At 37.4% G+C, this 144,179-nt stretch overlaps 2 protein-coding genes across 4 annotated transcripts; one reads left to right on the plus strand and one right to left on the minus strand.

Annotated features, from left to right (window-relative positions):
- Positions 1–4,123: 4,123 nt before the first annotated feature.
- Nup62cl (nucleoporin 62 C-terminal like) lies at positions 4,124–69,137 on the minus strand. 3 transcript variants are annotated; one of them, XM_040744456.1, is made up of 10 exons: positions 69,022–69,137; positions 68,108–68,172; positions 43,874–43,977; positions 39,512–39,668; positions 33,330–33,480; positions 33,028–33,077; positions 32,758–32,892; positions 30,274–30,385; positions 27,046–27,112; positions 4,124–5,251 (listed from the first exon to the last, which is right to left on the minus strand). In XM_040744456.1, exons 1-10 carry the CDS (start codon positions 69,121–69,123, stop codon positions 5,157–5,159), a joined length of 1,038 nt encoding a protein of 345 aa, XP_040600390.1. In that variant the 5' UTR covers positions 69,124–69,137; the 3' UTR covers positions 4,124–5,156. The 3 variants fall into 3 exon arrangements, with proteins under 3 accessions (XP_040600390.1, XP_021086677.1, XP_040600391.1); XM_021231018.2 differs by lacking the exons at positions 68,108–68,172; positions 69,022–69,137 and adding an exon at positions 68,239–68,491; XM_040744457.1 differs by lacking the exons at positions 68,108–68,172; positions 69,022–69,137 and adding an exon at positions 61,837–61,926.
- On the plus strand, positions 68,506–109,448 carry Dnaaf6 (dynein axonemal assembly factor 6). The gene is made up of 7 exons (XM_005076694.4): positions 68,506–68,642; positions 76,078–76,248; positions 79,758–79,830; positions 82,129–82,234; positions 86,512–86,608; positions 105,932–106,017; positions 108,582–109,448. Exons 2-7 carry the CDS (start codon positions 76,081–76,083, stop codon positions 108,706–108,708), a joined length of 657 nt encoding a protein of 218 aa, XP_005076751.1. The 5' UTR covers positions 68,506–68,642; positions 76,078–76,080; the 3' UTR covers positions 108,709–109,448.
- The last annotated feature ends 34,731 nt before the right edge of the window (positions 109,449–144,179 follow it).

The following is a 144,179-nucleotide window of genomic DNA, read 5'->3' on the forward strand; positions in this document are numbered from 1 at the left end:
ACCAACAAAACCCAACAAAACCAAAATATAAAACAAAGTTCAGTGAATGTATATAAGCCTGCATATGCATGAAATATTTCTGTGAGAATAGATGTCAGTGAATGTTTCCAGTTAGCAGAACTCAATGGTTGAATGACAAGAACAGAAAGAAAAAGTACAATGAAATTTTTCATGTTTTGTCCCTATTGAAATTTTTGTCATTATGTTGAGAAAGGGTTTGTTTATGAAGCTCAAATTGGCCATTAACTTGTGATTTTCCTGCCTGAGTCTCCCATAAATGGAGGTTACAGGTGTATGCCATACATTCCCTTATATCCTTTGAATTTTTTCTGGATTTAGGGGTTTTAGAAACAGAGTTTCTCTAGAAGTCCTGGAACTCTCTTTTGTAGAAAGGCTGGCTTCGAACTCACAGAGCTCCTTTTGCCTGTGCCTCCCAAGTGCTGGGATTAAAAGCACGTGCCACCACCACCTGTGTCCTTTGAATGTTTAACTGTATGACTGTCTCACCTAGTGTACTGGCTGGTTTTGTGTGTCTTGACACAAGCTAGAGTCATCAGAGGAAGGAGCCTCAGCTGAGGAAATGCCTTCTTGAGATCCAGCTGCAAGGCACTTTCTCATTTAGTCATCCTTGGGGGACAGATAGTGAGTGGTGCTATCCCTGGGCTGGTGGTCCTGGGTTCTATAAGAAGGTAGGCAGAGCAAGCAATGAAAAGCAAGCCAGTAAGCCACTCCCCTCCATGGCCTCTGCATCAGGTCCTGCCTCCAGGTTCCTGCCCTGTCTTAATTTCCTTCAGAGATGAACAGCAATGCTGAAGTGTAAGCCAAATAAACCTTTCCTCCCCAACTTGCTTTTTGGTCATGTTGTTTCATTGCAGCAATAGAAACCCTAACTAAGACATCTAGTTGTTTTGTTTTTCAATTAAAATAGAACCCTTCTTATATCAGGAGAAAGGTGAGAAAATCTTGTAGACTTTGGGGTTCACACTTCTTGTGTTTAGATTCAAGTTCTTGGTTATTGACAATACACCATAACAGAGTTTTGAACCAGCCTGGATATTAAATTTTTGTTTTGATAAGTTAATGGAATATGAGTTTCAGTAAATTTCTTTAACTGGTTTAATTTAGTTTCCTCTTCTATAAGATGAGGATACCCCATTGGTTCTCAACCTGTGGATCGAAATCCCCACAGGGGTCGTGTATCAGCTATCTTTATTACAGTCCATAACAGTAGAAAAATTACAGTTATGATGTACCAACAAAGAAAATTTTATGGTTGGGGGCCACCACAACATGAGGAACTGTATTAAAGGTGTTGCAGCATTAGGAAGACTGAGAAAAATGGGCAACTGTGTAGCTTTATGTAAAATAGTACTTTCATATGTTTTTAAAGCTTTTCCATGACAGGGTGGTTACTTATGAGTAAATTTCCCAAGGTTATCCAGTAAGTTCAGACTTGTTCAAAGTTCTTGATATTGTCATGATCAAGTCAATGAAAGACCAAAGAGCAGCTACTGTGACAAAACGAAAGTTTCATAACTTTGCACTTCTTGAAAACTTCTGATAGATTTAAAATATCATGGCAGGTATTAAGGTGATCCAAAATCTACCAAATACAAATGCCAGCACTCTGGTAAATAAATGCAAATACAACATACATCATTTTGTAGTTTTGACATAGAATAGAGACGAAGAGACGATATGTAAGTATGAACAAAATGTGAGTCACATCCTCTGTGAGTTAGGCATATTCTTTAAGGAGGTGGGGCTTAACTCTGGCATTCAACCAAACTGTCTGCCTGACAAATTTATCAATAGGAAAATGGAAAAACATACCAAGGTTGTTAGTGTGCTTGAATTCTTGGAAAGGTGGAGAATTTTACCATCACAGTACATTTGTCTAGTTCTAATAAAACATAGTCTACAGACACTGGAGTGGCATGTACTACAACACATATCTACTAGATGGGTGAGTGGAGAAGGAATAGCTAAAAGACAGTTGCATGGCTGTAGGACTGTAAGTGGAGAGCAAGGTTTGGGAAATATTCTATGTATCTGTACATAACTGCAGCTGATCCAAGTGGTAGGTACCAAGGGATGTTGGGAAAACATCACTAGAAGGAATGCCATTGTACTTCTAGCTCTGCCAAACTAAGATGCATTAGCCATTCCATTTTCACAGCATCCCTTTCCCCATCTTAAAAGCAAATCAGACAGTAGTAAAAAGCTTTAAGACCTTAGGAGTTATACACCGTATCATGAGTTAATTTCAAAACTTCATCTAGCGAATTTATGACAAACTGAAAAATGTGTCAATCTACAAGATTAGTTTAGTTAAGCCAAAACTTCCTCTTTAACAAGTAAGACATGTTTTCAGGGTGTTTCCTAAAGGGGCTTTGTTTGCTGTATGCTTCTGATTCTACCACATGGAAAACATAAAAAAAATCAAAATCTCTTGAATCTATGCCATCTAATATTAAGAGCAAACAACCGTGCATGACTTTCAAGTTCCTCAAATAATGCATCCTTCGTAAAGGAGAAAACAAATCATTATGTGTTGAGAAGGGGCCACGAAATTACAAATGTAAGAACTTTCCTTCAGTTAACATCTGAGTTAGCTAACAATGGTTGCCTTTGTATTGTTGGCAAAATGGGTTAGCTAACATTTGTTTAAGCAATGCCGTATCTTACAGACAACTTGGAACCAGAGTCTAATGTACTTTCGGGGAAATTTAGTCTAAGGATCCAAATTTGAGACAGTACACTGAAGGTTATCGGATTAATCTGGAAGCCACATGCCACTCTCTAGAAGTTTTTGTTTGTTTGTTTTTCAAGATAGGCTTTCTCTGTGCAACAGCTCTGGCTGTCTTGGAACTCACTTTGTACACCAGGCTGGCCTTGAACTCACTGAGATCTGCCTGCCTTTGACTCCTGAGTGCTGGGATTAAAGGCATGCACCATTAAACCCGGATTAGAATCTTTTATGTGCTAGGGATCAAAAATACTACAAATTCCCCATGAAGGGCTACTCCCTCAGCCTGGATACATGGGGGAGAGCCTAGGACCTCCGCAAAATGATATGACAAGAGTCTGATGATCCCCCATGGAAGGCCTCACCCCCTCTGGGGAGTGGATAGGGGGTGGGATGGAGATCGGTGGAGGGCATGGGAGGATGAGAGGGAGAAGGAACTGGGATTGATATGTAAAATAAGATTGTTCCTAAATAAAAAAATAAAAATAAATACTACAAATTCCAGTAAAGAGAATGTAAACAGGGCTTTAGCTTCCTCTCTACTTTATATGGAAAATTTGCAAAAAGCCCTCTGCCAGTATTTAAAACAGAGGACCACAAAACTTAGTAGAATTAAAAACTAGTTTATTCTCATAAAACACGTGGGGAAACACGAATCAAGTTTTACTTTTTGTGGAAAAAAATGCTGCCCAAGATGATTTTTTTCTTCAGTGAATTAGGCAAACATAAGTTTAAAACCAGAATTTCATGTAAAACATTATATTGCCTTTACTGAATGTGGAACCTCACTTATATGTGGGCTCTTTTTACAAGAGTTTTTTCTGGGAAAAAATGAGAACGTTTGTCCTTATCTAGGGCATACTGGTAAAAATATTAAAATTCAAAAATTTGAGGTTACTCAAAATTTAACTAAAAAGTGTGCTAACCTTCAAAAGTCTGTAATATTTACTAGTCTTTAATATTCTTGCATTATTCCCCACCCCCTCTGCACTAAAGACTGAAGCTTGTCCATGCTAGGACTTTGGGCCCAGACAATGTTTGATTCTTTGAAACAAGTTCTTATTTAGTTGAACTCAGCGTATAACCTAGGCTGGCCTTGAATCTGTGACCCCTCTCTCAGCCTTCTATGTGGCTGGGATTACAGGCCTGTGCTACCAACTCCAGTTCACCATCTGTAATTTTGAGTGTTGACAAAAACTTACTGAAATAACTAGTAAATGTTGATATAGGAAGTGAATCCATTAAGTTCTAGTATTTATCCTACACATAAAACTTACCATCATTAACAGTCATTTAAAAAGTATTTTCTTCTGTAATATGAACCCTTCTGTGTGGTCATGTGTGATATTGACAACAAAAATTCAGTTCCGTCACTTAACTTTTAATCTGTTTATTTTCACTTTTAGGACATCACAATATTAATGACTTGATGAAGCACAAGAGACTGAGATGTTTTAGCTAAGAAGAAGGCTTTTTTTCCTTTAAGAACATAAAAAGTTATACAAAAAACAGGTCCAAACCATATGCTAAAACAAAACAAAACACATGAAAATCAGTCTCTAGGATACCTAGGTGTGACGATACTTGGAAAATTGAGGCATGAGGATTGTAAGTTCCAAGCCAGCCTAGGTTATACAATGAGATCTTGATCAAACCAAACCAAACCAGACCACTGAGGTATCTATATGTAGTCAAAATTAAGTGAATCTTAAAAGTAAAACAATTCAGTGCTGAGTATATGATCCAAGAGTGTGGCATTGGATTTGATCTCTAGAACCAAAGGAAAAATAACAGCCCTGATTAAATCCCTAATCCACAAAACCATACTACCTTCTCTGAAAGTCACTTGTTGTAAGTGATGATACACTTCCTTTCATTGCCCATATTGTCTTTCACAGATAAAAATCATATCTTAAACATCATATCTCAGAGTAGATAGTAAAATTCACTTGAGACTTTACAGTATATAGCACATTATGTGAATGACAGCAAATGCCCAGTAAAGACTTGATGGCATGTACGTTTTGGCAAACATCTTCTTAATTCAGTAGGGAGTTGGTGTGTACAGGTGACAGGATGCAGACTCTACGTGAGCAAGATATAGATTATACACACAAAACCAATACCTAATAGGTAGTTTCCTGGGCAAGGGGGCTAATACACCTTTTACTTAAGTCTGGATAAGTACTCTATCACTGAGCTATGCCCTCAGCCTGGATTTTATTTCATTCTCAAAGAAAAATTGGATACTTCTCTTTACAGTATTTAAATGAAAAATAATCAGAATCAGACACATGCACAAATTAATGCAATCAAAGATAAGTATTAACTGTAAAACTACTCTATTTAATAGCATCAGAATTCAGGTATTATGAATAATCCAAATAGAGTGGGCTGAGGGAGACAGTTATTTGAAGGCAATCTTCATATTGCACTCCTGCTCCCTGCGACGATACTCTTCAAAAGCCTTAGTAACCTCTTCAACCTTCTTCTGCATTATGCCTACAGGGGGAAAGTCATACAGTCATTAGTCAAAGTCACATTCCAGGGACACAACAACACATCCTCCCCTCAATTATTACATATAAAACCTTACATTTCAAGGTTTTAGAAAACGAGAGAGAAAAATTCATCCTATTTGAAACTATGAAACAGTGGATGAGAATAATATTTATGTGTTCTCTTTAGCTTTTGAACAATAAAAGTCTACCTTAAGTTTGTATTTTGTTGGAGGGAGTATTGACTGTTTATTTTTACTCACAAGTGCCTAAAAGAACAATTCAGGGTGCTCAGTAAACTGAACAAATAGATTTTGGTAGGTCTGAGTTAACTATAAGATACGAGTTCATAGGGAATATTTACATTTCTACTGTTTTCCAATGATTTATTTACATTGGTGGTTTTTAAATTTGCTCAGGGGTAGTGTACTGCAAAATGCCATTAATAGCATATCAAACAGTACTTTTCTAGCATGAAAAATAAGCTGTTGAAGGAAGTATGTTAATCAAAGATTTTCTACAAAAATGTACAAATAAAACTGAACATTAATGTTTAGTAGGCGATAAATAATAGTTGATACCCCAAAGGAAAGAAAAGTTTTGCAAAATAAAAACTAAAAAATGTAATTGATCTACTTTATTTCTTTCAGTTAACCAGGACAGTCTCAATGTTAACTCAGTTTTTTAAAAGCATAATGCCTCATCTTATCATATAACATATATGCATTCTGCAAGAGCTCAGGGGTAATTTAAATCATGGTTATCTGATGAAGGGCCAGAACAACAACGAGTAATGAGCATGACTAGAGTAAATCTCTTCTTTTGTTGTAATAACAAACTGCATGGTGCAGATGCCCCCCCTTAAATAACTGTTTTAATGTGATGGAAGCATAAATGAGCAGTACAATGAGCCATTAACTTCAGACTAGAGATGTCAACATAAGCACATTGTACTAATTTGCTGATTGATACATATTAATGCAAAGGAGTACATTTATAACAATCTTAAAAATCAATAAAATGTCAAGTAACACAAGTCAGCATTATTAAGAGAGGCTTACTATAAACATTTTGTCATGTCTTCTAATTGAATTCCCAGGACTACTTCTGTATTAGCTCACTTTAAATGTTTTAGGACTTTCATTCATTAAGAGTAAATATTGCACATTGTACTTACTGCCCAGAATTTTGGTCCCAAGACCAGCATTATTGATTGGTTTCTGTCAATATATTAACTTAATAAATCATAGTAGAGGCAAATTGTTAGCAGTAGTCACTTTGAAGAAAATATACCATAAACATATTTTTTTCATTTTTAAAATGTACTGGGGCTGGAAAGATGACTCAGAGGTTGAGTGCACTGGCTACTCTTCTAGAGGATCTGGGTTCAATTCCCATCACCCACATGGCAGCTAACAACTGTCTGTAATTCCAGTTTCAGTGGATCCAACATCCTTACACAAACATACATGCAGGAAAAACACTAGTGCTTGCAAAGTAAAAATAAATTAATTTTTAAAAAACTTAAAAAATAAAAACACCAGGCAGTGGTGGAGCATACTTTTAGTCCTAGCACTCACTAGGGAGGGAGAGGTAGTCAGATCTCTGTGAGTTCAAGGCCAGCCTGGTCTACAAAGTGAACTGAAAATTCCAGGACATCTGGGACTGTTATACAGAGAAACCTTATCTTGAAACACCCCCATACAAATACTGAAAATACAAAAACAAAAATTCTATACCCAATAGGAAACTTGGGAGCAAGGGAAATGTTCAAATATTAGAATGCCTGATGTTTGTACAACTATACAGACTTGTCTAAATGGTCAATGGCATGAAATTCAACAATTTATTTTCATAAAAATAACCTGCATGATGGTAACAGTCCTTGATATGCTAGCATGGATGGGGGATTTCACAAGGCCACACCACTAGATGAAGAGCTATAGGCAGTCAATGGCTGCTGAGTGAGGGAGAGTTACTTTTCTTCGGGGATGAACCACCTTGATAGTTAATCCAATCCCAAATGTCCAGCCCTAAACATATGTACAAGGAGCCATACTAAATGGACACAGTCAGTTTTCCACATACATACATGCATGAACACAGGCTCAGGTTCCTTTCTTAAACACCCCAGGATCACCTGCCCATGGGTGGCACCACCCACTGTGGGTTGGATATTCCTACATTAATATCAAGAAAATGTCCTATAGACTTGCCTACAGGAAATCTGATAAAAGCATTTTCTCAAATGAGGTTCCTCTTCCCAAATACTAGTTTGTGTTAAGCTGACCCTCCCCCAAAATAACAACAACAAAAAAGATTTCGGTAAAACTGCTTCCAGCCCATCTCCTGATTTGGGGATATATTTTTGTGCAACTTAGGTTGACTTGCAAATATTTTAGACAATGATGCATAGAGACCTTCCTAGAAGGTTACAAAAGAAGTAATTTTGGTCATTAAATTGAAACAGTTTTTTTACTCTAATTAATACTACTTTTTAAATGTATTAATTACACATAAAATATTGGATACTGCATTGTTACAGAGTATCACTTTCTCCTAGAAAAATAATTGGGGCAGTGGGAGAAAAATTACCTTAACAGAAAAATGGTCAGAAACACAAACAGGCAATTCACTAGCTGATATGTAGATTTCTTACAACTATTTTAAAATACATGTCATAAATGACCAGAAAGATATAACTTGGGCCAGAATAATATTGTTACATATAAGTTTTGTCAAGAAATGGTGGTGGTGGTGGTGGTGGTGGTGGTGGTGGTGGTAAGTGCAGAAATGGATCCTCTAATGAATGAATTGCTAATAGAAATACAAACTAGTTAATCTTATCTGAAAGAAAACACACACACACACACACACACACACACACACACACACACACACACACACCAGAAGCCTTTCTTTAAAACAACACTGCTTCTGATTCAGTATTTTAACTTGTAAGAACTGTATTTGTATCTTCCAATCATGGTGTGTATTAAAATCCCCAACAGAGGAGCTGGAGAGATGGATCCAGTGGTTAAGAGCAGTGGCTAAACACTCCTGTTTAGTTCCCAGCACCCACATGGTGGCTCACAGCCATCTGTAACTCCAGTTCCAGAGTTCCTGATGCTCTCTTTTGGCCTCTTCCATCACAGCACGCACATGGTGGACAGATATACATACAGTTGAAAGCTTAAAATAAGTAAACTTTAAAAAACCATCTAAGGGTACATTTAGTACAGCACAATTGAAAATAAAAAATGTTGGGAACTTTACGACTTAACAATGGCCTGTAAAAATCCTTTGTATGTGTGTGTGTGTGTGTGTGTGTGTGTGTGTGTGTGTGTGTGTGTGTGTGTGTGTATATATATATATATATATACATGTAACAAAAATTAATTTTAAAAGGAGCCATGAATTTGAAAGAGGGAAAGAAAGGGTATATGGGAGGTTTTGGAGGAAGGAAAGGGAAGGGGAGAATGATGTTATCATATTTTGATCTCAGAAAGAGAAAATGTAAAAATAAACACTATGGCATGTCCAAGTATCTTGCAGTCATTAGCAGAATGGACAGATACCCATGTATACAGTTCTACCTGCTGTCAGCTTTGTTTCTTCTCTTTCACCAAAAGCTGAGGGGTCGGGGAAGATAGCTCAGTTAGCTAATTGCTCGCTGTGTAAGCATGAGAGTTTGAGTTTAAGTCCCTCCATCCTTGTGAAAGGTGCTGCGCAAGTGGGGACAGGTAGATTCCTTGGGCCTGCTGGTCAGTCAGCCTAGACTATGAGCCCAAGGTCCCAGTGAGAGATCTCAAAAGACAAGGTAGGATGGCTCCTGAGGAATGACACTGAGGCTGACTTCTACAATGACACAGACACACACACACACACACACACACACACACACACACACACACAGCCATAGCCTCCACAACAATAACAATAACAGTAACAGTAACAATAAGAAGTTGAATATACTGTGCTTGGTACATGTTAGAGACAAACTGTGACTGTCTACTAAACCCTAAGGTCATGGCCACATTTTGAAAATACACAAACATTAATGCATAATCCCTGCGAATAAGTTCAAAACTACTTTGTACATCATGCCAAGAACAAGAATGTATTACAGAACATTCAAAAGTAGAGGGGCTTTTGTAAAGACATAATGATTTCATGAAGATCATTCTGATGGTGCTGTGGGAATGAATTGAAGTCGAGTGAAATGCGATAAGGGAACATCACAAAAGAGCACAAACAAAAGGTTCCTACAGACTAAACCCGTACAGCTGTAAAACTGTAGTAAAGACTTTTTTTTAAAGGAGGCGAATGAGAAAAGCACCAAAGCATTAAGGATCCAAAGAAAGAAGCAAACCCTTTAACAATCACAATGAGTTTTGTGCTAGAAATACTGAATTAGTAGGGCTAGATTATTCCAAATGGTGTTGAAAGCTGAGCTGAAGACAGGATGCATGACTAAGAAGCACCCCCTTCCTCTCCTCCTATCTTACATCTGGCTGATACTCCCAATTCAAGTTCTACAGAAGAAGGTCTTCCTTTGAAGAATGTTAACAAGCTAAACTATGGCTCAGAGATACCAGACCAAGCCAAGGGCAGACAGTCTGTATGAGCTTAAATGGACAACTATAATGGAGCATGGGGGTGTCTACCTCCTTCTCTAGGGCTCTAGGAATGCTGGTGTAGCACAGGCCTTACTAACCTATAGCCAGGAAATGGAAGATTCTTCTCCAGAGACTTTGACCAGCTAGACAGAGAAACTGGGAAGATAGTGGCTAGAAATCCTTCAGTGAATGGGAAAAGGTGCAGAGGCAGGGGATCTAATCAGATTATCCCATGACCCCAGTTAACAACCCCAAGTACAAAATGTTTCATGTAGTTTTCTTTTTTATTTAAAAAATTATCCTTCATTTTACATACGAACTCCAGTTTCCCCTCCTTCCCTTCCTCTCACCCCCCACTACCCCTGCTTTCCAGCACCATCCACTACTCAGAGAGGGTAAGGCCTCCCTTGGGGAGTCAAAAAAGTCTGGCATACCAAGTTGAGGCAGGACCAAGGCCCTCCCCCTGTATCTAGGCTGAGCAAGATATCCTAGATGCCAGTCCTTCCCGCAACAGATCAAGCCACATAACTGTCACCCACATTCAGAGGGACTAGTTCAGCTGTTTCCGTGGTTTTCCCCATGAAAAACTTTCTTAAGTATAAGAATATTTTAGGGAAACTTCTTGACTTGGGAAGAAATTAAAATGAAATGGAAAGCTGAAAGCAACAAATTAGAAGAACAAAATATTTTTTGACAAATTTAACCCCATCAGGGATGATACTGAATCTAAGAAACAGGAATGAATGCTACTAAGTGCACATACACACCGTCATGATGTGACTGTAAGCTCTTGAACGTGAAAGTCGCGTCAGAAAGCAAAGAGTAACAAAAAGTTTGGAATAAGAAGGAAGAGCACAGATCTGGAAAACTGAACAAAAACATAGAGACACTAGGAAAGAATAAAAATGCAGATCAGTTCAGGGAAGCAAACATTAGATTAAGTATGGTTCTGGAAAGTGGAGCAGAGATAACAGAAACAAAGAAATGAGCAGAAAGCTCATGTAAGCATACCGCCTCAGACAGAAAGCTATGACTTCCTTGACTCATTAATACCAGGCTCAACAGATGAAACGGACTCACTTCAAAGCATATCATCTGAAATGTAAGTGTTCTGAGAAAGAGCTTAAAATTTTCAATAGAAAAAATGAAAACAAAATGAAGAAGTCCAACTAAGGTTCAGAATGAGAATGACTATCAGAGTTAGAAGACAATTAAAACTGCTTCTTCAAAAGTCCTAAGAAATCTATTTCCAAACTATAATTTAGTACCTAATATCAATCAAGTGTGATAGTGGGAGATATACATATATTTTTTTTCAGAGATGAACAATATCAAAATACTGACTATGCACTCTTTCTGGAAGTTACTAGAATATGTGCCAATTTGGAACCAAGGGGATAAACAAAGGGACCGAGAATAAGAGGAGAATAAGAGCCACAAAAGAAATTTGTCAGCTGGGCGGTGGTGGCACATGCCTTTAATCCCAGGAGTCGGGAGGCAGAGGTAGGCAGATCTCTGTGAGTTCGAGGTTAGCCTGGTCTACAAGGCTATACAGAGAAAGCCTGTCTTGAAAAACCAAAAGAAAGAAAGAAAAAAAGAAAGAAAGAAAGAAAGAAAGAAAGAAAGAAAGAAAGAAAGAAATTTGTCAATACAGTAACTGTGCAGCAAGGACAACTTACCTGAAGAGTAAGTTCAGTAAGTTCAATACTCACATTCAAGATAACAACTATTCCAGAAGGCACAACAGAGGAGAGCTGAGAGTATAGCTCAGTGGTAGAGCCTATGCTTAGTATGCATAGGACCTAGGTTCAATCCCAGGTACTACCACCACCATCAAAAAACCAAATAAACATCCCAGAAAACCAACAATACAGTAGAGATTACAAGACTATGGAATAGAGGAGTCTTGGAATCTGAACTAGGTAATTTAAACAAAAAGCAGGAATTTCAGTACTGACTTACTGATAATTATGTAGAAAACTAAGCAAAAAAGTAAAAATAAAATGAAAAAGTAAACAAGAACTTGCAAAAGAAAGAAAATTTAAAGTGCTAGGCTGTGAACAACACCTGTATACTATAATTAAAAATAATAGTAATCCAGCTAAAGACTGAGCAGAACTCAGTTGTAGAGCTGGAATCCAGTTGTAGAGAGGAAGGAGTGATGAGTAAAAGAGCCAAGATAATGCTGGGGAAATCCACAGAAACAGTTGATCTGAGCAAGTGGGAGCTCATGGACATCAGTCTGACAGGTGGAGAACCAGTATAGGTCTGAACCAGTGCCCCTGAATGTGGGTGTCAGTTGGGGGGTCTATGGCCTCTGGCAGCGGAACCAGTGTTTATCCCTAGTATACGAATGGACTTTGGGAGCTCATTCCCTGTGGAGAGATACTCTCTCAGCCTAGACACACAGGGGAGGGCCTAGGCCCTGCCCCAAATGATATGACAGCCTTCGACGATCCCCTATAGGAGGTCTCACCCTCCCTGAGGAGTGGATGAGGGGTAGGATGGGGGGTTAGTGGGGAGAATGGGAGGATGGGAGGGAGAGAGAACTGGGATTGGTATGTAAAATAAGACTGTTTTAAATTTAAATTTAAAAAGATGAAAAATAATAGTGATCAAAGTGAAATTTGTGATGTATGTAAGTTGCAAAGATTGCATTTTAGATACCTCTGGAATATCTATGTGCAAATGTTTGTTAATACAGAATTTTGATGATGAAAAGAAAATAACCACCCAGGAAAGTTATGGCTGGATAAGACAACTGGGGTCAAACATACTGCTGGTTAAGAGAAACACCTTTTAAAAAGAATACCATTAGAAACAATGAGTGGTTTCAAATCAATATTCTAAGTCCCTACCTTACAAAATAGAAAAAGAACAAAATTAACACAAAGCAAGCAAAGGTAGGAAATAATAAAGACAAGAGCAGAGTGCAATAAAACTGCAAACAGAATCAACATAGAGAAAAATCAATGAGCTAAAAAGCTAATTCTTTGAGAAAAAAGTCAATAAAATTAATAAACTTCTAGGCAAGAGGGAGAAATTTAAGCACAGAAAAACATAACTCACCAGTGTCAGGAAAGAAACACGGTAAACCACTACAAAACTACTTTATACTTACAACTCACAAGCTTTACAGAAATGTACCAATTTTCAGAACTTAATCAAGATAAAATACACCATGAGAATACCCAGGTACAAGTGGCTTCACTGAAGATCTATTGAACACTCAGAGAAGAATTAACACTATTTTCCCACAAATCCTAAAATAAATGGAAGACAGTACTGATACCCAAAACAGGCAGATAGTACAAATACAGAAGAGAAAACTAAAGACCAGCAAATCTGCAGAGCACTTAAAATATCTCATATGTTTAAAAACTTAGAGCAAAATAGATCCAAATAAAAGTATATTTTTATTCTGCATACGTATGAATGACTATCAGAAAATATTCCTGAGTCTATTATATAAACAAATTAAATAAGAAAAATAATATAACAATTGATTCAGAAAAAAACATTTGATAAAAATCTAGCACCTACTTAGGATTAAAATAAAGCCAGCCAGTTAGAAATAGATGGGTATTACATGAGCTTGACAAAGAGCATCCACCAAAACCCTAAGGCTAATACTACTATATTAAGATGAAAGACAGAAGGCTTTGCATGTATGATCAGAAATGTACAAAAATGAAAGTGATAAATAAATAAACTTAGGGGATATCACCCCGTGGTAGAGTGCTTGCCTTGAAAGTCTAAGGCTCTAGGTTCCATCTCAGATACACATACAGAAAGGCTAGAGAAACAAAGTAAGGATGTCTATTCTCATTACTCATATTTGAGAGAACTTCTGGAAGGTCTACCCAGTGCAAAAACAAAGTAAGGAAAGAAATAATGGCAAAAAAATTGGAAAGGATGAAACAATATTTGAAGATATCATAGCTGCCTATGTAGAAAATTCTAAACAACCTACAAAAACTATAATTAAGAAGTGAGTCATGGGGGCTGGAGAGATGGCTCAGCACCCACATGGTGGCTCACAACCATATATAATGAGATCTGGCGCCCTCTTCTGGCCTGCAAGAATACATGCAGGCAGACTGCTATACATAATAAATAAATATTTTAAAATAAGAAGTGAGTCATAAGCAAGGCTTGGTAGCATGCCTTTAATGGCAGCACTCAAGAAGCAGAGACAGTTAGATCTCTATTAGACTAGGCCAGTCTGGTCTACAAAGTGTGTTCCAGGACAGACAGGGCTACACAGAGAAACCCTGTCTCAAAAAAAAAAGAGTAATTTTTAAAAATTAGATATATTTATTTATTTTATTAATGCCTTTTGTTCATGTACATATGTACTTTATGTGCAGATCTGACGTCCACAGAGCAAGAAGAGGTTGTTTGATCCCCTGAATCTGGAGTTAAAGACGGCTGTGAGCTACTGTGTGGGTGCTGGGAGTGAATCTTTGTCCTCGCAAGAGCAATTCATACTCTTAATAACTAAACCAGCTCTCTAGTCCCAGTCTTAGATCAGAAGATAGACCATCAGTAGACAAAATTGGTTTCATATATTACCAATGAACATATGAAACACAATACCACTTGAAATCACTGTCAAGAAAATTAAATACTAAGGTGTAAGGCAAAATAAAAATGCTAATGTAAAATATGTTAAAAAATTTACAAAATGTTGATGAAAGAAATCAAAGAAGATAGCAAAATTTTGAGACAGAGTATGTTTGTGGCTGGAAAGGTTCATCATATAGTTAAAATGCTAGTTCTCTCAAATCCATATATAGTTTACAATTTAAACTTTAAATGCAATTTTTAACAAATACCATAAAATGTTTGTAGTAAAGCAAGGGAACTAAAATAGCTAACACCCTTTTGGCTGAGGAAAATAAATATTATAGTTTATATGCAGCTATAGCAATGGTGACAGTGTGATATTTAAGGGGGAAAGACACAAAGATCCACAAAATAAAGACCTCAGGAAAAATTCAAACATACTAAACAGATTTTTGATCAGGCTCAAAAGCAAACTCAAGGGCCAGATATGGTGGTTCATGTCTGCAACCCCAGGTTCAAGGAGGCTGAGGTAAGAGGATTTCTGTGTTAGAGATCAACTTGAGGGAAAGAAATTCACACTACAAGATGAGCCTGCAGGTAAGAATGCTTGCCACCAAAACTGAGGACCCAAGTTCAATACCTGGAACCCACATGGTAGAGAGAACTGACTCCTGTAAGTTGTCTTCTGACTTTGACAGGTATGTTGTGGCATGTGTGTGAATGTGGGCACACACACATTATAAGCAAACAAACAAACATAATAATGAAATAAAATAAACTCAATTTAACAAGGACAGCTTTTCCAATAGTGTTAGATTAACTGAATGAGTGCAGACAAAAATCAGCAAACAGAAAGCCCTTGGTCTAAACTTATTATACAAAATGAAACCGAAATGGATCACAACCTTAAAATGTAAAAAGATAAAACTTTCAGAAAAATATGAGAAAAAAATCTTTGAGATAAAAGCAAAATCAAACAAACAACAAACAAACACTGACAAATTGCCTATCATCAAAATCATACTTTTGTTCTGTGAATAACTCCCATGAAAAACATGAAGAAATAAGATAGATTGGGAAAATTATCTTCAAGCTACATACCTGAATACAAGAAAAAATTTTAACAGTCCAGAGTAGAAGACAATCAGAAAATGAGAAAGAAGCATGGGAGACATTTCACTCAAGGAAGAGATGCTTAGTGTCGTTAGACATGAGGGAGATGCGAAGCTAAACTGCAGTGATATCATTACACATCCATTTACAGGGTTAAAATGAAAACAACTTATAACCTAAGAGTGGTAAGGACACAGCCATACCATACAACTCATACATCGCTGGTGCCAATTTAAAGTGGCATAATCACTACAGAAGACCGTAACCTTTTTTGCTAGGTGGCTGGGCTTGGTAGAGTACACCTGTAATCCCATTACTTGGGAGATGGAAGCTAGAGGATCAGAAATTCAAAGAGAAACTCAAATTTATATCAATTTAAGAATCTGTCCATGAATGTTCATAGCAGATTTCCTCATTTTATCCCCAAATGTCCTAGATAAATTAATAACCAGTTAAACAAACTGTGACACACTCACACCAAAATACTACTTAGCAACATGGAGAGTCAAACTATCGATATATTCAGCAAGCCAACTGAGTCTTTTCAGAATGGGGAAAAGCCATTATTCAAAGGTCATATTCTGTACAATTCTATTTATATAATAAATCACAGTAAATTTCAGCAATGCAGACTAGATTAGTCGTTCCTACAAGTTTAGAACTTGGTGATAAGGTGGGGACCAGATGGGAGGAAGATGGGCATGATGATAAAAAGAAAACATGAAGAGGTCATGCGGCATGTAACTGTTGAGCATTTCTGCAGTTGTGATACATATAAAATCCTACATATATGTAATAAAGCTTCAAATAATTAATATGTATCCAACTAAAACTGAAGAAACCCATGACAGGCTTAATCAATGTCAGTATCTTGATTATGGTATTATGCCACAGTTTTGTAAGATGTTACAATAGCTGAGAAAAATAAGTGGCATCTCTATATTGTTTCTTACAACTTTGTGTGATATCTGAATTGACCACAAGAAAATTTCAATAGCAAAGACCAATACATATAAATAGGGTATTTTATTATTGCTGTTGTTTGAAACGTTTTTTTTTCTCTGTAGTTGAAGCTGGTCTAGAACTCACTATGACGTTCAGGCTGGTGTCAAACTTATGACCCTCCTACTTTAGCCTCTCTAGGCAAACCACATGTTAAGGTTTCAGCTAGTGCAGAATGTATCCTATATATGAGGTTAAGTTGCTATTGACAGTAAGTTTGCATTTTTGAAATTTAATATAACTAATATTTCCTTGTAATTCAGAAAAGAAGAGTGAATAGAAAAGGAGAGGAGATGGAAGGGTGGCAGAAAAGAGGGAAACAATATGAGATTACCCTCTGACTAGTCATAGCTACTTTTAGGACATTCACTTTATTGAAATTCAAGTAACGGCTGGATAGACTTAAGTTCCTGGTGGCATATACTTCTGGATAGGAGAAGTATTTCTAGAAATACAAAGCTCTCACCTCCACCATGAGAATTTATCTGGTCTCTTCGTTGATATATTAAAGTGATGACAAGATGCTATGCTTGGCATAGCATTGCTCTTCACACACAATCAATGAAAAATATATTTTAAAGAGGGATAAAAAAGAAAGATGATCAAATGGCAAGGTGTCCTGAATTACTGCAGTCAGGGGGTAGATAGCCCAAATAACAGAATTATTTTACATCTTTATGTGGTTTTCATTTAGGTGTTTATCAAAATTGCCAAAATACTACTCATTATAGAAGTCTCACTTCAAACACCCTCTACTAGAAAACAAACAAAACAAATAAAAAAATCCTGCAGAGTCATTTTGCTCATCCTGTCTTTCTTTTTTTTACCGCACCTTGCCTCCTCCCTTTGTACCCATTGAAGGGTGAGATAATAACATTAATATAATATATAATAATATAATATTGATAATAATATATGCCTGCTACAGAGTAACACTGGGTCTTGACACAGTGCGTGTTTTGTTCAACATCTAGATAACATCTAACCTTACAATATCTGATCACATAGCACTTTAGTTGTGTGTGTGTGTGTGTGTGTGTGTGTATGTGCATGTGTGTGTATACACAATGGGAGGTACAGTGTATGCTTGTGTGGTATATGTGCATGAGTGTGCACATGTGTGCATGCAGAGGATATTAGGTGTCCTTATATTATTCTTTGCTTTATTCAGTTGAGACAGGATCTTTTACTGAATAGGAGCCAGGCTAGCAGCCAGAAAGCCCCAGCAATATTCTTGTTTCTGTCTCTTACCTCACCAGCACTGTGTTTATGGGCAGAATTGGTAACACTCAGATTTTTGTATCAGTGCTGGGAATTTGAACTCAGTTCCTGATGATTTGCACAGCAAGTATTCTTACCCAATGAGTCATCTCCAAGCCCCAGCACTTGTGTTTCTAATGCCTGTGGATGCTACCTTGATTCTCATAACACTGTGATGGTAAATAAAAATGTAGGAAGGTTTAAAGAACTTCTCAGAGGCCAAAGCTAATTAGAACTCACAGTTGGGCTTGTATAGTTGACTCTCATCTAACAGTGCTTTTTCTATTAATATACCTGCTTATCAAACACTGTGAAAATTTTGAATAAATAGTATATAATGCATGCATGTATTGAAATATCACACTGAACTTCACTGATTTGTACAATTAATATATGTTAATTATAATAAACTAAATGCTGGGCCAGCAAGATGGCTTAGCCAAGGTAAAGGAACTTGCCACCAAGACTGATGGCATAAGTTAAATCCCCGGAGCCCATATAGTGCCCACAAATTTTCTTCTAAATTTCACAGACTCACTATGAAATATACATGGCTCCTCCAAATAAATAAATGTGTTAAAATGTAAAAATAGATAAACTAAGCTAAATTATGCTGAATATGGCAGTGCACACTTGTAGTACCAGAATTTATGAAGCTGGGGCAGAAGGAGCACCATGAATTCAAAGTCACCCTGAGCTAAATAGTGAGACCATGTCTCAAAAATAAAATACAATAAAAGAAAATAAGCACTATGCTGAGCTATAACTTGCACCATAATGGTATTTGTTGTTCCTTCAAACACTGAAGTGCTTAACATGAGAAGTGCCTATCTGAACACTATCTGGGAGGCTTGACTGAAGAAAAGCCATCAGGTTATTTTATGTGGTTCCAATGTACTTATGGGTTTGGTTGCTTTGTTGTTGTTGCTTTTTTAATCACTAACAGGAAGAAAATTGCGAGAAAAAAATTCTATCTTTCTCACAAACAATATAAATTCAGCTATTTGGAAGTGATTTAAATTATGTTGCATATAATTCATGTGGGGAAGCTCTCCAGCTTGAGGAAATTCACTTGGGCACAAAATGTACATAAGTAGGATTAGTGAGAAATCTAATTTTGCAGATGTATTGAGGGTATGTCAAATCTGGATTTACATAGAGAAAAAGAAGTTGGAAAAGTCAGCTCTGAGAATGTTAACCATCATACACCATTTCTTAACAGAGATTTGCTTAGTTCCAATGTTAGTCCCTTAATCTAAAGTACAAGAAGTTCTTTTGAATTAAGGGGCAACATCTGTTTTGTTTGTAAAGAATAGCAGAGATGATCAAGTGAATCATTTAAATAGTGAAAAGACACAAAATACCTTTCACTTAACTGCAATGGGAAGATGCAAGTGTCCCTGTTGAGTTTAAGTCTACATGAGCAAAGTCCATTTAGTTGGCTTTGTGCTGCTGTCATGGAACTGGCAGAAGCCATTCAATTCTCAAGTATCTGAAGTGGAACGTTCAATTCCAAGAGCATAAGAGATGGCCTTAAATCTACCAGTGTCACCAAAATAATGTAAGAAAAGGCAGAGGTGCATGGGACTGAACCAGGCCCTATGAAGGTGGGTGACAGCTATGTGACATGACCTGTTGTGTATGTGGGTGGGTGGGGCAGGGGGCTATAAGTGGGATCAGAACCTATTCGAGGTGCACATGAAACTGGCTTTTTGGAGTCCATTTCCTGTGGTGGGATACTTGGCTCAGCTTTGATACAGGTGGGAAGGGCTTGGTCCTTCCTCAACTTGGTGTGCCGGATTTTGTTGACTCCCAAGGAAGGCCTTCTGAGGAGTGGATGGGGGTGGGAATTGGGGAGAAGGGAAAAGTGGGAGGAGGGGAGGGAGGGGGAACTGGGTTGGTATGTAAAATGAAAAACAGTTTTAAATTAAATAGTGAACAAATCAAAACAAAAAGAAAAGGCAGAGGTAAAAAGAATAGCTCCAGTGAATCAGAGTCTATGCTAGAAGATGAAAGAGGAAGAGGACTCCTCAGTTGCAATTTAAAAGCCATCATTTGGCACCTCAGCATTTGATGCTCTTAAGACAAGAGAACTGAACTAACTAACAAAATATATTTTTTTCTGATTGTTTTGACACAAGGTCTCATAAAATGCAGGCTAGCCTTGAACTTGCTACTATTCACTGTGCACTGGAGGATGACCTTGAACTCCTGATTCCTCTGTCTTTACTTCCTAAGGTACTGGGATTATGTGTTCATGCCATCATGTCTAGCTTTAATAAAATATGTTTTATTTTTATCACGGTGTGGCTACATAGTCTTGCCTGGCCTGGAACTCATTCTGTAGTTCAGTACAACCTAGAATTCACAGTGATCCAAATACTTCTGCTTCTTGAGTGCTGGGATTAAAGGTGTGTGCCACCATGCCTAGTTAATAAAAATATTTTAAAAATATTGCCTGAATCAAAATACATTTAAAAGCATCTAGCACCAAAAGAAATTAATTTGGAAAAAGTCACCTCAAATAATAACCATTACTATTGGGCAAAACTAAACCACGATTATAACACATTATGCAAAACAGCTACTCTAAAATGACCCTAAAAGCATTTTATGCAAGACTTAGTGAAATACAGTTGAAGACAAAGAATAGTTAGCATAAAAAGTAAGGTAGTCACAGACACAGAACTATATTTTGGAAATATAACCCCCAAAGCCATTTTAGTTACTCTAGAGAATCACTCTTTCTGTCCTAAATAACAATATAAATGTGAGAATCTATACAATTATTATGCAGCTCCATTCTTTAGGAGCCTGCGACCATTATAGATGAAATATATTTAGTCTCATAGCTTTGGGACACTTCATGAAAGAAGTAAAATGCCATCCATGATAACACTGAAGTTTCAAATGAGTAGCAGAAGATTTTTCATAGCCTACTCCTTCATTATTGTGCCATTTGGTGATTATTCATACACACGGCGATGGTTTGGTGGTATATGAAGCAACAGGAAACACAGATCCCTTATTCCACCTTCCTCCCCTGCCAGAAGTAGCTCCACATGCTAAAAACAAGTAACAAATTGCCTCAGATGGATTGCCAATTCTGTCTAAGTGGTCCCAGAAGAGGCAGAGTTGCTGCAGCTTCAGTTGCTGCCAACTCAGAAGACACATGTGTGACTGCAGCACTGTCATCAAGTCAACCTTGAAATAATGCTGTAAATTTTTACAAAACGGAAGACAAGAGAGGGAATACATATTTGGATCTGCAGCTACTATTCATTCTCAACTATACTACTTGCAAGGAAAAAAACATGAATAATGTCTAACAGTGAATAAGCATCACATTTGAAATCCTGAGTGTGTTCAGACTTCCCTGAATCTGACGTTCTCTGATCCCCTTTTATTTCTGTCCTATACCTATGGATTGGGTAGAAGTTAGAGGATAAAAGGAGCCTTGTTTGACACACCTTCTTTGTGGATGTTGAAAAGTTGATTGAACAATGAATTTAATGTTCAATTTCCAATTATTATATATTGCACTTATTTTTCTTGTGAAATAAAATGGACTCTTTAGAGGAACTTTCAATTCATGGAAACATTTCCCCAGATAGAGATTTCCCATATACTCAGGCTCTATCCTCACAAGCACAGACTCCCCAGCCACCAACATCCCACACTAGAGAGGTACATTTGTTGCAGCTGATAAAATCACCATTACTACCATAAGCCCATCCTTTACCCTGAGGTTCACATTCAGTGATGTTCATCCTACAGCAAGGGCATAATGCCAGGTATCCATCATTACAGTACCATAGAAAATATTTTTGCTGCTCTGTGCTCTGACTATTCATCACCACACCCACTAATGATATTCCTTTTACTATCTCCACAGCTTTGCCTTTTGCAGAATGTCATATATTTGGAATCACACAGTATATATTCTTTTCATTTTAGCTTTTCTCAGTTAATAATATTCATCAAAAATCACTTTTAAAGAAATTATTTTTCAGTTAAATATGTGATCTTTTTCATGTAACAGCTGCCATGTTTTATGATGGAAATTTTTGTGCCAATATTACAGATATTAAGTCACAAAAACATTTCCCAGAAACCTTTTAAAATAAAGATTTGATTTTATATGAGTTAATGATTTTTCTTTAGTGAAATATAATATTTGTATTGCCAGAATAACACACTCATTCATTTTTCTATAACTGCTCTCTGAATGTGAACAAATGGACTCATTTAATATTAAAACTTTCAGTCCACAGACCATTTCAGCAGACATGATCCAATTAACTATTAAAAAGCAAAATAAAACAAAAAGAAAAAATCCTCTCCTGGACAGCATAATTAAACCCTGCAATGCTCCATTTCTTGCTCACCCCATTTCCTGCTATGAAGAGAATAGGCTTGTTGGGTGGGAATGATAAAAAGAAGCTTGTGCTATCAGGAATTAGCAGGGTTCCCCCAATTTTGTAGCAGAGCCCCCATCTCAAATGAATGCCTCTACAACATTTCATTGCTTTTTTTTAGCTCAAATGAATCTTTAGCAAATAAGGAATTCCCATTAATTGTTACTCGACTGTCTTATTCTTGCTACCAATTTTGATTGAGAGCTTTACCCAGACACCTAAAATTTACCTCCAATCCAAAATATTATATTTTGACAGCCCTGTCCTCTACTGTTTCGTACATGATTAATATTTGTTTTTATATATCTAACCAGACCCACATTGTTCGAAAAGCACAGAATTGACAATACCATTTTATACATAGGAAATCTGGATGCTGGTTCCAATTCTTCTATGATTGCTCTTAGCTGTGTGTTCTAAAGAAGTCATTAAACCTTTCTGGGCCACAATTTCTTCACTTATATAAAGTAAATCTCTTGCAACACTAACAACTTTAGTTTTATGAAGGAAACACTGGCTGTGAGCCTTGAGATTTCATTTATGACAAAGAGGATCCCTACCAAGAAAAAAAACTCACTGCAATTTTTCTTTATAACCCAAATTACCTTGTGACACCTCCTTAAACTCCACCCCAAAAGTACTGTTCACTGTAGAAAAATAAGCAACACACAGGAAGATTTTGTATAATCTCATTCTTTGGTATTGTATTGTTACTAACATTTTCCCACTTAGTTACTCTATCCACTTCTCTACTACACAAGTGGTATTTAATGATAGCCTACCTGGAACTAGCTTCTCTAGATCCAATTTAATAGCTCCCTTTGAACCCCATGACCTTTCTTATCTCCACCAACACACACATACAGCACAAATTCTAACAACCAGTAACTAGCTCTTCCCAATATCATTAACTGATTGCCAGCTATGGACGAAGCACTATTCAAAGAAAGCTATACACTGCTTCTTTTAATCTTCATAGAGACTAAATGCACATTAAAAGAAGCAATACCTTGATCTGAATATATGTGCCAGCAAGCGCGTGCATGTGTGCCTGTTGCATGTGTGTGTGTGTGTTAGTTACTCTCTTATTGTCATGACAAATACTATGACCAAGACGATGTATAAAAGAAAACATTTAATTTGGGACTCATGGCTGCAGAGGGTTGGAGTCTATGGCCATCATAGTGGAGAGCATAGCAGCAGGCAAGCAGACTTGGCATGGCACTAGAGCATTAGCTGAGAATGCACATTTCAGTCCACATGCATGAGGCAGAGAAAGAGAGCTATCTGAGAATGGCCTGGGTTTTGAAACCCCAAATTCCACCTCCAGTGATACACCTCCACCAAAAAGGTGATACCCTCCAACCCTTCCCTAACAGGTCCACCAATTGGGGCCCAAGAATTCAAGTCTATGAACCTCTGGGGGCCGTTCTCATTCAAACTACCACAATATGCATTTTACTTTAACAAATGCATGTGCAAACAATATAGAACTTAACTCCCATCCAATGATTCTAAACACAGCTTAGGAAGAGACAGGACATTTCTTCCTCTAACCACAGGAAAGAAGCAGGTAACAATGAATGATAATATAGATATATTTCTAAGTGAAAGACACTGAATAAATTCACTGTAGGTGATGTCTACTAGTTCAGAGAATAAGTAAGCCAGGAAGCTAAGTAAAAAGTAAATGTATTATTTTATGGCTATGTCATGAAAACTTGTAATTGTTTGGTTGATTAAATTTTATATTCTTTTCTTCCTGATGTATCATCCTATCCCTACATTTAGGCAAAGTTTATAAAATGACTTGCCCTATTTTTTTTGTTTTTTTCGAGACAGGGTTTCTCTGTATTGTTTTGGAGGCTGTCGGTCCAGCCTGTCCTCGAACTCACAGAGATCCGCCTGCCTCTGCCTCCCGAGTGCTGGGATTAAAGGCATGCGCCACCAGCGCCCGGCTGACTTGCCCTATTTTTAATATGTGCTTTATTAGTTCTTTCAGAATTTTGTATGTTTTGATTATATTCACCCTCTCTCTCCCAATTCATCTCAGATCCACACGCCCTTCCCTACACATGTAACTTCGTGTCCTTTTTTTTTCCCCATGGAAGCCAATTTGTACTGCCCAAATATTCTTGCATGTGTGGTCTTCCACTGGACTATGGTCAGCTTTCCAGGGGGGATAAACTCTTAAAAAAAAGTGACTCCACCTCCCAGCAGCTAAAAATCGCCTAAACCTCCATGGCTAGGGGTGGCGCTTTGTGTCCAACTCCCCTTTCCATGCTCCTTTTTGCATGATTTTTATTTTATACTTGTAGGAAAGTAAAGAGAATAGTAAAAGTAATATATTTGTATGGTCTTTATCTAGACTAGCTCACTGTTTTGCCACAAATTCCTCAGTATTTTCTTGGAAAATATTTTCTAACTCAATGATCATCACACCTAGGTAGGTGAACACTTTCTTAATATCTAGTCTGTATACAGTTCAAAATCCTCAATTATTTGAAATAATGTCTGTTTTAATTCTGATAGTGTTTAATCAATGATAACACAGACTTTATCACCATATTTCTTTTAATCTATGACAGTTCCCTGAAATTTTTGTTTGTTTTTCATGATTGACCTTTGGAATAGTCTCAAAACAATGATATTTTAGAATGTATACACTTAATATATGATTTTGTGACTAGTTTCAGGTGAAAAATTTTAGTACTAATCTATCAATATAAGTGATAGCACATAACTATCATGCATGTCAAATCATGAGGCACACTAACCACCTTCTTCATTATTGGTCAGTTCCAGTTTGATTACTTCATAAGAGTGGTATACATCAGATAGCTCTTAGAAAAGCCTTTTTTCCCTTTTGTAATTATTAACCAATATACAGAGTAACAAATTTTGGGAGTACATGAACATCTTATTCCTCAATTATCTTAAACTTTGTAATTTTTATATTTATTGATGACCTTTGAGTGAATCAGCTACTATGGCACAAATGGAAAATTGTGATTTCCACATTGACTCAAACAACCAAAATGCTGAGTTTCATGGTGTGTAAACTGTGCCTCAATAAGACTATTTTTAGAAAGTTAACAGAATAACCAGTAGTCTTTATTTGGTCCATTTCCTGCTAGCATGTTTTTCTACCAAGAAATGGACTATCAGTTGAAAGATTTTATAAGTGAGGCAGGGTATTCAAGATGAAGATGAACTTAAACCTATTCCATGGAAAACTTGCAATTATAGTTTCCTAATTCTATCACCTATAGTTATTTGTTGGCATAATTCTGTACCGATTTCCCCCTCCCCCTTTCTTACTCTCTTTTAAAGGGTATAATTGTGACTTCATGAGGTTTCTGCCTTTAAAATATTATACTCTATTGTTACTATTATTTTTATGTTCAAGGCATCAAAGTATATATAGTAGTGGGCGTCCCATGAAACAAACTGATGTTCTGATAAAACAGCATTAGTATTAGGACAACGTTTTCTTCCTTGCACATCCCACAGTCCTCCCGTACTTCTTGCTGTCATCCCTAAGATCAAAGTCACCCAAGAAGAATCATTTTCTTTAAATGGGATTTATTTGTAGAAACCAAGATCTTGGGCCTCAATATGTGCATTGCTACTTGGGTATCTAACTGTCAGCACTTCTAAGCCCTTTCCATGTATAGAACAAAAAAATTCAGCTTCATTATTGTTATTTGAATTTTAAATTTATAATACAAATATATAAGAAAAATAACTTGCATCCCATTTCTCAATTTAAAAAAATCCTAATTTCTAGGCTGCCCTTTTCTGAAGGGAAAGGAGGAGAAGTGGATCTGGGGGAGAGGGGAGGTGTGGGGGAGGAATTGGGAGGAGAGAGTAGAGGGGAAACTGCAGTCGGGATGGAATACATGAGAGGAGAATAAAAAAAAAAAAAGAAAAAAAGAGGAGAGACTAGTCACCAGATCTATAATATCTTACTAAAGGGTATTTGGTGCTCCTGACACAAAGAAATAGTGTACAGTAAGTAGAATGCATCATGGATATGTGTTGGACTAAAATATAAAATGTAAATGAAAACAATCCTAATTTCTATTAACATTAATATATGTATACATTCTTTTATTTTGCTATAGCTACAAAATTGTAGTGGTATTTGTTCTATAATTCTGACACTAACAACTGAAAGTTTATTTTTGCATTTCTTTTCACCTACTAAGAATGCACTACCAAGAAAACTATACTCTGGGACACTGGAAATGAGTCAGTTAAGTGTTTGCTGCTAGTATCATCAAATCAGTGAGCTTCAGGCTCAGAAACTCTGTCAAAAAATAAGGCATAGAAGGAAGAGGGAGATACCCAACATTGATTTGCCCAGTTTCTACAAGCATGCAACACATCCCTCAAACACACAAGAACTTATACACACGCATGCTCTCACACAAAACACACTCAAGAAGCAACGTTGCATTCAATGGCTATCAGCACTGTTATAGACTACACTGGTTTGAGAGGGGGGATCTTCAGTATTTGTCTCTGTTCCCATTTTGGACTCCAATTCTGAGTATATAAAACATTTCTTTACTGAGATCAAAATTGTATACAAAAGAAATTTAAAAGTTCTGCTTCTATTCATACTGTCAACACACTACCTTTATCTATTCACTAATTTTGTTAATTTCTAGTTAATTCCTCAGAGCTCATATGGGCATGAGCTGAACAACAGCCTTTCAGCAGAGTTCTTGTGTCAGTGTGGTCATTGAGAGCACACTGTGTGTTGTACGGTATTTTCATATCTACAACATATACACAAAACAAACACCAACCTGAGTTCTGACTAAGCCACTGCAGAGAGTCCATATGAGTACTCAGAATTTTGCAGATCTGCTGAAGCTGAAAACACAACCAAGATTTTTAGACTGTGATTATTCTAATGTAGTAAACAAAAAGAAAGAAACACAGGAAATTGAAATTAGGAAGCAACATTTTAATTTTCTTCTGGTAAGTGGTGCTCTGACAACGAACTACATATTAATGGTGTTTTGGCATTTCATATTTTTAATGCTAATTACTTTTGTGCATTAGTTCAATCTATTCATTTTGTAAATGTCAGGGATTAGAGTTCTACAAATCAATAAAAATAAACCTAACGAGCACAATATAAAAATAAAGAACATTAAGAGATATTTCAAAAGAAAACAAATAAAACAATCCACATAAAATTAGGAACATCAAATTTGTCAATCAAATCAGCAATTGCTTGTTTTGTTTTGTTTTTGTTTTTGAGACAAAGGCTTGTTAAGTGGTACTGGCTGGCCTGGAACTTAACCATGTAGCCCAGGCCCTTCCTCTACCTCCTGAGCGCTGGGACTATAGGAGTCCACCAACGTGCAGAGCCCCTCAAATTCGTTATTTTAAAAATAGTAACATTAAATAGTCAAGTACAGTTTGATTTTTCCTCACCTAAAATTCTTGAAAAGGATTATTTCAGTTTTTTCAACTTTTTGGAACATTACATTATATATAATGAAATATCCTGGAGATGGGAAACAAGTCTAAACATGGAATTTATATGTCATGCATATCTTGTACATATAGCCTGAAGGTGATGTGATGTAATATTTGTATTATAACTGCATTTGTGTGTGTGTGTGTGTGTCTGTGTCTGTTTTGGTTTGTTTGCTCACTCATTTGTTTCTCACAAGCTATACAAGACTTTAACCACTGAGCCACATCTGGAGTTCAGCTATGCCAATGTTTTTAGGCTGTGACCCATTTCATGGGTGTGGACTGTTACACTTGTACATAAATAATTTCATCACTGAGAAAGTTTTAGATTTTGGAGCATTTAAGATTTCACTATTTCAGATTTGGAAAACTCAATTTGTAAATAGGAAAAATCAATACATTAATATACATTCAACAGAAATATAAATTGGCCCACATTTCCAAATGTAAAATTTTATAGCACTTATCAAAAGTTTTAAAATATTTAGCCCTTTTTACTGAGTATATTCTACTTCCAGGAGCCTACCCAAACATAATTGTTCATTACAAGGCTATATTAGATTGCTCAAAATTTGGAAACCATATCTCTAGCAATAAAAATGTTAAGTATATTATAAAATTTGCCTCTGGTGAAATATCTTGGCAGCATTAAAATTCACATTGTCAAAGAATGACTAAAATTTTGAGAGAGAATCATGAAAAGAGAAAGTAAAAATTACTATGGGTATGTTTCTGATTTTATTTAAACAGAGCATTATTTTTCTAGTATTATAAAATCCTAGAAGAAGTATATCAATATAGTAGGAAGGGATTAGTAATACTTAATTAATATTTAATTTTTTATGGATTTTATAAAAATATAACAGGGTAGTAGAACATAATGTTTAATAAAAATTTAAGTATTATGTGGTCTCTCTCTTTCACCCCAGCACACACACAAGAGTAAAAGAAGTCATTGAATCCAAGTACTATGAATTCTGGAACACATAGCTTCTACTTTTGTAGCATGATATATAATCTGCTGTAACAGGGTTTGGTGATGATTGTTACATTATCCATAGGGACATTATCATTCACCAGGTGTGTGTTTTCCCTACTTTCTGTCTAATGATTTATGCTATCTGTAAAAAGGGGTGATCTCTTGCTTCCTTTGCCCTGCTATCACACAGTAATTACCCTTAACTTACTCATCTTAAACATCTCAATTATCCCTACCAGAAAAAATGAAAACATAAGGCTATTTGCTATTCACTAGTAAAACAAAATTATCGTGGGCAAAGTTGGGGAAAGGATAGGATTTTACTAACTATGTTGACAACACTTCTCTGTTTATGTTTATCAATGCATCAGAAATCTATTACAACGAAACAATTTTGAATTTTGCATTTGGAATCTAACAGAAATGTACTCATGATCATCTTTGTGAACACAGGGCAGATGGTAGCATTGGTAATTCCAGACTACTTTATATATGTCATTGTTCAATTTTAGATTGATGCTAAGTAGAGAATGGCATTGTTTATGGCTGAAAGGGACTTACAGATCATTTATTCTATTCTTGACATTTCACAAAAGGGGACAAAACCCAAAGAGATTTTGTGACAAACAATATTATAATAGTTTTTCAACTCTAACTGGATTTTTTCATGATTAAAAGATTCAGTAATAATATGTATGTACAGAAAGGACAGTCTGCATCTAATTGGACAAAGAACTTGCTAGAGAATAATCACCACTTGTGTATATGTTATTCATTCTCATCTACCGGGATCCTAGCCTCATTGCTACTTATAATTAATGATAGAAGGCACAATAGAAGCTCCCACAATGGGAGATTCCTCTTAGCACTCGTGCCATTCAGCGAGAGTGGGGAAAAGAGGTCTTCATCTATGCCACTGAGATAATAGAAAAAGGTACAGGAAATACGCTCTTTATAATTAGAGTATAGGAAAATGACTAAGGAACCCTGCTTCTTTCTCACTATCAAATTAATTCACAGAATCTCAATTCTAACAGATTCTCAACCATACATTCCCATAATATAATGTATTTGCCTTCTAAGCTAAGTAGTATTCTGTGAGGCAGTTAGAAACATACTGACAATATTTGAGAAAGAATTCTATGGAAAATGTTAAGTCTTAATAGTCAAGTCACTACATTTTAAATATATAAATTGAAGAGTGCTTAAATATGTCTAATAGACCTAGATTTATCTGCTCATATTTATGAGTAAATAAATTATATGTTATGAAAAATTAATGAGTAAGTGAAAAAAAGTACCAGGATATAATTAAACATGTAAAGACTAAACCCTGTACAAATGGAAAGTCATTTATTTTATCCTCCTGTGAATAACCACAAACTCCCATCTGTAAATATTTACTAAATATTTACTGTCCTTCTAATCATGCCTAAGAACCTCATATCTCTAGTGGGCAGACAAGGAGCACTCTGGAGGACTGGAGAATGTGACAAATTAAAAGACTTCCAGAGGGCCGATTTCATATGAAATTGTGGCATTCTACATAAAACAGCAGGGAACATACAGGTATAGAAGTGTCATCAGGACTTCCAAGTGTATTCAGATGAACAATAATGTCATTGAGATCTTGAGACATTCTTTTCAGCTCAGCATCTATGTTTTCTGCTAATTTGTAGCTGCAAAGACAAGTGAAAGAAAGATTAACAAGAAGCATTTCCTCACATCTACCATTACTGATACAAAAAGATGTAATTACAAATTAAATTTGTCTTAATTCCCCTATATTCACATTGGTTCCCAGTTACGACCAATGACACTGTTTCATGGATTCTATGTTTGCGAACTTATTACCATCATAACCTAAGACTACATTTAGCCTCTGATGAGTGCTACAGCAAAGGAACCATTTTGGAAAAACCAAATGTATGCAAAGGGCATTTAGCTAGATAGAAGACTAGTGTTTAGCAAAATTCAATAAATGTTGAGATTGCTTTAATTATAGAGAATACATAAAATTTCATAGTAAAACCTTATATGACATACTATTGCATACTTAAGGATATTTTAGGAAATGAGCTTTATAACAACAAAAGTTAGATAAATCTGAGTTTACTACAAACTGATTAGTGATATGAATTCTCAAAAATCCAAACTGATTATGTGGCAGAGAGTGGGGAGCCGGTAGGGATGAAGAAAAATTGATTGATTGATTTAGTCCAGTCTATCAATATGTTTACAAGAATTAAAAGTGGCCAGAAGATTTTTCAGACTTACTATCTATAAAACTAAAAGACTCAATCAGATTGCTTGGTAACCATTTATTGCTTTCTATGCCAAATCACTTAAAAGTAATTTTTTGCCTAAACTGTTGAAAATTTGAGTGAAAATGTTATTGTAATGTATATCTGACAATAAGAGAGTAACTGGAAAGGAATTAATGTTTATAAGCACTCCCATCCATAGTTAGTATATTATAAAATGCAAGTATTTTAAAAACAAAACAAAAAAGACAGAATAAAGTTGAACATGGTGCAAATTCCTGTAATCACAGCACATGCAAGCATTTCAGGCTAGCCTTAGCTGTTACAGAGTTTGTCCTAGATGAGACCTTCTCCAAAAATTGATAAAAATATATAGAATATGTCAGGCATGGTGGTGCACACCTATAACCCCAGCACTCCAGAGGCAGAGGCAGGTGGATCTCTATGAGTTCAAAGACAGACTGGTCTACAGAGGGAGTCCTAGATCAGCTTCTTTTACATAGAGAGTTCTAAGCCAGTTAAGAATACATAGTCAGACCCTGTCTCAAACAAACTAACAAACAAACCGAAAAAAGTGTGTGTGCTTGTGTGTGTGTGTGTGTGTTTCACAGAAACAATGGCAAAGAATAGAGCTAAGAAAGAAGAGAAAAATAACAAAGGAAAGAGGAGGAAAACAAAGGTTGGAATATAAGACTAGAAACAAGATGGAGGTCAGTACATATTAGCTGTACTTATTCACATTTAAAGACCTACAAAAAATTAACTTTCAAGCCTTAAAAAACAAGTTCAGAGCTGGGCGTTGGTGGCGCACGCCTTTAATCCCAGCACTCGGGAGGCAGAGGCAGGCAGATCTCTGAGAGTTCGAGGCCAGCCTGGTTTACCAAGGGAGTCCCAGGACAGCCTCCAAACAATACAGAGGAATCCTGTCTTGAAAAACCAAAAACCAAAACAAAACAAAAACAAGTTCAGTGACAAAGGACTTGCAAAAGCTCAGCTGGGCAGTGTGATGGGTGCCTGTAATTCCTTCTACTCAGAATGCTAGAGTGACAGAATAACTTTAACCCAGGAGTTTGACAAGAAGCCTGGGAAAACCATAAGAACCTGTCTTAAAAATGAAGAAAAAAATCCAAAACATAAAAGCTAACAAACCACTGACAAAATGAGTCCCAGTTAGTCTCGATTTAGATAGTATAGTATGTTCACACATCTCTTAATGCTGTATAACTGGCCTGATTGTCAAATCTCAGTTCTAGGGTTACCATGGGTACATTGACAATGAACAGACACAAGGTAAAGAATGAACAGTACACAAATAAAACACACCTAGCCCAAAACGCTGACAAAATCATTCCAATTTTGAAAACCATAGTTCATTCTCAAATGAACAGTCAGTCTGTCTTTGAAATATCAAATAATGTATGACTAAAACAACTGTATAGATATTAGGTTTACATGTGTCAATATGAGGAAACCAGAAATATTCCACAGTACTATATCACATATAAGCTTTGTATTTCTAATTTAAGAATACACTTGACAAATATAAAAATGTTACAGTAGACAAACATGAGCTTGAGATTAATAATAGTGAACAAAATGTTATAATACAAGCCGCTAGAATGACTCCTTCATTTCTAAGCCTCTGATAAAGATAAACATGGAGCAGTCAAACAAGCTGATAAATACCAACTAGAACTTGCCCTTTTCTACTAATATTTATTATCTGCTTTATTATTCAATTTCTCCCTCCTTCTGCCCAATTCTTCAATCTCTATTCAGTTACTTACATTCTCTCATACTCTTTATCTACATAGAGCAGATTAAACGGCAGATTCTGTTCCTTCACAAACTCCTCCAAAGGAGTCAACAGACGTTCCAGTTCCTTCTGCTGTGACAGAATAAAATCCAATTCTCGCTCCAACCTGAATAAAACATGTTAACAGAAAGACTGATGAAAACAATTTTGGGTAACAAATTAAATGTCAATAAACAGCAAGGGGAAAAAACAGGAACAATAATATCTCGAATCTTTCAAGCAAAAAAGTCTAAGGTTCTACCTGCTTTGATCCAGTTTCACCTTTTCCATTTCGTTGTGTAAAAGAGTAAACTTTAAAGAGAAATAGGAACAAAATGATGTTAATATTCAAATTTTCTCAATAATTTTAAAATACCCATTTTCTCAGACCCTTGAAATAGCAAACACTTCCTAACTCAGGGAGCATATTAGTTTAGGAAAATGTTTTTAAGCTACTCATCAATATTGCAACAGAAAACTAATCACAAAACCAAAGTCTATTCACTTGTGTTATTCCAAAAATACTTGTACAATACAGGAAGGCTAATGAGAATATCTTCCTACCTCATCACCACTCTCAATCAGTGTATGGTTCCAAACATTAAGTGGGTTGGCCTGATAAAGAAAGCGTTTTTCTTGCTCTTGAAGTTGAAAGTTCCACTTGTCCACCACACTATCCAGGCGATCATATGTCATCACAGGAGTCACTATTGAGCTAAAATATAAAAAGATATACTAGATCGTATGTTTTTAAAGTACAATCATATTTTAAAACAAACAGTACAGGAAGACTAGGAGAAAAAGCCCGTGGGGAGATTATTGTATCTGCTTTCCAATAAAAATAATATCAGCTAAATATGACTTTAAAACACCCAGGTAAATGCTTTAAAAATTTTCCTAAGGGAATAGAGTAAATAAATACTTCTTAAGATGTCTACTAAATCGCCGTCTACTTCTCCTCTTCCTGTTATGTCAGTACAGCATGCTGAAAGCTCCAAGAATCATCTTAGTCCAAGTGCGCTTCTGAGTACTAGTCACAAATGAACCGTGAAGAACACAAACTGCCCTGCCAATTGCATTAAAAAAGCTGAGCATCCACTTGATCTCCAATTCTGTGATCAGGGCACCTAGGCCACACTGACTCTAGCAGGAGTAGTATCAGTGGAGCTCAGTGTGGAGGTAGCAGGTAATACTTTCCTGGCAGAAGTAGGCAGCATTCTAGCTTCCTACTGGGGTACTAATGGTGACATATATGGCAGGGTGAAGCAAAATCCTCAGTCAAAAGCAACAAGGCTTAATGAGTTTGAGTAAGGCAGGAAGCAAAAAGACCCAGTAGATATTCTAACCTCTAAAGACTGAACACTCTAAGACAAATTTGGACTGGTAACAGCTCCCATTCCCTTCATTCTGGGAGTCAACAAGACTTGGAGGGGAGTTTAACCTCTACACTGACTTGCAAAACCAAAACTGAAGGCGGCCAATCAAAGGACTATCTTTTTTCTTCCACAAGTCTTGTGTCAGAAAGGCCCAGCACAGAGCCAAGCCTCCATGGAAAAAGAGCATCAGTGAGACCACACAAGGTGAGATGAGGTAGAGTAGTTGACATCCTGTGTCCTCTGTCAGCCTCCCCCTGTATCAACTAAAGTACTGAATTAGTTCATCATTTGCCTCTTCATCCGGTGCTCCAAGGCCCATGTGCAAGCTGGACTTGCAATCCTACAAAAGGTAGTGAAGTGGTGTGATGCAGTGTCCCACTTTCACAGGGAATGAGTCAGCAGAACTGAGAGAGTTGAACCTCCATACTGTCTAGGTACATTGAGGCAGTATGACTCAGTGCTCCATTTTTGCTGGGATGCTGGGCGCAAGGTCCAGTGGAAAGCTAAACATAAAAACACACTCACCCTTCGTGCACTATATCTCAACAAAGGAACTATCTAATGAAAAGAAAGGAGATATAAATAGTACCCAAACACTTCTAACATAATAGACAAACATCCATAACACAATAAAAATGATCTGTATCAAGAACTAGGAAAATCACCACTTGAAAAAGAACAGACTAGCAACATGGATAACAACATTAAGAGGTATCAGATGCTGGGAACTGAACTGCCTAAAAGGAATTTTAAAGCAGTCACTAAAAATGTCTGAAGAGGGCAATTTTTAATCCTCTTGAAAGAAATTTAAAAAATCAGCAAAGAAATGGAGACTATAAAAAACAAGTGGAAAATACACAACCAAAAAATAAAATTTCTGAAATGGACCTACTTGAAGAGTTTGACACTAGAGTGCAGCGTACAGAAAACAATCAGTAACCTTAATGGCAGGTGATTAAAATTTACAGTACCACAAAGGGAAGACAGAGACGAATGAAAACAGCCTTGAAGACATAGAAGGACAATAACAAATGAGATAACAATGTATGCAAGAGAACTTCCAGAAAAAGAGAAGAGAGTGGGCCTGAAAAATTATTGGGAAGAAAAGGTTGCAAACTTCGAGAATTTGGCAAAAGACATAAAGTTGAAGATTCAAGAAGTTAAACAAATAGACATAGAGTAACTCACAAAAATCCAGTTTGACTTCTGGAAGGTAAAGATAATTTTTAAAATTGTGGAAGTAAAAAGCAGAGAGAAAAAATGTACTTAAAAGGGAAGAGCAACTGAATGATAGCTGACTTCTCATCTGAAACTGTGAGGTTAGGGAGACGTCACATGTTTTCAAAATACTGAAAGGAGAAAAAAATGTTCATGACTTTCACATCTTCAGAAATGAAGAGGAAATAAAGATTCTATATCCAAGTGAAGAAATAAGGTAAGGCATTACTAACAAGTCTACTCTTGTCGACTAACTACAAAGAAAGGCAATGGAAAGTCTTGTAATGTCACATCAAAATGGCTGAAAAGAAGGGCAAAGTGTTATTCCTTTTCCGTGTGTTTCTTAGGTTGTATTTGATGGCTGGAATGAAAAACACAACCTTCTGGGGTGTTATGTTCAATGTACATAGAAGAAATACTTGTGACAACAATACTTACAAGATCAAGGTGGAAAAATTAAGTAATGGGTTTGGTTTCTCCACTTGATCCAAAGTGGTAAAATGTCAATATTAATAAACTGTCTTAAGTTATACATGTATACCTTAATATCTACAGCAACTAGTAAAAAATTATATGAAACAAAGTATTAAAAAACACAATACATTAAAACAAGATGAAACTCCCTGGAAATTTCCAGCAATCATGGGAAGATTAAAAACAAGGAGAAACAGGACACAAACCAAAATTAAAAATCAAATAATCAAACAACAGAGACAATTAGTCAATAGTTTCTTTGACTATAACTGTGTTTGACAATGTGGTGAATAAACATCCAACAATATAAAGGCCTACAAGAAATCACCCCAAGAATATGGGTAGAAAGGTAATAGAATTAATAGTGTAGAACTAGGGATTTTTTTTGTTTGTTCATTTATTTTTGGAAAAAAAAGATGTTCCTATCATATAGGGTAGACTACAAAACAATGAAAATTACCATATTCAAAGTTAAGGGGAATTACATAATAATAAAGAAATCAAGTTACAAAGAGAACTGCTAATTCAAACGTATATTTGACCAAACAATAAAACCTCAAAATATATGAGAAAAAGATACATTATAGATAATGAGAAGAGAAGGGGGAACTATGTAGGGGGAAGGAAGGGACTATAAACAGGAAGTAGGTGTGGGAAACAGGGGGGAGCAGCAGGCATGCAAATAAAAGCAAATGATGATAATCATGTATAGAAGTGTTATAGTGATGCCCATTTCTTTGGGTGGTAATCAGAAAGTTAATAAAAATAACTACAACGGGCACTAGAATTTTCTCAAAAGAGAAACCGATAAAGCTCAAGAGAGAAAATAAGACAAATTCAAAATGATTTGGTTGAGAACTTCAAAAAGCTATTCTCCACAACTGAAGGAATCACTAGACTAGAATATGGCAAAACCCCCAAATCTGAAAATACAATAACAGAATCTAACAGACATACATAGAACATTACAAGCAATACAAGAAAACAGAATATTTAGGTTACCGTAGAACATTCTGCAAGATGGACCATTTCCTTCCGCATAAGAAAAAAATCTTAACAAACATAAAATAGCTGAAATCATATGGAGTATGCTCACCGACTATAACTAATACCAAAAGAAGAAAATCTCTGCACACTTGGAAAGTAAACAACATGCTTTCGAATAATCCATGACTTAAAATGAAATCAGAGCATAGTGAAAGATGTGGGCCACAGGAAAAACAGTTGCACTAAAGGATGGCATGAGAAGAAATGCCTCAAATCAGTAGCCTAAGATCATCCGTTAAGAGACTAGCAAAGGAAAATGAACCCAATATCATCAGGAGAAAAGAAACAACAGTGGATGACAATGAACCTGAAAACAGGGAAGTAATCAATGAAACAAAAGATGATTCCTTAGAGAAATATCAATAAGATTCATACAAGGAAGACACAGGCCACCAACATCAGAAATGAAACAAGACTATATCTCCAATATGGAAAGGACAGTAAGGGAGGGCCACAAACAACTTTATGCTCATGAATTTGACAACTCAGGAAAAACTGGACCTGTTCCTTTAAAACCACACACTGTTGAAGCTCATTAAAGATAAACTGAGACAGTCTGACTGGTTCTGGATCCATTAAAAAAGTTTATGTTTAATTTAAAGGATTCTGTAAGAGATGTATCTGGGCACAGAAGTTTTCATTAAAAAGTAGTTAATGAATCAGTACCAACTCTACAATTTCTTTTAGAAAACAGGAATAAGAAAGCCTCCCAGAGCATTTTATAAGTTGTGAAGTTGGTAGTGATTTCATTAACTGTTATTCTGATATCAAAACTTAAAAGCAAAAACAAAGTCAGCGTATATAAATACAAAACATATATAAAAATACAAAAATAAATAAAATACATATCATTATATCTTAGTCAACCAAGTTGAAAAGTGTAAGAGCCAGGCTAGTAGATGATGATAATGGCACAGCAGGGCAGCTGTTCACATGGACTTCCAGCTGTTGTGAGAGCATGCACGAGACTCGCACAAGCCCAAGCCAGTCCAAATCATAACCTGGAGAGGCAAGGCAGGAATGAAGCCCCACCCTTAGTCTAGCTGCTAGGAGAGGGACAATAAGTTTTCTTCAAGAGAGTAGCTGGGGAGGAAGTCCAATAATATATTATCAGACTTGATGGGTGTAAAAAAAAGAGAAGAAAACACAAAGTTGGGTGAGTAGGATCAGGTTGGGTCTGGGAGGAGATGCAGGAGAGGACGAATATGATCAAAACACATTGTATAAATTCTCAGAGAACAAAGAAAAATGTAAAGATGCGCAACATCATTAGGCATTAAAATTCATACCACAATAAGGTCACTTCACATCTTTAAGAAGGGTGGTAAAAAAGTGTCATATTGCCACAACCAAGCAAGTAATTATGGACAGTTTGGGTAACTCATACACTACTGGTAGGTACACAGAATGGCATAACCACACTGGAAAAGTGTTTGGCACCTAAAATAATTAATATACAAACATCACACTGACAAGCACATACATTCCTGGGCATTTATCAGATATGTAAGACTTAGGTTCCCAAAAACGCGTGCACGTAAATAATCATAACAATAGTCCTAAACCTAGAAACAACCTAGATACTTAGCAATACTTCTAAGGTTAAACAAACTACATTATACCAAGTAGCATGGAATACTACTCAGAAATTCAGACAGACAGACAGACAGACAGACAGACAGACAGACAGAGGGCTCAAGCTATAGGGTGGAACTTAATGAATTGTGCTGAATGAAAACAGAAGGCCAATTCTTAGAGGACACATATGTCTCCATCTGTATAGCATTCTTAAAATATTGTGAATATGCAAATGAAGAACAGATTAATTCCTACCCAGACTTAAGGAAAGAAGGAGAGATGTGTTCATAAAAGGGCACCAAGAGAAATCTTTGTGGTGACAGAACCATTTTGTCTGATTTTTATTTATTATTTTTAATATTTAATTTTATCTTTTAATGTGTGTGTGTGAGTGCCTGTGCATGTGGACAGAGAGCACTAGAGCCCCTAGAGCTGGAGTTCTAGGCAATTCTGAGCTGAGGTCCAAACACTAGTCCTGTGGAATAGCAGCAAGTGCTGTTAGCCACTGAGCCTTCTCGCCAGCTCCCTGTTCTGTATCTTGATTGCATCAATGTCAATATTCTAGCTTAGTTCTAAACTATAGTAATGCAAAACTCTGTCATTGCAGGAACAGTACAAAGGACATGCAGGATGTTTCATGTAATATGCAAGTTTACATAAGTTCTTGAGTTTGTTTGAATGTTTGTCATGGCACACACATTGTAATCATTAAAGAACTACCTAATCTCTATGTGCTCCAGTCTTCTGTAAAACAGGACCCCAAATAGAATCTATCTCATAGGATACTTCTGAGTTGTTAAATGGCGTGAGGTTGTTAAAGAACTGCCATCTTGTTAAATAGAATTACACAATAAATTATAGTTAATAATAATACTAGTAATGACTGTATAACAGTATTTCAGAAATCTGTTGACTGTTCTTCCTGAGCTACATATAAAAAACCCTCCCCTGGTCCCTCAACTGCTTTATAAAATACTAGTCTAAAGCTATACATGCAATAATGCCTATAAAGTGATAAAAATAAAACACAAAACTTCAAATAAACAAGCTTACTTTACAGTCATGGTAACTGGTAGGGAAGCCACACTGATTAAGCCAGTGTCACTAGTCCAAGGTGATGCTGGTGGTTTGAAATACAGGTTGAAACCACTTGTCATTGTGGTAGTAGTATTGGTGGTAACGGTGGTAGTAGTAGTCGTTGAGGTTGTGGCTAGAAAATAAAATAGGCAGTGTTGGTAAGAATTTACAGTATTAGTAAGAAATGAGAAACTTGTGTTAGCTAAGCCTCAGTCATTCAAGATTTTTTTAAATATGGGGAGTCAAAGCCATAGATTTGAACCCAACACTGTTGTAATAGGAAGTGATATACAGCATAACAGGCATCTAAATTAACCTTCATGCTGAAAATTAAAACTGCTGGAGAGAGTCATTAAAATATAAAATATAACTCAACCAGCTCTATAACCATTAAGGGAATTTAATCAATTCTTAAAAACTTTTCCCATAAATATTGAAAACTACAGACCCAGATGGCCTCACTTGTAAGTTCTATTTAACTTTCAAAGGAAAAAAACCCCACAATTTTGCAATACACACACAATCTCTGTAAATATTTTGTATAAAAACATAACTGTATTTGAGAAACTCATTCCTACAAATTAAATTGCTACATCATCATACTGAATCAAGTGTATGTTCTAAATCTTAATGAATCTTGTGAAAGTGTCCTACCGAAGTGATTTTGAATAAACAAGACAAAACTATGTTCTTGTCAATAGAGAAAAGTGCCTGTTTCTCTACATCTTAGCTAACACTAGCCATATATCTTTGCCAGGCTGGTTAGCAAAAGCCTCTCAAAGTTTTATTTACATCCCAGACCTCTTTTACAACTTTTCTGTTGTATCCCTTCTAGAATGCCTTGCCCTCTTACACATTAAGACTGAACAGACTTCATAGCTTAAGTCCCATGTTTCCTATGTTTGTTGCTGACTTCTACTCATAATTTTCACATCTTTAATAGCACTATTGATCCTCACTGTTTACCAAGCATATAAAGAACAATGCAAGAAAACTATGGCTATCACATTTTCTTCTTTTTGGTTCTTTGCCGTTTCAAATATTCTTGGCAATTAAATGAGTCTTGTTTAACTTGAAATTTGTAATAAAAATATTATTTGTACACAATGGATTGTGTTAGCCTGGCTTTCCCAATTAGCAATATGTTCAGGTGAATGACTGTACTATATAACCACAGAAATCATGGTGCCTGCTAAGTGCACTGACTAGTCTCAGGAGTCTGGCCTACTTCATTCCTGCTGAGGGAACAGGCATAGGCACCCATGCTTTATTCCAGGTAACTGTCTGTTGCTCCTGGTTCACAGTACATATAGCCAGTAATGAGTGTGTGGGAGGAAGGTGCCCCATATGCCACTAGCTTCTGGGGAGTGACACAAAAAAGTTCTAGCTAGAGTTAGGATAGATCAGAATCTCATTCTCAAAAATTGGGGGACATGGAAGAATGAAGCTGTGTTTGATTTCTATAGAAATAAATGTGGAAATGTGGAACCAGATTAAACATAAGAAATTGGGAAATAACTCCAAAATGTAGAAAAATCAGACTGTAAGCAGAGGGAACTAAAAAGATTGACAGATGAACTCAAGTAGAATAAAGGCGCTGCCATGAGCAAGTCAAAATTGGGAATAAGACAAAACACAAAGTCAGAAAAACAGAGGAAGAAACCACTAAGAAATTTTAAAGAAAAATGGAGATAAAGGGAGAATAACGGAATGGCATGCATGCAATACTTGATGTAGGCACCCAAGGCTGTCACATGAACACTTCTTGAGTACTACTTCCCGGAGGTACCAGTGGCATGAAAAGTCTGCATGAGATTCTTGTAAAATTCCGCGTGCCTTTTGGCATAACGAACCTTATGGCAATACTACCTCGGATGTGTTAGCTCATGCGGGAATGCAATGAGCAGCACACAGGAGGACTATGCTCAGTAACAAAGTGTTTGGGTTTAGTATCAATAACAACACTGGGGAGCTTACAGGCTGGACCCCAGTTGGTGTTCTGTATAGCTACATAGCATTATTTTCATCACTTGAAAATAAATACCTCATCCAAAAGGAGAGCTTTCCCTAGGAATAATGGCAATTGATTGCACTATCAAAAAGCCTATTTTTAAAATTCATTTTAACACGGTAGCTGTATATTCAAGAAAATTTAAAATGAATCCTTGAAATAGTCTACCTTATCCAGAGGAGATCATCTAATAAAGTATCTTGAATTTATTACCTGGACAGATATACAGAGATCTAATTAAGAGAAAAGATATAGTCCAGGATAAGGAATGCAACAATGTGCTGGGCAGTTTTCATCAACTTGAAGCAAGCCAGAAGAGGGAACCTCAACTGAGAAACTGTTTTCATCAGAGTAGCCTGCAGGTCTATGTCTGTGTGATAAGTTTTATTACTGGTAATTAATGAAGGAGGGCCTACCCCACTGTGGGAAGCACCATTTCTGGGCAAGTAGACCTGGGTTGCATGATAATGTAGCTGAACACGAGCCTGAGAGCAATCAAGCAAGCGTCATTCCTTCACGTTTCTGCTTCAGTTCCTGCTTCCAGGTTCCTGCCTTGAGCTCCTACAAACAAATCCTTTCCTTCCTCAAGTTGCTTTTGGTCAGTGTTTTATCACAGCAGTATAGAAAGCAAAATAGAACAGATAATATTGTCCCATTCTTACTAAAAACAGATAATTTCATATGTTTTATATATGTGAGATTAAGCCTGAAAGGATAAACGAAATCTTTGTCCTAGAGGAAATGCTATGTGTGTATATAGCTGCATGCATATGTACATATATGCATGTATGATTTTTATAGTAAAAACTCAAAAATCAGCATTCTCAAAAACGTGACTAACTAGAAAAAGCAAACTATTCCAAAAGATGCTGAATGATATCTTACAGAAGTAATACCTGGCAGCCTAAATGTAAAGGAATCTTGAGTCTTATTAAAATACTATGATTAATTTTTGTACAGTATTTTTTACTTACCTTCCATACCATTTTAAAGGTATGTCTTAGTTAGGGTTTCTATTGCTGTGAAGAGACACCATGACCACGACAACTCTTATAAAGGAAAAAAACTTTTAATTGGGGTGGCTTATGTTTTCATAGGTTTAGTCCATTATCAATACCATGACCACGACAACTCTTATAAAGGAAAAAACCTTTTAATTGGGGTGGCTTATATTTTCAGAGGTTTAGTCCATTATCAATATGATGGGACGTGGTGACATGCAAGCACACATGGTGCTAGAAAAGGAACTACGATTCCTACATCTTGACCCCACAGATAACAGGAAGTGGTCTGAGGCACTGGGAAGTATCTTGAGCATATGTGAGACCTCAAAGCCCACCTCTAAAGTGACATACTTCCTCCAACAAGACACATCTACTCCAACAAGGTCACACCTCCTAGTAGTGCCACTCCCTTTGGGGGCCATTTTCTTTCAAACCACCACAAGGCATAAACTAGCTCTGGAATATTTGAGTAGCAATAATATTTCAACTAGTACCAAAAGAAGTAATGAATTTCAGATATTAGTAGATAAAATATAAAGATCATAAGCTGGACATGTACATAATAATATACTATAGTAAGTCAACAGTTATTATCCTTTTTGTATTTGTCATAAAGACAATAAGGATTTCTTCCATTCAGGTATACTTGGCAAACTTCCTTTCCTATTTGTAATAGTTATCTCAAAACACCAGAGTGTTAATGAAGTAGATGCTAAACTGTATTACTTTAAACCATATTTACTGAGGTAGTTCGAATGAGATTAACCTCCATAGGTTTCTATGATTGAATAGTTGGTCTCTAGTTGGTGAAATAGTTTGAGAAGAATTGGGAGGTGTGACTTTGTTGGAATAGGTGTGTCACTGGGGGAGGACTTTGAGGTTTCAAAAGTCCATGCCATTCTCAGTTATCTCTCTCTCTCTCTCTAATTTGTGGTTGTGGATTAGATGTGAGCTCTCAGATACTGCTCCAGGGCCATGCCTGCCTGCTGTCATGTTCCCTGCCAAGGTGGTCATGGACTCTAACTTTCTGAAACCCTAAACAAACCCCAATGGATTACTTTTTCTATAAGCTGCCTTTGCCATAGTGTCTTCCCACAGCAATAGAAAGGTAACTAAGACATTAACCATAATAATTTTAAAAAATCCTCACAGTTAAAATCATGGTAATAAGCTTTATGCAAAGCTACTACTGTTATCAAGTCCTAGATGGATTCAAACATAGTGATTATTTATAAGATGTAAGAAATCCACAGCTTCCACTTGCAAACTGAGTTAAGTAGGCTCATGGGAAATAACTAGTTCCTTAAAATGAATAAAACTTACATGAGAGTTCCTGGGAAACCAGGCAGGCAGGAACATTTGACATTGCAGGAAACATGGTACTTGAGTTGTCAGTGGCGACTACAGTAGTAGATGCTGGAGCCAACCTAAAAATCAAAGTAAGAAGCAAATTATCATGACAAAAAATAACTCCCCAGAAGTAAAGCACCAAAACAAGATTCATTTACAATCGTGGAAATAAGAGCAAAGCATGGAAAAGTAAGCAACTACAAATAAAATGTCTTTGGTTAAGAAAATAGCAGAAGCTATATTTTAAAAATGTTCATCAGTACTGCCTGCTAATAGCCTTCTAGCAACATCACTGAAACAGTAAACAGATGAGAAGCATCTCCTCCCTGGAAGGGCAGCATAAGAACTGCTGTGAAACTATTCGAAACTGGTGAAAGTGGTTTTTAAAAATTGTAAACTGCTGGAAATTATCCTAAGGGTATACAGCAAATGAAGAACAGTTCTTCGGGAACATCTGTTAAAAGTCAGTGATCTAACAATGATGGTTTACATGTGGCATACAAGCCATAACTCACTGTTTTCCTCCCACCCCCTTGCTTGCCTGTGTACAAGTAAAGCTCCAGATAAGAGTGGCTTAGAAGACTAGGTGCTCTCTGGCTCTGGCGCTCAATCAAGGGAGACAGGCAGCCAGCATTCTCATCACCTCCAATATGGATGTGAAGGGCAACACTGCTGGTAAATACAGCCAAACTTTCTAGGTCTTGTTTCTTTTAGCCAGTTCCCATTCATAGGATAGAAACTCCATTTTAGAGGGCTGAGAATAGCAGGGATCCAATCACACCACTCTGATTGCATTGCCTAAAGCTCATTTACAGTCTAAGTTCCCTATGGGAAGAGGCCATCAAGATCAGTGGCTGTTTCCACTGCCCAGCACCCAAAGTCCTGGATCAAAGAAAGATTTTGCTCCAGAGCTAACAGCTGGTCCTAAGAACAGAGAGCTCCCAAACTCACCCACAAAGAAATGACTTTATGTAAAACAGAACATGAGTAGTTCCAGTTGAAGGAAGATTTGGTGGTAAGCAATTAAAAGGTGACAGCTTTATGCTAACAAGAAGTTAGGCCCTCAGTCCTGTAGTCTACCAGAGTTAATAAGGAAGAATTAAGCACTGATCTATGCTATAGCATGAACAAATTTTGGAACTAGTAAGCTAAATGAAAGAAATAGGCACAAAGGCAATGTATTGCATGGTGTCAATTATATGAAATGTCCAGAATAGACAGAAAGTGTATTAGTGGTTGCCAAGGGCTGCAGGGGCGGGGTGGGAGGTAATGAAGGGTGACTGCTAACGGTACAAGGTTTCTTTTAGGGGTAATGAAAATGTTCTCAAGTTACATTCTGGTGGTGGTTGTATACTCTATGGCTATATTAAAAACCACTGAATTGTACAATTTCAAAGAGTGAATTGCAAGATGTGAATTATATGTCAATTATACTGTTATTAAAAAATACATTATCATCTCAGGAGAAGAAAAAAACTGCATTTGACAAAAATGCAATGCCCTTTCATGATAAAAAAACATTCAATGAACTGGAAAGAGAAAGCAACATCCTCAAATCTAATGAGTGATTTTTAATAACATGAAATAGCAAGGCTATTTATTCTGTCATATGTTGTAAATACTCTCCTACCCCAGTTTGTCAATGGCTTTTAATTTGTTATTATTCTATAAGTGATCATCTTTCCATCATTTTTCCCTTTATGGTCTAGTCTAGGTCTCAATATTATATTTTAAAGGGCTTTCCCCCTTAAACATAAGAAAAAGTATTCAACCTACTTTTAAGAAAAAAACCTGCAAATTGTAACTATGTTGAAAGCAATTTCACAAAAACAGATGACAAGAACTCAAAAACTACTAACACAGCTTATTAAGGACATCAAAAAATCAGGCAGCCTCATGGATTCCTAATGAGAGTGTAAAGTGGTATGGATCCTGTGGGAAAATGGGTAGTGCATGTTTTAAATATTACAAATGCATCCATAATTTGAGACAGAAATATTCTTCTGGAAATTTATGCATAGAGTGCACTTTATGTCACAGAACTATATATCTAGAGGTGACTAAGTATATATGTAAAGTGGTAAAGTTTTTAATGTACATTTCACCACAATAAATATGTAAGATGTTCTTGTGTACGTGTAAAATGACACATAAAATCATATCCAGGGATAGAGAGATGGTCAAGCAGGTAAAGATGCTTGCCACCAAGCCCAATCACCTCAGTTTCATACCCAGGATCCACATGGTGGGGTGAGTGCTTCGCAGAAGGACTGAATGGACTCCTGTTGTCCTCTTATTTTCACATATGTTCCACGGCACACACACACATACACACATAGATATATAAATGTGATAAAAATGATATCCACTACATTATTTTGATACTTTTTTGTATCAGTAAAAAAGAGGAAATTAATATAACAATTACCAAGGGAGTAGATATATAAATTACAGTATATCCAGAACATGGACTACTACACCGATATTAAAAAGATTCTAAAGAATCTCTCAATGATGTGAAATGAACTAAGGTTAAAAAGGTCTTAAACAAGTGTAGTATAAAATCTACAAGTTGAAAAAGCAGGGTACACACTAGTATATAGAATATATTATCTACCTCTATAAAAGACGGAAGGTTGGATTCTCTGGGATGGCTCAGTGCCACAAGATGATGCGAAACTGACAATTTGAGTTCTGTCCCTGGAACCTACTTAAAGACAGGAGACAACTTACTCAAGAAAAGTTGTCCTCTGAACTCTCTGTGAAAGCCATGATATGTGTGCCACCCCCCACAGTATAATAATTATAATTTTTAAAGGTGGAAGGCTAAGAACACAACGATAGTGGCTAGATGGGTATGGAAAACGGAGAGTAGTCCAGTGCACAGGGGTGTAGTACATCTATTTGTTGTATTTATAGTTTTATTTCAAAATCATTTGCCTATATTATTTAAGAATTAGACATAAGTACATGTTCTTGTAGCCAGTGTGGGAAACATTACTCATATAGTTTCATATTCACCTATGCCTTTAAAATATTTATGCACTCTATTTTCTACCTCTAATTCACATGATATTTCTTATGATTAATATTTTAAGCAAACAACAGTTAGCCAGCTATTACAATTCATTTATTCATTATTTTACCCTTTCACCCTATGGATTTGAAATGCCACCATCATGCACACAGGCTTGCTTTTGTGCCTTAAAATATTTCACTGATTTTTTTCTTCCTGTGACTGTTACACAATAGATTCTCAATTATTATAACCATAGAATTATCTATTTTTACATTACATAATATTTTAAACTTACAGGAAGAGCATCAATTTATGCATTTTGATATGTTTTCCCAAAACCACTCCATCATTACTTGCCTAACACAACAGGGGTGGCAAGCATCATGCATTTCTTCCTCCATTTGAATTTTAGAATCTTTCCAAGTGCTTTGTTCCTTTCCTTCTTCCCAAAGAACCACTATGGCTTCACCATTAGATGGACAGATTAATTTGAAGGTGAATATCGTCTTGACATTACTGAGTCTGCTCATTCAGTGGTCCTGTTCATTATTTGGTGTATCTCCTTTATGTCTCAGTAAAACTTTGTTGTTTTCTCCATCTAACTCATGCATATTTTCAAAAACGTATTCCTGGGTATTTCATAATTTTGGTTGAAATGTTAATGGACCTTTTCTTGGCTGTATTTCCAAAAATCTATTGCCTAAACATAGTGAAGCTATTGATTTTTATATTATTTATTTTGTAAATGGCTGTATTGCTGAAACTTCTTCACTAGCTCTAATTAAATTTCTCCTTGATTTATGCCCATATTTTTAAAAATCCTGATCATTTATCTCAGATCCTGGCATAATTTCAGAGCCTGTCCTTAAATCGCATACCCAAAGATAACTAAGGAAGCAAATATCATTTAATATGACTTACTTTTTCGTTATATGAATCTTACTCTGAAATAGAAAAGAGTTTAAGACACAAAACCCTTCTTTTCATCATTACAACTAGAGTAGGATTTCTTAACTTGACACTGTTGACATTTTGGTCTGATTATATTTTGTTAAGGAAGACTGTCCTGTACAATGTAGGACATTTACTGAGCTCTGGGTATATACTCAAAGGACTCTGTATCCTACTACAGAGTTATCTGCACACCCATGTTCACTTCTGCTCTATTCACAAGCTAGGAAACTGAATTTATTTGGATATCCAGAAACTGATAAATGGACAGGAAAAATTCAGTGTACACAGTGGGACATGATTTAGAGATAAAAAGTGAAAGTATGAAATTTTCAGAGAGATGGATAGCACTGGAACAATTATACTGAGTGAGGTCACCGAGATCTCATATGTGGATCGGGGTTCTGGATCATTCTGCGTTTTAAACTTGAAATACAAGTTGAACCCAGAAAATTAGAAAGCTGCCAATAGGGCCGGGCAGTGGTGGTGCACACCTTTAATCCCAGCACTCAGGAGGCAGAGGCAGGTGGATCTCTGTGAGTTTGAGGCCAGCCTGGTCTACAGAGCGAGTTCCAGGACAGTCTCCAAAACAATACAGAGAAATCCTATCTTGAAGAAAAAAGAAAAATAAAAAGATGCCAATAGGAAGGAATACATTAATGCAGTGGGGAAAAGAAAATACAGGTAAAATCCAATAGAGGGAGGGAATACTTTGAGTCGAAAGATTCAAGCAGGCAAGCTGCAGGGAACATGGGGAAAACAAGGGGCAGTAGGAGGGCTAACCAAAATAAAGGGTGTATGGAAAGGTCATGCATCCCAAATAAAAATATAATAGGGGGCTGGAGAGATGGCTCAGAGGCTAAGAGCACAGGTCCTCTGTTCTTCCAGAGAACCTGAGTTCAATTCCCAGTAACCACATTGTGGCTCACAACTATCTATAATGAGATCTTGTGCCCTCTTCTGGCATGCAGGTGTACCTGCAGGCAGCACACTGTATACATAATAAATACATCTTTAAAAATGTAACAGGCATAGTAGAATTCACGTGATATGTAAGAAGATTTTGGGATACAGAAGATTAAAGGTTTAAGAACTAATGAGATTTAGGGATAGGGGAGAAGAGGGGACAGGGAATTATTTGATAAATCTAAGAAACCTTATGACAATCCACCATCATTGATTAGCTAATTACAAAATAGATTTTTTCTGAAAAAGGAGTTTGAGGGTTTGGCTTTCTGATTAACACTCTGGATTTAGTAAGAAAAATAAAGAGTTTGAACAACAGTATCCTACAGGGGTGGACAACGCTATTCCCAGAAGACACAGGTTACTAAACTAAAATTTCAGTAATGAGCATGGGGTACCTTCCTAAGAGTTACTGTTCAAGAAGACACCAGTGGTACCCAAAACATTCTTCTTGGCTGCCCATCGTAACAACTGCTGAAGACAGTGCATACTTTGATTGAAGGACATAAAGAAATCTATCTCAAAATGACTAGGAAACTTCTCTGCTAGCTAGCTTTCATATGCCAGAATGTGCTATTCAAGTCCCCCCAAAAAATAGATCAGTGGTCTTACCTAGCACCGAATCCTGAACGCTTTAATACCAACCTCCCAAGCAAGATGCACTTATTGTGTAATAGTGGCAGGGCATACAGGGATAGCTGACCATTTTCTGATTGGATTTGAGGTCTGTTCCAGAGAGGGGAATTTGCCTTGTACTGTATACCTGGTCAAAAGTCCACGGCTTAGGTGGCCATAAGCTCAGGAGGGGACACCTACTATCATTATTTTGTTAAATGTTCATATTGTCAAACTGCCTTCTAAATATTTGTTTGTGCCCAAAGACCGGGACTGCTCGTAACCTTGGTCAGAGAAGCTTCATTTTATAGTGAGCAGCAGTTAACAGAAAAAGCCATAACTGGTCAAAGTACTAGGAAAAAAGTAACTGTGAATGTGGAGCTTTAAGTGGGACATCTATACCAAACCCCCAATCCTTAATGCTTAGTGAATACCACTGGAGAGAGGGCAGACAGAATGCAAGATGTGGAAGATGTGGAATAGTGCTGTGAGATGCTCTCTTCGGAGTATGACATGTTTATTGCACTTACGAACTTATAGCCACTGTGGTTACCTGCATAAGACCCACATAAGATGAAGGCAGTCAGCGGTTCAGTGTGACTGGGGTAGGGACATATGAGGCTCTGCCCCTAGTTGATGTGCTATTGGTAGCTTATGGCTGCTGGGAGACAAAGAATCATTTTCCTTGGTGGTGTTGCAACTTACAGGTTGCCCATTTACCATATGTATGTGGGCAGCACTAAGTGGACTTAGTGGGAGAGAGAGAGAGAGAGAGAGAGAGAGAGAGAGAGAGAGAGAGAGAGAGAGAGAGAGAGAGAGAGAGAGAGAGAGGATGTTGGAGGAAACAGTTCCTGGAGGAGGGGGATACTGTTGTTTAGCTAAATTGGCATAACATCACACTGCCTTGTAAACATTTGTTCAGACTCACAGACAAATGCTACTCTCAGCCTCTCTTTCAAGTGAACATCAGTTAACAGAGTCTCATGGCTGAATAAGGTACTTACACTAATTGACAGATGAGTGTTCAGGTAAAAACAAGATATTTATACCATCCCTAGTAAGGCACAGAGAACACTGCAGACGTGGAGATAGGAAAAATGTGAGAGCCAGAAAACATAGAAAATGGGTGTTAAACGATATCTTTTTGTGTAAGACACAGCCATTGCAATCACGAACTCCCAGCAGCTGTGAATGCCTGTACTGAGTCTACACAGAAAAATGGATCCATCAAGTGTCAGGAATGGATGGAAGAAGCACTCAAAACCCTAACCCTCACTGCACAGCTCCTGGTAAATCCAGGCGGAAGAGGATGCCTTCAGTTGTGTACCTACTGGACTGGTGAGCCCATCAGGTTCCAGTGAATAGTTCCACTCCCATGATCACGCAGACAGCCCTATTAAACAAAATGGGTAACAAAACAAAAAGCAAAGGTCATCAATCTGGAAGAGGGACTGGTATGGAGGAGGAAGGATTGATTATAATAAGAAGGAGATAGAAAAGGGTGGGGAGAGAGTAATCAGAGCACGCTATATACATGTATGAAGCTGTCAAGGAACAAGCTAAAACAACTTTAAACACTGTAACGTAATATAGGAAAGTAAAAGAAGCTTTTAAAACATCCAAATAACAAAGAGAAAGGGTGGGGATGAGGCATAAAACAGAAATGGGGAGCAGAGAAAATGAAAACAGTATGGAGGCACACATCTGTGATTCCAGCACGTGGGAGAGGGAGGCAGGAGGATCAAAAGTACAAGGCTAGTCTCAGTTACTCAGAGCCTTGGATACATGAGACTTTCTGAAAAAGAAAAAACTAAAACAAAACCACACATGATGAAATAAAAAGGAAACTACAAGCCCGGAGTGGTGTCACACACCTTTCTTTCATCCTAGCATTGAAGCAAGAGAATTATGAATTCCATTGCAATCTGGCTTATAAACCAAGACTCTATTTCAAAAAGCAAATAATAATAAAATGGAAATGTCAGATTTAAGCCCTAATATAACAATAATTGCAGGATATATTCAGTGACCTATGTATACCAATTAAAAGAGTGCTTGATGGAGGAATTTAAGAGCCATGAATGACCAACTATGTGTTGTCTATAAGGAATTCATTTCAAAAACTTACATACACAGCCTAAGAATAAAAAGATGAAAAGATATGTTCCGTGCAACATTAATCAAAATACATCATCAGATAAATAGACTTCAGAGTAAAGAAAATTATCATAGATAGAAGGGGAGGTTATATAATATCTAGTCAATGCACCAAATAACAGAGTTTCAAAACACACAAAACAGAAACTGCTTATATGGCAGGAGAAAGTTCCCTACGTGGAGACTTCAGCATCTCTCTTACCAGCTCATAAAACGAGTCATAATATTAGCAAAGATCCAAAAGAACAAAAAAAAACCAAACATCACTAACCATCAATATCTAATTTATGTGTATAAAACACTTTGCCCCAAAGTGGAATACATCCTTTTCAACAAATTTTGAAGAATTAAACACGTACGCACACATGCACACAGTGTGTTTTACAATTGCAGTCAAATCAAACTAAGCATATAGGTCACGAAACAAGAAAGGAGACAATAAAATGGAAAAGATATTTTATTGGGGAGGGAGAGGTTAGAAGAACACATGTAAAAGGAAAGTAGGAAGTGAGCCGGTGGGAGGAAGACGTGAACCATCTGGAGGAGGCAGTGGAAGAAGAGGGTTAACAAGAACAAAGGGCAGGTGCAAAATATTCTAATGAAACTCGGTAGTTTGCATGCTAGTTTTAAAAACTAATGAAATTTAAAACTAGAAGAAATCAATAACAGAAAGATAATGAAATTTTCCAAACATTCGGAACCCAAACACACTTTAAACAATTAGTGGTTCAAAGAGGAAGAAATTAAAAATGTGCTGAATTGGATGGAAATTAAAATACACCCTATGAAAATCTAGGGGAAAAAAGGCAGCCAGACAGACACATCGGTGGTTTACAATGTGGCCATTAGAAGACAGGAAAAGCATCATAAAAAATATAAGCTCCCAATTCAAGAAATATCAAAACAAGCCCAAGGCAAGCAGAAGAAAACGCAGGACAGAAATAAATGAAATTAAACACAAAAATGACAGAAAAATCAGTGATATAAACTTCCAGTTCTTAAAAAAATCAATATAATTCAAAGAAAAAGGGCTAGAGATCACCTGCCTCCATGGATACAAGGATTCATCACACAGGCCTAATGACCTGAGTGTGAATCCTCAGAACATGTGTGCCAGCCGTATGCTTGGTGTCTGTAATTCTAGTACTCCTAAGGTTAGATAGGATGTGGAGAATTGGCCAGAAGCTTGCAGGCCACCAAACAGCTTATTCGGGGCGGAAGAGAGGACATTTGAAGTTGTCCTGTGACCTCTATATGCATGCTGTAGCACATGTGGACCATCACAAACAAACTTGTATTCATATACACTGTACACCCCCACAGACACCCCAAAACACATGTACACACAAATAAACAAATAAAAATTTAAATAAAAATTCAATTGAACATCACTTCCGTCTTTTGTAAAATCACATTATTCACTAACATCCAAGTTCCTGTACAAAGGGATCCATATAACAATACATTTTTTTTCCTGGCTGAAGAAAGACATCCACAGACAAGATATATAGATGAGACATTAGCACTGGAAAAGATATTCAACATCATTAGCCATCGGGGAAATTGCAAATTAAAGGCGCAATATGGTATCATTATCTACAAGGGAATAAAATTTAAAAAGAAAGATAACACTAAATGATAGTGACAATTCAGAGAAACTGGATCACACACATATTGTTGATGAGTATGCGAAAATGGCACAGCCAACCTGGAAACAGTTTGGCAGTTTCTTATAAAACGGAATATGCAACTACCATATGACCCAGCAATTAAATTCCTGGGCACTAATCCCAGAAAAATGAATGCTTATGTTTGAAAAATGTACAGAAATAGTCATAGAAGCTTTATTTGTAATAGCAAATAGTAATATATAGTACATATACACATATATGGATATTATCATTTGAAATGTGTCCCCCAAAATTTATGTATTAGAAAATTAATACTTGATGCAAACCAAGAGGTGACCCTTTAGACATTAGACATTAGACATTAGTGGCTTAACTTTTTTCTTATAAAGGATCCATTAATACAAGATGAGTTTGACCCCCTTCCCTCTTTTTCATGCCCAATGTTGTACCTTTTGCCCTGGATATACACAGCATAAAGGCCTTTGCTAGATACAAGGCCCCAGATTTCTCAGTCTTCATAACTGAAGGAAAAGCATTCACTATAAATTACCCAGTCGCAGATACTCTGTAACAATGACTAAATGGTTAAACTAATGCATCTTCATAATGGATTAGCATATGTCAATAGAAAGAAGCAAAAAAAATGATGTACACAGCAATCATGAAACCTGCATACAATTATTATAGTCAGTAAAAAGTCATTCTCTGGAGATTACGCACTATGTATTTTAATGTATATAATTTTGCATATTGCCAAAGATTAAAATATATAACCATCCTGAAATGACGATCATTACAGGAAAGATTGATGATTACTAGGCTGACTGAGTGGGGAGAGGAAAAATATGAATGCCTCTTTAAAAGGGCAAACCGGGGAAGATATCCTTGTAGTGACAGAGATATTCAGTATCTTGCCTGTATCAACATTAACACATTGCTGATGATATCTTACTGCAGTTTTGCAAGATGTGACAGAGGGAAAACCTGTGTAAAAAGTAAGGGGGACCTCTTGGCATTACTCCTCCAAGCTGCAAGAAAAACTATGAATATTCCAAAAGAAAAAAAGCAACAGATTTTGCATGAAAATGCTTGTTAAAAATCAAGCATGAACCATTAAGACAAATCCTGCATTGTGTCTAGGTGCTTCTGGTTCATAGAAGGTATCACTTTTCTCAAAGCATTGCTCAGTTTGAGATTTAAACCTAAAAGCCAGAAGGAGTAGTTTCTATTTCATTTCTACCACATTCATCATTTACACGAACTGGCAAAGACATAAATAACCACATTCAGATTTTAGTCAAACAAATCAGAATCTCAATATTAACCTTGAATACTGTACTTTTCCATCAGAGAGTGAAAGCCAAACCTTACACATGGAATAGCTGCCAAGGCTAAGAGGCAGCCCTGTAGCAATTGTCCTAATGTTGGTCTGAATAGTAGGAATGGGTGGGGGGTGGGGGGTCTTGCAAATGCTATGGGTTGAACTGCAATCCCTATGGAGACAACATTGAAACCAATGTTCCCAGTCTGAGGCGTGCTCCCACAGATAAATGAGAAGCTGAATAAGACCAGAGGTGTAAGTTGAGTTTAAAGCAAAAGAAGTGGATACTGTCACTTAATGTGATAAAGTACCACTTGCAACATTAGTAAAGGTGCTAGTACCCAATCCAAAAGCCCTCTCAAACACTGTACGTTGTTTAGAAATGGTATTGCATAAATTTAATTTGTTGCATTTATTTTACAGTTTTTGAGACACGTTCTCACTATGTAACTCTGGCTGCTCTGGAACTCACTATATAGACCAGGCTGGCCTCAAACTCACAGAGATCTGCTTTCCTCTGCCTCCCACGCTGGGAATAAAGTTATGTGTCACCACGCTCAATCTTGGTACATTTATTTTAAGTAAAAAAGGCAGAAAAATCAACCCAACAGTTCCCTGAGATATTAGTGGCAGTCGAATAACAACTCTTGTCATATTGTTTTAAATATGAATAGTCTATACGATTGTGTTTTACACTTATTTCATCTCATTACTGAAGACAGTAAAATATTAACATAAGAATACAAGTAGCAAGGCCCTTATTTTCTCATCCACAAATAAAAGTTACATGATTTGAATCATTCTAAAGAGAAAAATGTTTTCATGGGGGAAAGAATTGTTTAGAAGCAGAATCTGTTGACATACACTCAGGAGGCAGACACAGGAAGATTGATGCAATTTCAATGCCAACCTAATTCATATAGTGAGTTTCAGCACAGCCTAGCAAGGGCTGCATAGCAAGATGTGATCTAAAAACATACTTCACAGAATTTAATTTTGGTAGATATTAGATCTTATACTTTTACCCTCTGCCAATCTTCTGAAGTTAATTAAAGAAAACAAGTTTTAGTTTTAGAAACAAAGCCACAGATCACAAGAAGCATCCCTTCAATACAGTGTCTAGAAACTTGAAATGTATATCTCATGACCCATGACAAAGAGCTACCCATAAGAAAAGATGACTTATTATAATGGGATCCAGGAGAATTTCAGGGAGAATAACCCAACTTTCACCAGGCCATCAGGCACTACTACTGAATGCTACAAATCCAACTGTCACTTACCTAGACGACAACTGGATGACTATTTCCCCAATATACATCTAGGCATAGAGGCTTGTGCCCTTAGAAGACTGAAGCAGAAGAATTAACCATGAGTCTGAGGCCTGCTAGGGTCCCAACATGAGACACTGCCTCAAAAAATCATTAATTCTGAAATGCAAGAGGGAAAATCTGCCCAATCAATGTCAATATAATGATAAGTAATGCTTTCTCTTTAGAGAGGTACTACATAGGTGGCTTCAATTCAGCATGATATATGCCTAAAACTCAGAACACTTCTATGGCTCACAATAAATGAAGGGGACACACAGACCAGAACTCAATGTGTTCTGTGCCTCATATTTGAAAGGACTTCATTTTGTAAGACTATCTTGGGGATAAATAATATAATTCCAAATTTTGAAGTTGAAGATGCCACATTCTTTAGTTACTCCATCTACACTCTAACCCTAAACTCGGTTTCTAAAGACAAAGCCTCTGTATATTAGCAGGACTTGCTACTGCTGGAGGCATAATCCTGCCATCTTTGTAGTGGGTACAGCATGGTAAAAATGGTTGGGATAGTGTCTCAAAATGAGAGACAGCTGCAGCAAAAGCAAACTTTATAATTGAAGTGGTGCATGTTGTCACTGCAGAGCCAAAAGTGAACCTACCTGAATGTGGTACCAGTTCCTCCTGAATTAAACTTGCTCGTGAATCCAGACCCTAAAAGGAGTTAAAGAGCGGCAGAAAAAACAATGGAGGTCTCAATGAGACTTTTCAGTGAGTATTTTAGATGGGAGCCAAAATGGAATCACTCCCTCTTACTCCAAACTCCTAGAAATACAAGTTTAAAATATGGAATGACACATTTGAAAATATAAAGCAAAGCTTTTTTTGAGAAAGAGACAATCATTCAGGTATCAGACAGATGTGGAGTTATCATTTATGAACAGAAGGTGATGCAGCTTAGTACACACATGAGATATGTGCTTTATCAGGTGGAAACTCAATGGTACTGGAAAACAATATGGATCCCAGGGTTAAGGCTAGAAACTTGTCAATCAGCAGAGACTTGGTGGAACTTAAATCTGGGCACCATCTATTGAGGGCAACGAAGAGTAGCAGGATAATTTCCTAAGCTGGTCCAGTAGTCATGCATAAAAAATGTGAGTCAAAGTAGTCTTAGTGATATGGAAACTTCAGGTAAAGCTTGCAACATGAAGCTGTTGAAGAAATATTGAGGGTCCAGGCAATTTGCCCACGACATCATTCAACATTGATGTCTTCACTTTCAATACTGCATACGTTTTTGAAGTCCCCAAAGACTAATACATACAATATAAAATCATAGAACATCCAAGTCTTTAGAACATAAAATGAGAGAACACTAGTCCAATGAAATAGAGACAATACAGTAGTCAGGAGAAAACATTAAAATGTGTGTTGCATATCTCCAAAAAGTCCAAGAAAGAAACGGTGTCACAAAATAAATGAATGTGAAAAACCATGGAATCCAGTCAAGAAATGGATGTTAGCGTTAGAAGAAAAAAACTGTTTGAGGCAGAGATACAGCCTAGCATTGTATCCTGGGCTTGATCCCCAACACTAAAAACATTTAGATTCAAAGAATAGCTACACATAACTGGAGAGAATACAAATTCAGCGAACTGGACAAGAAAAACAGCAAAAGACTGTCAGAACAGCGGGTAACTAGAAGCAAGAGAGAAAATAAAAGACAAGGAAAAAGGGCTATGTAGAAGGTAAAAACAGAATGGCATAGGCAATGTTTGTGGTATTAAAACATGAGTTAGCTAGAAATGAAGAAAAGTGACTCTTCTGATTCAAAGGCCACTAAGTACAAGCAGGCAACTTTCCCCCACTCTCTCTTATACATGATATCCTGAAATGCTAGAAAATTAAGTCTATTCTGAAACTTAATAGAGAGAAAAAAGATTTATCTACTATGCAGCAACAACCAGATTGACAGCAGGTGCTTCATTATCAGGGACAAATGTTAGAAGATAATACTTAAAGCACCTTAAAGTGTTATGGGATGATCATTGTGAATTTATAATCCTATCTCAGTCAATAGTAACAGTGGGATGTGCCTAAAAGTCTGCTTTTATACAATATCTATAAAAGGTAATTTTAAGTAATCGGGTTTAAAAATACTCCATTGAAACGAAGTCTCATTATCTTATGTGCCACTAGGAAAGGGGAGAAAGAAAAAAGACACCAACCTGCCATACTTTAAATCACTTAAGTTTTTACTTTTGCAAAAAAGCTCTCTTGACTTTTAATCAAACATGTAGGCAATAAATAAGAAGTTAGGAGTGGCAGCACATACCTGTAATCTCAGAAATCAGGTGTCAGAGGCAGGATGCTCACAAGTTCAATGCCAGCCTGAACTATATAGTGATACCTTGCTTCATATGAGCAGAAGGAGAGAAGAGAGAGAAGGAAGTAAAAAGTAAGGAGGCGGAAAGAGGGAAAATTAGGAGAGAAGAAAGAAAATGAGGGAAAATAAAAGGAAAACAATAAAATGTAAGTCCACATTTATAAACTAATTCTCATCTCAAATTACCTGGTACTCTGTCATGAACAGCACTGCTGAAGATATTAATTCATTTATATTAATTTGTATTCTTTCTCCATATTCTCTCTTCCTCCTCTCCCTTCCAACCTCATTTTGAAACATGGTCGCACTATATAGCCCAGGCTGGCTTTGAACTTGAAATCCTCATACCTTTGTTTCCTTAGTGTTGGAAACACAAGTGTGCACCACCATGCCTGACTGACTGAAGCAGCATTATTATTAGTTCTTCTTCTTCTTCTCACTGTATTTTTTAATATACACCATTCTTACTAAGTACAAAGTTTATACAAAATATAAAAAGTTAGACAGATAAAAAATATCCTTGGCGACCAATGCCATTTATGCATGTGTACCATAATAATTACATATGTATATAAGTATGCTATTTACATTATTTTACATGTTTCCAAAATGAGAGGTAATTATGAAAACAAAACCTGCATGGGAAGATGAACTAAATAGTCATTGCATTTAAAATGCTGCAAAACTATTCTTTAACCTAGAGAATAAAGGAATTTATTTTGTCCAAATATCAAAACTAAAGTTTCAAGTGTTAGGTTTCTGTTGCTGTTGTTTCTTCATTTTGATAACAATTTAAAAATAAATATTCTGACCCATAACAGAAAGTGAAATAAGACAGTTGATCTGAATAAGCTGAGCACACAGACCAAGTGAACATCTAGTCATCAAAACTGAGACAAAAATTCCACCTAGTTCCCTCTTAAAATCAGAGCTTCTGTGTAGAAGGAAATATCAACAAAACTCCATGCAATCCAACAATTTATGTGCATTTTGACTTCCCAATGAGATTATTCAGTTTGAAGCATCATTTCTTTTTAAAGAAGGTTGAAAATCATTTTTGTTATGCTCTTTAACCCACTTGTCAGATATATAAACTAGCCTCCCTTTGTCTCCCATTTCATTATACTGACAATTAATCTGTTGAACATATGCTCCACTTCCCACAATCACTGCTTTCTAGGAGTCAAAAGCCAGCCCCAGCATCTCAGAGATTTTCACCCCAGCTGTCCATCATGAAAACTTTGATCCTAGAGATTTTCACATTACTTGTGTGCTCAGGGAGGATTACGACATCAAGAGGACCACCTGGACAGCAAAAGCTCTTGACTCATTTCTCTTTCTGAGGTCAAAATGTGAAGCAGTTCATACTTCTTCAAATTGAGTACTACTATCACGGGTAGAAGGGTAAGACAGTAACTCTAAAGAGCAATTTTGAGTGTGGTAGTTATTGCATGTGTGTTTTGAAAGTCATATTTCCTGCAACATTAAAAATGTGATCTCTATTTGGTGATTCCAAGTGGAATTGATCAGTCTCACAAGGCACAGAGGAGGAGCAATGAGCAGAGTACCTGGTACATGGGACCTTATTTAATTTTATATCCCCAAATGTGCTACTCTCTTGGAGCTCCTGTCATAAATTACATTATTAGATATTTTATAGCATGTAATTACATGCTTTTATATTTATGGATACCACCGTCATAAAATACGGCTATCTACGATAAAACTACAAAAATGGATAAAAAAACCCTCAGTGTTTTCAATCCTGGTGTTGATCTTATAGCAGAATTTTTTTTACAAGTCCTCAGTCTAAAGCCCAGGCTGCCCTTGAATTTATGGCAATCCTTCTGCCTCAGCCTTCTGCCTGTTGGGATCTCAGGTATAAACCACTTTGACTGATGTTTAGAATACAAATTAACAAACACTTTCAGATTTATGTACTGTCAATGGTACCTGTAATATATACTGCAAATGAAAAGTTTTGGGGTAGCCATTAAAAGGTGGCCTTGCATTCAGGAACTTCCTATTCTTTTGTAAGTAATTGAAATCTTTCTATTAAATTATAGCATTTACCTTTAAATTGTTTCTAATTTAGAAACTTGGAATATAAAATCCTCTCCAAATCATAACTTTTAGAGTTAAAATTTTACTTTTGTCTCTAAAAATTGTGAATTAAAGATTATTTCCCATTCTAATTTAGATCTTAACTTGCTTATTCTGAAACTGATTTTATTCAGCTAGTTTCCAATAAAGGTGTTTTTTAAAGCTACCCATCATTACTAAGAATGGTCAGTTTCTTTTTATAATTCCATTATGTTTTGCTTTATGTATGTATTAAAATTATGCTGTTGAGGGCCTACATTGTGCTTATTTCTCTCTTCATCAGTATGAAGTATCTTTTTTTTACAAGATTTCATTAAATCAAAGTTTATCTGATATTAATGTTGTCTTACTATTCTTTTATTGATATTTTGCTATTATATCTTCTTCCAAGCTATCATTTTAAGAATCAGTGTTATTTTTGTAAAGATCATAATTAACTTTTTTAACATTTAAAATGAATTTAGGTATTGTGTTGGTTTATTAGAGTGTGAATTGTAGGTTTCTCCAAAAAAACATTACTTCACTAGCCCTAGTTAAAGTTAGCTAGGTTTCCAAAACCAGGCTTGATTTGCAAGGAAAGGGGAGAAATGATATAACTGCATTATATCATCATTTTTTATTTTAAAAATTAAAACTTAAATGTATGATGACTATCCTTTAATGAGTGAATTTAACTGGTTTCTATTTAATGTGACTGGTACAATTGGGTTTTTACTTCAGTATTACTTGGTGTTTTTTATTTCCTAGGATTTATGCACAGTTTATCCTATCTGCATATTTAGGTTGGTAGAATTTTCTTTACTTGCTTAATTTTCCCAAGTTTGGAAGTCATATATTCAAATTATATCAATTTATTTAGGGTCTCTTAAAATTTTTTTTAACAGGAATAGTTCTATTCATGTTTTTCTAACAAAGCCTGAAGACAATCCGTATGTCCTTGATGAACAGGACAATGACACACTTGATGTCCCTGAACAGATCAGTATTTTCTTTAAGAATGAAAACAGACCTGTTTCTTATCTAACCATCAGTGGAAAAATCCTTTTCTGTCTTGTTGAGTTACCTTTCCCATACTATTCCCCTTCTAGCCTTTCTGTATCCATGGGGTCTAACAACTTAAACTAAGCAAATAACATTGCTCAAATTGCATGTTGAGTCCAGTTTACTATTCTATCTTATGTGACTTAACAGAAGTAAACATGTTCAAAGAAAAATAGTTAATGGTAAACACCTGCTGCAGAAAACCCACTAGGCCCAGTGATACCATCAGAGTTCACTGTGAGGGCTACTGGAAATGGGCAGGTGTTCTTGGCCTGTTTATACAATCTAAACAAGGCTTCCCAAGTTAACTAAATCACTGGAGAGAAATAAAACAACTTACTAAGTGTGGATACCTGCCAAACCCAAATGCATGGGTGCTTCCCTTTCCTCACTTCTAAAATGTTGCTGGTTCCACTAGGTGAGAAATGAAAAATACTTAAAAAATTCACTACAAACTCTCTGCATAAATTACCTTATGTAAATCAATTTAAGATGAAGCGATATGTGGGAGCTTTCCAAAGTATAATGCTGGGTTACCTTGACAGCGTCAGTGAAGGACCAGCAAATCCAGGGAGCACTTTCAGCTGGGCAAGAGATTGAATATTAATTGAATTTCACTTACAAAAATCATACCACACATTTATCTTATTTATCAGCATGCAAATTAACTACCCTCCAGACTACCTTCTGTCAATTATTGATCTTAGGAATATTTGGGGTAGTAGGACCCTGATCTAGGATCAATAGGACACAATACTCTATCACTTAAACTCTTGAATTCCCTATAAACAGAGACTAATTCTGAAAGGGAAAATGTATTGCATCTAAAATTCCTTAGCTTTAAAAACTCACAGAAGGGAATTCTGATCACAATTCTATAGCTGAGGAAACTCAGGCACAATGCCATAAAAATTTCCTACAGCGAAGCAGCTAGTGAGTAAGGGAAGTGCACACAATGACTGTATTTTGATAATAACTTAAGCATATAACATTAGGAAGATAAATCTGTGCCCCAAACAGAAGAAAAATGAATTAGAGCCCATGTACCTATTAGAAGTAATTTTGGCACCAATGTGTAGGATTTCTGTCTCTCCGGGTATAAACATCTTGTTTCGTATTATTTGTACCATTATTTCCCTACAATTTCCTTGACAATAATTATCTAGAGGTAACCAGCTCAGTCATATAACTTATTAAAAATTGCTCCCACCTTCTTGGAAGCAAATGATCTATTTTCCTCAGAGACAGAGTTTTCTCTAAAATGCTTATTACTTGACAACCTTTGAGCTCTATGAATACATTTTTCGTCCTTGGGAACATCATGATGAAAGGATCTGGCCAGAAAATACATGAAACGTGACTAGTAAGTAATAAAGCCATTCCTATGAATAGCAACTGCTGATGGCATGTGTGATTCTTTGGCATACCGTTCCTTAGACAGGCGGGAAAGCAAAAGAGCGCAAATTTGCTGAAGGTCTGATTCTACTAAGATATAAAGCCCTCCAGAAAAAAAGAAACACTGAAGAAGAAAGTCAGACAACCTAACACCTCAAAGCACACTGAAGACTTTATTTACCACTAACAGCCATGGATGTCAACTCTGAATAATTTGGTTATTGATAGTTTATTTTAAATGAGTCACCAGTGAGCAATGGCTAGAAAAAGGTGGAATTCATACATACATTTTGAAGAAAATAGGGAAGAATCAAATGTATGAAGTTGGTCATTTTATTCAATGTCAAAATAAAACATAGGGCTTCTGAAAACTGTATGCTGGTTCTGAGTTCATATTAAAATATCTTACGGGGTAGGACGTTCTGATTATCTCACTAAGTACACTTCCCTCATTTGTACTAGAATATTGTAAAGCTGTAAGACCAGAGCTTCATTCTAAGAACTAGAAAAAGTAAAATAAAAAAAAAAGCACACAAAGGAAACCCCGAACCCTAAAGACCAAGACATGAAGGCAGGAGGACTATTTAGGGGGTGGAAGGGGGCTTGGGAGGGGTAGTAGGAGAAGAGAAGTTAAAGTATGTGTGATTTGAGCAAATTAAAATATGACGGCCATGTATGAAAATGCCACAATGAAAACATAGTTTGTATGCTACCTAAAATAATAATACTTTTTAAACCTCAAAGAACAAGTCTTCAAAAATTACCAGTGTGATGCTGATGGTTTGCCCCAATGCTACACTGTTTCTTAGTATGTGTAAGGCCCTGGGTCCTTCTGAACACTGAAAACAAAGAGGGACAAATGTGGCGATATTGGAAAAGCTTGTAAACTGCTATGAAGCAAGTTTCATTGTTCGTGAATTAAGTTTGCAGTTATAATGTTGGAAAAGGAAAGAACACCCTGGTACATTTCAAGGGGGAAAAGGGATTTTTATGAATGTCAGGCTAGCCTTCAACTAAACAACCAAGGATACACTTGATGTTCTGATTCTTTTGCCTTTACCTCCCAAGTACTGAGGTAATAAGCATGTGCCACCACATACAGATTTTTTATGAGGTGCTGGGACTTGAACCCAGAACTCCATGCATGCTACACAATCACTCTACCAGCTGTGTTATTATCTTCATCTCTAAAGTGATTTGTAAAAGGTTTATGCATTGCTATTTTATATGTATTGGTGTTTTGTCTGTGTAGCACATGCATGCAGTTCTCCTGGAGGCCAGAAGAGGGGGTCAAATACCTTAGAACTAGAGTTACAGGTGTCTGTGCACTACTATGTGGGTGTTAGAAATAGAACTTGGATCCTCTGGAAGAGCAGCCAGTGCTCTTAACCACTGACCCATCTCTTCCGCCTCGCCAACATAATTTTTTAAAAAAGAAAAACATTTTCACTTTTGTCAGGTATCACTCCATAAAAATTATGAAATTAACATAAACTTGAGGCTTGTTTTTAATTTTTATTTTTAAAAGGAAAAAATTGGAGTTAAGGGGTTGTAGGTTGAACCAAAATACAGTACATAAAAATCCTCAAAGAATAAAATTACATGAAAAAAATGCATTTGGGGCTGGAGAAATGGGTCAGCAGTTAAACATCTGTACAGCTTTTGAAGGTGACCTGAGTTTGGATACCAACTCCTAAGTCTGCAACCTGTAACCCTAGCTCCCAGGGTACCTGAGGACTCTGGCCCCCTTGAGTCCTTATGCTCATGTGAACATAGCCACACAGAGATACAAATACGTATTTAAAAATAAAGTAACCCTTTAAAAATTACATTTGGGTCTGGAGAGACAATTTGGTGGTACCACATGACTGCTCACAACCATCTCTAACTTCAGGCCCAGGGAATCCAATGCCCTCTTTTAGCCATACGGGACACCAGGTATGTACATAATGTGGAGACATACATGTAGGCAAAACATTCATACACACAAAAGTAAGATTAAAATAAAAACACAAAAATTATAGTTTGACAAAAACATAAAATAGGTAAAAAAAATAAGTAAAGTCCTATACTGGAATATTCTACAGCAATAAAAATAACTATATTTAAAACTTTTCAAATACTATTGGCTATAAAAAGTCACATAAGAGTAAATATTTTACATCATTTATGTAAATATTAAAGACACAAAATATATTTAAAATTTTTTATGTTCACTGAGGAACAACTTCCGGAAAATATATCATCTTCATAAAAGCAATTACCTCTGGGACAGAAAGCAAATCAGATTGGCAACCTGTACCAAGATGTAGCTGTTATGTTTCAGTTTTTCCTAAAAACAAGAGGTATAGTTCAATAGTTGAGGATGTACTTAAGCACATGTGAGGCTTTTGTGTCAATCTCCAATACCTAACAAATAATCAGCATCTAAATAAAATATAAACAAACTTCAGCAACTGTTAAACCTACAGTGAGTACCTGAGTGATGGGATATCATCGACTATTTTTGCTGTCTCAAGCATTTCATAATTTTTAGAAGAAGGACTACTTAATGTTCCAAAATGTAGAGGGACAGGAATTATGACAGCACGTGTGCTCTGAAGAGGGAGGTCTGCTCAATTATAGCTTTTCTTGTAGTCAACTTAATTTGCTACTTTATAAAAAATTAAATTAAAAATTAATACACATTCATATAATCTCTGAAGAAGATATTCATAAAGCTAATCAGTATGAGTGTTATTAAGGTACTTGAATCTCATTGAGTCTCTTATGATTCATATATTTTAAAAATCATTTTTAAGTGTCTATTTGGTAACACAAAATGCATCCAACCTAACTCTTCTATATAAAAGAGAGCATAGCTGCTGAAGCATCAGAAACCAGTCAGCCAAATTCAAACACTCACGGAGGATAGAAACTCTGATGCAAGTTCAGGTCTCCTGCCTTCCCTTTAGGCTTCTTTTTAAGTCTAACAGAATGGTAGACACAAGTTGTACAAATGATTTTAACTAATCAAGATTTAACACTTATTTTATAAACACAGAAAAACTGGAAATAAGTCTTCTGTTGCTGGCTTAGTTAAGCTGAATAAATTAAAACCAAGTCACTAACTGGAATATCATTAGGTTATTAAGGCAAAATTTAAAGAATATTGGATATGTTTTTTAAAAATTCCCAGGACAATATTAAGCAAACACACACTAAACCTATAAACATGGCTAAAAATCATGTCTAAAATCTGGGGTTATATGGCTAAATGTGATGAATAAGAGTATCATATTATGATACAGGAAAGGGTGAAATTTTCATCTTTAATGTCTTCAAATGCTAGCTTAATAAATTATTTAACCAATGTTTTAAAGTAATTATATATATTCTCAAAGATTATCCAAGTGATATTCCCTTTCTATAGCTAGTAACATTTAGATGTATTTTACTTAATCTTTTCCATTATTCAAATTTCATTACTTTAAAGCAGAATACAAGTCAAATTCAGTTACCCGTGCTCTGAGCTAGGTAAGTGAGGGAAGTTCTTGGTAGTTCGCCCTCCAGATCTGGTCTACTATTAAAGTACACTTGACAAGAATATTGGTCTTAATCAACTGAGTAACTGAGTACTATTCTCTGAGAATGATTCATTGACACCAGGAACCTAGGCAACTCACTGAGCTTCCCAAGTCCCAGTGTTTTACAACATAGAAGTTTCTAGATTCAAGATACTCTATCTGAAGCCAAGTGTCTGGAAGATTCATCTGGGATCTGGGATCCACCATCCCCTATATCTTCAGCCTTTTGGAAAACTGTGCTTGGTACAGGGTTCTATCTTTCAGAGGCAACCCAAATCCTGAAGGGTCCATTTTACTCCTAGAATAAATAACATTTATTTCCCCAAGGGAGAGAAAAACTCAACACTTTTTTACATCTGACACAGTACAAAACACTTCATATACGTGACATAGATCGATCAAGCCGTCTTCCTGGGTACTGCTGCAGAGGCACACAAAACCAGTTTCTGGAGTATTCCAGAACGATCTGTGTTTTTCATAAATTCAATAAAGGCACACAAAAGACTGAAACCCAGCGGTCTAAGGCCAGTATTTTTCACAATGAAAGACAATTTATTAATAGACCGTGCTCTATATTTTTTTAAAAAATGGAAAGTGTCGGATTGTATTGAACATAATATTGATTTTACCAACATGTTTCAATTATATTGTCTTTGTGTTAGTACAGGTACAGCATAAACTTAATTTGGTTTTTTTTGTTGTTGTTGTTTTTAAAAGTATTTTGCTACTTAGTCCAGATTGGCCTTGAGTTTGTGATCCTCCTGCTTCAGTCTAGCGTTAAGAATACAGACCTACTCCCTCACTGTCAGGTCTTAAAAATATATTTCTTTTTGTGAGTTATAGCCAAAAGGTTTCCAAAACACTGAGTGGCTATTACAGATTTAGGATTAATGCACAAAGAGACACAACAAAGACAAAACAAGCAAAACAACTGAGATAGCAAAACATATATAACACACCGCAGAAGTATCTAGAGACGCAACAAAATGGAAGACATTTCAACTGTGATCATCCACGGTGATAAAAGGAATTGTGGTATTGCTTATTTGGCTAAAAAGCCAATAATTTAAGTATTCCACTCTCATATTTTCCTTATTTTACATTTAACAATCAGAATGAATAAATTACTAAAACTTCATTATCACTTCCCTTTTGCTATATGCGGTAAGTTATGAAAAGCAGAGTAGCTGAGACAAGGGCAATAGTTCAGCACCTTTGTAATAGAATTCCATTCCCTGGATAACAAAAAGTATTCATTAAAACCACCCTAGTCTCCTGGCTTACAGATCAAATCATATAGCCAAGTAATTTTGTACCATTCCTTCTTCCTTTCTCCTTCATTTAAAGTCAAATCAAGCAATTCCTGGGAAAGTACCCCTAACGCGAAAATACTCAATTCCCGATTGGTGGCTAAGAGTCTGAACACCTAGGCTTCCCCACTCCAAAGCAGGCGAAGCTGGGCACCTTGCCCAGAGACTTTCCCGGGACTTAGGAGGTTTGGTGGCCCCTGACTCTGCCCCACCGGAGCATCGTGCTAGCCGAGTCTCCGTTCTCCCGGGGGCTCCTGGACAGACAGTATTTGTCCCCTCCCCCGTAGGGAATAAAAAGCGCAATCCCCGTGACCACCACCACCGCTGCTGAGACCACCACCTCACGGGCACCTGGTGAGCCAGTGCCTAGTAGGGACAGAGGCACAACACGTGTCTCTGTCACGGGAGGGGGCGTGGAGAGCGAGAGCATCACGGACACCAAAGCTTCTCAACCGTAGCCCACGAGCCCTACCCTTTCGCGTCCCCGGCTCCAGATTTTCTTGAAGGTAATGAGTTCTCAGATCCGGAATTCGCTACCTGAGAGAGGGAAAAATAAGCTGGATGTAAAAAGCCTGCGGAGCAAAGGCAAACCCGAGCACTTACCTCAGAGGTTAAGCGAGCTCGCTATCCCGTCTGGCAAAGTAAACGCGCAAGCCAGGGAGAAGCGGTCAGTGGCGACAAGGGGGCGGGCCCGGACGCGGACCTACTCCAGCAGGAGCAAGCCTACTCCCTGGAGCTAGCCGCGACAGATCCAGCAGCTTAACCGGGGTCGACCTACTTAACTAGAAAGGGCGGCCATAGACCCTGAACGGGACGCGATGGGATTGGCTGCCTCTGGTATTGTTTCAAAGGAGACTCTTCTGTGATTGGCTAGCAGACTCAAGCGGGAACTCGAGGTGGGAGGTGGGAGAGGGGTTTAACAAAGTTGTTACCCAGGCAACAGAGCGACGCACAGCGAGCGGCAGTCTATTTTCGGAGCCTAGGCTGTGACCGGAGCACTGACCAAGGTGAGGAAAATTGAACCTTAGGAGAGGAAAACAGAGGTCCCCGAATGCTGTGACTAGGGAGTATTTAAAATACTTAAGGACTCGGTGAAAGAGCCCTCAGAAACCCCATGTTGGTCAAAGTAGGGGGGGAACGTTCCCTAAGTCCCTCCCTTCTTGACACCCCGAAGCAGTATGTTGCTTCTAGAAAAACTACCAGAGAAGGGATGGGTACTGACCCTGTAGGAAAACAAAAATGAACATCTAAATATTTCCCAATTTTCCTTTCTCGGGTCTAACACATTCTCAATGAGTCCCCCCCCCCCCCCCATTTCCTTTAAAATGTGTAAATTGCTTCCTTGTAGGTAAGTCTGGGTGGTCAAAGTTGAGAGACTTACTGTACCTTCCGTTTTACGTGAAGAAGCGGTATTAATTCTGTAACAGTGGGCCTTGCTTGGGAAATGAAGTAAGCATGTTCTCTGTAAGGCCCTTCAGACAGGAACATAAAAATAAAATGGCTCCTGCCACTTGCCTATGGAACAGTATTTCTGTTGGAGAGAATTTCAGCGGCCTGAGAGTTCTGAGGACATTATTTATGTCCTCAAGGAATGAAGAACATTCAAACCCGCATTTATTGGGTCCGAATATAGGGCACAAATCTTACATGTGCCTTAAAAGTTCTGCTACTCAACCAAAGGCTATACTTTTAAAAATGCACACAGCTGTGATAAAAATTGAACTGAGGAATGAGAGAGAATCCAGTTTGAGCAGAGATAACAATCATTATTTCCAGGAGTTTCCTTTTGTGGTAGGGATTCAAAACACGAACTATAGAAGTAAACAAAACCAGCTTTTTGACCTTAGTAGTACATTTCAAAGAGCTGAAAGAAAAATGACCAACCAACTCTCTTTTTATTCACAAGATGAATATGAAAGCAAGAAAGAACAAATTCTTGCCAAATGTATTTAGCTTGCCTGAAATGTGCTATATAGCACCCCACCCAATCTCCCTTTACTATTTGGTCCAGACTGCCTTACACTTATGACCTTCCTACCAGCAACCGCCCAAGTACTAGGATTTCAAACATACTACATAGCTTTTGATGGCTCAGAATGACCCTATAAAAATTAACTTTTCCATCTCAGTATAAAGATGCACTTTCGAACTCGTGTAGTACCAGTTACTAGGGAGGCTGATTGTGAGGTTCCTTTTTGCCCAGGAGTTCAAGATCACCCTGGTCAAGGTAGGAAGGCCAAGTTTCAAAAACAAAGCAAGGCAACACACCTTTCAAGGGATGTTAGAGACTCCATTTTTAGTAACCTAGATAAAGTACAGACACAGGAATTGTCAAATCAAATGAGGCTTATGTTTTTATGTTTAGGTAACATAGCATCACTAAGCCCTATCCCTATGCCCTCTTTTTGGTTTTCATTTTTCATTTTAAGACAAGGTCTCACTAAGTTACCCAGGCTGGACTTGAACTCTAGCCCAGACTTGCCTGAACTGCTTCAGGCTTCTCAGTAGCTGTACCTCAAGTCCTGACTTGCATTTATGTTTCTGAAGGATTCTAGGTACATACTAAAATTTTTTTCGTTAACTATATTTTAAGTTTGTGACAGAAACCTTGTTCAGCTCCCATAGTTATGGATGTTTTTATGGTAGTGAATGATAGAAACATAAAAAAGGAAACTATTTTGGATATTAAAGACATAACGTGATTATTTCCTATTGAACCAAGGACCTCTGGCATGCTTAAGAATACACCTATTGAACTACATCCCCAGTCCCTAACTAAATTAGTTTTAGTAGGCAGAGAATCACTGATGAGTATAGTTGTCAAAACATTTAGTTATGTGTGTCTGAGTGTGGGTATGTTCACAAGAGTGCAAATGCTCGTGGAAGTCAGAGGTATTAGATCTCCCTAGAGCTGCAATTACAGGCAGTTTGAGCTGTCTGATCTGGGTGCTGGGAACGGAAGTTAAGTCCTCTGAAGAGCAGTATGGAATCTTAACCATTGAGCCATCCGACCAGACATCCCCACCCCCAATAAGGTTTATTGTTTTCTTCTTCTTCTTCTTCTTCTTCTTCTTCTTCTTCTTCTTCTTCTTCTTCTTCTTCTTCTTCTTCTTCTTCTTCTTCTTCTTCTTCTTCTTCTTCTTCTTCTTCTTCTTCTTCTTCTTCTTCTTCTTCTTCTTCTTCTTCTTCTTCTTCTTCTTCTTCTTCTTCTTCTTCTTCTTCTTCTTGGTTTTTTGAGACAGGGTTTCTCCGTGGCTTTGGAGGCTGTCCTGGAACTAGCTCTTGTAGACCAGGCTGGTCTCGAACTCACAGAGATCCACCTGCCTTTGCCTCCTGAGTGCTGGAGGCTTAGCTCCCGGCTAAGTTTTTAATGGCAGGAATATGTTAGTGTGCCATAATAGAATACTTACCTACAAGCATAAGGCCATAGATTCAATCCTAAACATCACCAAAAGTAGACAAAAAACAATTAGTCAGAATATTATCGCTAAATTCAGACATGAACAGAGATGATGTTTACTTTTGCATTCTCAAGAGGATTTTCCTGTCGGAATTGCTAAATAAGGCACTATATAAATAAAGTTGTAGAAGAAATGCTAAATTTATTTAGAGAGTAAACAGGTTTTGAAATATTTGAAGTCATTTAGTCTTCAACAGAATTCTCCTTGGGGATATATTTTCACCTATTATGTCCAAACAGGATGCTATCTGACGATTTGCTGTTGTTGCAGCACCTGGGATGAAATTCAGGACTTCTTCCACATTTGGCGAGCGCTCTACCCTTGAGCTACACCTCTAGCTACATTTGGTGGTTTTTCATTTCCTGATTTCATGCACTGTATGCACTTAGTAAAATATGTTAGAACTGTTCTCTATACTTTATATATTTAGTAAAATATGTATAGTATACTAATTTAACTTTCAGTTTTCTCCAAGCAGTTAAACAGCCTTTCTTATTGATGTTGTGTATGGAGGCCAAAAAATAAATAAATTAGAAAGAATGGTACTAGACTCCTAAAGTCTGACTTGATCTCAAGGCTGTTAACAATGCCTCAGTGCCATGGATCTGGAGCCTTCCTGATAAACAATTTTAGTCCCTAACTGGTCCCAGTGTTTTGGACTATCTGTTGTTTTAATTGGTTAGCAAGATATCCCCCAACTATCTTTTTATCTCTGAGGGCTCTAAAGGCTCAGATTGCTGTAGGAAAATTAAAGCTCTGTCTGGAAGTACTTCTTTGGGTGTTGGCCCGGTCAAAATAGAATGGAGAGTGAAAGAAAGAAAAACCACACCTCAAGAAAAAGATTCTTTGCTCTTTCTCACACTCTAGCCCCGCTTTACTGAGAATCAAGCCCAAGGCCTCATACAGGATTTACCACAACCCCTAATCTTGGTTTACTTAAAATATGCCTGTCGTAGTCAGACGTGGCTGGAGGGAGGACTAGGGAGCCCCAATTTTCACTGCTGAACTAGTTGCTACTGATGATTCAGGCAAGGGGGACTACATTGCTTTTTGTGTACCCACTGATCACCCTACCAGCTCCAATGGGTAGTTCAAATTCAGTGGTCACACAGATGGCGCTGGTCAAATGAAATGTTTAAGAAAACAAAACTCCAAAATCATGAATCTGGGAAAGGAACTGATAGAAACAGGAAAAGTGAGGGTGTTGAGGAGAAAGGACTCAGAATTCATTGTGTAATTGTATGTATGAAATTGCTCCAAAACTTAATAAAAGAAGTATAAATGCCACATTGAAACATAGGCTTAATAGCTCTAGAGATTTTATACTTAAAAAAACATCACCACACTTGTCTGCCCAAGTAGTCTAGTAATTAGAGAATGTACTCTAAGATTCAAAGGCAGCAAGTTACAGAGTACATTATTAAAAAAATTTAGAACACATGTAGGAGAAAAATGTATGAGAAAGGCAGAAAAAAATTGGCCACTGGGGCTATATCCTGAAATCAGTGATTGTCAGACTCAACAGTGTGTATCAAACATACAAATAAAAAAAACTAAAAGGGCAGGTTTTCTTTCTTTTTTAAAATTATGATGATCATATGAAATGAGCTTTGATAATTATCTTTTAATTTAATATTATTTTTAATTACTAGACTTCTAAAAATGTTGGTAGAATTTTCATTTTCATTGAATTTATAACTTTTCAATAATTTACATATTGATTTCTTTTTTGATATTTTGAGCTATTTAATCATTCACAAGTGATTCTTTCATTTCTTAAATGTATCAACAGATTCATCAGTACTTACTTGCTTACAGATTGTTATTACATTTGGTAGCGTGAAATATTATTTTATAAAAGTGTCCATTGTATCATGTTTTGGCTCCATTTAGCTATAATGTGAGTCAGTGTGATTTTATGCGAGCATAATTTAGAAGTTCAAATATGTTTCAGACACATCGAACTATTACTAAGAATTGTGTGGAGAATTGTTAATCACAGACCTGTACCCAAGATGCGGTATCCCTTCAGTGCAGTCACTTTGAGTAGCTAACTTTTAATGATGTTGCTTTTACTCAAATTGCATTTAAGACTAGTATTTTTAGAACTGCCTTGAGGCCTATATTATATTCTTTTTAATATGCTCAAAGAAGTAAATCTTCAAATTTTGATTGTGTTCATCTAGATATATCTGGAAATCACTCAGAGACAAATCTTATGTGTAATCAAACTGAATGATGCTGTAATGACATCTATTTTCTTAGTGCTACATATGAAGGAAATGCCAACAGAAAAGAAAATTTCTAAAATATTTGGAGCATTGATGGTATAATTTACATCAGTATATAACTTTCCAAGGTTACTATTTTGAAATGCCACATTCCTATGAATTTAATCATACTTCATTCAGTGTTCATCAACTGCTGACTAAATTCCAGCTGTGGTTTCTGAAGATGTTATTTCTTATATGTATAGTTTCCCGGTGCCCTCACTGCCTGTTTCCCACCCAAGAGCCAGCCAGAGATTTCCCAAGTAACTGGTAGAAATTTAGAATTAGTTTGTTTTTTCTCAGTCATGTATCTAATATACTTTCTGAGCCATACTCTTCCTTCATCATATCCACTGTGGGTGTTGGATGACAGAAAGCCACTGATGCAGGGCCTGGCTTGTGTCCTGCTTTCCCTCGGGAATTTTGATCATGACCCTATACTGAATATTCATTTAGCTTCCAAACCCCTGACATTTCTCAATATCTAGACCCTTCCATCTATACCTCCACCTAGGAGCTGGGGGTCCTTCATGGCTCTAAATACCTCTTTTCATCCACAAGTCCTGCTGCCGTGTCCCTCCTAGTAGCTGTTGCTACTGTTATGTCAGATGCCATATTTGGAACTTCTGAGTATCTGTCTTATGGCTTAGATTAATGGTCTGTTTACTCTTGTCTCCCTAGCCCCTGTTGAAGTCTCAGAAGCCTCATGATCTGTGGGTACTATGTTTCAGATAATGATGTTATATAACCTTTTATATTTAAGCAACTGCTATCTTTAGTGTTGATAATTGACAATCATATTATACACTTTATAGAGTAAGTAATGCTGATGTAAGAAATAATTTCTGTTATATTTCTTTCTTGAACACATCACTGTACAATTTCAAGTCAGGATATTAATTATATCTGATATCTAGGTGCATTTTTCCTTTTCACTGTCAAAGGTAGAAAATGTTTCAATAAGCACTTTGCTTTCTGTGTTGGCTAAACATTTAATGAACACATAATCAAAGAGGAATTTTAAAATATAAACAGAAGCCTCTTTTGTTTAATTTAATACATGTCAATTATTCATTTCCGTGACTGCTTACCAGACCATACTGTGAGAGAAATTGTTTTGTCACCCTTTATTTCACCTTTTCTGATTTAATGAGTTTCCAATCTAATGAGCTTTATCGTGAACTTATTCGACATCACTATTAAAAGTGATGTTCGTGCCCAGTAGAATGAAACTTTTAAAGAACTAATAATAGGTAGCATAGCTTGAGTGCTTACTATGCACCCTGTACTACTCCATGCTCTTTTATATGTATTAAGCTACTTAATATTGTAACAATTCAAAGAGACAGACACTACTATTATCCCCCACTTTACAGATAAAGAAAATTACTTAGAGAGAATTTAAATAATTGCTCAATGCCACAGATCTAAGAAGTACATGATGGATCCAATTCCAAACAGCATGACCCCAGCCCCATCTTTCTTAGCTAGTATGATATTTTACCTCCATATTAGAGATATAGAGGAAGTTAGCATTCATACTCTTGACATCCCCAGGAGGTATCAAGATCAGTTATATACTCAACAAAGAGAGGAAAAATATTTGTAAAATAAAACGTGGACAATACCCTCTTCAATACAGGTTGATTTTGATAAGTGCGTATATCAGAACATTTATTACCATTCTAGGCACAATGCAGATTTTTCAAGTATAATTTAATTAAAACTTCTAGAGAAATGTTCCCAGAGAGTAAAGTTTATAAAATGATGTTTTAAAAATATCTGTAAAATTGTGGGAAAGATACCTATTTCGGTTATGCCCAATTCACCAACAATAAGCACAACTCTACAGTCCTTTTCAGGTTACTCATTAAAGTCTGACACCTCTGAGATACATTTTTTAAGATCATAACTGTCCTGCTGTGGATGTAACTGCAGGGATTATTTTCAAAATTGCTACTAGGATGAGAGGATTCAGTATTACTGTTATAATCATAAAACCATTTGTTTCTTTGTTCATGAATTTCTCTAAAATGAGCCATTGCATTAGAGTTTTCAAATGTCATTGTAAGGCTAGGTCTCATCAAAGGTTAATTAACAGTATAAATGAAGCAGAAAGGTACACACTTACCTGAGGCAAATATGAGAAAGGAGTAAAGGTTATCTGGGTATACCCCTGAAGCAAAATCTTTTTCAATTCACAAATTGGAATATGCTGCCTGAAAAGCAGATATGAAACAGGTTAAAAAAGGTAGTCTAAAAACTGTGTTCCTGAATAATAGTACATAGCTTATAATAACTTGCACTTTTAATCAAGCCCCCAAGGGATTCTGTTTCTGTTTTTACAATACTGGGAATTGAACCCAGGGCTTTGAGCATGGTAGGCAAGCATTTTGCAGTGGAGCTGTATCTGAAACTTTTCGCCTAGTTGCTCTTAAGCACACTAAAAACCAAAAATCACTTCTGTGGTTACTCAGTGTATGCTCGTTAGATTGAACAGCAAGTTTCAGTAAAGCAGGCTGAATTCCTGGATTTACTTGGTTCCCCGGATTCTGTGACTTAGCAAAAATACATATGTGGAGGAGTTTATAAGTATTTCCAAATATGACAGAGACGGTGGAGTGACCCACTGAAAGAAGGGACACGGTGAAAATGAAACAGGTCTTTATGTCTTAGAAAAGTGAAGTGTGCCTTACTTTATTTTCCCTTAGAACATGGAATCAGAAAATGCAGAAGCTGAAAATATGGAAACAGGAAATTTGGAAGCAAAAAGCATGGAAACTAAAAGTAGGAAAATTGAGACATTGTCTTCTGTCTCGGCCCTGCAAGCACTGTCCAGTCTACTGTATCCTGAGGAAGAGGAGGATTTGGATGCTGAGCAGGTGGTCATATACTTATAGATAAATTAATTATGTTAAAGGAAGTTGTGGAACTGTATTTGAACAATTCATTCCCACCTTGCTGTGGGAGCAGAGCGGTGTCATCTGATACATACATAGGAGGCTGGAAGGCTTATTATGCATGAGACTATAACCTCTAGTACATTTCTAGCAAACATAATTATATTTTTTCTACACCACCTGAACACTGAATAGGAAAATAGTTCTGTAACTATGGTAGCAGTATCCACATTTCAAAATGTTTGTCATTTATATTTATGGTCAAAGAATGCTTGACAACCACTGCAAAGAGCAGTAGCTGGGACTGTTTATGCCTAGACAATATTTCTACAAAGAAAATATTTTCAATTATGCAGTATTAATTAATCTCCCGATCCTAGTCTCTTAATTAAATAAAGCCTACATATGAAAACAACAAAATATTTTAAGCCAAATAATAGGAAAAATAGCTTCTATCTACTAAAAGGAGTTTCCCAGCACATGTTCATATAATCTGGTGATTTTCATTTGTGGGTCTGGACAGGTAGTACCTGTAAACCGGCAACATGGGCTTCATTTAGGATAGAAGGTTGCCAATAGTACTGCTATTATTTACTGGATAACCAAAATAGTTTCATGTAACATCCTGGTGCCCTCCCCTTCCTTAAATAGAAGTGAGCTTTGGCAATTAGACCAGCTATGATAAATATAAATTTTTGTGCACAATTATCCTACTATATAAGAATATTTCAATTTGCATAACAATTTTTAATGAAATTTCATTATGACCACAAATAAGCCATATTCTGTTAAAGTATGTTTTAATTTATCCCTTCCAATTTTTTGATGTAGTGTGAAAACAAATACTTTATGAATGGACCACAAACCCAGTGGTTCACCCTCATTAGGTGAAACAGATCAGAATTAAATAAGGTATGCAATGGAAATAAAATTTGTAGATGAGGGCTACTGAGTCAGTTTGGTGCCAAAGTGAGGAGACATGGAGTTTTAGAGAAAAGCCTTAATGGAGCCAAATGAAGACAAATCAAGTCATTGATAATAGCATTAAATAGATACAATAAATAAAAGACAGCGAGAAAAAGTTAGATGCAATGTATCCACAAAGTTGAGTACATTTTTCTCCCTAAGGTGAAATAGCAAAATGCTATGATAAATAAAGCATACCTCCTGGGAAAGGAAGCTTATACTACATAGAAAGCACATATTAAGTGTTAGAAAGACAGAAACTCTTAATATTGTTAAGCAGAACTTATGATTGGAACTGGTGCAGAGGTAAAGATCAGCAATGGTTTCAAACTCTTTTACCTTTGGTGTTTATGTGTAGGGATGTTTATTTGCATCTAGAGGTTTTTGTAGGAGGAAAGATGAGTGTTTATGAAAATAGAGAGACTGCAACATCATTTTTCTGAATTGCATAATTCATAATAGAAAATTACCATAATAATATATGATTGTGTATATGTGGGTTATAAGCAATTTTGAGATAATTGGTCACTCAGACATCTCAGTGCAGATAGCATTAGAGGGTATAGAATTAGATAGTCAGTACAGTAGGAGAATAATTAATGTTCCTATTGAACTATTAAATTTTCCTGGGGAGAAAAGGCCTTTCGTTTTTAACATGTATTAATCCTGGGAACTAGGAAATGATTACAAGAGTGATGTGTTTTCTAAAATGGACTCTCTGAAAAACAGCAAGAGGACTGTTGCATACACATTAGTTCATTTACACTATCTCTCTTCTAAATGAATTGTTAATTCTCTGGGAGATTGGGAAAAGAGTCTACTGTTTTATTTTAGCTCCCAAGACTTATGGGAAATAAGATTCCACCAATCTTCAGACACTGTAACAAGGATGTTCAAAATCTCTCCTATATTACAAACTGACATGGATTGGAATGACAAATTGCTCAGATAATTGGCTGTAGATACATGGTACAAGCTTGAATTATGCCCTTATAGAAAACAATTACCAGGTGGTATTTTTTTATTTATTTACACCTTTTCACTTGAAATTTTATTTTTAATCATTTATTTTCATTAAGTTAGTAAATTGAATCTCTCTTCTGCTCAAATATACTCACCCAGTCATAACTGTCCATGAAGAGCATATCAATTTTTGCCAGAATGTTCATGGTTTCATTTCTCCTGATTTAAATTTTCTGTGGAAAGAGACACTGCAAAACAAGAGGCCCTTATGTTCCAAGAACTGCTTTGCTCTGATTGACTATTAGTATTCTTATGATTAATAATTTAATAAAAGTACCACACATTTATGTGACCTCGATGATTAAATAGAGAGAAAAAAAACAGGTCCAGAATAATATTGGGATTTTCACATAAAATATCTACAGGTCCTTAACTCCACACATAGAGTTTTACATCTCCTTTTTGAAAAGCAGTAGTTACAGTCTCACACACTGTGGAGATGTTATATATTGATTTATGATTATAACTGTTGGGATAGCTTAGCATACTAGAGACTCAGGTGAGCTTTTTCAACAACATACAAGGACATTACTCTACCCTCCAAACATGACTATGCAACTTTTGTACATGTCTGAAGTCTTGGACTATGAGGGTAAGAACTAAAAAGGGGGAGTTAGAGGTGCTGTTGTGCCAGGATCCATGGAAATAAGTGACGGCCACTAATGGAGTGACTCAGAACTTCCAAGTCTCATGTTAGAACGTTAATTAGGAAGAAACTTTAGGTTGCCTTGAAATATCAAAGAATTCCTGAAAGGGGCCAATGAGGTGATGGGGTAAATATGTGTTGCACTGGGTTGGAAAGACTGAAGACTGTTCTGCAAGGATGCACACACTAATAAAAACATAATAAAAATAAATTAAAAAGCATAATAAAAACGATGGCAAAATAGGCATATAACTGTATGAAAAAATAAATGTTTTGGCATTCTCTGACACTATAAATTGGAAGTTGCTGAATTAGCAAGTGGGGGAAAGAGCAATGTTTCATCCCCACAGTAGAAAGAGGTAAGAACAGCTATCAGGATTTATAAATGGATCCTCTGATGTCTTAGCTTCTGTTTACTCTTATTTCAATAAAGTAGTCCCATAAGTCTGTCTTTCATCTAACTATAAGCAAACACTGCCCAAACCCCAAAGTGCCGATGCTTTTCTAGTAACACTTGGTTCTAACCTTCATAGAGATGAATGTGGCTCATTCCTCCTCTCCCAAGGGATATATGACTCACTGGGCCGGAACCAGGGATTTAGTTCGACTGAAGAAATCAATTTGGCCTCAGAGTCTATTAAACCGAATACTTTTTTGAAAGGACAAGGAAAGCACATTGAAAATAATAGTTGGCATCTGTGTCTGTGTTGTATAACAACAGTGCATGATTCAAGGGTAATGATTCAATGAGGGTAATTTTTTAGATAGAAAACTTATCAGATTTAAATTATTAGTAGTGATGTATGTTATACAAGTAGTGGTTACAGAATGGTGGACTTCTTGTCTTTTACTCAAGGGACAACTCCCATCTGCTATTGGAGCCATGGGGCCTGGGAATATTGGACCACCTAAAGCTAAAGAGCCCAAAGGTAAGCTATTTAATAGAGTAATATGAATAAATAGAATCAATAGAGTATTTTCTCAGCAAAGTCAGAGTGATAAAAACTAATATTTAATAAGATGAAGTAAATAGCTTTGTATTAGCTATTTTAGATTGCTATGAAGGTACGTCTTAAGTGTTGTAACCACAAACAAATGATAGATATGTGAAGTAATGCATATGTGTCTTGGTTTAGTCATTCCATCATGTGTGCACACTTCAAAACATGTTGCACATGACAACAAATTAATTTTCAATTTGTAAATTCAAAAGAAGCATTTCTTTTGTGATTTCTAAGAGACAAAGAGGTGAGTTGAGTCTGATGGTTATGGCATATGCCTTTAATCCCAGCACTCGGGAGGCAGAGGCAGGTGGATCTCTGTGAGATCGGGGCCAGCCTGGTCTACAGAGTGAGTTCTAGGACAGCCAGGGCTGTTATACAAAGAAATGCTGTCTTGAAAAAAACAAAGGAAAAAAGAAAAAAGCCAAAAAGATGAGTTGAAGCAATCATGCCCATGCTAAACAACCATTTACATGCAAGGATGTCATTTTTACTTCTGCTGCATGTTAGTAGTTTTCTAATAAGGAAAATCAATTTGCCTTTAACTCTACATTCCTTGGTGCATTTTCTAAGATTAAAGACTAAGGAAATCATATATGATTAGGCTTAATTTTAGGCACATTGCCTATCTGCTGCAACCATAGGGAAATATTAAGACGTAGATTTTTGCACTTTTCACTCTTGTATAGTGTAGCAATTTCACAAAATCCATTTATTAAAACAAGTTCAATAAATATTTATTGGATATTTAAATATATTGAGAGTCTATTATGTGCCAAGAAATATGATAATCTTTGAGACTACAAAGGAAATCAAAGATCTGTTCTGACATAGCTTAAAGAGTTCTGAAGAAGAAAGTAAAACAAACAGCTATGTAATTTTATCTTCCATGGAAACGCTTCTAAAGGAAAGTTCATGGGGTTCCTTAAAAAAGATCACTGGCCCAGGGACTAGGATTATGGTTCAGTGTTAGATACTCATCTAACATAAAAATCAAACAAACCTCAGTTCAGAAAAAATATGAAATCAATTTTTGCGACTCCCAAGCATTTTTATATATTTTCACAGAATTGAATATTTTAAAAACCTATGAAAATGGACAAGCGTTAATTCAGTTGCTCCTGTACTAGAGGATGACCAGAAAGGGGAAGTACATTTTGTTCATCAAATTAGCTGATTTAGAAGATAGTGTGGAAAAATGTTTAAAATAATGGATAAAATGAGGTCTGAGGGTGGTTTTAAAATTTCATCTACTATTACCTTACATTCTCAAGAGGCTCTTTGCCCTACTCCGGATGTATTCGCTATATGACAGACTAGTTTGTATCTGGATGGATTTCAATGCTGCCATATTTCCAATAATGTAGGTCTAACAATCTCAAAAATTGGAGGGCAATGAGTCATGTAAAATTTTATGTCTTAATAAGCCTGCACTTAGGCTTTGGATAGCTCATGTTAGAAGCAGATAATTTACAAAGAATTGTGGAATTGAAAACCTGACAATCGGGTGCATTTTGGGGAATTCTTAAAGGGACCTGGAGTAATGTTTTGAGCCTAACGTGGGTCTCCATTTGATGTGCCAATGGAACAAATGCAAACTGGGCTTTTGCATACTTACTGGAGCCTATATATTCTTAAATATTGAAAGATGGTACATAGAAACCCAAGCACCTGCTCGGCTCTACAGAAAGGACAAGTGATAGAGATTTTCCTTAAAGTGCACATGTGCAGTAGGAAAATATTGCATTAGAAAGTAATCATTCTAGCCTCTGCTTTCCATTTCTTTAATTGACGTTATTTTTTAATTTTGTAGTGGACACATATAAATGTGTCAAAGAACTTTTGCAGTAAAGCAGAATGCAAGATAATATAACTATCCAAATAAGATTGCTTGTGCCATATTTTTCTTTTATATAAAATTTTTACACAAGCACCTATTTGTGTTTCTGAAAAATTTGTATCCCACCAACACAATTATACTGATTATCTCCAGGCCATTGAGTTGTAGATTATTGTATTTTCTTCTTTTTGCTTATGTGTTTTTTCTACAGTTACTATTACTTTTATACAATGTATTTGTCTATAGTAATATTAAAGGTAATTTCTACTTAGTTTCTGTGAACCAAAAATGAGTTAGTGATTACAAGTAAAATATTCTAATCAGTTGTCACAAATGAGTATGAAGAACATGTACCAGCTTCAATTACGTTTTCTCTTTCTTCACAGTTATCCCTAAATCCAGTGATAATGAAAGTGAGAACATCTGGAATCCAGAAGAGGTTCCAGAAGGAGCAGAGCATGATGATATATGGGATGTTCGAGAAATCCCAGAGTAAGTCAAATGAAATGAGGAATGTGTTTAGATAATTAGGTTTGATGTGTCATCTGATAGCATTACATTTTCATAAAATTCATGAAGTAATTTGTACCACATAAAAGATAAAATACAGTGGTATGTACAATTGATTATTTTTCCTGTTCTAGAACAAAATCAAATAATGCCTTCCTATTAGTTATTTACCTAGCAATAGTGAAAAATACAGCCATTTCCATTATTAAATTTATATTCAATTTCAGTTTTTGTATAATGTAGAACTACCAGTGAGAGAAAAAGAGCCCATTAAATTATAAGCATCCATACAATCAAATTATAATACCATGTTTGTGCATCAAAGACCTGCTTTTAATTACACAGTGTTCTGTATTTTCAGTATAAGGCTATGTCCTTCCCCCAATTATCAATTATTACGCAGACTTATTTACTAGGTATTTCAGGACTATGCTCAGTGTTCAGTGTATTATGAAACTGATATTCAAGTTTTCCTTTGCAGGCTTTTCATGCAAAATCTTTTAATTCTAATAAAAAATTCATTCTTCTAAGGAATTGAAATATCTACATACATAGATAAAAGTCATGGTTAAATACTTATATACATTTGTATCTTAAAATCTTGAATATTTAAAATATCTAGAAATAGAAAACAAGTATTGCTGAATTATAATGTGCTTTGTCAATTTTAGGCTTTTGTTTGGTTTGGTTTGGTTTGGTTTTAGAATGGGTCAGGCTCTATTTTCTAAGTTGGCCTCAAACTCGGGATCTTTCCACCACCTTTAAGTGTGCACCTTTATGTCTGGCCTACTTTATTCTGAAAGACTTTAATGGCAAGTGATCTGACAACATTTTTAAGTCTGAATACAAAACTGTGATATATATTTTTAATTGTGCCTTTATGTTTTGAAAATAAAAGAAATGGTAGATTACAGATAATTAACTGAATGGAAGCATACAGAGTTCTACTACGTAATGTCAAAGAAGTGTAAGCTTTATTTTTTAAGTCAAAGAATTAAAACATTTACATGACTTTTTTTTCAAGGTCCATGTCCTAGTTAGGGTTACTATCGTTGTGAGGAAACACCATATCCAAAGCAACTTGTGGAGGAAAGGTTTTATTTGACTTACACTGACACATCACAGTTCATGACTGAAGGAAGTCAAGATAGGTCTCACATAGGGCAGGAACCTGGAGGGAGGAACTGGTGCAGAGACCATTGAAGGGTGCTGCTTACTGACTTGCTCTGCATGGCTTGCTCAGCCTGCTTTCTTATAGAACCCAAGACCAACAGCCCAGGGGCGGCCCCACCCACAACGGGCTGGGCCCTCCCCCAACACTAATCACTAATTAAGAAAGCATCCTACAAGCCTGCCTATGGCCTACCCTTATGGAGACATTTACTACACTGTAGCTCTTTCCTCTTCAGTGACTCCAGCTTGTGTTAAGTTGACATAAAACTAGCCACTACAATCCATTTCTTAGCCAAGATCATGTAAGATACATCTCTAGACAGTCTTTAAAACCTGCTGATAATGGCATCTTAAAATTTACAGATAATATTAACATATTACATCATAAATATTTGACAGCATTATCATTCTCTGTGCTTTTAGTTTAAAATAAAAATAAAATAGTTTAGGTACAATACATGGTTAAATGATTTACATACTTACTACAATGGTAAACACATGGCTCAAAAGGAATAAAGTAAAAAAATGTCAAACTTTACCCTGCTTTGGGTACTTCATTTAAAAATATTGACAAAAGTTTATTTTAAATCTTGCAAAAACCCACTATATTGGGGTATCTATATCTTAAATCCAGTTTCTAAACTGAAAATAGATGTCTTCATACACTACATGCTGATTACAGTTTCCCTTCACTATTTCCCCCAGTTCCTCCAAACCTTTCCCCCATGAGAATCCACCCCATTTCTGTCTCTCATTGGAAATCAAGCTTCTAAAGGATAATAATATAATAAGATATATAAAAAGTTTTTTTAAACCCAATTACATAGTAATACTACAAAACAGACAGAAAGAAAACATCCCAAGAAAAGGTACATGAAACATATATAGACTTAGAGACCCACTTGTGGGCACACCTATGAATCCCATAAAAACACAAAACTGGAAGCCATATATACAAAGGTCCTGTAGGGTAAAAAGGAGATAAAAGGTTAAAAATAAAAAAGATAAAATTAAAAGAAAAGCTGGGCAAAGGTGCATGTCTTTAATCCCTGCACTCAGGAAGGCAGAGGCAGACAGACGTCTGTGAGTTTCAGACCAGCCTGGTCTATAAAGGGAGTTCCAGGAGAGCCAGGGCTGTTACACAGAGAAACCCTGTCTAGAAAAACCAAAAAAGAAAAGAAAAGAAATGGCCCTGATAATGACATTTTGAAACAAAGAACCTTCAGAGATGCCGTTGAGTTCGTTTTCTGCTGGGCAGGTTTCTATGACACCCACATATCTATATGAAAGTCAGTCATTTGTCATATTATAGAACAAATGCCTCACATCCATATACAGCCCTCTCAAAACTAGAGTAAATGTCCACTTTTCATCTAGACATTTGAAGTTCTCCAGAAAGCATCTGCCAAGGTTCAAAGTGAATAATAACTCCAGTCATGACATGAACAAAACTGCTTTACAAGAATTTTTATCTTGATTTTTTTAACCTTATGGAAATACACTTCAAAAATGTCCTAATGGGTAAAGAGGAAAGTGGATAATGAACATGAAGTTCACAAAAGAAGAATTGTGGTGACCAAATGGAAAATAACAAGGGCCTAAGCTGAGTCACTGTCTTGGGGGTAGGAATGCAAGGGCCACTACTTCAGGGAGTGTGAAGGAAGATTTAGTAACTGATTAGATATGAGGGATGGGAAAAAGCATCAAAGAGGATACCGAGTTTATTATTTAGAATTATAGATGGGGAAGACACAGTTTGGTGTTGGATACATAAACTCTGAGCTGCTTTGGGGGCCTCAAGGCAAACATATAGAATGAGGTAGGAGAATTGCACCTTTTACTTAGGATAGGTGCAGAAACTTGAGAAATGTCATCTGGGAGGTCATTCACATGCAGTTTGGTTCCTTCTGTCTTGTTTTAACCTAGATTCATCTTTACAAATACTTGGTAGAACTTGCAGCTTATTAAGAGGAAGGTATTCCATATAAAACAAGTACCTATTTCTAGTCCCATTCAAACTCAGAGAAATTTCTTTTTCATTCTTGTACTTTCTTATTTACAAGTTGTCATAAATTCAACAGCCTTTTAGTCTTCCAAACCGCAGTTGTGCTAATTCTGAGCAGAATTACAAATAAAAACTTATAAATCTGAGAGTGAAGGTCCTTGTTAGAACACTTTCTAGCATGTGTGTGGGGCCCTCGTTTAGAATTCAAACACTGAAAGAAGAAAGGGGGAGGAAGAGGAGAGAGAAGAATGAGGTAGAGAAGAAAGAAGGAAAGAGAAAAGGAGGGGGAGAGAAAGATGAAAAAGAAACAAAACCTTGTAAATCATTGTTTCATTCTATCAGAACAGATAGAGTGCCTCAAAGGAAATATTTGTGAAGTGAGTGTGTGAGAGAGAGGGGAGATGGAGGGAGGAAAGGGGGGAGAGAGATCAGGAAAAATCTTTCATGTATTAAGGGTCCCATTGGACTTGAACCAAAACCTTATAACCCAGATGTGACAACTATACTACCACTGTGTTTCTGCTATAGAACTTTAGAACCACAACCATCGAGATCAGGTAATTCACACCTGTGTCTCTCATAAATCATACAAATGTAGAAGCCAAGGTCCTCTGCATTTGTAACTTCACCAAGGTCACACAGTTAATGACAGTTAATGACAGACAGTACTGAATCTAGACTCTTTTTACTTTGTGGTTTACAGTCAGCAAGGGAAATGTTTTAATCTATCCACCAATCCCATGGGAATAGGTCCAGTATTTTTTTGAGCCATTGTATTCAAGGAATGATCCTTTTTTTACTTGTAACTTTATTGGGCCTGTACTAGAAGGTCCTTCAACCCACTTATTTGGCATAGATCTTAAACAGGTAAGCTTTATTTTAGAAAACAGTATATTCAAAATCTCAGCCATGCCCCACAGTGTTTAAGTTTTGACTGCATTTCTAGACTTCTATTCCATTTTAGTCCTTTGCTTTCTTTCCTTTTTTGTGCTTACATAGCCTCAAAAAGTCTCTAGTATGTTTCGTGTGTTGTGACACGAAATGGCTCTTTCATCTGAGAATTGTCATTGATATTTTTCAGTTATGAGATTGTATTCCAACAAACTGTGGGAACTGAGGATATATACCTTGGATTAACAAGCAAGGATCCTTCAACAGCATGCTGTCAGGAGCTGGTGGTAAGCATCACCTCCTCTCCTCCATTTTGCATAGGACCATTATAACTAACTGCTATTTTCATGGAATTGTAAACAAATATGTAACCTACAAATGGTGGCTGCTCTGTTTTAAATACCAGGAGATTGGTGAGATCATTTAAAATAAATCACATCCAAACATCACCTAAGCTTATATATGTTAGACAAAACACACAAACACGATAAAGTCATATGACCCAATACAGTATTTCTAGTACTGTTAACACTATTTAATATCATACTGAATATTCTTTCAGTCTTCTTATGTCTGCTTATCTGACTGATTACTACGTTCTGATGAACTGTCAGGTCAAATGGGATAAAATTTTCCCTTCCCTGAATCTGTCTTACCTGATATTGCTCTATTCTTTGGTGACTCAGCCTGTAATGGGAAACTTAAAAAAGTATTTTATTCTTGGTTTTCAGATCTGATTTTTACTGCTAAAAATAATTGTAAAATGTTGCTTAGTTCCCTCACTTGAATGACGCCACAGCACATCGGAGACCATGTCACCATTTCTAACAACAATAGCAATGCCAATAATAGGAATGATAGCACTTAAGTGTTGCTTATTCCATCCTTACAATGATTTTGTTGAAAAGTCTGAGTCAACCTTAGAATGTGAAATTCAGCTCACTTGGGCAACATGTACAAGTAATTGGTGTTAGAATTTTATTTTTTTAGATCAGGGGCTATTCTTTTTTTAAAAAATCCTTTCCTTCTCTTACATTATCGAATGCTGAGGTACCCGAAGGAGATGCTTAATATCTTTTCTCAAGAAAATGATAAATGAACTCTCCATTTGGCAGCAGCTTCAAGTTTTCTCTTATTAACAAAATCTAAGACATTCAATTGAATCAAGTAACATAATGGGGATAGTGACTTTAAGTACCTCAGGAGATTATTCAAACTCTAATGAGTTAAGATTTCAAGTGATCTTGAAGTAATTAGCTCCCAGGGTCTTACCAGTAATATTCAAATTTCTCTCCCTTAAATTACTGTAAAATTATGTTTTTGATATCTAGTGTTTGGGATTGCTTTAAGCTCTGGATAAATTCTAGACTCTAAATAAATAAAACTGTTGCAAGTCTGTTTTTCTTATGCAAATTGCTATTAGGTTTAATATTAAAGATATCCTGAATAGAGGACCTTGGAAACTAAATCACATCTCATAACAGGAATAATACAGTTTATCTAAAACCAAATAAGAATATATAGAGAATATTTGTGCTTTCTCTCTAATGAATTTATAGTCAACTAGGGATAAAACTTAACAGAGATAAATTGTTTTTATTATTAGCAATTAAACTCACTGTAGGCAATTCTAACAGGAGTTCAGGTTTAGATAAGGCATGGACAACAATGAAGAACAATCAAATAAAAAACATTGGTATTGGCATGGCACCAGTCTCTCTCTCCCTTCCTCCCTCCCTCCCTCCCTCCCTCCCTCCCTCCCTCCCTCCCTCTCTCTCTCTCCCTCTCTCTCTCTCTCTCTCTCTCTCTCTCTCTGTGTCTGTGTCTGTGTGTCTATGTGTCTATGTGTCTGTGTGTAGACTGGAGGAAAATTTTGGGTGTCATTCTCATCTCAGGAAGAGCATCCACATCCTTTGAGATAAGTCTTTTATTGGCCTGAATTTTACCAATTAGGCTAGATTGGCTGGTCAGAGAGCCCCAGAGATCTTCCTGTCTTGATCTCCTCAGTCCTGGAATTACAAGCATGTGCCACCATGCTTGACATTTTTATGTAGGTTCTGGGGACTCAAATTCATCTTTTGGTGCTTACAAGTCAAGTGTGTTACCAACTGAGCCATACTACATCCACACATTTTGCCACTTCTATACTGTTTTTTTCTTGCTTTCCTTTCTTTTCATCTTTATTCTTCACCTAATACTTAAATGAATTCTGCTGTGTACCAAACACTGTCCTAAGTACTAACATACAAAGAGAATTCAGAAATAGTCAATGGTTTTCAAGAAATTTGCAGTGAATGTGATAGATGTCTAAAAAAAGCAAAGAATCCCTGGAATTCTGTGTGGTCAGTACATATGTGGAGGCATGTAACAGTTACAGAATGATAGAAAGCAAAGAAAGACCAGCTAATTCCATTTGGATGAATAAGATTTCTACAGCGGACAGCATGCAAAGAAAGGCCTTCTAAGCTGAGATAATAGCATATGGAAAGGGGTACAAGCATGGCATATTTGAGTTAAGTGGTGATTATAAAAAGAACCAAGAATAAGTGTGGGCAATGAAATAATGGTAAACTGATTCTCAAAACAATTTTAAAGCCCTGACTTGGATTGGAAGAGTTTAGGTCAGAAATAATAAAAGGAATATGCAGGAGGTCATGGGGTTGATTCCCTGCACAGGAAAAAAAATCAAACTCTGAAATTTTAGCTTTATTTTTTTCCCTGGGAGTAAATGAATGGTGACATCCATTCTCGTTGCTTAAGCCCACTGGTAGGACTCAGAGTAAAAAAGATTGCTGACCCCATCTGTGCTGGTTAGTTTTTTGTCAACTTGGCATGAACCAGGTTCATCTGGGAAGAAGGAGCCTCAGTTAGGAAAAATGCCTCCATCAAATTGGCTGTTAGACAAGTCTGTGTGTGCATTTTCTTCACTGATGATTGATGGGAGGGGGCTCAGTCCACTGTGGGTGATGCCACCCCTGGGTCATGGACTGTAAAAGAAAGCAAATTTAGTGACCAAAGAAAAACAAGCCAGCACACAGCACTCCTCCAAGTCCTCTGTATCAATCCCTGCATACAGGTTCCCCTTCCGACTTCCCTCAGTGATAGAATCTGACCTGAGAGTTGTTAGCTGGAATAAACCCTTTCCTCCCCAAGTTGCTTTTGGTCCTGGTGTTTCATTACAGTAATAGAAACCTAACTAAGATAAATATTTCTCACTTGATTTTATGTTCTTATTTTTCCTTTGATAATACAGTGTTTGTATCTAAGACATCTTTAATATATAATATATATGTCATTCGTTTGATTAAAATGCTTTAAAGGAAATATAGTTGCATCAAATAAATAACTATACACATCAATTGTGTGATGTAGTTCAGTACCAGAAATACTAAAATATGGAAAAATTGAATCTTGACAATGATTAACTATTTAAAGTGGATTTTGGCCCTGATTGATAAATAATAATATAGTCCAGAAACTTTAAAAAACATTGTCTTTTGTCCTTTCCTTCTAACTCCAGACCTAAAGAAGTACCATTATTCCAATTCTGATGGCCTTTATTATACTCCTGCTACTTATTCCTGCATGTGTAATTACCCAGTCTTGCTTGTCTTAATCTATAATGAAGTATTTTTGAGCTGGAGCTTGACCTAAGTCTATGGTTTACAGACTTGTTTTGCTTTGGTTTTAGCTATCAAGACTTTTTTTCAAATATACTTTTACTTTTTCAAATATATTTTTATGAGAAATCTCAACACATTAAAGGACCATTTTCTTAGTGAAAATGGTACCATCACCCATTAAGTATTTAATAAGATTGATAGGGGCTCCCTGGAGCACATTTGAAGGATGTTGATCTAGTTTCTCCTCTTTATATTATTATATTAAGGTTGAGCTTTTGAGGTATCAAATACCCCTAAAAAACTAATAAAAGAGTGATAAGAGAGCTAGAGTTTCTTCTTTGTGAGTGGCATAGATGTTGTTTTAGTTACTTTTCTATTGTTGTGATGAAACACCATCACCAAGACAACTTACAAAAGAAATCATTTAATTGGGGACTTGCTTACAGTTTCACAGGGTTAGTCCATGTTTATCATGATGTGGAGTATGGTGTCAGGTAGACAGGCATGACGCTGGAGCAGTAGCTGAGGGCTCGCATCTAATCTGCAAGTTGCATAAAGATAGAGAAAGACTGGGCCTACCCCCAGTGACACAGCTCCTCCAACAAGGCCACATCTCCCATCCTTCCTAAACAGTTTCACCAACTGGAAACCAGACATTCAAATCTATGAGCCTGTGGGGGCTGTTCTCATTCAAACCACCACAGATGTGTTTCTGTATACCTCATGAGTACAAGGTCCCTACTTTGTTTTGTTTTAGGGTCCTTTCCATTCCTTATATTCTCCATCTGTCCCCCTCCCAGGTCTCCACTCTATGGATTTTCTATAAATATCCCTGACTATACTGTCTTAGAATACTTGCATATCATTCTTTGTTATACATTTTAATTCAACAAATACTTAAAGAGAACTTACTATGTGCTGGTTGCTATGAATGGAAAACAGAATGGATAAATAATATTGAACAAAGTAAACAAATTTGTCCTTCTCCCTTACTGAAAAGACCAAGCAGTCCCTAAGCAGAGGTGCAGTGGGGTTGCTAGGCAGACTGAACAGATTTTCACAGATTCATCAATAGGAAAACAATGGCCCTCAAAGGAAGGAGGTTATTACTTACACATTCAGTACTAACAAAATCACTATTCAAGCAGCTCCTCAAATCCTTTGCTCAGAGGATAATATCAAACTAAAAGGGTCCAGATGGCAGGTAACCTGAGCAGTAGGGTAGACTGCTGCTGTGGGGTCAACTGTGCACTATAACTAGCTACTTTATAGTCTGCATCTGTACTCAGTGTAAATGTAATGGCAAATACTGTGCTTTCCTGGAACTAAGAAGTAGTGTGAGAAACTGCTTCATGGCAACCTCCTATAAGATTGAGGACACCCCAAAAGGTAGAGAGACAGAGAGGAAATAGCAGTGAGGAGCTCGCCAGTGGTAGCGCATGCCTTTAATCCCAGCATTCAGGAGGCAGAGGCAGGCAGATATATGTGAGTTTGAGACCAGCCTGGTCTACAAGAGCTACTTCCAGGAAGGCTGCAAAGCTACACAGAGAAGCCCTGACTCGAAAAACCAAAAAGAAAAAGACTAAGAAGGAAGGAAGAAAGGAAGGAAGGAAGGAAGGAATAGAGTGAGGCAATTCCTCAAAGGTTGCTTATCTCCCCACATTCCTGAATAATCATAGTATATTCTGCCAAGACCTAGGTCACACTATAGTCTAACCTTGTTTACATGGACTATGTGGATATTGCAAGGTCATTAGAGTAGCATAATAGAGACATTTCCTTACAGGATAAAATGATTTTGTCTTGCTACATTCACTAACTAGTAGGAATAATAGCAAATGGTCAACATTTGCTTTTCTCTAGAAGCAACATTAATATTATTAATCACTACACCAACCCTGACACAGATGTTATTATTACTCCCATTTTACAGATGAGGGTATGGAAGAACACACAACTAATTGGTCTTAGTAACATACATGTAAAATTGGGCAGAGCTAAGGCTGTTGGAATCTGATAGATGTATGTGCAGAGTGATATGAGTGCAAATAAAAGAAAATCCAAGTTACTTCACACTGGAGATGACATTTGACCTGGACATTTGAAAGGCAGATGGTATTTTGTCAGGCAGCAAACATGAAATGCCTTCTAAGCAAAGTGATCAGTACGAATAAAGTCATGACACTATGTAAGCATGTGGTGTGGTTTTTCTTTTTTCTTTTTGAGATTGTAAAATAATTACATTTCTCCTTTCCCTTTCCTCCCTCCAAACCCTCTCATGTATTCCTCTTTACTCTCTTTTAAATTCATGGCCTCAGTTTTTATTAATTGTCATTATATACATATGTGTCTTGAGAATTATTTGTGAAATTCTTGGAGCTGCAGAATATGTGACACATGGCTAGATGTGAAAGCCCTTGAATGTCACACTGTGTGCTATGGCTGAATAGTGTACCCTTCAAATTCATATATGGAAACCCTAAGTTTTCAGCATGATAAGATTTGAAGATAAGGCCATTAGTAAATAGGTCTGGCTAGACCATGGGCTGAGGGACCTTGTGAGAAGAGACACCAGAGAGTTTGATCCTGTGCATCAGGAAGTTCCTCACTATAACCAATACCACTCTCACCCTAATTTCTGACTTCCAGGCTTCAGAGCTGTGAGAAAATAAAACTATTTTTCTACTGTTTAAGTTACCAAGTATATGGTATTTTGCCACGAAAGTTAAAAGAGAATAAGAGACCATGAGATTTTAGCTTTCCTGTCTGGCATTATACTTGCTAACTATTTTAAAGGCAGTGAGTTAAATGATGGGGTGTGGATTGCATTACAACTCCAGAGGCAGGGGGAACATACAACTACCCCTGGTGATGATGATGGGAGGAAGGGGTGGGTTTGTACTAGTCCAAATGAGTGTCTCAGCAGTGACAGTGAGGTCAAGAAACAAATTTTGATGTTAGTATTAATAGGGTCTGGGCTGGGCACTGGTGGCGCACACCTTTAATCCCAGCACTCAAGAGGCAGAGGCAGGTAGATCTCTGTGAGTCTGAGGCCATCCTGGTCTACAGAGAAAGTTCCAGTACAGCCAGGGCTACATAGAGAAACCTCGTCTTGAAAACAAACAAACAAACACTAATAGGACTTGGAAAGTGTCCAATGAAATCCCAGTGTGTGATATATAAGGGAGAAGCAGGAGTAGGTTTCTAGCATGAGTGAATGATGATGGCTTTAAGATATAGGAAATTAATGAGTTATCTGTGAATGATAGACTTAGGTAGAAATGCCATTTCTTATAGCTCACTTGAATATCCCACACATTTTCAATTACCATCCATTACTTTGGATTGTTTTGTTGGTATGTTGCAAGGTGAGACATGTAATGGAAAACAAAGGAAACAAAGTTCAATGAGTTACATTAAGTTCTTGTTAGTTTGAATTTGAAACATGGTGGAAAATCTTGCTACAAGTATCTAGAAGGCTGTTCAATCCAAACCTACATAGAACTCAAGAAGAGACTGGAGTTGCTCTCATCCGATGTTAGAATGTATGACCACAATGTGCTGGCTGTCCATTATGCTTGAAATAAAGTAGGTATGATTTTATGATTTTAAGTTACACACACACACACACACACACACACACACACAATGGGGGGATTTGAGAGATTGTTAAACTTGTAGAGATGGAGTCAATTGGAGGCATAAGAGGCCCTTAGAATGAAGTAAACAGTCAGAGAATTCAGAAACATAAATTCTTACCCCAGTTTTAGTATTGAAAACCAAGGGGAACTAGATCAGTGGAATGAGGTCTGGGTTGTGGTATAGAATTAGAGATGAAGTTGATTGTCTTTTTTCATTTAAAATTCTAGAGGACAGACACCTATTTTGTCTTGTTTTGTGAAGCTTCCTGATTATGCTGACCTTGTTTGATTGGTTACATATCAAGCCATGTGTCAGGGAGAAAGATATTTGAGCTGTAATAGGATTCCTTATTATCAGCTTGAGGCAGCACAGTAAACCTTCAATTAAATTTCTAATAGTTCTCTCAGTAACACGCATACATTTATAGTTAATATTATAACATTAGTTTGTAATGATCACGGTGGTGGGAGAGGATAACAAATATCTTCTTAAAAAGCTAATATAATTGTATTGACTTAATACATTTCTGATTATGAAAGTAATATATTTATAATGTTAAAGAATACCAATATTAGTGTAAAAAATAAAAACCTTTCATAGTGAGATGCACAGTAACTGCTAAAAGGGCTTAAAATCATGGATGGAATAATGGTACAAAATGTCTTCTACATATTACATAGTAATAGAAATCATCAGTAATTTTACATTTCAATGATGCCATTTTCATCAAATGATCAAAATCACATGGCCCATAATTGTTGAGCCAGAACTGGCAGAAACATTTGATTACAGACAAGCAATTTCATAACTGGAAAAACACCAATACTTAAGGGAGGGAGGAACAAAGGAAGACACATAAAATGTAAGCAGTTTGACTGTAAAGAATGGAATGATTATTTACCAGAAGTGGGAGAGAGTGGAGGGGGAGAAGACTGGGGGAAAGGTTAGTTAGTGGGCAGTAAATTATAGTTATACAGAAGCAGAAAACTCTGGGATATTATTGCACACCAGGGTGACTACAGGCAATAATTATGTACTGTACATTTCCGAAGGCTAGAAGAAAGGTGTTTCAGGGTTTTCACAATAAAAAAGATCCGTGTTGTGGGAGAAAGATAGTTTTTGCTTGATTTAAACATCACATGCTGTATAAATATATCAAAACACCATATTGTACCTCATTAATATGAATAATTTTTAAATGCTTGTGTGAATGATTTTTAAGTGTGTGTTGTGTATATAATGGGGGAGGAGGTGTGGCGTCCATAGTACACATGTGGAGATCAGAGGACAACCTTGGGAGTCAGTCCTTCCCTTCTACTTTGTTTGAGACAGGCGTCTCTGTGTTGTTTGCTGCTGCCTAGTCTCTGCCTTCAACTACTATCTTGAGGTAGGAGCTTTGTGATTACAGACATACAGAACTACTGCATGGGTTCCAGGGATTGGAATCCAGGTTCACACTAAGCCCTTTGCCCACTGAGCCATCTTCTTGGCCCAATTTGTACATTTTTATACAAAAGTTAAGATAACTTTAAAGAAATAGAGAAGGGTTAAAATACACTCAAAATTGCAGGGATTTGTCAGGTAAGGAGTGGTCAGCCAAACCAAACCAAAATAAAAAGCTCACAAAAAAACATGGAGTCTGTTTTGTGTTAGCCAACTACTTCTTGGCAGGCAACCTGCTTTGGAGTGTAGTTCATATACCAAGTGGCCCTCTATTGGAGAAAACTGATTTTTCCTTTGCCAGTGGGTACTGATTACAGAGAGCCTCCTGGTTAAGTATAGAACTTTGTGTCACTTCCCCTTCTCCATGCTGAGATTTTGTGTTTCAAAGCTGTGTAGGCCTTGTGTGTGTTGCTACATTCTCTGTGCGTTCATACATGTGTCTCCTCTGTTGTGCTGTTACAGCTTCTGTGAGTTCATAGGTGTATGACCTCTGTTATGTCCGGAAGACACTGTTTCCTTGGGGTCATCCTCCACCTCTGACTCTTATAAGCTTCCCACCTCCTCTTTGACATAGATCCCTGAGCTTTGAGTTTGACAAATGCATCCCAGTTAGGACTGAGTGCTCCAGAACATCTCAGTCTCTTCACACTGTCTAATTGTGAGCCTCTGTGTTAATTCTTATCTACTATAGGAAGAAGCTTCTATGATGAGGGTAAAGCAATTCCCTGGTCTATAGATATGTCATTAGGTGTCACTGTTATGTTCCTTCAGCAGAATAAAAGTAGTAGGTTTTCCCTTAGGGGCCCATAGCCTATCTAGTCTCAGGTACTTGTACTTTTTGTCTTACTAAAGTGTTTTTGTTTGTTTGTTTTGTTTTTTGCTTTTGAGTTTTTTTGAAAGATATAGAATATTCAAGCCCATGAAATTGGGTAGGTGGGGAGGTGGTGAGGATCTGGGAAGATTTGGGATAGGGAAAGGAATATGATCAAGATAGACTATAGACTGTATGGAAAAATTAATAAAAATAAATAAGTGGCCAGCTCTGAACATGTATATGAACAACACTAACTGGACTCAGCAGATTATATTCACAGGCATACATATGTGTACATGTTGTGTTGTGTTTATAACAGTAGTAACTAAACAAGAGCTCGTGAATTTGAGAGGTAATGGAAGATACAGGAAGAACTGGAGGTAGAGAGGATGGGGTAGAAATTATGTAAATACAGAGCTCATGTATGAGTCTCAAAAAATAAAATAAGTAAGAAAAATATATAAAAACTTTATTAGTCTTTGGAAGATAGCAGCTTCAGTGTTATGGATAATGGCAAGTTGAGCAGACCTGCGGAAGGGAGGAAGAAAAGACACCAAAATAAATACTATTCTTTTAGAATGTGTGGCAGAGAACAGAGGGGGAGAGATGGAGGAATAAATGGAACTTGGAAAACTTTGTAGAATAGAGAAGTTTTAAGACTGCTTTTAAGCTGATGAGAAATATCTATTCTTTTATTGACATATATTTCTTTCCTATCGTGTGTCTCTGAATCTAAGGAACAATCATTAAAATGTAGTCCTAGTTTAAGACTTTAAGGGATGTCTAGGGAAGAATGAGGCATTTTTGCTTACTGTTACACGTTATTATCGTTTTGTACTCAGGGGCTAAGGATCCTTAGCTCCTGCCTAAAGAGGGTCAGTCTTGAGTATAGGATAATTTTGAAAACTAAAGAATTTACCTATACAAACATGCCCACATCGCTTCCCTCACTTTCGAGACCCTGATTAGAAAGGGCCAGTTTGTCTGAGTGTGGTGGTGCATGCCTGTAATTCCAGCACTCAGGAAGCAAGACAGAAGGATCACCACAAGTCTGAGGCCAGCCTGATCTGTGTGCTGATGACACTTTGTCTCAGGAAAAAAAAGACACTTGGAGAGAGTTAGGAGATACAAGGCGACCACTCAGCTGAATTGCACTCTATTGACCTTTTCCTCTTTGAAACACAGTTTTTGTCTCTGCTTTAATGACCTACATCCTAGTTTTCTTCCCATATCGCTGGTCAGTCCTCCTATCCTTTGCTCCTGTATCACTGTTTGCAGTTCCCTTGAGCTCTGGCATCCTTTTCCCTCGATCTGTTCTTTCACTTTAGTCCCTTGGCTCACTTCCCACTTCTTTAGTAGGTGACAGAAACTCAACATGTCCATAAAAAACCCTCATAATTGTTTTCTTTGAACATCTTTCTGTTTAAACTTTCTCATTGCAATATTATTTACTGGGGATAATATAACTAAGAGATAACAGCATACAGCAGGCTTAAGCTAAAAACGCAACTCAGCTGTCATTCCTCTCTCTTTGATATTTCATAGTCAACCCATCAGCACATCTTATTTGTTGTTCTTTCAAAATATGCTTTAAATTCCTCTAATTTTCATAACTACTGCATTTGATTTTATGTTCCAAAGTACCACCAATTCTTGCCGGCCCATTTTGATTTTCCTCTGACTCATTTCCATGCTTCAACTGTAGCCGTTTGACACACAGTGTATGAGATTTTTAAAAAGTAAACAGTCCCTACACTTTGTAGGGTGAATCAGAAGAAGGGTAAGTTCAAAGTCTGCTTAGGATACAGGGTAATTTTGAGACTAGGCTGGACTATATAGCAAGATTGTTTTTCTTAAAAAAGATAGCAAACAAATATACAAAATTAGAACATACCTTTCTTTACTTAGGCCCCTAAATGCCTTCCTATTGCACTTAGAACAAAATCCAAATGACTTTATCTTGATCTGTGGAGTCCTATATGATCTCAGTCTTACCTTCTTTTAGTTTCATCTCATGTTGTATTTACTTCTTTGTTCATTATTTCTTATTTACTCTAGTCATGTGGTTCTGATCCTTTAGTATGCCAAGTTATTTAACTCTACCTGGAATGTTCTTCTTAACATAGCAAGTTTATTTCCTACTTTTCAATACTTTTTACCACCTATAGCTCTATTTTTGTTGTGTCAATTAATATCCCTAGAAGTATATTATGGAATATTAGTGAATAATGGACATCATTTCTTATGACTATCCCCCTTTCTGTTTATTTTTGAGATTGTGTTTAATTACAATGTGTCTCTCTCCCTTTCCTCCCTCCAAATTCTCCCACAATACCCTCCCACTCTCTAGAAGAGGGGCTGAAAAGATTGTAAGAGCCAGAGGTTCAAGGAGTTTCCTGTGAGATTATGTGTCCTAGTACCATCAGAAGCCACTCATAAGGTCTCACCAGCGTGATCAATCAGTTGTGAGCTGAGCAAGGCTGACACCAGCGAACGTGTGGGTGTGGTGGGAACAAGCTTACAAGACCTCAACCCTGCACAAAGAATTACAGGCAGTTGACTAAAGCTGGTAGTGGGAGAAGTAGTGCTCCCCAGGAAAGAGCACACCAATTGGTTTTCCACTGCCGACATTCAGTCCGGAAATCACACATACAAGTAACATTATATGGTCTAAAAAGGTTATATTTAGGAATATATGTATATACACATATATGTACAAAATAACAGTTGAATAGCTCCTTAATTAGAACTGTTATAGTATAGTCAGCAAAAGCCTCTCATAAGGCAGTATTTGAGCAAAGACTGAAAGATGAAGAAGTGAGCTTTTAATATTAAAAAATCTTCTGAGTAAACATTTGAATGACTAATGTTTAAGATATGAGATGACATTAGAAATATTATAGAGAATAAGGAACTATTCTCAGTGAAATCGGAAGCATTCTGGAAATTGATACATGATTTGATACAAATAGTAATGGGCAGTATAGTATGATGATGTGGAAATCTTAATTATATATAATTTAGATGTACAAAATAGTTTTATATCATATAAATAAACGATTACTCATGTCATGTCAGTTTGCTTATACATCATTTCATATGTTACCTCTTGTGTACATTTGTAAAGAGTGCCTAAAGTAGAATCTCAGAATTTTTTATAATACAGTATTATCTTAATTATAGTCTTCATGCTGTATTTCAGATCTCTAGGTTTATTCACGTTTCGTTACTGAAAGTTTGAACTCTTTTACCAGGATCTTGCATTCCCCTATCTCTGGTAACCACTATTATCTCTCTATGCATTTCCTTTTGAAAAGTTTGTGTATATAAGAGAGACCCTTTCATTTTTGCGTCTGGATTTTGTCACTTGGTGTAATATAGGACATGGGATGTTTTTAATGAAAGAAAATGGACAGACAGTCATATAAAGGAGATGGGAGAAGGCAACAAACAAACAACAAAGGAACCAACTGGAAAGACCCTGAGGGAAACAGTGCCCTCAGTGGAGATACAGATTTCATTTGGACAGAAAATGAAGAGACTACTCAATTAGATAAGCAGTGAAGAAGGGGGGAGGTGCTGTGTGTTCCAGTGGACCTAGCAGAAGATACCAAGGGATCGGTGAAGTGTAGGAAACAGCAGCAGAAGAGATATGAATAGTCATATGCTAATTATTAGGTTATAAAGAATGAGACTTCTCATTGTTGTAGGGAAATGGAGATAGAAGCGTATACATTTTAGGGGCAAGTTGGATGCTGTGGAATTATAGAAGACTATGGATGAGCTGAGCTTGTTTTTTGGTTTTGTAAGCAGTGTCTCACTGTGTTTCCTAGTCTGGCCTTGAACTCACAATCCTCCTATCTGTCTTCCAACTGCTGGAGTTACAGCCTGCCTCACCACACTAAGCTTCCTCTTGACTCCTATGATAGGAGAGGAGTCATATTTCGGGGATGCATCTTAAAAAGAGAAGCAAGGTATGGCAATGTAGTACTGAAATGTTTAAAAAGATAATGACATTAAAGGAAGCTTACATTAGTTAAAAATCATGGCATATTGCTTTAGAGAATATATTCTTCTCATCTGGGCTTTTTATTTTTGAAACACTTTTTATTATATATTTAAATTAAAAACGAGCTTGCTTTCCATGTCAGGCCCAGCTCCCTCTCCCTCCCCTCCACGCCCACTCCCCCCAACAGCCCCCTAACCCCTCACCCAATCCCCACTCCATTCCCCAGGGAGGGTAAGGCCCTCTATGGGGGATCTCTAGAGTCTGTCATTTCGTTCCCAGGAGGGCCTAGACCCTCCCCCAAGTGTCCAGATTGAGAAAGCATCCCTCATTTTGAGATGGGTACCCAAAGTTCATTTGTGTGCCAGGGATAAATACTGATCTACTACCCAAAACCCCATAGGTCTTCTCACTGACACCCACATTCAGGGAGTCTGGATCAGTCCTATGCTGGCCTGTCAGCCATCAGTCTGGGGTCCAAGATCTCCCCCTTGTTCAGGTCAGCTGGTTTTCTGGGTTTCAGTAGCCCAGTCTGGACCCTTTTGCTCATCACTCCTCCTTCTCTGTCACTGGGTTCCAGGAGTTCAGTTCAGTGTTTACCTGTGGGTGTCTGCTTCTGCTTCTGTCTGTCACTGGATGGAAACAGGAAGGACCCTAAAAGAGATATGCATGGTACCCCAGAGAAGGTGGTATGAGCCAAGATCTCCTGAGCAGATTGGGAGCCTGAGGGGAGGAGAGAGGGAGCCGGGAAAAAGAGAGGGAGAGAAGAGGAGGGGAGAGGAAATTGGGAAGCAGGAGGTTTGAGTTGGGGGAAGAATAGAAGAGAGCAGGATGAGAGATACCATAATAGTTGGAGTCATTCTAGGTTTGAGGGGAGATTTGGCACTAGTGAGATCTCCAGAGGTCTACAAGGATGACACCAACTGGCAAACTAAGCAGTAGTGGAGAGACTACATTAAATGCCCCTCCCTGATAATGATTTTGACAATAATCTTGTATATTATCTGGGCTTTTTAAATGATTTATTTATTTGTATTGGTGTTTGCCTACATGTGCATCCATGTAAGGGTGTTGGATACCCTGGAACTGGACAGTTGTGAGCTGACATGTGGGTGCTGGGAATTGAACCCAGGTCCTCTAGAAGATCAGCCAGCACTCTTAACCAATGAGCTATCTCCCCAGCCCCCAGTGAACACATATTTCTATATACTTATTCTTTAGAGATGAATATTTTTGTAAATTCAATGTAGAGATCCCTCATTTTTGTTTTTTCCATTTCCTACAGATTACTGTTGTTCAAGAGGTTTTTGTTTTTTTTATATATATAAATTACTGTGGTCACATGAAAAAAAAGAACTGATGTGTTTCCATAGTTCAACAATGGGAAATTAAATTGTTGAAGCGATTCAAAATAAAACCTACCCAAGTCTCTCTTATTACAGTTTCCTGATGTTGTTTTGTTTCATAGTGAAACTCAATTTTAACTTTTTTAAAGAATCAAATGTATCAGGAAATGTCTATACTTCTGGCGAATAGACATATTTTATATCTATATTCCTTGAATTAATTTAGAATAGTTTTCAAAATACCAACATGAAACCATCTGTGTATAGTTTTACTAAAATTTCAGCAAATAGTATAGACTATCCAAGTTACATATAAAAGATTCTAAATCATTCCTTTTTAAAAATATGTTGTAATTGAAATAGAAATACATCACTTTCCCCATCCTTTTACTCCCGTTTAGCCCCTCAAGTTGTTAGCCTCTTTTTAGTGTGTGTGTGTGTGTGTGTGTGTGTGTGCATAAATATATCACACATACAACCAGCTGAGCCCATTTTGTTGCTTGTATGTATATGGTTTTAGGGCTGAACATTTTGGATTTGGTAACTAATTAGGGGGCTCATTTCTAGTATGGACTGAGTCTCCTCTCTGCAGTCATTAATTGCTGTAGTTCTTTAACTACTGGGTGGAATTCCACAGTGTTTTCCCCCTTGAACATTAGCATCTCTATTGATGTTATTATTCACATCTTGCTTGTGCAGTCATTTTTAAATTAATTCTGTTTGTAAGGGATGTAAAAGAAAGGACCTAAATTCCCTTGTTTGGTTAGTGGTATCCCATACTTGGCAATTTTTATCAAAGACAGCCTTTGGTACAATCAGAGGTCAACTGTTTTCCAAGTATTCATTGACAGTACCAATTATTAAACAAGTCTGACTCATGTTTCAGGAGGGGTATTCTGCTAAGATTACAAAGAGATAATTTTTTACTTTTAAAGAATTAAACAGTTCAAAGTAAAGAAACAGTTGTATCCCTTGATCCGTGTGACAAGTACAAGTCCTTCCAGTTTCAAGAGGGGATTTGCTGTTATGATCCCCATGGAATCCTTATCTTGTGAGATATTGGTGTGCTCCATCCCACCTAATCTGTCTTTTCTCTTGTCCCTCGTTTGAAATATTGTAGCAGACACTTTTAATTTCCTTAAGAGGAAAAATTAGTGAGCCACTTCTTTGAATTATTTTTCACTGGAACCACAGATTATTCTAATAACCACTTTGAAGTTCTGCCTAGGAATTCTATCTAAATTTCACATATATCATCAGCCTTTCTTCTCAATTGTCCTTTCAACTATTGGGAAATACTATTTTACTTCTAAAGATCTAAACATTTCAAAGTTAAGAAACAAATAGTTCTATCCCTTGATCCATGTGGCTCATATGAGACATTAAAGGGCATCGCTAATTGACTATCTGTCTGGAAGGTTGTTTCAGTAACATTGGGACTTTAGTCCTGTCTAATGCTCATTTACTTTGAGTCAGAGTGCTTATAACTGCTTCTGTGAAAATGTGCCATTTATTTCACTTAAGGCATCTCTAATTATGAAGATTTGATTTCTAAAGTGTATTTTACAAGGTAACTGTTTGAGCAAACAATGAACCACAGGAAGTATTTAAATGCTATCACCTCTAGACTGCTGTCTATCACCATACTTAAGTACAGACTTAATAATGAAAATATAATTCAGAAGCATGTATTGATCCACATACCTTACACTACGGAGATACCATTATGTGTATTGAGCATTTTAGGAGGAAATTCCAGTAAGTCACATTATTTCATATGTGTTTCCCTTAGCTTGCTTTTACCCTGGCCATTCCAACAACTGGACTCACCAAGTAACTACAAGGTCAGGTCGTCTAGTTTAGAAAAAGCTTCATAATGTATCTGAACTTTGGATTCCATTTTCGTTGTTCCTTTGTTATGAAAATTATATGTCCTCACATTTTTATGCATGTATATCATAATGTCAACTCCCATCACAAAAAGAGTAGATGTTCTGCTGGCTAATTTATGTCACCTTGACACAAGATAGAATCAATTTTGAAGAGGTAACCTTGATTGAAAAAATGTTCTCACCAAATTGGCCCTTGGGCAAGCCTGCAGTACATGTTTTTTGTTGTTGTTTTTTTGGTTTTAGGTTTTGATTGATGTAGGAGGACACAGCTCACTGTGGGTGGTGACAACCCTGGGCAGGTGGTACTGGGGTGCATAAGAATAGCAAGCCATAGGGACAAAGCAGTAGCAGGCTTCTTCTATGGCTTCTACATCAGTTCCTGCCTCCACACTCCTGCCCTAGAGGATAATGGACTATAGGCTCTAAATGAAATAAACATGTTTTTCCCCATGTTGTTTATGATCATGGCATTATACCATAGCAATAAAAACCCTAACTAAGACAGATGTAAATTAGAGAAGTGCAATTTAGTGGTAAAATATACATTTATCATTGGTGACACTTGTTGTATTCACATTGCTGTATAACCACCACTAATATCTATTTCCAAATTATTTTCGCATACCTAAAAGAAAATATCATACACATTAAATAGATACCACTTTTCTCCACTCCCCAGTCCCATCAAATTCCAGTCTACCTTCTGTCTCTAGATTGGCCTATGCTGAACCTGCCATATAAATAGAATCCTACAAAATGCACCTTTTAATGCTTGGCTTCTTTCCTTTGGCGCGATGTTTTCAGGATTTATCAATAAAATGTACTTTGTCTGGCTAGAGAGATGGCTCAGCAGTAAAGAGCACTGGTGACTCTGGCAGAAGGCCTGGGTTTTATTCCCAATACCCAAAGTCACAACTGCCTGTAACTCCTGTCTCAGGAGACAGATGCCCTCTTCTCACCACTAAACACCAGGTATACATGTGGTGCACAGACACACATGCAGACAGAACACTCATACGCATTGAAATATTTGATGTTCTCTGTCGTTTTCTCCAGCTGAATAATATTCCAGTCTGTGTACCTGGTACACATTCTTTATCCATTCATTGATTGCTGTATATTTTGGTTATTTATACATTTTGGCTATGTTGACTACTGCTATTATGAACAAAACCATGTACAAATTTTTTTGAATGTGTTTTCTTTTTCCTTATTTTTCTTCTGTTTTTCCTTTTTGTCATTGCTGTTATTTTGAGGCAAGGTCTCATGTAGCCCAGGCTTTCCTCAAACTCAGTATGTAGCCACAGTTGGCCTTGAGTTTCTACTTTCAGTGCTTTTGGATAGAGAACCAGAGTGGAGCTGCTGCTGGCTGCTGGGCCCTATGGCAACTGTGATGAGACGTTTGCAAGTAAAATCTTGCTAAACTAGTAGGTAGCCCTTCTTAGGAGATCGAGGTTATATTATTTTTCTTTGCTTAACTTCTCTGGATGTCAATGCTTCCCTAGGAAATGTGGTGTGGGTATTTTTACCAGGAGACTGCAAATTGGTAACACTGACACTTTACATGGCATTTCATACATTTATATGAAACCTACGTATTTAAAGGTGTTCAAAGATCTCTACCAAGTCTACTGGTGAGTCAGAAGACACCTCGACATTTAGTCACATTACTGTTGTGACTGATGGTTTTTTGAGACAGGTTTTCTCCATGGAACAGCCCTTGCCGTCCTGGAACTCAACCAGGCTAGCCTCAAACTCACAGAAATCCACTCACCTCTGCCTCCCAAGTGCTGGGATTAAAGACCAGTGCCACCAGTACCCAGTCTTATGGCTGCCCTTTATTCACTCACTGAACTACTTTATGAATAAAATGGGGCTAATAACTTCTGTTTATTAAGATCAATAAAAGGAAATCACATAACCTGGTACATAGTTGGTACTTTCTCTTAGTAAATATTATAACTCCATTCTTCATATATCCTTATATTTTTTAAAGCAACTGCTCTCAGAGCTTGGTTCAGCTGTCTCTGTAGATTTCTCCATCATGACCTTGACCTCCCTTGCTCATGTATTCCCTCCTCCCTCTCTTCGACTGGATTCCCAGAGCTTGGCCTAGTGCTTGGTTGTGGATCTCTGAAGCTGGTTCCATCAATTAGTGGATGAAGGCAATTGAAGGCTCTATGATGATAGTTGGGGTATTCACCAATATGATTACAGGGGAAGACCACTTTGGGAATCCTCTCCACTATTGCTAGGAAAGTCTTGGCTGGGGTCATTCTTGTGGATTCTTGGGAATTTCCTTAGTACCAGGTTTCTACCTAACCCCATAGTGGCTCTCACTATCAAGATATCTCTTTCCTTGTTCTCCCTCTCCATCCTTCCTCTACCTTGATCATCCTGTTCTGTTCCCTCATGTTCTCATCCCCCATTCCCTCCTCTTTACTGACCTGAGCCTCCATGGGACCAAACTAGGCCCTCTGTATATGGGAGACACTTATGAAATTTGAGCTATCTGAGGGGCCCCTGGCATTAGGACCAGGATCTATCCCTGGTGCATGTTGTTGGAGTCCATTCCCTATGAGGGACTACCATGTTCAGCCTTGATGAAGTGGGGAGGGGCTTGGTCCTGTCCCAACTTAATGTGCCAGACTTTGTCAGCTCCCCATGGGAGCCCTGACCTCTTGGGAGCAGTGAATAGGAATGGGCTGGAGGGGAGGGGGGATGGCCAGAGGGGTTGGGAGGGAGAACTTTGGTTGGAATGTAAAGTGAAATTTTAAAAAATAATAAATCTAATAAAAAGGTAACTGCTCTCCAAAATGACAGTATTTTCTTATTTTATCTTAGGTGAAAATTAAACTGCCCAATACAAACCCTTCTGAAATTCAAATTGACATTCAAGAAACTCTCCTTGATCTTCGTACTCCTAAAAAGTGAGTAAAACATAGAATTGAAATAGAATATTATCACATTAATGAGTAATTAGAATATTGCTTTTTAAAGTATAGTTTCCATCAACCTTAAAGTCCTAAGAAGGGTGAAATACCCATTGAAAATTCAGATATTTTGTTTTGCAAATAAAGCTAATTTGGGGACTAGGCTATAATTCTGTGGTAAAGCGTTTGCCTAGCATGCATAGGACTGTGATAAATCCAAAAACATGTTTGGAAATTACTAGCTTTCATATTTTGCACCTGCATATAGGGTATGATAGGTTGACAGCATTGAAACATAATCCTTGACATTCTCATAGTTTATCTATTAGAAAAAATAGCTGAAAGTGCTAATCTGTAAGCCTTGCTTACTTACTAATAGGAAAATTGGAACAGTGGTTATATAAGAGAAGCATTACTTTATGCTTTTTGGATGTTAGTGGGCCTCTAAAACCACAAAATCATAGTCTTCTCATTACATCAGTTCAAATCACGTTCCTCGGACAACACATTCAGAAAAATTCTTACAAAATATTTCATCTGAAGCATAGATAAACCAGTCCTGTTTCTTAAAGCTAATTCTTTTTAAAGAACATTGTTGGAATCTGGCGTGTACTAGATAAAATAGCTAAGTATCTCACTGATTTGTTCCATTTTTATGTGGATGTGCAGTAGTGGACATGTGTTGGTGAGTGATGTGGCCTGTTCTCTGGAACACACCACTGTTTCCCACTGGGCTTAAGAAGCAGGCAGTTTCTGGAACATTCCCTTACTTTATTATCAATATCTACAAGTTTCTTTTGTTGAGGTTAGGGCTTTGAGAAGATAGAAAAGGAGTAGTCTAGAAAAGACTACTATTTGTTTATATATTAGAATACTTTAACACAAAATGATCTACAGATGAATATTTATCTAAACTCTCTTCTGATCATTCCCACCACTTAAAAATGTATTCTCACAAAAACATCCCATCTTATAAAAAGGAGATTCACTATTCTTACCATCACTCCAAGGAGTAGTTAAGCGTTACACAGTATTTTTATGCATTTATTTTTCCTACAACCTTTGAAAGCAAAGTTGGTTAAATGAACAGTCAGTCTTCCATGATATTTTCATGCCTGCTAAAATCACACGCATATCTACACCCCATGCAGTTAATTTCCGTTTCTCTGGCAGTTCTCACTGTCTCCATCAATCTTGAGGCAGCTGCTCTAGCTTTACCGTCATTCCAGATATCCATCAGAACTCACTAAATGAAAGTCTCACAGAGGCACTTTTCCACGTAGAACTTGGGCTGCGATAGGTTATTTGTATACTCTATTTATAGGTTAAATAAACAACATGTATAAATGAAAAATAATATATATACTGTCTGAGTTTGCTTTCTGTTGTTGTGAAAAAACCCTGACCAAAAGCAGCTTGGGGAGGGAAGGGCTTATTTCATCTTTGCAGTTCTCAGGTCATAGTCCATCACTGAAGGACTGAAATAGAGGACATGGAGGAGTGCTGCTTATTGAGAGGCCTGTCTCAAAAAGAAAAGATGCAGAACAACTGAGAAAGACACTGATGCTAACCTCCAGTCTCCACCACATCTACTCCCTTGCGTGTGCACACACAGAGAAACACAATTACATATACCACTTCCACACATGCACACTTAGGCCCTGTCTACTGAGGAAATGAAGCTACTAAGTGTTTCCCATATTTCAATTTCCTCAGATACCAGTATGCTTCGACCTTATGCATACTTCAGATTCACAGCACTCTGACAGGACTATGGTTGGCTCATCGCAGTGATACATCTAAAAGCATACAACTGGCCAGAAGCTGTGGCATAAACGGCAAGATAAGCCAAGTGATCTATCGTAACCAGTTTTTGTCAGTGTGTAGTAGTAAGAACCAGAAGCAAGCAGGAAGATATATTTTCATTGATCTGACATTTAAATCATTCCAGGCCAAGTATTTAGAGTCTACATATGTAGTAGAGTCCAGCCTAAAGTGGTGTTAGCAGAAGCGTTAAAGAACCACTCCAATTTCAGATTCATATCAGCTGTCTGCATTCCACCTACATATAAATTAGACTGACACCAGATTAGCCAAACAAACTCAAAGAGGCATGGTTCTATTTCATAACCCGAGACTGTTTGTACAATGCGAAACGAGGTCAAGTTAAAGAAAGGGGGAGACTCAGTCAAAACAACTATTGGGATTTTTAAAAATGAGACAGGCTCTTACATATGCAGCCCAGGGTAGCCTGGGATTCTCATTGTTGCCTACACTGACCTTGAACGTGGGGCCTTCTTGCTTCCATATTCAGAGTGGTAGGATTACTGGTATACATGCACCACATGCAACTTGCCTGCTTAGAAGTATAAGGATCCAAAATGATACATGATATGTGTTACACAGGTATATTTTATTTGGTATTTATATTGTCTAAATGCTCTTATGTGAAAGTCAAGTATCCTGGTGATACTCACACTGCTTTATTGAAAATGGTATATTAGTTTAGGAGGTTAACTCTGGGTTCTAATCTTATTTGTTTTCTCTTGTCTCATTTTTAGGAAGCTGATAGTAAACTTTCCCCAGCCTGTGGAAAGTAACAGTGCTAAAGCATCCTATATCCAGGAAGCTGAAACACTTGAAGTCAGGATGACCCTGAAAAGGGAGTTTGATTTCAATCTTTCCTGAACCTGTATGAGTAAGGAGAAGAGATGGGAAAATACATGGCAGTGATAACAACATTTTTAGACTTTGAATATTGGTTATGTTCTCTTTTATGTTCTGACATATGTTAGAAAGGTCCAGAATTTTAGTGGTGTTTTGATCAGTTGCAGTCATTTCTGTTACTGTTAGGAAATATGATTCTCTAATACAATAAGGTGCTGTTCCATTTTTACAGTGAAAGCTGAATAAAATATTTACAGGTTAACCAACTAAATTACGTGATCAATTGCGCAGCGAAACTATGACCATAAAATAGGTGGTTCAATTAAATCAGCAGTCTGAAGATCTAGTTAATTATACTATGATAGAACATGCTATGTAGGGATTTGTCATTATTATCACAGAAAAAATCATTTGGTTGTATTTCATTGATTTTTAGCAATGATTTAGGTTGTCTTCTACCTATGCCCTCAATATTCTGTAACATACAGGTAAAAAGGGAATATAAATAATTAGCTGTGTCACATGAGCCATGTTTATTTGAAAAAGTAGTATTTATATTTGTAGATTCAGTTTTCCCTCATTTTTGTCTTCTTAATTGGACATTCTTATTTTTATACATTGTTCCTTGCATTTTCCTGTATTATTGAGTAAGTTTATCTCACAACTGTTTATTAAAAGTTATATTTCATCATTGTTGTAACTTGACTTCACACATCATTGTAGAACTGAGAGATTAACTGGAAGTAAATTTTGAACAGAGATAAAATATCTGAAATATGCTTCTATGTTAACCATCAAGAGAATACTCAGAGCCGGGCGCTGGTGGTGCACGCCTTTAATCCCAGCACTCCGGAGGCAGAGGCAGGCGGATCTCTGTGAGTTTGAGGCTGGGTTGGACCGACAGCCTCGAAAACAATACAGAGAAACCCTGTCTCGTAAAACCCCCCAAAAAAGAGAATACTCAGTAAAATGTTTTCTGGTGTCAGTTATGTATATAACTACTAGACATCTAGTTTGTGAGTAGATCTGACAGAAGAATTAGACTAAGGTTCTGGAAGAAATGATTATCGAAGCACTATGCCAAGATACTGTGTTCTGTGAGGGGAGGGGGAGGAAGGGAAGAAGGGGAGAAGGAAGGAAGGGTGGAGGGAGAGAAGGAAGGGAGGGAAGGAGGGAGGGAGTGTCTATGAATTTCAGTCACTGGTATTGCAGCACTAAAACATTTTTTTTGCTTTGCTTTATTAGCATCTTCTTTGACAGTTACATTCTAAGAATTTAATATCATAGGTCATGAGTGGTGGTGCACACCTTTGATCCCAGCACTCACGAAGCAGACACTGGTGGATCTCTGTGAGTTTGAGGGCAGCCTGGTCTACACAGTGAGTTCCAGGGCTACATACTGAGACCTTGTCTCAAAATATTTTAATATCACAACCTAAAATGTGATCTCTGGGACAATGTTAAATAGTAACCAGTACTTTTCTTGTCTCGAGCGCATTGGTGTCTCTGAAAAGTGTGTCTCTTGTTTTCCCCTGTAACTCTGACTCTAATTATAAAGACAATTGCTTACTCAAACTAACGGGATGTCTTCAAGTTGTCCTTAGACCAGAAGATATTTAGGCCACCATGACTTGGCCATTAGTTCTGTTGTGCTGTGCCGATTATATAAAGAACCAGAGCTCCAAGAACTGTGAAATATGCTTGATAATTATGCATGTCTAGAAATCATCCTCTTTTACTGTCCTCAGCCTTAGAGTAAAAATGGCATTGGTTATATACTGTTGCTTTGTTTTAAGGTGAATTCATAAGACTTTCTTCTTTTAAATAGAAATAGTACACTAAATAAAATGTAGAACCGACAACACAGAAGGAAAATTATCTTGTCACCATTTTTAGTAAATCATAGCCACTTTCAGAACTGTAATTTAAAACCACGTTTGTGGCATAGCATAGCCTAATATCCTGGCTTGCTTTTTCTTGCTGTGATGAAACATTATGACCGAAAGCTACTAGGGAATGAAAGAGTTCATTTCACTTGTACTTCCACATCGCAGTCCATCATCGAAGAGAGTCAAGGTAGGAACTGAAGTAGGAGCCATGGAGGGAAGCTGCTCACTGGTTTGCTCAACATAGCTTGATCAGCCTGCTTTCTTAGGCCATCCAGTTCCACCTGACCAGGGAGAGCACCACGCACAGTGACTAGTTCCTCCCACCTCAATAAAATGCCCTCACAGACATGACTACAGCTCCTGAGGATCCCTCTTCTCACATATCTCCAACTTTAGTTACATAGACAAAAGCAAACAAACAATCCGCCCCCACCACAACAGCACAAATACTTAAGACAAGATACACAGGGTCTTGGCGAATGGTTTTTCAACACAAGGTCTCAAAGAGCAGTGGGCTGAAAAAAGGAAAGACATGATCCTGGGGGAACTATGACTGGAAAGAAGGTTGGAAATGTAGACCAGGGAACTGTCCTGTAGAACCTTGTAAGCTATGGTTAAAATTTGAATTTCCTCAGTGCTTGGGAAAGAGAGTATATCAGGAGATAAGAACAGAAATAAAAAATACAGGTTAGTTGGAATGCTATTGCAGCAGCACAAGCAAACTATGATTCCATATATTGTACTTTAAATAAAATATTTTGTGGATTTTAGTCATTAGATAAATATGCATGATAATATACTGCAATTAGAAAACTTTAAAAGTATACAAAATACCCTGAAATTAAAGCAAAACTAGAAAGTACCTATAAGCAGGTGCCTCTTCCCAATTTGTTTTCCCTAGTGCACACCACCATTTCCTCCCATATAGGATGATAATAGTGTGTAAAATGATTTTAAAACCTACTTTCTTTTCATTTATAAGTACAGCTGTTTTAAATTATTTTGTCCTTGAACTCTATATTATCTTGTGGTAAAATTGTATGATAAATGGTCCGTGTGCGTTTTGTTTTTATTTCTGTTTTCATTTTGAGATAGATAGATAAGTTCTTGTGGCATAGTTCAGAGTGGCCTGGAATTTGCTATATAGTACATAAAGGCTAGTTACCAAATCACTAAAGCCCAGCCTGCCTTGTCTCCCAAGTACTAGGATTACAGGTGTGCTACCATATCTAGCTTGTTGCAGTGTTCTTTCTAATAATTTGTTGTTTTCAAGAATGTTTCACATATTACTAACATGTCTGTGTCAACTTCCATTACCTTTGTACATCATTTTCCATGCTTTCCATATTTTAGATAAGGTGAAGAGCAAACATGAAGACAAAATTTGAACTTTTTACTTCTACTGGGATTTTGTATTGAAAACTCTTATTCCAGTTGTATTTATTATGATAGGTTTGGATTTATATAGAGCATGCTGTGGAATTAAAATTTTATTATGATTTCTCTACATTATTCTTTTCTTCATTAATCAAAATCTAAATTTCTCTATTTTCTTCCCTGTGCTTTGAAAGTTACATGCTTCTGTTTTGTGTCCCTCTTTTAAGTTCACAACCCTAAAGTTTTTTTCAGTCCTGCCATCCCATGAAATAACTGAAGGCCTTACTTTTAACTCACCCGTGTGGCTTCCACTGTGTTTTTATTGTTCAGGTTCTGAGTTATTATCATGGATCACAGTCAATGTATTTACCCACCTGTTTACTTTATCTTTCATTCTCTAGGTTAGTGCTTCCCCTCTCAGGCACATACTTCAGTATTTTGTTCAACAAAGGTCTGTGCATTCTGAGTCCTCTCACAGCACTCGAGAAAATAGCTTTCTTTCATTTCTGAAAATAGGTTTTATTGCTTGTATTCTGTAATAATAGTTTAGCTGGATTTCAAAGTTCTCATTCTTAAGCCATTGCCCTTTCTCCCTGGACTTAGACAGACACAGGTAAGATTCTCGTGCAGATTGGTGCTTTTTACCACTCAGACCAAGTTCAAAGGATACAGCCATTCTAGGGACTCGGCTTTATGATAACACCCTTGAGCCCAAGATCTCATTTTCTGTCTTTCAGTCTTGGAAAATGAGAACTCTTTTCTGAAGGCAACTACAGCTGCTATTCACAAAATTCCCATTCTGACTTTCAGATTCTCCCTAGTTTTAGGCACCTGGAAGCTCTCCTTTGATTCTTGAGAGAACTCAACTATGCAATTAAAAGGTGGTTTTGTTTTTGTTTTGTGGCCAGGTGGTGATGGTGCAGGCTTTTAATCCTAGAACTTGGGAGGCAGAGGCAGGCCCTCTAGGCCAACATGATCAAAGCTCATCTGCACCAGGTCCATTTTGTACAGAATATGATTACAATTTTAATGTTTTTATGGAATTCCTGAGTATGCGAATGAGTGGTTTTCTGTTTCTTTTGTCTCCTTTTGGGCTCCTTTCCTTCTGTTTGTTTGTTTTGTCCAATTCCTATGTGTTAGTTTTTTAAATCTTACTACATTTTATCTTATTACTATCCCTTAGAGAGACAGAAAGGGAGTGAATCTGGATGAGAGGGGAGGTGGGGAGAAATTAGGAGGAGGAGTAGAGGGAGGGAAAATTGTAATCAGGATATATTATGTAAGGGGAAAATTTATTTTCAATAAAAGGAAAAAGTAAGAAATAAATAAATAAAGGATTCACTACTAATTGTAGTCAGCCTGAGCACAAGGAGTTAACTCAACCACATAATCTGACAACCTCATGCATCAACCATGTTCAGGTCTAACCCATTCAGCAGGGCTCAGCAGCCTCTCCCCAAACCACTGCAACATTCCATACGTAAGCTTTGATATTATATCCCAAAAATAAACGCATAGAATTATTTTTATCCAAAACCAAAGTTAGGTCATTGGAGTCACCCCTCAAAAGTGATAGGGGCTTGTGGCCTCTTCTCTCTTTTTTACTTTCCAGTAACCATGGGGTAAGCAGCTTTCCTCTACCATACACACGCACTAGGACTTATTACGAAAATGCAACAAGACCACACAAATAGCCTGAAAAGCCCTAAGGCAAAATAAACCTCTATAACTTGTAAGTTGATTATTTCATACATTTTGTACCACTGACAGAAAACTGACATATATTCTGTCTCTGTGTCTCTGTATCTGTCTCTCCTCACTCCTTCTTTTTGCCTTCTACTTGTGGATCAGATGTAAACTCTCAGCTACTCCAGACACATGCCTGCCTGCTGCCATGCTCCCCACCGTGATGATGAACTCACCCTCTGAAACTGTGAGCAAGCCCATAATTGACTGGAAATAAAGTCTTGGTCATGGTGTTGTGTCATGGCAATAAAAAAGTAACTAAGATAGATTGTAAAAGCTTCTTGTTTATTATGAAAATCAAACAGCTATCTGGAACATATTTTACAAATATTTTTCACAGGATGTTTTTACTTTTTAAATTTGTTCATACAAATTTTTGGCAGGTTTGGAGATTAATCTTTTTTTTGGTCTTTTTTTTATCATTTTTTATTTTAATTTAAAATAGCTTGTTTTACATGTCAATCCCAGTTCCCTCTCCCTCCCCTCTTCCCGCACTCCCCTTCCCCCCCTCCCTCCCACCCTATTGCCAAATCCTTCCACATAGGGGATATCTAGAGTCTGTCATTTTACTCTTGATAGGGTCAAGGCACTCCCCTAAGAGTCCAGGCTGAGAGAGCATCTCTCTTTGTGCTATAGGCACATGAAGACAGTTTGTATACCAGGGATAGACACTGATCCACAGCTCAGGGCCCCATAGGTTGCCCAGGCCTTCTCACTGACACTCACATTTGGGGGGTCCAGATCAGTCCCATGCTGGCCTCCCCACTGTCGGTCTGGGGTCCAAGAGCACTCCCCTGTTCAGATCAGCTGTCTCTGCTGGTTTTGCCAGCCCATTCTTTGCCAATTTGCTCATCACTCCTCTCTCTCTGTCACTGGGTTCCTTGGGTTCAGTTCAGTGATTAGTTGTGTGTTTGCCTCTGCTTCCATCAGTCACAGGATGAAGGCTCCCGGATGGTTATAGACATCAAGTTCATTATCAGGAATGGGCATTTTGGCCTTGTGTAGGACAGGCAAACCATTTACATTCCAATGAGATAGTCTTGATAAGCTCTGTATTTGTACGATATCCTTTAACCTGTTCACTTATTTTCCTCCTAGCATCTTAAGGTTTTATCTCTTACTTTCCACTGTATCCATTTGGAATTTATTTTGGAATAATTAATTTTGGTCTCCTAATTCTAGACTTGAACACAATAAAATATGTTTAAAACATTCACTATCACACTCTGCCTTCTTCCTATTTATTTTTTGCCATGAAATCATCCATAAATTTTGCTGCTGGAAGAGCAGTTGATGATTTGTGATGTATGATTTGTAATATATTATAAACCACGGGAATTTGAGTGCAATGCACTTTTAGTCAACTTCCTGACATGATCATTTTTAAATGTTTCTTGTTGACTTAAAATATATTGCATACACACTCGCACGTGTACACACACACACACACACACACACACACACACACACACGAATTTAGTCTTACATTAAATTTATACCAGTCCAAATTTTAGAAGTATCATGGACTTGAGGGATGCTGAAAAGCCATTTTTCCCCTTATCCTGCCAATCATTTAAATGAGTTTTGTTTATTTCTTACTTCATGTAGAAAAAAGAGTTTCACCTTTCAACCTAAACAAGGTTATTGTTTAAAATACATTACATGGATAATACCGAATGAATGGGTAGTGAAGATGAAGAGTAATCAGTTTCCTTTAGAACTTTTGCCATGTGGATAACAGAGTACAGAGAAACGATGTGGCAAAGTTAACATATGAAAAGCCTTCCTCCCTTGTTGGCAAAAGGTCACCCTTCACAGACAAATTGCAAAAAAAATCCCTCCACTGTCCCGGAGAGGTGAATTGGGAAGAGGGAATCAACAGCATATGCGAGGCAATTTTGACCCTGCTTCTCCATATTGCTCAGATGCTGCTCCTATACAAACTTTCCTGCACCCTACTTTACAAATGGCTTGTTCAGTGCTTGCTACACTCTAGTCTTTAAAGGTCAGTTAAGGAGTCTGAACAAACCTGTAATTTAGTTACTAGTATTGTAATAATGTGAATTTCTCAGCTTTGACCATCATTCTTTAGTTATTCAAGATGCAGAGTAAGCTGAGTGAAGGGAATATGGCAGCTCTTCACAACTGTTTGCTAAATGCTGTGAGTCTTAAAATTACTTAAAAGTGGTTTGGTTTTTTTTAATTAGTCAATGAAAATATCAGCTAAAATATGTTTGATCCCAGTACCATTGCTCTCTGTCCTTTGCAGTTCTGAACTATATTTTTGGCCATCCTTACCTATGATGTATTTCCATTTCTCCTCCATATATTGAACCTTGCAAGGAACTTGCTTGTAAACAGCTGACTTGCTTTTCCAAATGCTCTGTTCAACCTAAAGACATAAGCATTAACTTCAATCTCAAGTTCAATAAAGTACATTCATAAGCTTTGCCAAACACACACAATTTGATTCAGAAAATGTGGTTAGTATACATAACAAAAGAAAGCAAGACAATTTGAAAATGTTAAATTGTGCACTGTAGGAAATTATCAACACTAGGGTAGGAATGTCTGAAAACTCTTCTCTTCCGTAGAAGCAAGTAGAACACAAGAAAACTCTAAAAGCAGTTTAAGAACTCTTAAAGGTAGCCAGGAGCTTCTCACAATCCAGAGAATGTTAATTTTAAAAAATGACTGAATCTGAGTAAGAAACGACATTATTTATGGATTTTCATTTACCAGTACTATTATGACCCCAAACCCTCCCTGTTCTGTCGTAGCTGGGAAGAAACAGTGAGCCATACTTGTGGTGAATCCAGCCAGACTGATACTCATATAGTGAAATAACACTCACCAAAAGCACTGGGATCCAAAGACAAAAATGAAATTGGGCTACATCAAAATTTAAAATATGTGTGCTCCAAAGGACATTATCAAGAAATCAGTGATGGCACAAGCCTTTAATCCCAGCACAAACCTTTAATCCCACAGAGGCAGGGGGCTCTTTGAGTTCAAGGCTAGTCTGGTCTACAGAGCAAGTTTCAGAACAGCCCGGGCTACATAGAGAAATCCTGACTGGAAACAAAACAAAATGGAAAAAAAAGAAATAAAGAAAGTAGAAAAAACAGCATACAAAATGAGAGAAAATATTTGCAAACTGTATGTCTAATAAAAAACTATCAACGATAATATATAAGGGACTGGTAACTCTTTTTTTTTTTGAGACAAGGTTTCTCTGTAGTGTTTTGGAGCCTGTCCTGGAACTTGCTCTGTATACCAGGCTGACCTTGAACTCACAGAGATCTGCCTGCCTCTGCCTCCTGAGTGCTGGGATTAAAGGTGTGCGCCACCAATGCCTGGCCAAGGGACTGGTAACTCTTTGTAACATATGGATACCATTGTAGAAAACTACAACCAATTAAAATGCAGAGTTGTGGAGCCCAGTTCCAACACATCAACAAAACAACTCCCACAACTAAGCTCAGAGATAATTGTGGGAGAAGGGGCAGAAAGATTATAAGAATAAGAGAATCTGGAAGTTTACTGTGAGATTGTGTCTCCTTGTAACGTCAGAAGCTATACCCATAAAGTGCCACCAACATTGCTGCCTAAACCTTAGCTGAACAAGGCCAGTAACAGCAGACACACCAAAGTGGATGGGGGAAAGGCCACAAGGCCTCAACCCTACACAAGGAACTATAGGCAAGTAAAGAACTCGGCAAGGGGGGTAAAATAGTCTTCCCGAAGGAATGACCACACCAATTAGTTACCAATACAAAATAGTCAACCCTGAAAGCATACATACAGGAAACTTTATATAGACTAAACAGGTTGTATTTAGGAATATATATGTATATACATATATGCTTTAACAACAAAAAGGGAAAAAGGGCCATTGGTTAGGAGGAGAGCAAGGAGGGATATTTGAGAGGGTTTGGAGAGAAGAAAGGGAAGTCAGAAATGATGTAATTATATCAATCTGAACAGAGTAAAAGAAATCATGTAAAACTCTCTAGGGTAACATGGGCCTGTGACTAAAACTGTGGCTCAGACTCTTTCTATCAAGATCACAGTACCTTTCCTACCTCATAGCTTTGAAGTTGGATCTTTGACTTTTAGCAGGTCAAAGCACTTTCTCTTGTTAACTGTGCTTTCTGCTTGTTGAGCATATTCTTTTATTTTTTGAAGTTTGCTTTGCATTTTTTGAAACTTTCATACAAGAGGATCATGCTTATATCAGTCAACAAAGAAGGACTGAATGATCAAACTCTGGAAAAAGATTGCTAGACTGAACATCAGTTATCTTTGAAGTATTTAGATATCAACAGTAAATGCACTTGGTAGGTTGTATATACATGTAGACACATTTGTATGTGTATGCATGTATATATGTGTATAAATATGCAATGATAATAAAGAGACTATGGATGTGCAAGAGTAGACACAGTTTGAGGGAGGGAGGAGAGGTGTAGGTACAGTGTTTATATACAAAGTTGTACAACGTAAAATAAAATATTAAGTATTTAGAAAAAATCTGTGATTTTGAAATGGGTTAACTTAAACTGAGCTAAAATTTACCTCTTTGATTTCTAGGAAATGATGTTAGGGAAATGATATGATTCCACAGAGTATTGGGAAACTAACCTTGTGATTTAAATCCTTTTTTAGAATTTTGTATGTGAATATTATATTTAGATCATTTTCCCTCATCTTATATTGTTTTGTGAATCTCTTAGGCTCCCCTGACCAGCAACTTGAAGAGAATTTTCCCAAACCAGGAAAGTAAAAAAGAATGGGTGGGGGTCAGGGAAAAGGGGTCCTAAGGATGGAACTGAGGCGTGGGAAAACAGGGAGAACTTTAACCCGAGCGGAAGGACGATCAAGAGAGGGAAACGGAGGAAGGATAAGTTACACTAATGATATTTGAAAAGTCATAAGGAAATACGTTGTTTTATATTTACTTAACACATATATGTGTGTATACGTATGTACATAGTTTAAATGATAATTTTCCCCAAAAGAGCCATAGACTAACAAGAAGTCCAGTGACAGGCTTGGGAAACTTTATGAATATTTTTTGACACATTTGCCATTTTAATATGAAATGTAGAACTATATACTAATAGCTTCATTAAAGGATGATCAACAGGAAACATTTTCATAAATCTATATCAACAATAAAATATGCAGTATTAATAATCACAATAGTCCCCCCTTACCTCAGATAGTACCTAACCTTATGGAAACTATTTTACCTATGTGTTCATTCTTATTATAAAATTTAATTTATTGAAGCATAGTGACAAACTGGCAAGAATATTAATAAAATCCTGCAGTTCTAACAATATAATAATACAGTTGTTCTCTCAAAATATATTATTGTAGGTGGGATGGATTACAATAATGTAAGATTTTTATCATGCTCCTCTCAGAACAGCAAAAATTTTAAACTTATGAGCTGTTTACTTCTATAATTTTTCATTTAATCTTTTGGACTGTGCTTAACTGTGGATTGCCAACACTACACAAAAGAAAACCAAAGATAAAAGGGGATCTTTGTGTATTAAAATAACTGAAATTATAAAAGGAAATAGATAGTGAAATAGTGGTATCAGAATCAAGAAAGCCACTTATGTGTTCTATATATTCTGGTGTGTAGAGCCTGCCTCACTCAGCTTTTGCTTAGGATGGAGGCACTAAATTTATTCCCTAAAAATAATGATGAACCAGAGATCTTTAACTAAACTACTGAGAACTAGTAGGGCTGAAAAGGTGTTATTGCTCCTTTAAGTATAGGCAAGTAAGACTTAGTGCTATGGCAATAAAGAGATGTAATGAGTACATAAGGACTGGAAAACAAGCCACCAGAAGTCGGGTGTTAGGAAAATGTGGGTGGGGCTAATGAGATGCTTTAGGGAATAAAGGTGCTTGCCATCAAAGTCTGACAACCTGAACTCAGTCCCTGGAATTTCCATGGTTGTTCCCTGGCCGTTGTTTGCACATTATGGCAGGCATGGCCACTCCCAATAAATAAATATATAAATGTGAAAACTTCGAAAAGTACCGTATGCTACAGACGCATCATGAAACTGAAAACCAACAACACAACTTGAATTAAGGAAGTAGGTGATTGCCTTTGGGAAATGTGGGACGTGTAGAAGTGAGAGTGTAAGGTTCTGAGGAGGAAGAAAAAAGAAGTTTGAAGAAAAGAGAAGGGGCCAAAATTTTGTGGAAGTAAAGAGAGTTAGGCCTTTGTTTTGTTTCCCTTTTTTTAATTTTTATTTTCTTTTGTTTTGGAATTTTTAAATATGGATAGCTGAATAAGATGTAGGCCAAGGCTATCCTGGGTCTTTATTTTTATTTTTTATTTAAATTAGCAACAAGCTTGCTTCACCTGTCAATCCCAGATCCCTCTCCCTTCCCTCCTCCCCTACCCCCCAGGCCTCCCTACTCCCTACTCTGTGCCCCAGGGAGGGTGAGGCCCTCCATTCAGATATCCAGAGTCTGTCATTTCATTCAGGTCAGGGCCTAGGCCCTTCCCCAAGAGTTCAGGCTGAGACAGCATACCTCATTTTGGGAGGGGCACCCAAAGTCCATTTGTATGCCACGGATAAATACCAATCTATTGCCCAAGGTCCTATATATTGGCCAGGACTCCTCGCTAGCAACCATGTTCAGGGGGTCTGGATCAGTCCCATTCTGGCCTCCCAGCCAACAGTCCAAGGTCCAAGAGCTCCCCTTTGTTCAGGTCAGCTGTTTCTGTGGGTTTCACCAGCCCAGTCTTGACTCCCCTGCTCATCATTCCTCCCTCTGTCACTGGGTTCCAGGAGTTCAGTTCAGTGGTTAGCTGTGGGTGTCTGCCTCTGCTTCCATCAGCCACTGGATGAAGGTTCTAGGCTGGCATATAAGGTAGTCGTCAAACTCATTATCAGGGATTGTCATTTAAGGTAATCTTTTCCCTATTTCTTCGTTTGCCAGTTGGTGTCATCCTTTTAGATCTCTGGTAATCTCCTCAAACCTACAATGGCTGCCTCTATTATGGTATCTCTCATCCTGCTCTCCTCTATTCTTCCCCCAACGTATCCTTCTTGCTCCCCCATGTCCTTCTCTCCCCTCCCCTTCCGCCCCTCTCCTTTACCCCCTGGCTCCCTCTCCTCTCCCCCAACATGCTCCCAATCTGCTCAGGAGATCTTGGCTCATTCCCCTTCTCTGGGGTACCATGCATGTCTCTCTTAGGGTCCTTCCTGTTTCGCAGATGTTCTGGCAGTTGGATTGTAAGCTGGCACTTCCCTGATCCATGCCTAAAATCCATATATGAGTGAGTACATACCATGTTTGTCTTTTTGTGACTGGGTTACCTCACTCAGGATAGTTTCTTCTAGTACCATCCATTTGCCTGCAAATTTCAAGATTCCATTGTTTTTTCCCACTGAATAGTATACTCCATTGTGTAAATGTACATTTTCTCTTGCTCCCATATGAAATTTAAGATTCTTTTATCAATTTCTGTGAAGACTTCTATTAGAATTTTGATGGAAATTGGTTCAAATTCATAGATTGCTTTTGATATGATGGACATTTTCACCATATTAATCCTACTGATCCATTAGTATGAGAGGTCTCTTCATTTTCTGGTAACTTTTTCCAATTTTTACCAGTGTTTTAAAGTTTTTTGTTGTACAAGTCTTTCACTTGTTGCTTTGTTTCACTTGTTACAAGGTATCTTGAATCTACCTTGGTTAGATTCAATTCAAGATACTTTATGAGGTTATTGCTAATGGAATGAATGGTTTTTCTTGATTTCTTCTTAGAGAGTTTATTTTTGTATATATGAAAGCTACTGATATTTGTGCACTAATTATTTTTATCCTGCTACTTTTCTAAATGTGTTTATCATCAGCTCTAGCAGATTCCTGGTAGAGTCTTTCATGGGTAGAATTGTATCATCTGTGAATACATATACTTTGACCTCATCCTTTTCCTACTTGTAGCCCCCATTTCACTGTCTTGCTGCTCTAGTTAAGACTTCAGGTGCCATGTTTAACAGGAGCAGGGAGAATAAGCATCATTGTCTTTTTCCTGATTTTACTGGAAATGTTTTGACTTTTTCTCCGCATAGGATGATGTTGGCAGAGGGCTACATATAGTCTTTATTATGTTGATATGTCACTTGTATTCCTAGTCTTTCCACGACTTTAGAGAAATCAATACTAAAGATTCAAGGAAAAAGAATTCAAGAGGACACAGTGCCGGTGTTAAAAACATACTTCTTCCTTACACTCAAGAGTGACATAGATATTGTGATGATAATGGCAATGATAGCTAGCATTTAATGCAGGCACTGTTCTAAGAACAGTATAGAAAATATATTATGTAATCTTCCCATAAGTCCTTGGACGATGAGAAGACTGACTGACATTAAGCAGTGTGGTTATTTGTTCAATATCACATGGCTAGTAGGCACAAACAGGGACTGAACCATGGAAGATTGACCTCAGACCTGTATTGTTAAGACAAACACAGATAAGCTGCATATAGCTTTGCAATTGTGGAATCTGTGGAAATAAAGAGAGACCAGTAAGAATAGTATTGGATGCCCAGTAGTGATGGCGCATGCCTTTATTCCCTGTACTCCGGAGGCAGAAACAGGCCAATCTCTGTGAGTTCAAGGTCAGCATGGTCTACTGAGCAAATTACAGGACAGCCAGGGCTACACACAGAGAAAAACTGTCTTGAAAAAACAAAAAAGGTGGTATTGGAAGCTTGAGAAGAGTAGAGGCAACTTGAAACAGCTGTTCAAAGTCTATAGGCAAGGAATGGAAACACTGTGGTACAGAAAAGAGGGAGAAGACATGAATCATGCACCATGACTGTTACTTGTTTGCAACTTTCTTTAGTGATATCCCAGGAGACAAGATAAGATTTGGTTTCAAGAACCAGGAAGATTACAGGACAAAGGATTCTAAACTGTGACTAAGTACCATTGTTAAAATATTTGCTGGAATGATGTCAGGGAAAATGACAGAGGAAGAAATCTTGAAAACTCCACCCCTCCATTGAAACAATGAAACACTGGAAAAAACTGCCAGACCCAACTCCTAAAATTAAGCAAAGGCAACAACTTGGAAAGCATACATCCAAAGGAGCTGCCATGTGTCAGTGAGGACAGTGGGGCTTTCTGGAATTTTAACTTATGTTATTCCATGGAGGGGGAAAAAACAGCCTACTTTACCAGAACGTAAGGTAGTTGACCCCAGAAACCTGGCTTGCAAGGCCCTTTATCAACAGCATAGTACTAACAACTTCTGTTCAGTGGGTAGTTCTCAAAAATATGCAGAGGCTAGTGTTTAATGACATGGAAGCCCAAAGTATCTGATAAGTAACTAATATTCAAAATTTATAAAGGAATCCTACAACCCAATGGCAAAGGGCAACTAGTTTGATTTTAAAATGGACAAGGGACCTGGACAGATGTTATACCAAAAGATGCACAAATGACCAACAGTTACATGAAAAGTTGTTTACTGTGGTAATCATTAGGGGGAAAGCAAACCCAAAGCACAAGGAGATAATACCTAACACCTCTTAAGATTTTTATTATTAAAAAAAGTTTAGCAATAAATGTATTGGCAAGGCTGTGAACAAAAGAAAACCTTGATACTATGTGGGCAGGAATGGAAATTGGTACACCCATTATGGAAAGCAATGTGGAGTCTCCTCAAAAATTTAAAAATAGGTCTATCTACTATTCAGCAATCTCACTTCTTAGTAGATATTCAGAGATATTCAATAATTCCATTTCTTGGTGTGTAGCCAAAGGAAATTAAATCAGTACTTACAAGAAATATTTGCATCCTTATGCCTATTGCAATGTTATTCATAATAGCCAAGATACAGAAACAACCTAAGGACCCATCAACAAAGAAATGAATAAAGCCAATGTAGTATATAATGGAATATTATTCAGCAATAAAATACAAGCAAGCCATTAAAGCAGAGTAGGAGAGTGATACCCAACATCTGGGGAGAGGAAATAAAAAGTGTCTACCAAGGGTGCAAGGCTTTCAGGTACAAGATTAATGAGTTCCAGAGATCAAATATCCAGCAGTATAATAATAGTAAATAATACTATATTAGTTACTTGAAAGTTACAAAGAGTCTTAATGGTATTTACTACACACACACACATACACACAATTAACTGAGGGTGGTAACACACAAGTTGATGCATATTTTTTTCTAAGACAGGGTCTCTCTGTGTATCCCTGGCTGTCCTGAAACTCCCTTTGTAGACAAGGCTGGCCTTGAATTCACAGATGTCTGCCTGCCTCTGCCTCTGCCTCCCAAGTGCTGTTATTAAAGGTATGTGCCACCACCACCTGACTTGATGCAGGTTTTATGTTAACAGCCCATGTATTAGAAGCTTGGTCTCTCCAGTGTGGCAATATCGGTGATGTGGGCCTTTAAGAGGTAGGGCCTACTGAAAGGTTATTGGATAATTCAAGAATGTGCCTCTTGGAGAGGATTAATGTGATATTCAATAGAGAGTTGTCATAAAAAGAACAAAATTGGCTAGGGTGTCGCTCAGTTGATAAGGTGTTTGTCTAACATGCAAGGGGCCCTGGATTCAATCCTTAGCACTGTCTATACTGTGCATGGTGGAACATGCTTATAATACCAACACTCAGAAGATGGAGGTAGGAGAATCAGGAGTTCAAGTTTCAAGTCTTTTTTTTTGGTTTTTTCTTTTTTTATCATTTTTTATTTTAATTTTAAATAGCTTGTTTTACATGTCAATCCCAGTTCCCTCTCCCTCCCCTCCTCCCGCACTCCCCTTCCACCCTCCCTCCCACCCTATTGCCAAATCCTTCCACATAGGGGATATCTAGAGTCTATCATTTTACTCTTGGTAGGGTCAAGGCACTCCCCTAAGAGTCCAGGCTGAGAGAGCATCTCTCTTTGTGCTATAGGCACATGAAGACAGATTGTATACCAGGGATAGACACTGATCCACAGCTCAGGGCCCCATAGGTTGCCCAGGCCTTCTCACTGACACTCACATTTGGGGGTCCAGATCAGTCCCATTCTGGCCTCCCCACTGTCGGTCTGGGGTCCAAGAGCACTCCCCTGTTCAGATCAGCTGTCTCTGCTGGTTTTGCCAGCCCATTCTTTGCCAATTTGCTCATCACTCCTCTCTCTCTGTCACTGGGTTCCTTGGGTTCAGTTCAGTGCTTAGTTGTGTGTTTGCCTCTGCTTCCATCAGTCACAGGATGAAGGCTCCCGGATGGTTATAGACATCAAGTTCATTATCAGGAATGGGCATTCGAGGTGGTCCTTCCACTATTGCTTAGCTTGCCAATTGATGTTATACCTTTAGATCACTCGAGGTCACTCTGGTGCCTGATCTGTCTTCGATCCTATGATTCCCTCTTCCCCCTATTTTACCCCCACCCCCTCAGGGTTTCTTTGTGTAGCCTTGGCTGTCCTGGAACTCACTCTGTAGACCAGGCTGACCTTGAACTCAAAGTGATCCACCTCCCTCTGCCTGCCAAGTGCTGGCATTAAAGGAGTGCACCTCCACCACCTGGCCAAATCTTCTTTTCATAAACCACTAAAGTCCAGTCAGTGCTGTCCATATGCACAGAGCCGTGGGGATGTCTACTAGGACATGGGAAATCTGACTATGTCTACCCCGCTAAAGAAAAGTTACTATGTAGTCCAAAGAAAACACCAATTGCCAATAGCTCCTCAGCTAGACTTAAGCCTCAGGAGGCCTTCCACCTCCATCCTGGAATTTTTTATTGGAATGGTTTTATGTAGGTCTTGTGCAGGTAACTGCACTTGCTGTGAGTTTGTGTGTGCAACAACCATGTCATAAACAGAAGACACGGTTTTGTTGCAGTCATTCACTTCCTCTGGCTCTTAATATTCTTTCTGTCTCCTCTTCCTTAAATCTATGTCCACTTGACAAAAGCTAGAGTTATCCTAAAGGAGGGAACCACAATTGAGAAAATGCCTCCATAAGATCCAGATATAAGGCATTTTTTCTTAATTAGTGATTGATGGGAGAAGAGCCAATCCATTGTGTGTGGGGCCATTCCTGGGCTGGTGGTCCTGAGTTTATTAGAAAGGAAGATGTGCAAACAACAGGAAGCAAGTCAGTAGCAGCATCCCTTCATGGCCTCTGCATGAGTTCCTGCCTCCAGGTTCTTGATCTGTGTGAGTTCCTGTCCTGACTTCCTTTGATAATGTAGGAGCTAAAGCCCTAATAAACCCTTTCTTCCCAAGTTGATTTGGCCATGGTGTTTCATCACAGCAATAGAAACCCTAAGACACTTCCAGGAGAGCAAGCCTCAGATCCGATCAAGAGAACAATCTCCCTCCCAGGCTTCTTTATAGGAAAGAATAAGATGATTATAAAATTTATGTGGGATTTCAATAAAAGTAACTAAAATATTCTTGAAAAAGAACAAAGTTGGATCAAATACTTCTCAAAACGCTATAGAGCTGGAAAGATGTCACAGAGTACTTGCTGCTCTTCCACAGGACCTGGATTCAATTCCCAGCTCCCAAGTTTGGTTACTTAACAACTACCCAACAACTGCCCCAAAAGCCTCTTCTGTCCTCTACAGGCACCTGTACTAATGTGGCACACATATACACATACACATAAAGATTAGAGTCATTAAAGTAAACATTTTAAAACTTACTACAAAGTAATCAAGACAATATGATCCTGATTTAAGAATAGATACAAATACGAACAAAATACAACTGAGATTCAGAAACCCATATGTCTAAAGTTGGTTGATTTTCAAAGAGGTACTGAGATCATGCATGGAGCAAGAATAGTCCCCTCAATAAATTGTGGCTGGAATAATTTGATATCCACATAAAAAGAATTAAGTTGGATCTTTCCCTCACAGTATGTATAAAAGCAAGTGACATTGGAGAAGAGACCTAAATAAAACAGCTGAAAATTTAAGCTTCTTAAAATTAAATCTCTTGGAGGCAAAATCATGATATCAAACTGTACAATGGACTTTTAGCTATTTAAATACAAAACAAACAAAACATATAGTCAACTGCAATACATTTAAATGTGGGGCATCAATGAATGTTATTAAGAAAGTGGGAAAATATTCCATACAATGAGAGAAAGTATTTGTAAATCAAATATATGATTAAGGTCTAGTGTGCATGCTATATGAAGAACCAGTACTACTCAACAGCAAAAGGCCAAACAACTCAATTTTAAAATGTAAATGAGAAAGCAAAATCCGTGCTTTGGATGGTAAGAGTCAAGCCAATCTATGCTTTTATTGACAAGAATGAGATAGGATAAGACAGGGGCTGGGAGTTGATATTGATAGCTGAGAAGAGAAGGAAAATGTGCTAATTGGCACAGGTGGAATTTGAACTCAGATTCTTTTAACTTCAAAAGCCATGTTATTAACCACCACATCAATGTACTTAGACTTCAGTGTGCGTTAACATTACTTGGGTAGCTGGTTAAGATACACTTTCTTATAGCTCACACTTGAGAATTTGAAACGGTGTATGAAATTGGCATGCTAACAAATCCCTCAATTGATTCTGAACATAGTGGTTCAAAGATGACACAGAAAACGAACAGACTCAGGCACAAAATGTTGATATAAACCCTCAGATATTGCCAGGTCTGAGACTCTGTATTCATTAATACTTCCATTGGGGAAGAGAAATCAGAGAACATTCTACAGAAGTGACTTCAGTGTATAAAGTGACTGTTGAAGAACAGAGTAAGATGTTCCAATACAGCTATAAGAAAGATAGTTTTTCTTTTCTTTTATTGAAAACAGGTTCTGTTCTCTTACAATATATCCTGATTATAGTTTCCCCCTCTCGCTACTCCTCCCGGTTCCTCCCCACCTCCGCTACTCTCCAGATTCACTCCCTCTTTGTCTCTCATTAGAATAGAACAGGCTTCTAAGAGATAACAACCAAACATAAGAAAATAAAATATAATGAGATGAAGCAAAAACTATCATATTGAAATTGAACATGGCAACCCAACAGGAAGAGTTCCAAGAGCAAGCAAAGGAGTCAGAGACCCACCCTTTCACACGGTCAATAGTTCCATAAAAATAATAATAGCTAAAATATATATGCAGAGAACCTGGGGCAAAACATGCAGGTCCTGTACTTGCTGCTTCAGTCCCTGGGAGCACATATGTACCCTGAGTAGTTGATTCATAGAGCCTTGTTCCCCTGATGTCCTCCATCCCCTCTGAATCTTACAATATCTCCACCTCCTCGTCCATGGGATTCCCTGACCTCTGAAGGGAGGGATTTGATGGTAGCTTCCTATTTAGATTCTTTCTCCACATATGTCTAGTTGTGGGTCTCTGTACTTGCTCCCACCTGCTATTAGAGGAAACTTCTCTGATGATGACTGGATAAGGCACTGATCTATGAGTATGACAGAATATAATTAAGAATCATTTTATTGATTTTGGATTTTAAGACCAGTAATGTTTGGTTTTACCCTATGTCTCTGAGATATCTAGTCTCTGATTCTTGGTTACACAAGCAGTAACATGGAGTGAACCTTAGGTCAAATCAGACTTTGGTTGGCTCTCCAACAAGTTCTGTTCCACAATTGCCTTAGCAAACAGGAAGGATTGTAAGTCAGAAATTTCATGGCTGGGTTTGTGTCCATGTTTCTCTTTCAGTATCCTGCAGAGTAACTTCCCACAACAAAAATAACAGGGCTTAGGATTGAGGGTTGCATGGAGGCACCAGCTCAACTTCTCCATGCTCAATGAGTTGGGTGGGTGTTGCCCTTGGCAACAGGGTCCCACTGTTAGTTTGCAGAGAACAAATCTTTGTCTTATTATCAGCCTGGGTTCTTTGGGGGTTTCTATGGGACTCCCTTGGCCAACAACTCAATTGAATGTTACCCATCCCTGCCACAGAAAGCCTTGCCTGCCTGGCTAGAAGAGATGGCCAGTTGAGACTCTGTATCCTCCATTACTAGGGGTCCTCATTAGAATCACCTTCATGCATTCCAGGAAGTTTCCACTGCACTAGGTTTCCACACCATTTCCCAAATGTCCCCAAGTTCAGCTATCTCTCCCTGCACTCTCTCCCTCCATTCTACCCCCCAAACGCATACCTGGTCCCTCTTGTTCCTGTCTCCACCCACCCTCAGTCCATCCATAAAATCGATTCTATTTTCCCTTCCCAGGTGAATACATGTGTCCCTCCTAAATGCCTTCTCTTTACCAAACTCTCTGGGTATATGGATTGTAGCTTGGTTATCATTCACTTAATAGCTAATACCCACTTATAAGTGAACACATACCATAATTGTCTTTCTGGATCTGGGTTATCTCACTGAGGATGATTTTTTTCTAGTTCCATCCATTTGCCTGCAATTTTTTATTATTTTAATTTTAAATAGCTTGTTTTACATGTCAATCCCAGTTCCCTCTCCCTCCTCTCCTCCCGCACCCCCCTACCATCCCCCCAGCCTCCCACCCTATCGCCAGTTCCTTCCACCTAGGGGATATCTAGAGTCTGTCATTTCACTCAGGGCAGGGTCCAAATTTTATGATGTCATTTTATAAAGTGCTGAGTAATACTCCATTGTGTAAATGTACCACATTTTCTTTATCCATTCTTTAGTTGAGGAACATCTTGGCTGTTTACAGTTTCTAGCTATTATGAATAAAGCCACAATGAGCAAGATTTAACAAGTGTCCTTATGGTAGGCCGGAGTATTCTTTGGTTGTACGCCCAAGGGTATTATTACAGTTGTGTCTTGAGGTAGATTGATTCTCAACTTTCATATTGATTTCCATAGTGGCTGTACATTTGCACACCCACTCCATATCCTCTCCAGCATAAGCTATCACTTATTTGTTTTCTTGATATCTTTCTATATTTTAACTATTAGTCCTTTATCGAATGTGGATTTGGTGAAAATATTTTCTTTTTCTGTAGGCTTCTACTTTGTTCAAATGATGGTGTCCTTTGACTTAAAGGAGATTTTCAGTTTCAGAAGGTCCTACTTATTTATTGTTGATATTAGTGCCTATGCTATCAGTGTTCTGTTCAGAAAGTTGTCCCCTGCACCAATGTGTTCAATGCTATTCCTCATTTTCTCTTCTATCAGGTTCAGTGTATCTGGTTATATGTTGAGGTCTTTGATCCAGTTGGACTTGAGATTTGTTCATGGTGATAGATACAGATCTATTTGCATTCTTCTACATGCAGACATTCAGGTTGACAAGCGCCATTTGTTGAAGATGATGTCTTTTTTTTCTAGTGTCAAAAATCAGGCATCCATAGGTGCTTGAATCTATGACTGAGTCTTCAGTTCTTTTTTTTTCCGGGGGTTGTTTTTTTGAGACAAGGTTTTTCTGTGTAGTTTTTGAGCCTGTCCTAGAACTAGCTTTTGTATACCAGGCTGGTCTTGAACTCACAGAGATCCATCTGCCTCTGCCTCCCAAGGCTGGGATTAAAGGCGTGCACCATCACCGACCAGTTCTGGGTCTTCAATTCTATTCCATTGATTAACATATCTGTTTTATGTCAATACCATGTGATTCTAACTACTATAGCTCTACAGTACAATTTGAAATCAGGAATGGTGATACTTTCAGTTCTTTTATTGTCTAGGATTATTTTAGCTATCCTGGAGTTTTTTGTTTTTTTCCATCTAATGTCCAGAATTGTCCTCTCAATTTCTGTAAAGAATTGTGTTGGTGGCTGGGCAGTGGTGGCACACAACTTTAGTCCCAGCACTTGGGAGGCAGAGGGAGGTGAATCTCTGTGAGTTTGAGGCCAGCCTGGTCCACAGTATGAGTGCCAGGACAGGCTCCAAAGCTATACAGAGAAACACTGTCTTGCAAAACAAAAGGATGTGTTGGTAATTAATAGGGGAATGCATTGAGTCTGTAGATTGCTTTTGATAAGATGGCCATTCTTTTACCATGCTAATTCTACCAATACATGATAGCTTCTTCAATTTATTTCTTTAAAGACTTGAAGTTTTTGTCATGCAATACTTTCACTTGCTCAGTTAGAGTTACCCCAAGATATTTTATGTTATTTGAGGCTATTGTGAAAAGTGTTGTTTACCTAATTTCATTCTCAGTCCAATTGTTATTTGTAGATAGGAAAGCTACTGTTTTTTTTTTCAGTTAATCTTGTATCTGGTAACTTCACTAGAAGTGTTTATCAGCTGTGGGAGTTCCCTCATATAATTTTTTTAGAATCATTTATTTATATTATCATATTGTCTGCAAATAAAGGTACTTTGACTTCTTCTTTTCTGATCTATATCTCCTAATATCCATCCAATATGTGGTGTTCTGTATGCTTCTTGTATCTTTATAGGTATCTCCTTCTTTAGGTTAGGAAAATTTTATTCTATGATTTTGTTGGAAACATTTTCTGGGCCTTTGAACTGAGATTCTTCTGAGGTCATTCTGAGGTTTTGTCCTTTCATAATGTCCCAGATTTCCTGGATGTTTTGTGTCAGGAGTTTTTGGAATTTAATTTTTTGATAGATGTATCCATTTCTTCTATTGTATTTTCAATGACTTAGTATTTTGTTGGTGAAGATTACCTCTGTAGTTCCTGTTAGAATTCCTACCTTTTTAGTTTCCAGAATTCCCTCTGTTTGTGTTTTCCTTATTGATTCTATTTCCATTTTCAGATCTTGAACGTTTTTATTCATTTCTTTCAACTATTTGTGTTTTCCTGGATTTCTTTAAGGGGTTTATTCATTTTCTCTTTAAGGACATCTACCATCTTCATATTTTTGGTATTTTTTGTGCTTCATCTATATTGGAATATTCAGCGCCTGCTGTAGTAGCATAGCTGGGTTCTTGTGGAGACATATTGTCCTGGCTGTTATTGGGTTTTTTGCTGGTGTCTGGGTATCTGGGTTTGGAATGAATATATGAGTAAGTTCTGATTTCTGGATTTGTCTTTGGTGGATGTTTTGTTCCTTGGTTTCTGTTTCTTCTCTGGAATTTCAGAGAGTGTAATGACTGTGTGTTTCTTATCCTGCTCAACTGGTTTTTTCACAGGGAATGCCTTATGGTGCTGCAGGCTGCGTTACTGGGGTGAGCTGGTGGAAGGAAGGTTGGAGGAGAAGGTCTTTGTGTTCCCTTGGGAATGGGGTCAGAGAGGAAAGGGAAACCATAGCAGGTTTCCTGCTACAGAGCTGGAGATGAGGCTGGGGAGATTGGATCTCAGGAGTAGTAAGAGAGGTGTGGGTTGGCGTTCAACCTATTTGTTGCCCTGGGTTGGGAGGCCTTTAGGTTAGCAGGGGGTGCCTGCTGGAGTTGGGAGTCTTTGACAAAACAAGTTAGAACAAGAAGATTAGAAGGAGAAGATCTGAGGGATTCATGGGAGATGGGAACGGGGTCAGGGTGGGGGGCTAGGCAGGGAAGGTTATGGCAGGTGTTCTACCACAGAGGTCGGGATGAGACTCCAGGGATTAAGTCTGGAGGAGAAGAAAGAGAGGAGAGGGTCTGTGGGAAACCTACCTAGTTTTCTGGCAGGCATGACCTGTGGCCTAGCAGGGGATGCCTTCTGGAGTTGGGGGCTGGGGTGCAACAATCAGTGAGGGGAGAGACATGAGGAAGGGATCCACAAGAGATGTGGGCAGGGCGAGGGCGGAAGCTGCAGCTGGTGATCTGTTGCAGCTCTAGGGGTAAGACTGAGGAATTGTTTCTGGGGGAACAAAGAGAAATAGGAAAGATTGTTATAGAAGCAAGCAAGTAGTGTGTTGTAAGTTTAGAGGGGTGGTTGCTACATGGTTTCCATTTGGAACTGGCAAAAACCAGGAGATTGCTTTGTGTAGCATTGCCATTGGTTTCTACTTTCTTCTCAGCCTGTAGTATTTATTCACTTTTCTGACCCATCTTGGATTTTGACCTCATTGACTTTTCTATTGGCTGACTCCCATCTTCCTGCCCCTGCTGCATCCTCCCAACTCCATGTTCAAATTCCATGTGCAAATCTGGGGTCATTCCTGACATCTGCAGACTAAGTGTCTTTTCAGTGAGCCTGGCAATGATAATTCTATGTTGAACTGGGTTTTTTTTTTGCTCCAAACTTCCAAAATGTTTTTCACAAAAGTGTGCCACGATGTGTCTCAACAGCCATGTCTGAAGGTTCTAATTTCTCCACAAACACTTGCAGTAAGGCATAAACAGAATCTGTACTGAAAAGAAACCTTTAGTTAGGCAGTTGGCCCCCATCACGCTGTCTTATTTTAAACTAAAGGTTATGTTCTTAATTGTACTCATTTCAACTGGGAACGCTAAGGTGCAGAAACTCGAATTGCTCTTAAGCTGCATTGACAACGGAGATGAAAATCTCTGAAAGAACTGGAGGTGACTGAGGAAAGAGAGATTTGTGCACCCTTTCATTGACGCAATTCAAATGTATCCCTGTGCCGGTGACAGTATCTGCAGCCTGGTTAACATTTCGTAGATCACTTAACAACTCTGGCCATAGCCGATGAAGTGACGAGGTCAGCAGACTGGAAAGGGATGACACCACGCCACACTCGCAGTCTGAGTAGCTCTTTTTAGTTGATTATTTTAGGACTTTCTGGGTGATACAATTTGGCCATTTCTCTCTATTTTTGAAGTACTCAAGCAATTTAGGCATTTAAATGTTCTTCCATCTGTAAGAGGTTTAATCACTTAGCCCTGCATTTTCAATCTTCTTGAATCAATTGAAGCCTTACAAAGTGTTCCTTTTAGCTGGGGTTGGAAAGAGAACAGCAGCAGCTGAGCCAATGCTATTATTTGGGATCAGAATGGAGAACAGTCACTGAAGTATGTTGAGCTGCCACCAAGCCATGTTGCATAGGATTCAATCATGGCCTGGGTGCCATATGTATCAGAAACACCTGAGAGTCTTATCTTAAAATAACTCACCACAGAAGCAATCTGATTAGGCATTTGAGTTTTCCTAGAAGTGAGAGATTGCTTTGTTCTTATCCATAAAAATGGAAAATACCTGAACACACCAAGATGTATGGTCACCCTATCTCGGGCTTATTGAATCAGAGTCACTGCTTCATTTGGAGGGCAGCAGATTTAGGAAAATAGCCTTAAAATGTTTAAGCGGATAACAGATTCATCACTATTTCCTGTGACCAAAGCAATTATAGAGGACTCTTTATCTATATATTCATTCCATGACCATTTATGGAGAAACTTTCTATGTTATAAGTTGCTTACAATAAAAATGGGGACTAAGGTTAATTGTGAGTATGTGCATGCATATAGGAACATATCTCTAGTATACTTCTGTATACAGGTGGGAAATAGACATATTCTAATGACTTTTTGGAGTATTTTCAGTTCGGCAGATATTTACTTCTATGTGCTAGTACAGTGCTAAGCAGCATGGAGCAACAGCATGTTATTCAAAATCCCTGCTCTCGTGGAGTTTACATTATAGTGTAGAAAGCCGGATGAGAATGGGAAGAAGAATATAAAGATGCATGCTTTGATAATCCCTATGGGGGTGGGGCATATGGAGGACTGGGATGGAGCTCAGTGCTAAAGCATTTTCCTAGTATGCATAAGGCCCTCAGTGGAAATGCCAACACTGATAATACAAAGGAAAGAGAACAAGATATGGGTGCGAATGAAGTGGAGGATTTCCTTAGTATAGGAGTGAATCTCTAAGAGGGCGCTAAAGAAGCCAAGACCTAGAGGGTAAAAATGAGCAATTTGCGGGCCCCAAATTAGGAGGGGTGCTCCAGGCCTATGATATAACTACCCTGTGAGCATAAAGGCAGGAAGGAATTTGATGTGTTTAGGAATTCACAGAGGTTGGCTTTACAGAAATATCGGGAACACTGGGGAGACTCATTGCAGAAGAAATTAGAGAAGGAAGCCTTCATCTTGGAGGTCTTGTTGGCTTTCATCGGGGATGTGGCTGGCAGACGTAATCAGAACATTTGTTCAGGAGAGAGATTGGAAGGTCTCAGGCAGAAGAGTAAGGGAATCAGCCTTAGATTTTTAAAAGCTCTTCCTGATATATTTGGAGAATAAACTGGAACAGCCTAGCCATGTAATGCCAAGGACCAGTATTTTCAATGTTGGATCACCAATAAGAATACCAAAAATTTAAAAAAAACCAAAAGTGTATGAAATAAGGGAAATGAGAAGAAGATTTTTGAAATGTGCATTCAACACACAGTAGCAAGTTAGAATAACATGGGAAGGTGTGGGAATTAAAACCAAGAAATTAGTGGAGAAAAGAAAAAGGTCAGCGCTGAAACATGAGGACATCTGGAGGAAGCGAGGCAATTAAATGTCCCCATTGGAATAAGACTGATTACTGAAGAACTCTGGAGCCAAATAGGATCAGGGATCTTCCTCCCCGCTCTCTACTTTTTTTCTTTACAGTTTTTTTCTAACCTTTTCTTTTTGCTGAAATTTTAATTGAAAATCATAGATTTGTATATAGTTATAAGCAAATAAGGCAGAGATCACACGTACACTTTGCCCACTTTCTCCAAATGATAACAACTTGCAAAGATGTGGTATACTACCCCAACACTGATATATGACTTACCTTCCTTTGATTTCCCATTTTACTTGTAATCCACTATGTGAGCTTGTGTTGCATACCATACAGTCCTGTAACTTGTGTATGTCTCTGGATCGCCACTAATGAGAAATAAATCTACTATTTACAAGTTACACAGTCTGAACGATTATGTAATAGCAGCACAAAACAGGCAAAGTCAGTGCTTTACAAGCAACAGAAAATTAGTCCCCACTGTCCTTGAGGCTGGGCATCTGAGATCAGACTGACCAGATCGCAAGGCACTGAGACATTCCAGATAAAACACTGTCAACTTCATTTATCATCATAGGATTGTAAGAAGTCGAGGAAGTTTTGTGGGGTGAATGCATCTTATTTATTTGGGCACTACACTTATGACCAAAGACTCCATGCCTCCTAAAATCAGGGTTTCAACACATGAATTCCAGAGCCTCGTAAACACTTGGACCGTAACATGACTGTTTTGATAAAAAGCCCTGCTGAACATTGGTGTTCAGGTTCTGTGTGAATATAAAATTTCATTTAATGCCCAGGAATGAATGGCATTGCAGTTGTGTACTTAGTTGGGTTTTTGTGGTTAACTCTTCAACAATTTTGTGCACACATACATACATATAATTTATTTTTGGTCATTCTTACACCCTAATTGCCCTTGCACATACTCTTTCTACTCCCCCTGAACCCTTTTCCCTTGTTGTATTTTAATAAAACTGACAAATGATTGTCCAAGATGGCTGCACCATTTTACATCACTACCAGAAATAAATTAATGATCCAGTTTCTCTCCATCCTTTCCAGTATTTTGCAGTGTCACTGTTTTATGTTATTTTGCTACTTATGTAGTGACAGCAATCTTTTATTTTTAACAGACACAAACTAGTAAGGAGAAACTATTTTGAAATTTCTTCAGATTAAGATCTCTTATTGTTTTCAATTTAAGCTTCTCTGAACCGGTTTTGCCTGGAAAACCATTTTCAACTTTTGCAATAAGAGATCTTCGTTCACCTGGGAGTCAGTTGCCCTAAAACCACAAAGCAATTAGTTACCTTCACCTAAGACTACAGAAAGGCTAAGAAACCCAAGGAAGCTAAAGAAGGGAGAGAGAGAGAGAATTTCTGGAACAATATTTGCAGATAGTATGGTTTACACTCTGGTCTATCGCCTGTTTAAAGGGTCCAGCAGTCTGATAGATGACCCAGGAGAAAGCTGAACTACAAACATGCAGAGATAAGGGCTGATTTTATGCACCCATTTCCAACTCTGTGTTCTGTACTCACTTTAGCAGCATGCACATATCAATTCCATGTTCAGTGACCAGACATTGGGAACTTGAAATCTGCCATGGTGACAGAATTTGCAACATAGAAATTGACAAACACTGCACATCAGAGCATTATTTTAGTCCAAGAAATTAATTTGTAAATATTTTCTACTGCATTGCTGTGTGCATTTCATCCCAGAATACTGATACTCCCTATCATTATGACCCAAGAAAGAACATTCCAACAGACTTCCTAACATGGACAACAGAAATCTCGAAAGGACTCACCCTAGACAAAGAACTACAGGCAACGAAAGAATGCTGAAAGCAGGAGAAATTGTCTCCTCGTTGGTAGAGCATACTAATCAATTATCAAATGCCAAATTGTCAACCCTGAGATCATATACATACAGGTAACATTATACAGAAAGATCAGGTTATGTTTTTGTGCTTAGGAAGACACACACACACACACACACACACACACACACACACACCATCACCACCACAACCACCACCACCAGTAACAACAACAATAGCAATTATAAAAAGAGGCCATGAGTTTGAAAGAGAGCAAGAGAGGGTTTGGAGGGATAAAAAGGAAGGGGTAAATGATATAATTTTAATATAATGTCCCCAAAAGTTTTAAAGGATGAGGAAATTATCAGGTACCTATTAGTTAGGTTGCTGCACATAATTCTCCTGAAAGATTTTGCAGAATACATGTTATTCTACCCATTTTGTAGATGAAGAAACTGAGATTCAAACCCTCAAGTACTTTATCAGTGTTTACTATCAGGCAAATAGCAAAGCTCTTATTCAGTGTTGGCTTGAGCTAAATATAAATCTATCTCCCCCCATACACCACATTGGCTCACTAAAGGGATATGAAGTTGAGCCAGAGAGAAGGAATAAGGCAAAACCTTAAAAATATTTCTTATGTTTTTATTGTGAGCCTATCATTTTTAAATTTTATTTCTTTTCTTATCTTACATACCAACCGGAGTTCCCCCTCCCACCTCTCCTCATGCTCCCCCTCCTCCCAACCTACCCCCCATCCACCCCTCTAAAAGGGTAAGGCCTTTAACGGCTGGACTATCTCTCCACCTTGAGGCAAAACCTTAAAAATATTTCTTCAACTAAACGGAAAGAAAACTTAATCCGAAAAAAAGGTCCTTGGCATTATGTAGCACATTAACTCATTTAAAGTGCATTTATATTTTATCTTAATTACATTTACGTATAGACAATCCTGCTGTACTGTATGTACATGCTGTATGTACATGCTGTATGTACATCTTTCCCATATGGTTTCCTAATTCCCCTTTTCTAGTTCCACTGGAGCACATTTTCCCCTCTCTAGGTGACTGTAGAAAAGCTTGCAATTAGAGAACTCTAGCCTCCACAGCCACAGGTATTACCAGGCCAATTAGGATTCTCTCTTGGAATTTTCTACTGAAGCTAGAGGGAAAATGAGTGTCTGCTTGGCTCACTTGCCTAGGGCGCTGTGAGTCCGGGGATCAAACAGAGTCAGGCAAACAGTCAGGCTGTCTCTTCTCTTCATTGGACCTGGTGTTTGAGGTGACTTCTGACAGTTTCAAATGTTATATGGAGGTTCCAGTTACGTGAGTCAGTAAAGTCCCCCATCTTTGTGTGCACATATGCATGTGTGTTTCATTCTGAATGCTGTTTGCATCATTTGTGATTGAGAGTCCCATCTTCTTTGGGATGATCCCAGTTCAGTAGAACTTTCTTTATTTGAATTCTTATAACCCATTATTTACACTAGCTCTGTTCTAAAGGATGATAATACAAACCATATAAATATCTTCAATTTATCTAATGACCACATTTTAAAGTTAAAAGATAGGTGAAATAACTTTAATACTATATTTTATTTAATCTAATATATTAGAATTATAATTTTAGCATATAATTAATACAAATAGTTCTTTTTTAGTCATAGGGACTCAGTGGAGGGCTATGCACATGTTAGGCAAGCACTTTACTATTGAGCTATACTCACAGCTTTTTTTAAAATGAAAAATTCTCACCATGTAGCTCGGACTATCATTGAACCTATTAGGCAGCCAGGAGCTCATTATGTAACCAAGACTGTCTTCAAACTTCTGGTCTTCCTGTCTCAGCTTCCTAAACAATGCTCTCACACCACCAGGCAATATAAAAATTCTTAATGAGATATCTCTGTGTTCATTTATTTACTCCAAGTCTAAGATCACATGCATATTTTATAATATATTTTTACTGAAAGTAGTTATACTTGCATTATTGTTTAACTGTTTAGTGGCTGAAGCTGAAGAAATGACTCTGTATTTATAAGAACGCACTTCTATTGTAGAAGACCTGAGTTAGTTCCCATAAGCCACATAGTGCAACTCTAGCTCTAAGGGAGACATCCTCTTCTAGATACCAAAGGCTCCTGCATCTACATATACGTACTCACACACAGACACACACACACACACACACACACACACACGCGCGCGCACACGCCCACACACACACACACACACACACACACACATATATATATATATATATATATAATTAAATAGTAATGATGATGATGAATCTTTTTTTAAAAATTTAGTGTCATTTGTGAAAGCATACTCAGGCTTTATTCAGGACCATTGCAATGGTACAAGTCTAGGACAAAGGGATTTTTCAGTGGGAGACAGAGAGGTTAGGTTTGACTCCAAATAGAGCCTGAGAATTTTTAGTCAAAGAACACAGTAAGGGACAGTAGACAGAAAATTACTAGGCAGAAACATCAGAGGTCCAGAGGATTCTGGCCAAACCAACCTAACAGGATTCCTGCTGACGACACTAGGGTGACCAGACACTTGAATTGCCAGGTTACTTTGCTGAAACTGTAGTTTATACATTTGCAGATGGGCTGAGGGGGTTCAGAATCTTGTCTACAGTTTGGCAAGCAGAGGATCATTGTTAGTATCTGATGTGGAAGATGGCAACTATAGATCTGATGGATTTGTGTCATACTTATGGACACCTAATGATCCATCATGTGTTTCATTGTTAGAATGGTTTCTAAGTAAATGCCTAATGTTCGCACCTAACATATAAACTTCTCAAGAACAGAAATATCACCTTAAAATCTTCTGTGACCCTCAAATTTTATTATGGTACCATACTAATAGTAATTTTATGGATATGTGATTTCCGGTGCTGCATTCCATGAGCAGAGGATTATAATTCATGCCTTAGTAAAGAAATGTGACTGATCAGCAGAAAACATATTGCAAATCCAATGGAGATATGTCAGGCATCTGCATATGACTACAGCAAATGTTTCTTTGAGAGCAAACTATCACACTCTAGGCAGAAGAGATAAGGACCAAAGTGATAAGAATGCCTTATGCTTCTCAAATGAAAAATGTTAAATTCAAAGTGTAAAATGAGTACAGGTTTAGTACCCCTTTTCCAAAATGCATGAGACCAGAAGTGTTTCAGATTTTTGCAATAATTTCATAGGCTTTGGAGCCTCATATCATTGTGCAAGCAAGCAGGTTTAGATTTCAGAGCATGTCAGATTTCAGGATTTTGGAATATGAATTCTCATCTGTAGCCATTCCCAGTGCCATTCTGTCTTTCAGATGATAATATAAAAGCGCAGTATGAATGATTTCTGCCTCTGATAACATGTAAGCATTTAATCATCAGCATCTTACCAGAATCTCTTTTGCCATCACGTAGTAACTGCTTGTTTGTTAAGGATGTGGAGACAGTGACAGATGGAGAGGGAAGAAGAGGTAGGGGAAATCTAGGATTCATCTTACAATACTTTTTCCACAAGTATATACCTCCTATCCCCACTCCAACACACACTCCTATCAATCTAACACTAGCATCATACCTGCATGCCTCAGACAGCTAGAAATATTCAGGAATCTCACCCCAAAACTGTATACCCACACAGCATCAAATGGTCCATTCAACCTCTCAGTCACTCTTTCATTAAGTGTGTATTATGTGCAAGCTGCTCTTAAGAGATAGAAAGACAAAAGACTCAATATTTTCTCATGTAAAACTCAATGTCTTGTGAGCATGTGGGGGATAATAAAAAGCAAATGGTGGAAGGGAAGATTGCTACTCATACTAACACGAGGTAAACATGATAGAATGAGTACGTATCAAAAGCTACTGTGGAACGCTACATAGAAGTTATAACAATGAAAAGCATTCACAGAAAACGTTTCAAGTATACTGTTTAGATTAGTTGACTTCTGGGAGTATAGTCCTTGGACCAGCAGCTTCAGGTTACCTGTGACTATTTCAGAAAAGTCCGTTCTTGAGTCCCAGCCTAAACCTACCAAATCAGAAACTGTAGAAGTGAGAACAGCATTAGAGCTGGCAAGACAGCAAATTGGATGAAGATGCCTGATGCCAAGCCTGAGGGCCTGAGACCCACGTGATGGATGAAGAGAATTGACCCCCTCAAGTTGTTCTCTTAGCTCCACACATTATGTGATACAAATTGTCTCTCCCTCCCTCCCTCCTTCCCTTCCTCCCTCCCTCCTCTCTTTCTGACATCCACACACCCACACACACCAATTAAATCAATGTAATTTTTAAAATAAAAAAAGAAACCTGTGAGTTAACAAGTAAGTCTCCCAGGTATTTCTGATGCATGCTAACATTTGAAAACCACTGTTTTTTAGAAGGGAAAAACGTTGCAGAATTAAATGTGATAGTGTTTATATTTTTAAAATTGTTTATTTTTAGTATATATAGCTATAGATATGTGTATGGATATGTATAAAGAAAGTCTTGAGGGATATATACCAAACTGATAATGTGGGTTGCTCTAGAGAGGGCTTTAGGATTCTGGGGTCAAGATGGGAAGAAGAAAAGAAACATTAATTCTTGCCAGAAGAAATAGCCTTTGAACCCAGCTTTGAGGCTGGCCTAAACCTTGCTCCTCATCCATCTCTTTGCGTCTCTCACGTCCAAGATGTAGGTTCTTTCAGATAAAGGAGAGCATCGACAGAGAAGCTGCTTTCTGGTTTCTGAAGTGTAGGATATAAAGTACTTACTCTCAGCCCCTATGCTTACGATTCCCAAGCCTCAGCAAAAGCATAAATAGAGATTCTGAGTCAGACACTGAAAGGCGCTGGGATGAAACTGTGACCACCTTTGCAACACAAAGAAAGTGCCCTCCACCTCATGTTTTAACAGTGGTGATCTGTGTAGCATATTAGGGCAGCTGAAAAGCACAAAGTGAAGATTGTTATTGATTCACAGCAGCCAGACTCATTCAAATTCAAGATGGAAAAGCCCTGGAGAGCCATCCATGTCCTTGTCTTCTAGCATCCAGTGACAAACCATTGGGGGGGGAGCCATGCCCTTTAGAAGGCCAAGCCTGCGTGCTATTGAGCCACTCTCTCTTTCAGTCTGTTTTGGATCTTTTTAGCTGATGAGACTGGTGGGAGGTGACAGAGGAAAAATAACAATAGTAAGATTCAACCAGAGTCAACCAGAGCATGAGCATGGCCTTTTCAAATTATAAAGATAAATAACTCTGTAAGCAGCATTCTGGGGAGCTTGTTTCCAGTAAAGTGAATCTGTAGAGAAGGAAAAAATAGTCCCATTAACCTCTGACACAGCTTTCCAGGCAAAAGCTTTCATAATTAAGGGCCAATATTGTGATGGCAGGAAGAAGGCCTGTAGAATGGGCCAGGTTGTCCTATATAATCCAAAGAGGGGAAGGAAACCAATGGACCGGGGAGGTATCTCTATCGTTAACAATCATTCTCTGACAATCCAGAAACTTGGAGGAGTGGGGTGATGTGTCCCCAAGTTTGAAAGGCTGTAGAAAAATTGCTAAGTGCAAAGTTTCTGCTTCATTCTGTAAGGTCAGAGGTGGAGAATCAACACTTAATGTACCGGGGTATTTGACTTTGAATTCAGGGTTCTTTGAGCTAAAAAGCTAGAACTTTTGATTTAGCAGAAGCATCAATAGGTTAATAAAGAATAGAATTTGGAGATGGGGGGATTCTTATTCAGAAGAATGTATTTTATTTGGGTTAGGAATTTTGCTTCACTGTACGTATTATATAGCAATTTCTTCTATGCTGAAGCATGTTAAAGCCTGTAAAAGATCCCAGAAAATTGATGACTTGCCTTTACATGGAAATTCTAGGAGAATTTCACAAATTTGGAGGATAGAGTCTTTTTTTTTTAGTGTTTAGGGTCTTCTACTTTCATATGTTTAGAGACAGGTAACTGATGACATCTATGTGTGACTACAAGAAGCATGGAAAACATCCTTCTAAATATTGCTTTGAAAACATGGAAAATACACTTAGAAGTCATGTAACATGCAACATTTTCCATGACCCCAGAATAATATAAGATGATGTGGACCAAAGAAATTACCTTCCATTTTTTAATGAACGTGTTTCAAGTCACTTATTGATCTTATACTTTGGGATCAAAAATATGAATAAGAGATAGTCAATTATGGTACAATGGTAACAGAGAGTTAAATGTTACCTATGTAATAATAAAGGCAGGCCCAGAAGGTCATGTCAGCAAAGTTAAAGGATTCCTCAATTAAATGGAGGTTAGGGACTTTTTAGCATGTTAAAATATTTAAAATTTAAAATCTTAAAATCTTCCTTGTGTATTGTGGTTAATTTTCATTGCCAACCTGACAGGATTTAGGATTACCATAGAAACACAAGACTGTTTCTATGAGGATGTTTCTAGAAAGGTCTAACTGATCAGAGAAGATCCACCCTAAAGACAGATGCTACTATTTCAAGGGCTGAGGTCCTTGACTGAATAGAAAGGAGAAAGGGAACTTCATCTTCAAACTCTTGACTCTGTGATTTCCCCGCTATGACAGACTGTGTATCCTCAAACTGTGAACCAAAATAAACTTTTCCTTCATTAAGTTACTTTTGTCAGATAATTTTTCAAATACCCAAGAAAATACAGATACGTACTACATGCACAATGAGGCATTGTTTGTGATAACACATACAATGACATACGTGTCAAAAATATTCTCAAGGGCATTGTAGGACAAGAATGGAAAAACAGAGGGTGAACTGCACACACACACACACACACGAAATTTACAATGGTATAAGAACAATTTATAATTTAATGATAAACTAGTGATACAAATGAAAAGGTAAGTGAGAGAGAAATTCTTGTTGGTTGGACAAGTCTGAAAATTTTGAAGAAAATGGAGGGAATTAAATGTCTTTCTAATAATCAAAAAATATCTTGAGCTCCTTGGGTATGTATCTGAAAGACTATGAAGTGAGGTCATAAATGATGGCCACTAGTAACTGATAAAGGACAAGATTATAAAGTGAAAAAGTGTTTTACTTGTCTTCTCATCTTACCTCTTCAAAGGGTAGTGTGTTAGTACTGTTCCTGGTGTAGAAGAGATAAGGATTAGCATCCCAGTTGTCCTCTACTTAATGCAATTTTCCTGTCCTGTATCACGTTTCTCTTGAAATCTGCCTTCTGCTTAGATTAGGAGTTTGTGCTTAGATCTTAGCATGAACACATTTCTGAGCTGCACTGCTTAGTTTTCAAAACAACCTGGAGGAATAAGTTGTATTCTT

The sequence above is a fragment of the Mesocricetus auratus genome, unplaced genomic scaffold, assembly GCF_017639785.1.
Source record: "Mesocricetus auratus isolate SY011 unplaced genomic scaffold, BCM_Maur_2.0 Super-Scaffold_100003, whole genome shotgun sequence".
Classification (NCBI taxonomy): domain Eukaryota; kingdom Metazoa; phylum Chordata; class Mammalia; order Rodentia; family Cricetidae; genus Mesocricetus; species Mesocricetus auratus.

Coding starts and splice junctions, on each gene's coding strand:
- Nup62cl (XM_040744456.1), bottom strand. CDS start 69,123: ATGTTCCTGTCTGAAGGGCCTTACAGAGAACATGCTTACTTCATTTCC. Junction 39,669..43,873: donor GGTTTCCCAGGAACTCTCAT/GTAAGTTTTATT, acceptor TTTATTTTCTAG/CCACAACCTCAACGACTACT. Junction 30,386..32,757: donor GATAAAGAGTATGAGAGAAT/GTAAGTAACTGA, acceptor TTGTCTTTGCAG/CTACAAATTAGCAGAAAACA.
- Dnaaf6 (XM_005076694.4), top strand. CDS start 76,081: ATGGAATCAGAAAATGCAGAAGCTGAAAATATGGAAACAGGAAATTTG. Junction 76,249..79,757: donor AGGATTTGGATGCTGAGCAG/GTGGTCATATAC, acceptor CTTTTACTCAAG/GGACAACTCCCATCTGCTAT. Junction 86,609..105,931: donor CATGCTGTCAGGAGCTGGTG/GTAAGCATCACC, acceptor ATTTTATCTTAG/GTGAAAATTAAACTGCCCAA.